The 144,179-nt window shown below is 45.3% G+C and overlaps 1 protein-coding gene across 1 annotated transcript; it reads right to left on the minus strand.

The window, feature by feature from the left end:
- Positions 1 to 38,907: 38,907 nt before the first annotated feature.
- PAMR1 (peptidase domain containing associated with muscle regeneration 1) lies at positions 38,908 to 119,143 on the minus strand. The gene is made up of 11 exons (XM_055423844.2): positions 118,907 to 119,143; positions 92,961 to 93,137; positions 86,534 to 86,662; positions 73,909 to 74,023; positions 68,997 to 69,214; positions 67,960 to 68,067; positions 48,176 to 48,388; positions 45,427 to 45,493; positions 42,917 to 43,149; positions 41,667 to 41,959; positions 38,908 to 39,971 (listed from the first exon to the last, which is right to left on the minus strand). The coding sequence occupies exons 1-11, from the start codon at positions 118,977 to 118,979 to the stop codon at positions 39,435 to 39,437; spliced, it is 2,163 nt and encodes a 720-aa protein (XP_055279819.2). The 5' UTR covers positions 118,980 to 119,143; the 3' UTR covers positions 38,908 to 39,434.
- Positions 119,144 to 144,179: the final 25,036 nt, after the last annotated feature.

The raw sequence follows: 144,179 nt of genomic DNA on the forward strand, positions 1-144,179 counted from the left end.
GAGCACTGAAGAACTGATGCTTTCAAAATGTAGTGCTGGAGAAGACTCTTGAGGATCCCTTGGACTGCAAGGAAATCAAACCAGTCAATTCTAAAGGAAATCAACTCTGAATATTCATTGGAAAGACTGATGCTAAAGCTCCATACTTTGGCAATCTGATGCAAAGAGCCAACTCATTGGAAAAGACCCTCATGATGGGAAAGATTGAAGGGAAAAGGAGAAGGGGTGGCAGAGGATGAGATGGTTTCATGGCATCACTGACTCAATGGACATGAACTTGAGCAAATTCTGGGAGACAGTGGAGGACAGGGAAGCCTGGTGTGCTGCGATCCATGGGGTCTCAAAGAGTCGGACACGATTCAGCGACTGCACGACAACAGCCTGACAGCAAGGCCTGGGCTACCATTTCTACCTTATAGGCACCTTCCCCTCCCTCAACAATGCCTTCCTAGCTAGATATAGCACTAAACTCCAACTTTGTGGCTGGAGAACTGGCCCATCGAACTGTCAACCAGTCCATAGGAAAATGGTGACAGGTTTGGGGAAGAAGGCCTTTCAGGGAATTTAAGGATTGTAACTGTTGCTTTAGTTCTAGGGAAAATGAGCAGCTTTCGGCCCACCATGCAAATAAATACTGCTCAGAGGCTGCTCTGTGAATAAACATAATGCCATCACTTTAAGCTTCTCTTCACTTCAGTTAGGGCTTTTCATTAAGGTGCCTCTTTTTTCATTTTCAACCCTAATACTTCAGGGCTTCACACCTCAGATTTGACCTCAGATAGGTAAATAAAGTCATTTTGGAAAAAAAAATAGTGTGGGAAAGACTGAAAAAGTTACTGGGGCTATTATAGAGTGAAAAAAATAAAATAGATTGCTGAGTGATATCCTATTTTGGTGAATAAATAAAAATCACTTATAAATGTCCTATTTTATGTGTGTGTCTGTGTGTTTTGAAGACTATTCTCACAAGGGGTGTGGAATATTTATTTGTTACAATGAAAACATAATTGCTGTCAAGTTTTTGACGTTTCCTAGCTAAAGAAGTCACACACATTTTCTGCGTGTGCAATTTTAGGTCGTTGCCATCCTTCCACCGATTTCCATGTAGGAAAACACAGAGAAAATGAAATCTTGTTAAGTACAAAGGACTAGGATCTTCAGGGCTCAGTCAGGAAACCCAGGGAGCGCCTCAATGTTTTTGGAGGAAAAGTGGGGCCACAGCGCCCCCCTGTGTCCAGGGAGGGGGATGTCACCAGCAGTGGGCAGAGGAAGCCTGCCTCTGCTGCTCTGGGGCAGGGGTCCTGCTGGTTATAGGCTATTGCATATAGTGGGCACAAGAAATGCCCAGGGTCAAACAATATTTATGCCTGTTGAGTGAGACAAGTGATAGAGCTCGAGCTCCAAGGCCCAGATTTTGCCCGTCAAAATAAAGGCTTCCAGGGTTTCCAGACTCTTCTCGGTGGCAGTGGGAGGGCTTGGGAAAGCCACCTGGAAGGGATGCCCTGAGTCCAGTACAGCATCCGTCCAGGCCTGGCATCTTCAGATCTCTTTTTCTGGCAGATTTTTGGCAGCGATGAGGTGCACGTGGACTGTAGCGTCCACGGGATTTTCCAGGCAAGAATACTGGAGTGGGTTGCCATTTCCTTCTCCAGGACATCTTCCTGATCCAGGGATTGAACCCGGGTCTTCTGCATTGTAGGCAGACGCTTTACCGTCTGAGCCACCGGGGGATGTGCATAAATGTAGAATTAGTACACTTTGAATAAAGGTTTTATACATTTTGAAGGCTCAGTTTCAGGTGTTCCAGAGAGATTTAAGCAGTACTGTGCTTTCCTGGGAATACGCTTTATATTTTACATTAATGTATTTATCATTTATTTTTGGCTGTGCTGGCTATTCGTTGCTATGTGAGCTTTTCCCTAGCTGCAATGAGCGGGGACTGCTCTTCGTGGTAGCGTGCAGGCTTCTCACTGCAGTGGCTTCTGTTGCAGGGCACGGGCTCTAGAGCACAGGCTCAGCAGTTGAAGCTCCCGGGCTTAGTTGCTCCGAGGCATGTGGGATATTCCCAACCCAGGGATCAAACTCATGTCTCCTGTACTGGCAGGTGGATTCTTTACCACTAGCCAGAAGGGAAGCCCTGGCAGTATGTTTTATAACAGCCACTTTTTTTCCCCCAAGCACCTACTTGTTTCAGGACCAGTCAAATGGCAGATGACTTTCATTACAGCCCTGCAAGGTAGATGCTATTATCTCTACTTTATAGTAGGGACAGAAGAGGAATCTGAAGCTCCGAGAAGCCAAGTTGCTCATCGGGAAAATAAAACACCTCTTACTCCTTCTAGGTGCCAGGAGTCCTGCATTAAGGTTCTGGCCAGACCGTGAGGACAGCAGGTAGCAGGAGACCAAAACGTATTCTCTCCAGGCACCAGGTGGCTGGGCCCCACCGGGTGGCAGTATCTGACTCACGGAAAAGTGAAGTCACTCAGTCGTGTCCACCTCTTTGCAACCCCACGGACTGTAGCCTGCCAGGCTCCTCGGTCCATGGGATTTTCCAAGTAAGATACTGAAGTGTGTTGTCATTTCCTTCTCCAGGTGATCTTCCCAGGTCTCCCACATTGCAGGCAGACTCTTTACTGTCTGAGCCACCAGGGAATCCCTACAGAGGGTCATCCTTAACACCAAAGCAGAGGGCCAGCCACTTTACAAGCATCTGTTAGATCAATGAACAGCATCTATTTTACTGCAGCTTGAGCCAGGGGCCCAGGTGATATTCAAGAAGACTCCCCTAAGTTCTAAAGCTCCCATACTGAAGACAGAGGCCAGCCTAGACCCTGATATTGCCTCCATCCTGCAGTTAACACAGGAGTCCCTTCCCTAGTCACTTTTATGCCAGATGGCTGCAGGTGACCCACAGCATCTGCATTCTTTCTTCCAATTCTTTTTGCTATCTTAACGTCCTGAGCAGAGATGGCAAAAGTAATTCCCAAACTGGTATTCACTGCTAAGCCTTTCATCAAATTAATATTTGGTCATCAGGAAGAGGCATTTAGACAAGATGCGAAGGATGTTTCACGAATTTGAACAAAGTCATCAATCACTTTTCCTCCAAGTTCTAAGCATTCTCTATAGTAATCTGTTCAGTTCAGTCACTCAGTCGTTTCTGACTCTTTGCGACCCCATGGACTCCAGCATGCCAGGCTTCCCTGTCCCTCACCAACTCCCAGAGTTTGCTCAAACTCATGTCTATCGAGTCAGTGATGCCATCCAATCATCTCATCCTCTGTCATCCCCTTCTCCTCCCGCCTTCAATCTTTCCCAGCATTAGGGTCTTTTCCAATGAGTCCATTCTTCGCATCAGTTGGCCAAAGTATTGGAGTTTCAGCTTCAGCATCAGTCCTTCCAAAGAATATTCAAGACTGATTTCTAGTAATCTGTGGCCTCCTCCGTATAAGAAATATAACCAAGTGAAAATTATTACAGGCATCACTAGAATATGCATCTTTAAACGGCGTGCGGATATTAAAAAGACATTTTAAAGGATTCTTTGCCTAAAAATGTTCAAGTTTTTAAAATATTTTCCTCTTCCATCTCTAAGGTTTTAATCTCGTGGGAACGACCAGAGGAGGTTCCAGACATTTGCGCCCCTTTAATAACCATGACCCAGCATCCACCAGTTCACGTGTGAAGGAAGAAGGCGTCTGTATTCAGTGGAGCCCTTCTGTCCTCAGCAATTTGCAAGCTTACTGCCTTTCTGTCACCAAATCCTGCCCCAGCTCCGGAACAAATCCCAACCTTAACCCCAGGAGTCTTGAAAGGTAAACTCCCCTGCCTTGTACAAGGCCCCCCAGCTGTGATCCTTTCCCCCACCTCCCTCCTGCAGGCAGTGGGGGCATCCTGCTTTGCTCATGATGTCACAGTGAAGGCTGAGATCCACACTCTGTGCCCAAACATGCCCTCAGCCAGGTGTGGAGGGGTCAGAGACACAGCTCCTGGGTCTCCAAAGCCTCGGCCCACTGCTCGGGCACCATATACCTGCCATGATGTCCTGCACCTGCCTGACTGTCCCTTGTACACTGGATGTGCAAATCTGGCCACCTGAACCTGCTGGAGTGAAAGAATGCTTTTCAACTATATAAATGTGCGAATAGCTCATTTAATTCTCCTGATTAAATATTAAAATTCCTTTAACATTAGACAAAGAAGCATGAACTTTCTGGCCTAGAAAATGACCGAGTGACTCAGCAGAAAAAGGCAGGCCAGGCCAGGCGGGCGGATCCCTTCCTTTCTACCCTGGAGCGCTCACCCCACGGCCACACCTTCAATCACCGATCACCAGCTGGAGGACCACCATCCCACCAGACAAGAATAGGATGGAATTCCAGGAAAATTCGAACCTGTAGATTCAGATCTAGTTAGTGAAAATGATCAGAGCGAAATGGCCCCAGGGTTTGGAGAGACATAGCTCTGGGTCCCATTTCTGCTGCACAGTTAAACTGCTGGTCATGACATGGCAGCTGGAGAATAATAATTTTTTTTAGATAGTATTTTTTAAAAATATTTTTAAATATTAAAAAATTGTTAAATTTTAAATAATGTTTTTTAGATATTTTTAAAATAATATTTTAAATTAAAATTTTAAATCTTTTAAAAAAATCTTTTAAAGTTTTTTTAAAAATGTTATCTTTTTAAAAATCATTAAAAGGTTATCTTTTTTAAAAAAATCATTATCCCCTCTGGATATTCTCATATCTTCAATAAAGTCTACACATCCACAACCCCCTCGTATGTGAGAGGTTCTGGGGGAATTAAAGGATGGGGGAGCTAAGGGAAGTTCAGCTTTGCCACCTCACCTTCCACCAAGACTGCAGACAGAGCAGCACCATCCAAGGAACAATAATGGTCCCAGGGACCCCAGAATAGCCAGTGAAGACCCAAGGTGAAGGGATAAACACAGGTGAAGTGAGCAACACACCTTCTAAAGCTCAGATACTAGGAGGGAAGAAGAAAAGCTTAGAAGATGCCTGAGACAGTCTTCAGCTTTCATTTCCTTCTTCCTCCCCATCTTTCACACTCATAGTCCTCAGTGTATTGTGTGGTTTAATGGACTGATTTCTGGTCCAGAAGCCAGCAGCAGAGCAAGGAATAAAACCCAGGTCTCTCTGCTCAGTTGGACTGTGGACCTCTGGCTAATGAGGGGGCTGAGTCAAATGTTCTGGAACATTCTGAGTCCATGGTGACAACAAGAACCACCTTATTATCCTTATCATGACATAGAAGCTGATTCAGCATTCCTTGCCAAGGCAATTTCACATGCCCTGACCGCTCTCTCTTTTGAAGAGGGTGGAACAAAAATAAGATCCGAGTTTGGCTAAGGAAACACAGCCCAAACTTGAAGTGCTACCCTGGGTGAGTCATCCAGAGGATATTAAGTTCACAGCAACTCTACACTGAGTTAAGTAAAGCCCACTGAAATAGATATTTGGGGTCCACTGTTTGTAGGGTAATAAAAGGCATTCCTCTTCCTCTCCCTCAGGGAGAAGATGTGAGTTACCTAATCTTAAGAGATCTAAATAAAGGCAGAGTCTTACCCTAAGCAGCAGCAGCTTAGCCTCCTACTCGGCTCCACGGGGCTGTGAATCACGTGAGATGAGAAGAGAGGCCACTCAGAGCCTTCTGGATAGGAAGGAAGGACACTGGCCCTGCGGAGCCTGCCCACGGCTGGGTCACCAGCTGAGAGACTCCATTTGTGAGTTCATTTGGATCAGCCTGTGAGTTACTCGCAAAATAGAAATTTTTAGCTGCATCTCTTCTTCCCAGCCTGGAAGGAGCAATCCCATCCACACCAACCTTGAGCATGGCCGTACTGCTCCCTGACATGCCGTCCTCCTCACAGCAGGAAATCGAGAGCTGTCCAACAGACTCAGCTCCCCACAGACATCTCCTAGGTCACATAGGAAAGGAAAGCAAGAACTCCAAATGACTTGGTCCCCACACCTTAATGTTGACCTGCCCAGATAATAAAGACAAATGGGATGATTCTCCCGGTTTGGTTGTTAGATAGATGTCACCTTCTTAGACTTGGGGCACAAAATCCAGATGACCACAGCTGGAGGCAGGGAGGTGACGCGGGTTGGGTCTCAAGACAAGAAGGTTAAGAACGGGAGAAGCAGAGCTGGCACTCAACGCCTGCATGTAGATGAGGCCTTGCAGTTGGATGCAGCTTGTTCAATCATCTATTCCTAGGCAGCTTAGAAAGGATACTCAGTTTTTTCCACCTGCAGCAAAAATACAGCTTCAAGCTGGCGGCTGTCACCAGTAAGACCAAAGCATTAGAGGGTTGAAAACTTCAGCCCCTCCTCCCACCCGGACCCTGGGGGAGGAGAAAGGAGTGGAGATTGAGTTAATAACCAATGGCCGGTGATGTCATCAATCATGCCAACACCATGAAACTCCCATAGAAATCTCTAAAGGAGGCTTCTAGGGCTTCCAGGTCGTAAACACACCAAGGTGTGCCCAGAGAGGGGACCAGACCCCCTTTTCCATACCTTGCCTATCATCTCTTCCGTTGGCTGTTCTTGAGTTGTATCCTTTATAATAAACTTGGAACTACAGGGGGCTTCCCTGGTAGCACAGTTGGTAAAGAATCCACCTGCAATGCAGGAGACCCCAGTTCGATTCCTGGGTCGGGAAGATCCCCTGGAGAAGGGAAAGGCTTCCAACTCCAGTATTCTGACCCGGAGAATTCCATGGACTGAATAGTCCATGGGGTCACAAAGAGTCGGACACAACTGAGCAACTTTCACTTTCACTTTCTGGAAACATAACTAAAGTGTTTCCCTGAGTTCTGTGGGTCATTCTAGCACATTAGCAAAGCTGATGAGGGGGTTATGGGAACCCCCTGAATGTCCAGCCTGTCAATCAAAATACAATCTGGCTTTCAACCAGCATCTGCAGTGGGGCATCCTCGTGGGACTGAGCCCTTAACTTATGGCATCTGATGCTAATTCCCAGGTAGATGGTGTAAGAACTGAATTGAATGGTAGGACACCCAGCTGGTATCGGAGAGTGTGGTAGAAAAAGCACCACGTGTTTTGAGTCAGGTGTGTTATGAGTAAAAATAGTTCAAGGGTTAAAAGCACAAAAAGAGAAAAACCTTCAAACAAACCATCACTAGTGCAAATACCACCATAAGATCAAAGAAGTCTAGGACCAGCTTTCTAATCTTATCACCTATGGCTCTCAAGAAAGAATTAGCAAACACACACCTGTGCATATGAGTATTGGCAACCTAACTTGCAAAGTAGGGAGATTGACAGATAACCCCACCTAAGTTCAGCAGGCTTAAAGCAACACAGTAAAGGCTATTCCAAGATACAGAAAAACAATCATCATTACAGGGTAGCCTCCATGTCCCAGGCTCACATTCTGCCTTAATCCTTTCCAAACCCTATCAGCTGGGCGATATTGTCCCTGATTAACAGATAAATAAACTGAGTCTCAGAGAGGCTAGTTAACTTCCCTGGAGTTTTACTGTTAGGAAGCCGTGCAACAGAAAATCCTTCCAACCCCTACATCACGGGTCCCAGAAGCTGTTGTATGCCAAGCATCTCATTATGGAACAGTCTAGGGCACTTCAAGAGCTCAGATATTCTCAAGGTTATCATCTTCTTTATGATCACTGTCACCATGAACAGCAGTATTCCATTCAGGCCTGCTTCTGCATGGCTTCCCTGTGGGACTGGCCGTGTGATTTGCAGGGCTTAGTGCAAAAATTAAAACCCCAGGACTCTGTTATTAAGAATTTCAAGAACGTGACTACAGAGCATTAAACCAAGGACAGGTCCCTTCTGAGCCCTGTGTAGCTGCCCATCCCATGTCCAGGTAGTCAGCTCTGCTTCCCTGTGTTTCTGTCTGTATAATCAATAAATTCAAATATCTAAGATTCTCTAGAAGGAGGACTCAGAAATTCTTGCAGTAAAGCTCACTCCCCAGTGATCTTTTTGACTGTATTCATGTATATATTCTGTAAATACCCTATGATTCTATGACATGAGAAACTCAAAAGTTAATTTTAAATGCCCCATTGACCAGATGCTAAACTCACAGCTGTGCAGAAGCCTGATTTTCCTGCTGCTTGAAAACTCAGGAGGGCCTCCATCTTGCTGACTGGCCTGGGCAGCTTAACTCAAAGGTGGAGAGCAACGTTCTCTTTCGACCAGCATATGGACACATGGCTAAGACCCTCCTCCTTTCTCTTTGGTCTCCTCCTAAGGGAGTGAGCCCAGCAACCAAAACACAGCGCTTTCACACCTGTTTGAATTAGATTTCCTGCTTCCAATTGGGTTGGAACACAAGCTGGATTTCTGGGGTGACTGGTTAGTCATTTGGAAGAGAGGAATATCCGCTTTCACGCTTCCACTCTCGCCATGTTTATTCTGGGGCCTTTCCAGTCCTTTCGAAACGTACTTCTCAATCCCCTCGTCTTTTTCCTCTCTCACTAAAAGCCTTCTCTTCCTCCCCACGATTGCCCCTTCACTTTTAAAAAGTCTGCCAGGAACCCAGACCAAACCAGGTTGGACCTACCCAGGCTCTGGAACCAGTAAACCTTGCTTGAAGCCCACCGGTGACTCTCAGGGAGAAGCCAGGAGGACTAGGATGACGACCCAGGACCAGGCTGTCAGCGGCGACTGCTGTCAACTTGTTCTCAACCTCAGTCCTGCTGTCCCAGGTATAGCCTTGTGCTCCAGAGCTCTGGTCCCCAGGTATTTTAACAACTCCAGGTCACTTGGAATATAAACAGTCAAAGCGGTAGGGCTTCCCTTCTCAAAAACCGTGACAACAGCTGGTGCTGGCCTGGGGAGGGAAGTATTGCCCTCTGGCTCTTGATTCAGGGCAGCAGGAAAACCACCCTTGCCCTGCAGCTGGCCTGCAGGAGGCCCCACAGCACCCCCTTCTGGGAAAACGGGTAGATTTTTCTGCGTGCTGAACCATTACTTAGACATAGGGATTGTGTGTGGAGATCTGCAGCTTACTATCCTGGAAACCCACTGAGAGTCTTCAGAGGGAGAGCGAAAGCAAAGAAAGTAAAAACATGATCCCTGGGTGCTCCAGCTAACAACGTCTTCTATGTCAGAGGAGACTAGAAAACACAGCATCTCTACTTTGATTCTACTTTCAACTCAAAAACAGCAGTCTGACTGCCCCAGCTCTGAATCGAGGAAGAATCTAGCATTCACCATTAAGGATGATGAGGGTGTGTCCAGCTGAAGAGTTTCTCATAAGGCTCTGGAAGAAGTTCCATAAACGGGCCCCTCATCCCATCACAGAATTCTCCCTGAGGATGGAGATAAAAGCATGCCGAGTGAGCAGAGTTTTTATTTTCTTATCCCACCAGGACACAAAAAACAGCCCTCAACATGTCCGTCCCAGCCCTAGAAAACTCCAGAAAAGAACTTCACTCAAGAAATATAGGAATATCGCACATTTTTCTTTACATTACTGTTAGCCGAAGCACACTGATTGAAACTGCCCACCCTGGCCAGGCACCACAGTTACCATTTGCATGAGTTGTTTTATGACAGGAGGTCCTGGTAAGGAACACAGAACTAATAAGCCCCCACCAACCGGAAGAGTTCGGGAAAGGTCAAAAGGAGACACCACATGTCTGACCACCTCCCAGAATCCTTCTCTCTGGCATCCATCTTGGCTGAACAAGTCATACACCACAAGGAAAGACCCTGAGTCAGAATGATTGGCTGAAGACAACCCGGAACCTTATTCCATCACCATAAAACTGAGACTGCGAGCCATGTGGCAGAGCTGTTTTCCTGGGCTCCCTTACCCTGCTGCGCTCCACCCGGGTGACCTTTCCCAACAAAATCTCTTGCTTTGTGAGCAGATGTGTCTCCTCGGACAATTCATTTCTGAGTGTTAGACAAGAGCCCAGTTTCAGGCCCTGGAAGGGGACACCTTCCTGCAACATTACCAGAAAACATATACCAACACAAGATGTATTTATTTTCAGACCCAGGGCTCTTTCTTTTCCAACCACAATAGGAAGTCAAAGAAGAGAATTCTATTGGGAATGATTAAATGCATTCAGAATCTCTTTAAAAGTTAAAACCCACCAATATTAACAACGAAGTTGTCAGCTACTGGGACCTTTTTCTAGACCAGCTTCACAAGGAATTGTACTGTTCAGCCCTGGATTTATTCGCTGATATAATTTACACAGCATTTTCTATTTAAATCCTTCTTTGAATATCAAATGAATGCTAACTTCTCCTTGTTTTCCTTCAGAAGGAAAGAGGAAAAGGAACAGAAAGACATCACTCAGAGAAAGCCAGAAGTCTTGGGAAAGACAAGGGGAAGTGGGGGGAATGGACTCAAAAACTCTTATCTGATTCCATTTTATTGCATTTTAAAATAACAGCAGCTACAGGAGTTTATAATCTTTCCCAGACAACAGCATGGGAACGTAATTGACTATGACAAATACATTTTTGGCTTCACAAGACGAGCTGCTCCCCAATTATTCTTGTAACCTACTTGAATCTTGTCAACCTTTGCAGTGAAAAGGCTGCTTATTGACTGCTAGGCAGAGAAGTTCAACTGATCGCCTGGACCTAAAAAGGAGGACTTGTCCTAACAAGCAAAAGAGCAGGGTTTTTTTTGTTGTTGTTCAACTTTGCACTGTTCCTCCCTCAAAACCATCCTCTCTATGCCCTTGCATGTCTCCTTCCCAAATCAGACAATTCGGTGACACCAACATGCACTGTGATCATGATAAGCTGGGACACAAAGACAAGAATGAGGCCCTCGTCCTCAGAGAGCTCTCAGGATTGTGAAGGCTCAGACAGACAGGAGAACACTTAGCATACTCTTATGACAACGAAGCGGTGTAGTAAACGTGATGGGGACAAAGGTCCTGGAAAAGGCCCAGCCCAAATGTCACCTCTCTAGAGAAGGCTTCCCTGCATCCCCAGGCTGAGGTGGGTGAGTATCCAATTCAGTTCAGTTCAGTTCAGTATTCAATTAATAAATGTGTATTGGGTGCATAGTGTTAGGATCCTGGGAGATGCCATGAAGAACCAGCCATCAGAGTGCTTACTTTCTGGTGACGGAGGTAGACAGACATAAGAAGATAAAGAAAATTGTGACTGATGCCATGAAGAAGGGAGAAAAGGAGGAACGATGTTGGACTAAGAAAGGGAGACCTATTTTCAGGGCAGGATGAGAGAAGAGCTCTCTGGGAAACACTGCTCCAGCTAAGAACTAAAGGATGTTTCCACGTAAGAGGGTGATGGCCAACTGGAGAATGGTGGTAGGTGGAGGGTAGGAAGTGGTCCAGACAAAGGGAATGGAATGGACTCTAAGGTGGGCAAGACTGGAGGGTGTTTGAGGAAATGAAAGTTAGGAGGTTGGGAAGCTTCCACTGGAGAGATGACTTGCCTGGGCTCGCGTGAAGCATGGACCATGGAGAGAGAAGGTCAGACTTGGGTACATTTTGGAGACAGAACTGAGAAAGCTTGTAGGGGGGACTGATGGAAGAGGAAAAACAGGGCCAATACTTACCTTCCTAGCTTTGACTCTCTAGAGAAACTTGGGAAGGAGTAGGGGTGAGTCTGCAGGGAAAATAACCACCAGTTCCACTGTACCGTGGTCATTTTGAGATGCCTGTGCATTGCCCAAATGGAGAAGTCCATTCGGGTGAAGGATGTAGGAAACTGGAGCTTGGAGGAAAGGTCTGGGCTAGAAACACACACTTGGGAGTTATCAGTATGCAGGTGGTATGCAAGTGCCCACGGAAGGCTCCAAAGAGAATGCGGAGCCAAGAGAATGGGGCTTGAGAATGAGCCCGAGAAGTGTTAGGAGCCACACGAGAGCACAAATGAAGGATTACGAAGAAAAATAGACGCGACCCAGCTCGGGAGACTCAGAAAGGCTATGGACAGTGAAACAAAAAAGGAAATAACCACCGCCACTAAACCCTATCCAACTGCAGCCAGCTGCCCCCTCTGGCGCTCAGAGGGTCACCGGGGTTGACTGCATGGGTCCAGTTTAGGCACATGAGCTTTTCCTCGCCCTCGGCTCTGAGCTCTCCTTCCCTGCGTAGTGGATTGACGCAGGAAGCTCTGACCAAGTACTCAGAGCGCTGCCCTGTCCTCTCCTGCAGGAACCTCCAGAGCAAGTGATGAATTACCCTCTGCTTCTACCCCTTTTCTTCATCAGCTCCTTCCACAAAGGGCGCTCAAGATCTCAGCATCGCTTAGACAACCTTTTGAGCACGCTTACCTCACGCCTATACTGAAACTAAAGCAAGTAAACCAAAACGTAACCCTGCTCTCGCAGCCTTCCCTGGATGACCACTCTTAAAAATAATCACATTCACTTTCTCTCCACCCATTCCCAACTCACAATAACATGCCAACAGCAGCCCTTATTTTGCCAACTCTAGCTCTGCTCAGCAACTGCCTTGCAAATGATCCCTTTTCAGGACTTACAGTATTTAATGTCACTGAAGCATGAAGCAGTGTCAGCCACTCCAAGACCCTTAATTCTCTCCTGATTCCCCTCCTTACTTCTCAACCTCCTTAGTACCCTGAAACACTTCTGTCCACCGAGACACATGGGAGCTCCCTAGGATTCTTCCCTCAGCCCACTACATGTGCTTGGCCACTGAGTCGTTCTAAATATCCTTGGAATCTGGTAATGCGTATGCATCTCTATAACCTAATATAGGCCAGTATTTTCCACCCAGATGTCGTCTTCCAACCAATCTCACAGGTCCGGCCTCATTCTCTCCTTCTAACTCATATTTCACTCAAAATTCTTATAATAATTATAATAACAAAGAGTTGGAGATGACCTAAATATCTATCAATCAAGGGCTGCTTAAATCAATTATTATATAACCATAGAGTAGACAGTGAGCTATTGCCAGATATATAGATTATATACAGACGATATATATATATATCACATGCATATATACTTAGAGGTATGAAGCGAAAAGCAAGATGAAGTAAGCTGGATAGGATAATGCAATTCACATATTAAGAATTGGATGTTTACACTGTCTCATGTTACATGTCTGTCTCAAAAGACCCAAAAAGTGAGGATTTTTAGAGAACAGGATTGAGCTGAGAGACAATCTTTTATTTCTTTATGCTACTCTGTAATATTAGAAGTTTGAGGGTTTTGGTTTGTGTTTTAATAAGACCACATTTTTCATTATGGAAAAAGAGCCACTGACCCAAAGGACGAAAAGTTTTTCTTTTAATTGTTTAAGATAATCTGTTTGACAGTGGATAGTAAATTCTTCATACCCGCTTTATTCAGCTGATATATTTCATGTGCCAAATGTAGTTTCTACATGCAGATTGAAAACAATCAGTGTTGCCTTACCCATTTGCTGGAAACATACACAATATCTATCTGCCATTGTAAATGTGTAAATGGTATGTACACATCTCTGTAAATAAGAGATGTGTGACTCTTAAAAAGAGGAAAGGAAGGTTTCAATGTCGGTTGCTTTACCTTCTGTTACTCTATAATTGAGCCATTTGAACTGAGTTGTCATGCTAATGAAAACACAAACACGATGATAACCAATGTCCTGGTCTCACAGCAGACCAGGTCTCACCTGCTGTGAGAAGACAAATGGAAATACCCACAGAGGTATAATTTGCAAGGCCTCGGATCCCACACAAAAGTGCTCTTTCGTCTCTGAGCACACCTGAATACTTACCAAGGGAAGAGAGCAAAGAAAAGTCAACATACAAGCTCTGTGGGCCGGAGGTTGACAGAATGCATGACTTCTTGAATCAACAGAACAAGGCAGTGGATATTCCAGAAAGGGATGACCCAGTTCACTGCCTCCCCTTTCCCAAGGTAAGGACTCCAGGAGAACAACGTGAGCAGGAGTATAGAAACAGCTGCTGTGAATGCTGGAAATACCAGTAACAGCTAGGCTCTGGTTCCTGGGATAGTTATCTGTTGATCTTTCTGGCCCCTTCCATTCACTAGAGCTGGTTTCCATTTCTTAGGCATCAATTTGAGATAAACAGCCACCTGTTGGACCAGATACCTTTGGAAGGTCTGAGCGATGAGAAGGGTCAGGTCATCTGTCTTTGGGGGCTGTATGGGTCACAGCTAGAACCGAGGCAGTGACCCTGCTAATTCTCCCCAGCCTTGCCCACCAGAATCCACCTGCCTCCCTGTCGCCCAACGGCACCCTCCTTTTAAGGTACAGTATTTTATTACAGATGACAGTTTTGTGGAGCCTGGATATTCAGATGGAAAGCAACAGAACCTCTCTCAGACATTTGAATTTGGAGCTAACAGTGGATGCTGTGGTGAGTTCCCCTGACCTCCATGCCCCCGCCTTCAGGACTGAGGCATTTATCCCCCCAGCTGCTGGGAGTGTTGATAAGTGACAACACTTACCAACTCTATTCCTGTCTAAGGCCTTGCTGTGTCTTCACCCAGGGCCAGGCCCACTACCCGAGCACAACCCAGACCAGGGGCAGGTTGATGTAGTGGCAGAGGTCTCTTTTCTATCAATTCAGGACCTTTCTGCACCAGAGATTCCTGAAGAATGGAACAGGCACTTTGTTGGACTATTTCAACTTCTCCCTCTGCTCACCCTTGCTCCCTTCTCTCTTCCACAGGGATTTATTCTGACAGGTTCCCTCAATAAATTTCCTGCACACAAGTCTCCATCCCAAAGTATCTCCCAGGAGAGAACCGCAACAGGTCCTCAACCCCAATGTATTACTGTCTTGAAAAGACTCCAAATTTGAATCTTCTCAGACTAAGAGAGAAATGCCTGCAAATGATTAGTTCTTCATTGAAATGTTAGCAATTAATCATGACGGAAAAGTCAATGATCCCTGCAGTGCTTCTGTGCTATGACGGTTTTACTAATGTCTGCTGATTGATGACTTTGAATCCCAGGAAAACACTAGAGGAACAGATTCAGTCTATAATTCCATTATACTCTATTCTCTTAGAAATTAGTCCAACATTTACTTTTGACACTTTCTCTAGACCCTATGTTTCATTTCAGTATAAAAAGTACCTGCTGAACCCATCACCCAGAAATCATCAGTCCCTTTAGCATGTCTAAGTGCTGTCGGTTGATATTCATGCATTTCACTTCTAGACATATTAAACCAATTTTGCTTTGTTCACATGGACTTTGGTCCACTTCTCTAACAAAGCTGGTTATCAGTCTTTTTACATGAAGACTGAAATGAAAAACAAGAGCTTCCCAGATGACTCAGTGATAAAGAATTCTCTGCCTGTGCAGGAGATGTGGAAGACAAGGGTTTGATCCCTGGTCGGGAAGGTCCCCTGGCGGAAGAAATGGCAATCCATTCCAGTATTTCCTTTCCTGGAAAATTCCATGAGCAGAGAAGCCAAGCGGGCTGCAATCCATAGGGTCACAAACAGTCAAACACGACTTGAGCAACTAAACACAAGAGATAAAAACAAAACTACAATTTGGTCTACAAACAAAAATGCAATTTTGCCTGATACCTACCGAGAAGAATGCTTTCCTTCTTTCATCTGTTTTCTTTTACATTATCTCCCTTCTTGCACTGCAACCGCTTCTTCTATTTGAAAATCTCTAGATTAACGTCTACAAGCTCAGGTCTAACCATCATTCTCAGCTGCCTAACCTTATTCCCACTTTGTTTCAATGGCAGTATTTTCTTTTGAATGTCACACCTCCATTCAAAGATAAGTTCACTTCTTTTTGTCACCATTGCTGTCCTTGTGCATTGCCTCTTAAATTCTTGATTATCTCTTCTTGCAAGGACACTTGGCTATCTTGCTTCCTTTGGTCAAAATGATTGGAGCAAATCCAAACAAATGAACAAAGGACCATAGCCATGTGGTCGTGCCCTGTACTGTTTCAAAGCTTGAGAAATTTTAAAGAAATGTGAAGTAACTCCAAAATGTGGATACTATGGAACACAGTAGAAGTAGATGACAAAAAAAAAAACCAAGTACCTAATTACAGTGTAAAAGCAAAATATCTGTTTCCCCATCTGGAAAATGAGCTTAAAATTTCATAAGTTTTTCAAGGACTTAATGAAATCATATATGTGTAGTCACATAGACTTGGAATTCCAAGTTCAAGCAAATGGTCCTATTTGTATTTGTTTGTGGTGACATCTGTAAACAGGGCTTCCCAAGTGGTGCTAGTGGTAAGCCAATGCAGAAGATGCAAGAGACAAGGGTTTGATCCCTGTGTTGGGAATATCCCTTGGAGGAGGAAACGGCAACCCACTCCAGTATTCTTGCCTGGAAAATTCCATGGGCAGAAGAGCCTGGAGGGCTACAGTCCAAGGGGTTGCAAAAGAGTTGGACACGACTGAGCACACACACACATATGAGAATCATCTCACAAATACCAAAAAAATATATTTGGTGGAGACATTTTTTAATCAAAAGAGAATGGGATACTGTGGGAATTGAGCTTCCCTATGAGAGTCCCTTGGACTGCAAGGAGATCCAACCAGTCCATTCTAAAGGAGATCAATCCTGGGTGTTCATTGGAAGGACTGATGCTAAAGCTGAAACTCCAATACTTTGGCCACCTCATGCGACGAGTTGACTCACTGGAAAAGACTCTGATGCTGGGAGGGATTGGGGATGGGAGGAGATGGGGACAACAGAGAATGAAATGGCTGGATGGCATCACCGACTCGATGGACATGAGTTTGAGTGAACTCTGGGAGTTGGTGATGGACAGGGAAGCCTAGCGTGCTGTGATTAATGGGGTCGCAAAGAGTCGGACACGACTGAGCGACTGAACTGAACTGAACTGAACTGATGGACCAAAGGGAGTCAAACAGCCAGTCTGGACAAAGTACTGACATTTACTGCCACCTACTGGACAATTAGCAAACTGTGCCACTCTTAAAAATGCACAGAAACACATTCTCTGAGGGTCTTCCCAGGTGCCTCAGTGGTAAAGAATCCTCCTGCCAATGCAGCGAGACACGGGTTCGATCCCTGAATCAGGAAGATCCCCTGGAGGAGGGCATGGCAACCCACTCCAGTATTTTTGCCTGGAGAATCCCATGGACAGAGGAGCACGAAAGGCTACACCCCATAGGGTCGCAAAGAGTTGGACACGACCAACTGACAGAATATACACACTCTCTGAATGATTCTTCCTCGATTTAAAAGGCATCCCCAGTCATCACCTTCTGCATATGTTGCACACACACAAAAAAGAAACAAACCAAGGACATCAGCCACACTCCTAAAGAGATAAGAAAAGTAGCTGTGTTATGGGCAAGTGAAGTCACAGCCCTAACTAGCCACGCTTGAAAATCACATAAGAAAGAATAAATTCCAGGGCCTGCTAAATGCTCCATTACATTTGCCACTAAGAAGTGTATTCTCGAGGCTCGATATTCCACAGGATTGAACCCATGTGGCCGTGCACTGGGCTGTCTCAAAGCCCCGCATCTGATAAGACAATGCTATTGGTGTCCGGACAACCTATAATTAAAAAGGAACTCTTCGTTAAGAACAAAGTTAAAGGAAATAAGAAGAGAGTGTTTTGAAGGGGTTAACAAGAAAAAGTAGCCACAACTGCTGGACAGTGGCATACCCTGAGAATAGGGAATCCAGGCTCTCTCTCTCAGTGGCTGCCTTAGAGAGGTAAGGGGTCAAGCATGTAACATGAGCAACTGGTCTCAGAAAAGACTGTGTCCAACCTGGAAAGCACATGCCCTGTCTCAGGGGATGGCCACTCTTCACCCCCAGCTGACTCCTCCCACCCTCCACCCCTGCGGGACCAAGCAGTGTAGCCTAATGGTTAGAGTCGTGGGTTCCAGAGCCAGGCTGTCCGGGTTTAAAACCTGGCTTTGCCACTCACTAGCTGTAAAACCAACAGCAAGTTGCTTAATTTTTCTATGCCTCAGTTTTCACACATGCAAAAGGGGGATAATAATAGTCCTTTTAAATCACTTTGTTGTGGGGATTAAAGCAATTAATACATGCAAAGTGCTTAAACAACTCTAGGGCTGTTAAGCATTTCAATAAATGATACCAAGACAAAAGGGCTGGTCCTTTAGTGTCAGCTTTCCCAACATTTGGGAGGAACCAGAATCAACATTTTTTTTTTTAAGGTGAAACATTGTTAAGTCTAAGCAAACTATTCAAAGGTTTTCAGAATCCTGTGTGACCCAAAATATATATCTGTGGGCCACCTACGGTCCACAGGCATCCAATACCCCTAATTCTGCTGCTGTGGGAAGAGCGGCCCTTGGGAGGCAGACAGGCCTCCACCCCACTTCCACCTTGGCCACCATCTCAGGGATCCTTCAAGCACAGCGGCTGGGAAGCTGGGGTGGCAGGGGCACGCGATGGGAAGCTCCAAGCCAGATTACAAAGACCGAGTGACAGATGGCACTCCTGACGAAATGTAACAGAAGAAAGTCCTCTTGGTTTAAATGAAGCCTCTAATATACAGGGTGTGTGAGTCGGGGGACGGGGGTTGTCCTTCTCCTTGCCCCCACGGACTTCATCCAAGGTCTTTAACACAGACCACCATCTATTCTACTGGGACCCAGACGGACAAATCCAGCCGCCAAAACAGAGTTCATTCCATTTTTAAAGGACAGTCCTTGCTCAACGAGTCCATAATCCGAAGCAGCTGCTGAGACTGCCAAGAACACCAGACGGCCGTTCAGCAGACAGCCATGAGAAATTAAATAGATCCACGAATAAAAGATAAGTAAATAAATATCAATATCATTGGAAAACATCCATTTAAATTAAAAAAAAAAAAAACACGCACTAAGAAAATGAGGTATCCTTTTCTGAAGTTTAAGGCTCTACCCCTGCCTCTATTCCCCTTTCCTTTTGTTGGCCTATTGTCTTTCCTGCTATCATCTGATGCCAGACAGACAGATTTATAACGAGATGCTGGTCCTTTTCTCTACTACTAACAACTCTGCAACCCATCTGCCTCCAATCAATGATGGAGCACGTGGAGATGGAGCAATGAGATATTTTTAAACAGTCCTTTAATTAATTCACTCCAAGGACTTGGCCGCTTGGTGCGGTGAGGGGTGAGGGGCAGACAGAGGGAAGAGAGAGCAAGCTCACGATCTGGTAAATAAAGAGATTTGCTATAATCTGGATCCTAAAACCTTTGCTATGAAACATTCTGCTGGCCCCAACAAGCTGTTAAGGGTATGGGAGAGAAGAGAGCAGGCAAGGCGATGTGTGGCATTTCTTTGCTTTTTCAAACTTCCAGGACAATTTCTGAAAATGCAAACAAAACTAAAGTTTCATCTTGAGAATGACTCTTTTGCCTACTATTACTAGATTTGAAATGACCAGTGTCTGGTTTGATTAAAACAAATTTAGCAAGTGATTGAAATGAGGAGATGTAGTTGGTTCCAAGAGGAAGCAAGTCCCAAGGGGGGAAAAATCAGCATGAAAAACAATTTAGTTTGCCTTTAAAAGAGTGAAAAACCAGACATCTGGGCATTGTGTGATACAGCCGTGGAGGAGGGTAGGGGGGCAAGATTTTCACTAAAATCAACCTTTGTTGAGCTTCAAACTGTCAGTTTTGCAATCCTGGATCTGTATGATTTATGGCACACTGACCCAGAAATCTCACACCTTGCTGTTAAATATTGCCTGTTTCTGCAGCCCAAGCACTGCCATCTCTTAAAGACTTTTCCTTATCTGACAGTTCCCTTAAATCCAAAGCCAGGGGAGACAGCCCCTAATTATGTTGCATTAGAGAAGAAAAGAAGTGGCCATTGATACTGACGGGCATAACTGTTTCTGGTTTTTAACATCTTGGCTTTTTCCATGTCACAGGCTTCATTTGGTTTTGGAAATTGTTTCATGAGAATTAAGCTTTCAATCACTCACAAGAGGCGATCTTAGTAAATGTGAAATGGCTTTCTCATTTGAGTTTCACGCATCTTTATTTCACCCAGGGAGGCTGATTTTATATTCTTGAAAATGAAAAATTAAAACTGCATGAGGCAGGCAACATGCAACCCCCTCTGGACCCTAAACCCATACCCTCCGTTCCCTTTTCAATAAGTCTATTCTGTGGGCTCTTCCTCCCGCTGACCTCAACTTCACTCCCAAGGGGAGGCGAGAGAAGGCAATTGTTAGGTTTTGCTTTTGTTTGCTTGAAATAATAAATCCAGTGGTCCCTCTTGCCGGGTTTTCTGCTGTCAGCAGCTTTCTGTTTTGCTGGCTTTCAAAGTCAAATTGAAACCCAAGCCCTTGCACTTGGCTTTTGCTCTGACCCCTTGGCTCCTGGGAGCTGATCAGAAGACAGATCGCCTTGGGTCCCTGACATACTTGGTGATCTAGCCGTCTCCCACCCCTAGAGTGTATTTCTGAAATGCCTGCCACTACGCATCTGAGTGCTCCAACATAATTCAGTCTATATTGGACACTAGCCGTTCTAATACTAATAATCTCTTTCCAATTTGGATCAGGGACCAAAACCATAATTCTTAGCCATGTCTGAGGACTCAGAAAGACAGAATCTTCTATCAAATTAGACGCTGCTTTGCAGGAAAATGCCCCTCGGGGTCTAGGAACTACCAGAGTCCACGTAGAGTCTTCTAGAAGCTGGATGCTAATAATCCCAATTCCAAACAATCAGAAACCTCACATAACCAGATCGTGTTTGAGTATGCTGTGCAAAGGCAATGATCAAGTGCACAGGCTGATAAAGAGAATATTCCAAAAGGCAATTTGCACAGTGTATGCCAAAGTTTCGAAAGAAAGCTGTGCCAGACGTGCCTAGCACACTCTTCCATGATAACTGATATTTCCAGATGGTAACTCCAAAGTTGGGTCAAGTCCTGGAATCTTCCCGGAAAGATGATGATACATTCTATATCATTTTATCCTTAAGGTTCACCCTCATTGGACCGCCTACTTCACAGTTACTGGAAGAATCAAATGTGATGATCACACAAATGAGCTTTGAAAGTGAAGTGCTAAACAAACCTAAGATGTCACTATGGCTTCTAATAATTCTTTCAAAATTGGTAATCTGCCTATGTTGTTGACTGTAACTACATCACCAAATAAATGGTGACCAGAATGGTCAGTTTGCCATACAGTTCCATTCTCCAAACATTCGGGATGAATCAAACTGAAAATACATATATCGAAAGCATAAGACTCTGTTGCTATTTTTTGTTTCCTTCTCAGCAATGTATGTTTCAAGGAAACAGCTTGACACGGGCTAACAAAGGCAACCAGTCTGCGGATTCTCCGTGAACTACCCTTTACAAGGTACATTGACTAAAGGCATCAGAAGAGGCAAGAGAATCTCACTAAACCATATGAACAGTCTACTAATCAAAGTCTTACGCCTTTGGAGCCCTCACACACCCAGAGTGCCCACCACGTGAGGTCTCCCCAACAAGTACTGAGTCAATGCACCCGGTGAAAAGATGCAAGAAAGGAAGAGAAGGGAAAAGGAAAGACCAGGGCTTCTGAGAGTGTCACCTGCTCATCAGCACTGCTCTGAAACGATAATGGGTCAGAGCTCTATTTGTTTCCCAGTCTTTCAGATTCTCTCAGCTCTTCCCTAAATACAAATGCCTTTGACCAGCCTTTTCTTGACAACGGCATGGTGCATAATACCTTACTGAGTCGGTCACGACTGAGTGACTGAACTGAACTGAATAGAATGTGAATCCCTTCAGCTCTATACTTAAACATTGAGTCAAATCATTTGGCAGCTCTCACTTAGGACAAAGGTGAGATAAACACCACTTAACTGGGGGATTCTTGTTGTCTTAACCTCTCCTTTACTACCTGGCCATCAAATAAGGATGCAGGACTTGAAACACTGCCATCATCCATCTCTTTCACAGATGTTGTCCAACCTAGCCCTTACAAGCAGGGGCAAATCTAGAAGGGACCTGAAAGCAGCCAGGAGTGCCTTTGTATCTTTTCTAATATGAATGACTAATTACACAGGCAAAAAGACACTGAGGATGAGGCATATTAATATTGAATTCTAGAGATCTGTGTTAGAACAATGTACTGCCTTCTTTGTACACAAACCTCTTTCCGGAGCATCGGTTTGGAGAAGAAACAGTCACAAAGGTCCACACAGCTGAACTGTTAGGACAAAAAGAGAGGAGAAATCTCAAGCTACCACAAGACACCAGCTGCCCCCGTCGCCCCTCTGGAAGGACTCCAGGGGCCAGAAGGACTCCAGGGCCAGAAAAAAGATGGGTTCCTTCTCCTTGACACAGAGCAGACAGTTTCAGAAATATCTGTCCTTCCTTGGAGGTTGAAGTTTAGTGATCTAACTTTGGGGCTGCTCTATATGCCTACTCAGCGATCCATTTCCCAAAACAAGCCTGCAGAGTTGGTAAAATTTGTTAGAAGCCCTGGAAAGCTCCGACACCAGGGATGCTCCACCTGTGCTCAGAGGAGCCCCTGGTACTTTCTTGCCACTTAATATGGATCCAGTGATGCCATGCAAGAGGCTAGTGCACTTTTGTGAATGAACCAAAGGGCCGAGCTCCCCAACCAGTCCTTTTATTCCTACTCAGACTCTACCAAGCCGAGAGACTTCACTGGAAAATACTGATCCAGGGACCTAGTTTTGGACCCTTCCTTGGGCTTCCCTTGTGGCTCAGCTGGTAAAGAATCCACCTGCAATATGGGAGACCTGGGTTCGATACCTGGGTTGGGAAGATCCCCTGGAGAGGGGAAAGGCTACCCACTCCAATATTCTGGCCTGGAGAATTCTATGGACTGTATAGGCCATGGGGTCGCAAAGAGTCGGATGCGACTGAGCAACTTTCACTTTCTTTGACATAGGAGTACTCAAGGGTTTCTTGCAGCTAAATCTCCTTCCTGCTAAAGACGCTGCCCTTATTATCACCGGGAGCATTCTCCATCCAACTGCTGCCTCAGGAGGCAGGAGTCAACTCCAAGACAGCGGGCAGAATCGGGGAAGTCAACGCTCCTCCCGCTGGAATTTGGGGACTCCTGTCCCTCCTGTCCTTCCTGTCCTTGCCCGAAGCCACTTATTTTCCCGCCTCTTCTCGGGAAGCCCCCAAATCTTCCACGCTTCCTTCAAACTGGCTAGGGAGATTCCATCTTCCAGGGACAAGGAGAGATCAGAGCAGGCCGGGTATCTGCTCTGCGACTCTGCAAATCTGACATTCAAGGCTGCGCGCGCTGGGCTTCGCCCCGCCCCTGCCCGGGTCCAAGTTCATTCATTCCCGGCCGGTCCCCACCTTCCAGCCGGCGCCGAGCTCCAGGCGCTGCTTCCCTCGGCAGCGTCTGCCGCTCTTACTGTGCCCAATCCCTTATTGTTTGCAAATCTCAAAAGTAACCCCAAGAGGATTCTTCGTCACTCTTTTCCACACCTCCACCGAAACCTTTTTCAATTAAAATGAAACAATCCTCTGTCTCTCGCATCTTCAAAGGGTGAAGCAGCAAGCTTCGCGAAACAAAATCAATAATATCCTCTCCACCATCCCACCCCCAGCCCAGCCATCGCTCCGTCACGGTCTCCGAGGCCCGGCACCGGCGTCGCTCTGTTCTCATCCGGGATAGGGAACCACCACTCCGTGCGCGCGCGCCCCCATCCCCTTGCCTGCGGGTAGCGAGCAAAGCCCCCCTCACCCTTCCGTGGATGCCATGTCCTGGGGTAACAACCCCTCCTCTTCGGCACAATCCGGCAGCGGCGGGCGAGGAGTGAGCGGGTGCCGGGGTGAGCCGAGCGCGGTATTTAAGCGGGGAGCCTCTCCCCGCCCTTCCACCCGCCTCCCGGGTAAGCCCTTTAGCGCCTCGACGCGCGCGGGAGGCTCCAGCCGGCTCTACGCCGCGGCCCGGCTCTCCACCGCGCGCGTCCCTCCGCCGGCCCCGGTGTCGCTCGGCTGCGTGCTCTGACTGGAGGGCGGGGGAGTGCGGGTGCTTGGCGGGTGGCTTCCCCGAGCGAGCGCCGCCCCCGGGCTGCAGGAGGGGGCGCTGGAAGGCGTGCAGCCGCCGCCACCTGTGTTTGCTGCGGGGCTCGCCGCGTGGCAGCGGAGGACGGTGGCAGGGGGGAGGGCGGCGAGTGTGTGCGGTGGGTGTGCAAGGGAGTGGGTGCGTGCGTGCGCGCCAGGGGAGGCGGTGGAGGCCCCTGCGCCCTGGCTCGGCGCCGGCCGGGGAGGGATTGCAAGGTTTAGCCCCGCCGGAGCTGGGGATTTGCAGGCGATCCCTCTCTATTTTCGTCGAGAGCTGACATCACCAGGGCCGCCGCCTCGGGAGACTCCTTTAACTGCCGCCCCCTCGCCCCCCGCCTCTAGACGCGGTCCCTCCTCTGCCATCCCTCCGCCCCCCAGCCTCTCGCCATAAATTAGCCAAATAAGAAAAGAAGCCCGGCGGGTCTCCCGGGAAAGCCCGGGCTGCCCGTGGCAGGAGCCCAGGATCTAAGGAGTCGCTATTGTTTCCCCTCAAGCCCGCGTGGCCCCGGGTCACCCCTCGCTGGGCACAGCGCAGAGACCTGGAGTGCCCCTCCGTCCTTGCCTCCCTGGAGCAGCCCCCGGCACCCCGCCTCACTCCTTGGGACACCCGCTCGGGCTCACTTCATTCCCAAGCTCATCCTCCCCGGCGGCACACCCACCCCATCCTCCCACGTCCTGGGTACCAGGCCTCGCGAAACCCAAACGGCCGAAACACAGGAGTGGCCGCGGCCGAAATACAGCCCAGCTGCGCACCCTCCCCCGCCTCGGCCCGAATAAATCTCCGGCCTTCAATTATGCATCGGGATTAATATTAATGCAGCTCCCTGGGGCGGCGAGAGGGTACGGGGGAGGCGATAGGGTGGTTTTTTGTTTTTTAAGCCAAGGGAGGTCGGCCTTGGGGGCGCTGGCGGTGAAGAAGCGGAGAGACGGTGAGGCAAGTGGCAGGGACGGGTTTCCACCCACTCCGCTCCGCTCGCGGTCGGCTTCTGTGCCCCGGGGGCGGCGCGCGGAGACAGATGGGCTCGCTCAAGGGAGGGTCCGAGCCTCCCCGCCGGCTTTGCATAATAATGGCAAAATCCGTGTAGATTTTATTATCTCTGGGACGAGGCAGACACCTACTGCTCCACCACCTGCCGACGCAGCGGCCACTGGGGAGGCCACGTCTCACTTTCCTCTTCTAAGAAATGGAGCCAAAACAACCCCCTTTGTAGGGCCGCGGTGAGAATTAAACAGGCTCTCTAGAGAGTGATTTGCAGAGTGGCAACGCGCCTGAGAGATGTCCACGGTGCAAACCTGACCCTTGGAACTTGCCAGGTTTCTCCCGGCGGGGTCCGGGACGCGGGTAGTGTCCTCGGTCGCCGTATGCCTGGCCTGATTCCCCGGGAGAGGCGCTCTCCAGCCGGGTGGTTGTACTGACACCTTTCCGAAGACAAAATGCAGCTGGCCACGTGGAAACTCGGGAGTTCCTCCCGGAGACGGTGCCAGGGGAGCTGGAGCCCCAGCAGGGCGGCTTCGTGGTTAAATGCCTGACGCTGATATCTGAGAGCTTGAGTTCTTCACCTTCCAGTGGAATAATCTGGGAGGAAATTCCTCAACTCTTCCTCATTCCTTCTGCAAAACGGGAGTACCATTCCCAACCGCACAGAGCTAAGAGATCTGAGTTAAATGTAAAAGACACGCAGTTCTTAAACTAGAGTCTGGCACCCAGTAAACTTTCAAAAAGGGTTCAGTTTAATCTAAGCGCCCTTGGAGGATAGTTTTCTGAGCACAATATCCAAGAGTGAATAGGCAGATGAGAGAAATAACAAGAAAAAGAGGAAAGAACTAAACGTTTTTTAAACGTTTCTGTTCACCTCCCTTCTCCAAATCTGAATTCGAACGTCTTCTTTCATCCAAACCTTTCCCCATCTCGTCCCTTCCCTCTCGTCACTCTCTTTCCTGTGAGCCCCCGTTAGATTAACCAGACCTATATCTTATCTATCATGGGACCCTTCATAGCACCTCTAATTTTCTTTTCTAAAAATTTGGTTGTGATTTATAATCATTTGTAGATGAAAAACTACCTTCCTGAGCCTCCGTGTGGTGTGTGGTTCTGCCTTTTGAGTCCCATCAAGAGTGGACGTGTGACTTTGTAGGTGACGTTGTCAGGTGCAGAATATGTACAGTCTCATTTTCTCTTTATAATTTAGAGATTTTACTGCCCTTTCTGCTGAGGTGGCAGCTGGAGAACAAAGCCATGGGCATCTCTCTAGATGTTCGCGATCCCAGCGGCAATACTGCACCCCCTTTACAGGGAGCACGGAGGAACTCCTCTGCCTGAATCCCTCAGTACCTGCACACAGGTGAGGAGGAGTGAGCCCACCATTCCTCAGCTCTCGCTGCCAAGGGCAATACGCCTGGTGCACAGAAACACAGAGGAAGTAAAAGGACAGAGAAAGGAGGGCGGTGTTGATTTCACGTTTTAAACCATCCAATCAAAAGCAGTCTTAATTATATTTTCAGTGTTCAGGATCAGAGAGAATTCTGTCAATCAACAAGCATGGCCAGATTCTGTGGGAGAAGCGGCTCCACTTTGCACCTTCCCTGCAAACGGCTTTGTTCGGGAACCTTCACATCTCATGCTACAATGAGAGACATTTGCATTCAGCTGCCCTTGGAGATGAGGCCTATTAAATTGTGTGGAACATGCCGCAGATAATTCTGGATAATAATCATTAGCTAGAAGGAACCGATTCTTTTTCCTCGCTCCAGAGGGCCCTGCCAACATCCCCACTAATTCTTCAATTTTTTAGCAGCAAATTGGAGCAGTGCTTTCCCATATTGGCTGCTGATTAAAATGTCCTGAAAGAGCTTTTGACAAACAATAATCCTCAGGCCACCTACCAGAGATTTGGAGCAGGGTCCTGACTCAGTTTTTGTTTTTTTTCTTTAACTTCCTCAGGGGATTTATCCTACTCCAGCCAGCATCAGGAACCACTGGATGGTTCAGCAAGATGGAAAGGGGTCCAGAAACATGGCCCTGAGCAGCACTTGAAGCGAGTTGGTGTGTTTAGTCTTTTGGGGGTGTGGGGGGAGGAAGAAAGATACCAGGCTGACTCTCTTCTCATCAAACACAAGGCATGTAAAAATCTATTCAGGCAAACACACGTGTGCTGTTGTGGACAACTAACACGAAAAGCTATCAAACATGGAGTTTAATTCTCAGTTTGCACATACATGGACACTGGAGGGTAAGCCAGGCTCTCTCTGCCTCAGTCCTGGATCTAAACTCAGAGCTAAGTGAGTATAGGCTATACTTATACACATTAAGTACAGTCTTAGACTGGGCACTTTAGGTGTTCAGCTCGCTCATCTGAAAACCAGAGAACATCATAGTTCCACCTTATAGTTGCTATGAGGTGAAACCGGATAACTAACAAGGAGGAAACTGCTTAGCTCTGAGTCTGGCACACCCTGAACAATCAGCAAAGGGTCATCTCAGACATATGGGAGCAGCAGCATGCACCCCATTTAATTTCCCACTGAGCCCACTTTAAAATCTAGCCTCCCCTAAAACCATCTAAAGTGTGACCCCATTAACTCCTTTCTGTCTTCACAGCAAACTACAAATCTCCCAGCCAACATTAAGTCGATAAAGCTCTGATGTGAGAACAGAACGAGGTCAACCCTATAAGTCAGCAGGAACACTTCCGAATTTTCTAGCATCTCTCAGTCTCCTCTAGGGATTCCATGGTTATGGCAGAAGCAGAAGGGGTGGGATGCTCTGACATTTGCGTGTAGATTCGCCTTTCTTAAGTCTCACCCACAGGTTATCAAACTTGGCGTGAATAAAAACAACTCTGCAGGACTGAATACCAGAAAACTGACTACACCATCTTGAGGGATGTTCAAGGCTAATTTGACTCTGAGGAATTTTTTTTTCTTTTTTTCTGTATTGATTGTTGACTTAAAACCTAAGTTAAGCTATGAGAAGTAACTTCAGTTCAGTTCAGTTCAGTCGCTCAGTCGTAGTTGAATTAAGGTAGTGTTCAGGTTGAGACTTCATGGTAGTTGTATTAATAGTTTTACTCAAGCATTTACTGAGTCCTTACTGTGTGTTCCAAGTATCTTTATATATCATCATTTGATTCTTAAGATATCCTTCTACAGCATATATTATTAGTATTACCTCCAATTTACAGAGGTGAAAACTGAATCCAAAAGCAGTTATAGAATTTGACCAACATTACACAGATAGTGAGTGGTTGTGTCAGTCAAGGTCTCAGCTAGAAAAGTTGGCATATTCAAATTAAGGAAGTTGTGCAAAGTTTAATAAAGAGACAACTTAGAAGGGTAAGGGAAGGATGTGGGGAAACTCTAAGGCATGAGGCAGAGCCCACAGACTGTAACGGTGGGCATCATTACCCACCCTAAACCTGAACCCAAAGGGCACACCGGTTCCACCTGACGCAGACTCAGACTTTGTTGCCATGGCAACCTGCTGGCAAGGGGTCTGGGAATAAATAACTTGACCCCCACTTCCCTCCTGTTCTCTTCGCCCCTGCGGGGACTCCCTGTTGACTATAGCTGGAAGCAGAGGGCAGGGGAGCACACTGGCATAACTCATGTGCAGTAGTTGTAGTTGAATTCTTACAGTTCGGCCTCCCCGGGGAACAGCGCAGAATGGAGACAGTCAGAGAATGAGCCTACAGGACCGATGGATGAAGTGGGGGCAAAGCTGGTTTTTGAGTACAGGCAGTCTTTCTGCAGAATCTTGCTTTCAATCTCTCTTCTATGCAACCTAGTGAACAGTTCACCCCCATGCAACACCCTCTGCATCACGGGGGATCTTCTGGCAGAGAGGACCAGTCAGGCCATTTGCTAGAAATGAGAAGGTGGTACGTTTAATGCCATGGAACAAATCACCAGATGGCCTCAAAGGTTCCAGTCCTAAATCCTATAATTCTCAGTGTTCTTCTCCAGTCCTTTTAGGAGCTTAGTTGGACCAAAGAAAGGATAAAGACTTTGCCTTCTCTTATTTGTTCTTCTAAGGAATTCATTCCCTGTCTTGGTTTTCCTTTGGATCGCCTGAGATTGGTTATTGCATCTCTGATGCTGCACAGGGTGGGAGGGGGACTCCTAATATAGAAAAGAAAGAAAAAGTCCTACACTGCATTTCCATAAAAGGCCATTAAATAAGCCCATTTCCCCATCATGATGACAACAGAGGAGGAATGTTTCAATGTCCAGAGTTTATCAGAAGAAAGTGACCCAGAGAAACAGCAGCATGTCTGGATCTGTCTTTTGAAACTTTGGTTCGATCACTTAGACTGCAAGATAGCCACCGTAAGGTTTTTAAGAAAGAAATAAAACAGAGAGGATGTTGGAGGCCCTTTCATCAAGACAATTAAAATGAGTATGCTAATTTTTCAGAACTGTGAACTATTTTTAGGATGAATGAAAACCATGAATGAAAATCCTTGTACAATGTTCTATTTTAGAAGAAAGGTGATATTTTTGCACAGCATTAGCTCCAAAGCTGAAAGCATCAAAGAGAGACATTAGAGAAGCCTGAAACTAACTTGAAAACGAAAAGGTTATAGAAAGAGAAGGGACTTTAGGGTGATAACTGTTGGGAGGAAAATCTTCACAGCAGCAGCCACAGGTCATTGTCTTAAGACAGTGACGGTGGCCTCCATAGAAGTTATAACATGGCCTTCAGCATTGGCTTCCCTGATAGCTCAGTTGGTAAAGAATCCGTCTGCAATGCAGGAGACCCTGGTTCAATTCCTGGGTTGGAAAGATCCGCTGGAGATGGGATAGGCTACCTACTCCAGTATCCTTGGGCTTCTCTTGTGGCTCAACTGGTAAAGAATCCGCCTTCAATGCGGGAGACTTGGGTTTGATCCCTGGGTTGGGAAGATCCCCTGGAGAAGGGAAAGGCTACCCACTCTAGTACTCTGGCCTGGAGAATTCCATGGACTGTATAGTCCAGGGGCTCGCAAAGAGTCAGACAGGACTGAGCAACTTTCACTTTCAGAATTACACTGACCTGGGAATCACTCATTTCAATCATGTTTGGAGTCGTGAGTTTCAAATGGAATCCATCTCTCCCCTTTCCATTTTGAACGAACATGAGTGAGTCATGTAACCTTCTGGGCATTGATGGGACTACTAATGACCCCACCCCTGTGCTTGGAGGAGAACTAAAGGAGGTGCTGTCACAGTTTCTGGCATCCAGTGATGGCTATTGTCATCTTTATTATGGCAGCCTCCTGCCTGTCATGCTGTCATCACTCTGAAGTGACAATGGTGGTAGTGCTTCGGATCCAACCACATAGTACAGCTACAGACGAGCCTGCCTATAGCTCTGTTCGTCCACTGTGGCTACTGAATAAAGAGAATTACCCCTCCCACAGGTGTTCAGAGCAGTAAGATACAAGTCAGGCTCATTCACTCTTTTCTTGTTAACACGCATTAGCAAAAGGAAGTAAGGGAGTTCTATTTTTACCTGACTCTATGCGGATGAGAAAAGAGATGTCACTATAGAGAAATCTCAGTTCAGACTGAGAACTTGGTCTAAATATAATCCATTCTTCAGGCAGAAACCACCTCATTAAGTAGAAGGCTCAGGAAGACTGAAGCATTTGTTAGCTACACTTCTTGCCTGATGAATTCTAATAGAAGGAGTGTGAATTCACTCCATTTACTCAGCACAGATGAAAGACGAAAGGACACAGTGGGACAAGATGGATCGTGAGGCCCTGGCTCATCATTCCTATGTGTCAGCATCTTCTTCTAGGAGATAACTTGAGGCAAAATGTCAGGGTTGGTGCAAATTCTTTATGTCCACCATAAAAACCACACAATTTTGAATTAGAGTAACTGTCTCTTTTTTAGTAGCTTGATTCTACTGTAAAGTAGAAACACTTCTTAAGAGTTATTGCTGGTATTTTCATTTCTATCTCCCCCCACCATTTCTTCTAATCATGGCAAAGAATGCCACTTATACATCTTTCACTTCCCTTTGTTCTGCTAGAATGGCATTCAGCAGTGACATCTTTATGATGGGCAAAATGATGGAGAGACGGTTTTTGTAACCTTCAGGAGAGGATTTTGTTGCTTGACACAGCTTACTGGGGTTAAATGCTAAATGATTTGGCTAAAGGATCAAATTAAGGACCCAAGCTAGTCTTCTGTGACCCCAGAAATCCAGTGATGTGATTCTGGTTCTATTTTCTGTATTCACTATTTTTTTTTTCTTATGAAATAACTTGGTAATTCTGAGGCAGGCTTTGTTATCAAATCCCAAAATACTTTTCTCATAAAGTTTTTTTCTTTATCAAGAGAAAGAGAGAGACAGCAACCAGGTAATTAACTTCTAAGATGAGGTTATAGATTCAGGGACATTTTTAAAATCAGAGGCTAAACTACGCCTTTAGGGAAGAACAGCAAATTAGGAGAGTCCCAGTTCACTTGGAGGTTTTATTTATTAGCACCTAGATACTGTTTTATTTGCAACATCCTGTCCCCCTTTCGAAACAAGGATTAACACCATTCTTTCTCTTTTGTTTGGAGTTATCTTTTCCTAGAAACCATAAGTTCAGAAACATAACACAGTTTTTTGTTTCCTCTGAGAATTCAATCTCTAATGTTATTTGTCACCCAAGAAAGCTATTCCCTAATTTTATCTACTGACTTTTTTTTTTTCTTTGTTGACAAAACTCTCCATCGTGCCTGGTCCACGAGCCTCTGGATAAACACTTGGTGAACTGGAATACAAACGTGAAGTGATCCCTAAAAACCTCAGCCATTGAGACAGTCTTCTTAAAATGCTGGGCCTCAACAGCACATCCGGCAGAGCCCTGCCAGGGAAAGCAGGTCCTCCTGCCAAGAAAAGCAAAAGGAGACCACAAATGGCTACCAAATCACTCCAAAATGTTCTCGTCTTTCCAACAGCCCTAAAAAGATAAACTTCCCCAAACCCTAGGGATCCAAAAAGTATTTCACTCAACATTTTCACAGGATACTAAAGAAAGAGAAAAAAATAAGGTAGGAGTGAAGCTATAAGTGTCTCACTTCTTTGCCTCTTGCATTGACTTTTGGTCTTTTTTTAACTCACCTCATCCACATTTAAGATCTTTTTTAGAACATGATGCAATTGTGTCATTGCTGGGAGATTCAAGGTCTTCATTCATAACCAGGTTAGAAGGATAACAGAAAAACACGAGGTCAAAGCCAAAGGCTATTGGTGATGATTTGATGGCCTCACTAATAGTTCCTAGCACACGTTCTCGGAGTTCATGGAATTTGACATACGGAGTGTGGTGCTTCCAGCTCCTGGGGTGGCCATACACACCGAAACTGCATTTCCAGCCTTCTGTCACACCTCTCCCTTCCTCCTGCTTTCCTCTGAAGCTTCACTGGTTCTCTGGAAGTTCTCTATACATGCCAAAAACCCTTCTCTCAACATCTCTGCACACGTTCATCTCTGCCTGGAATGTTCTTCCCCCTCCCCACCCTCCATCCAATAGTCAACTTCTTCCCAGATCAGTCATCACCTCCTCAGGGAGGCAAAGCTTTTATCCTGCCCCATCCAGGTTAAATCAGCAATCTTTGTTCTATAATTTTACAATACTCTATTTTATTCCCAGTATTCATGATGATTTCTTATTATTCATGTATTTCTGGGACTATCCGATTAAGGGCAAGCACCAAGCCTATGTTGTCCATCTTTAGTATTTCAATCCTTAACACTCAATTTTTGTGGCTAGATGAATGATAGGTAGGAAATCAGTAAACTCACAATCTCTGAATGAATTCATGATGGAAGAGATTTTATCAACTAATATTCCAATAGAGGAGGCAAATGTGGAAGCCCTATTTAGTTATGAGTAGATGATGGATCTGAAGGCATGAAAATCCCAAAGAACTATAAAGACTAATATTCAAACTCCACAGCCATAACTCCAAAGAACAAGTATTATGCTGGTGAGGACTCAGTGGGAGGGCTGCAAATTTCCTCCTTGTCCAGCTGTACCTGATCCGTTTTATTAAGTCCATCCTGTATGCCCCCGAGCTCCCACCAAACACATACACACACACACAGGCAGACAGGGAAATGTGTAAAAAGCTGGTGCAAGCTCTGACACTTTTTCTTAGAAATGTATCCAGACTACTCCCACTTACATAGTCCTATTGCTGTTTGTTTGTTTGTTTTTGACTGTTGCACACAGGATCTTTAGTTGCGGGCATATGGGATCTAGTTCCCTGACCGGGGATGAAACCTGGGCCCCCTGCACTGGGAGCGTGGAGTCTTAGATGCTAGGCCACCAGGGAAGTCTCTAGTCCCATTGCTTTTTGCTCTCAAGCCTGTTGGTTCTTTTAACCTGAAACCTCATTTATTTCTGCCCACCCTTTCCTGTTTTCAACTTCATTCCACAGATTGCCAAACTTCTTTTCACATGCTTGTACCTCGACAGCATTCTAAATCCTCTCCTCCTCTCTCCACCCCTCATAAGGTCGCTCATAACTGTTTTCTCCATTTCCAGTCTCCTCCTCTTTGAAGACAGCAATGAAACGACCACCATCATAACAGTGGCCAATATCTATAGAGTGCAGTAGGTCAGATGCGGTCTTGCCTGGAGAATCGCCATGGACAGAGGTTCCCGGCAGGCTGCAGTCCGTGGGGTCACAGTCAGACACGACTGAGAGACTACGCACAGGGCAGATGCTGTTCTACATTCTTCAGTCACAGACACAGCAACTCCCTGAATCCCCGTGTCATTTCACTCCCATTTGTGGACAGAACTACAGTAGGACAGAGATTGAATGTCACGCTCAGGGTCACAGCACGTAAGTGACAGAGCTGGGATTTGAACTCAGGCTGGGTCTTTTAACCATTGCCTCTATCTAGCACAGCCAGCCTGATGGGTCTTTCTAGAATTCCACTTCTGTCCTTTCACTCTCCTGGAGACATCAACATGGGCTTGAATGTTTGCAAAAGGGCAATAAGAAGCCAAATTCTTGATCCTGGCTTTTGAGATCTACCACCACCTGGCCTTACCTTGACTGGCGTTGGCTGGCCAACCTGGCCTGTCATTGTAATAAAGGATTCATGATAGGAAAGAATTGGCTCTTCTCAAACTTCCCTGGTGGCTCAGTGGATAAGAACCCGCCTGCCAGTGCAGGGGACACAGGTTTGATTCCTGGTCCTGGAGGATTCTACTTGCCACGGAGCAACCAAGCTCAGTGTTACAACTACTGAGCCTGCTCTCTGAGACCTACAAGCTGCAACTATAATACTGAGCCCATGCGCTGCAACTACTGAAGCACAGGTGCCTAGAGCCCATGCTCTGCAGCAAGAGAAGCCACCACAATGAGAAGCCCACGCGCCAAAATGGAGAGCAGCCCCAGCTCAGTGCAACTAGAGAAAAGCCTGTGCACAGCAACGAAGATCCAGTGTAGCCAAAAATAAATTAATTAATTTAAAAAAAGAGAATTGGCCCTTCTCTAAGCCAGCCCCGCTCCATGTTTAATCCTACGTACTTTCCAAGCATTTTCTGTACTTATAATATCCTACTTCCTTTCCACCTACACTCCAACACTCAATTTAAAGTTCTAACTACCCTGTGAATAAAAACATTGCTTATTTGGATTGCCCCTTCCTCTCAATTCCTGCTGGAGTTTAAGTAAAAGAAAGAAGTGTGAGTGACTATTCAATAATTCTTAAAAGTCCACTTTGTTAAACCTGGCCAGTCCTAGTTGAACAAGATGGATTTATTGCTGTTCGGAATGAAAGAGAATGTACATCATCAAGCGAGTATTAGAGGGAGTTCCCTGGTGGTCCAGTGGTTAAGAATCCAGTTAAGACTCCACCTCCCAATGCAGGGGACCTGGGTTCCATTCCTGGTCAGGGAACTAAGATCCCACGTGTCACATGACAACTAGAGAAAGCTCCCGAGCTGCAACGAAGACCCAGAACAACCAAAAAATTTAAAAAAAAAAAAAAAAATAGAGTTTTAGAAAGAACTTATTCTAAGATTCGGGCTTCTATTAGGTGGTTTTGAGGAAGTCCCAGGGAAGTGGGGCTTTGTTGTGGATTGGATGCTATCAGTTAAATAGAGGTAATTCTATAGTTGGTTATCGTTATAAATCTTATCTAGGAGGAAGGAAAAATAGAGGCTAACACTGTAATTGGTAAAGAAGTAAAGACAGTCACTGGTCTCATCCAGGAGGGGGGATCATTCATATTTTTTGGTTTGTATAATGACCTTGCTTTTGCCTCTTCACTGACAAGATATAAAGCAGCCTTGTGTCTGCCTTGATCCATCAGTCACAGAAGGATCTTGACTGATACCAGCATGCTGTGAAATAATTGATCTTCAGCAGGAGAACACCATAGCTTTGAAGTGAGTGCCAGACCAGCTCCTAGACACCAAGGCCTCACTGATAGAATGTCAGATGTCGGGGGTTGCATGTGTCTAAAACAAAACAAAACAAAAAACCACTACAAAAGAAATTAGAGCCAAACTAATCTGGATGAGATCAATCCTGGGTGTTCATTGGAAGGACTGATGCTAAAGCTGAAACTCCAATACTTTGGCCACCTCATGCGACGAGTTGACTCACTGGAAAAGACTCTGATGCTGGGAAAGGTTGGGGGCGGGAGGAGACGGGGACGACAGAGAATGAGATGGCTGGATGGCATCACCGACTCTGTGGACATGAGTTTGAGTGAACTCCGGGAGTTGGTGATGGACAGGGAGGCCTGGCGTGCTGTGATTCATGCGGTCGCGGAGACTCGGACACGACTGAGCGACTGAACTGAACTGAATCTGGATGAAACAGAAGCCTTCACCCAGCTCTCCACAAAGGCATCCCCAGTTGACAACCACATTAATAGTTCATGCAATGACTTGCGATGACTTTTGTTCCGTGTCGACTTAGAGGGGGGGCTACAACTACGTTTGCAGAGTCCCCTTCCCTGTATGGCTCCAGGTTAGAGTGGGCACCAGAGAAACTTAACATGAGATTTGAAAAGGAGAGTAAAGCTACAGCCGTCTCCACGCTCCGGAAGTTGCTAAGAGCATCAGGCACCTTGGCAGTTCATACACAACATCACTGATTGGCTCGTTCACCTTTCCTGGGTGGAATAGCACCCCGGCCCACAGCCCCTCCTATACCTGCTGGAAATCCTCTTCCACCTTCTCTGAGTCTCCTGGACCAGTTATGTGGGGGTGCAGGTCACTCAAATCATGGAGTTTGGGGACAGCAGAGACAGACATGACTTTTGATGTTTTGTGGGTTCCAGCTCATTCTTGCTCTTCCAGTTTCACATCAAACTTTCCTTCACAACTGCTGGCCACTTGACTTCAGGTCCAACACGGGATGCAAACGCCACAACCTCAAGGAGACTTTGTCACCAGTGCCCGTAATTGTCTGTGGTCATCGTAATCCCTTATGCTACATGGCCCTTAAAAGTTCTGAAAAATCCCTGACTGATATACACTCCAGATTTCCAGCTAAGAAGAGATCCTTCATCCTTGGCATTGTATCCCTAAGATGTAAGGACCACATGACAAAGAGAGATGAATGAGATTCCTCCAGTGCCAGGTATGGCCCAGGGACAGGCTTGTATCTGACTCCCTCGTCCTGATGAGTGTGGTTGAGTGCTCGTAGTGAGAGCAGTACTGGGGCAGGAAGATCTAGGAAGATCATGGCAAGCGGCCATGAGGATACTAAGTAGCAGCCACAGGCGGTGTCACCCAGCCTGGGGGCCAGACTCAGCTTCTAAAGGGAACAAAGTCACAGCAGAGATGATGTAACCGGAACCAAATCTGAGCAGTGAGGCAAAGATAGAAAATGACACTAAAGAATAAAGAGAGTGTCAAGAAACTAGGGAACGTGATTATGCAGGTGAGGGGTCAGACCAGCGTGAAAGAACGGAGGGTGTAAGCATGGACGCCCAGGTGAGGAAGTGGTAGGTATGAAGGCTTCATGGAGCTGTGCCCAGCTGGACAGGACTGCCCCTTCCAGGGGTTACAGGCACTGAGCTGTGTGTCAGGTATTAAGTTCACTGCTTTACACAGTAGCTCACTGAATCATCACAGCTACAAAAGACAGACTCCAGCATGCCAACCTAATAAATGATGAACTGACGCAGCTGACATTAGGTGACTTGCCCAAGATCACTCAAAAGAAGTAGAAAGACAGGAATTTAGATCTTTTAGATCTGACTACCATTACACCTCTTGAGATCCAAACTTTCTAGGCTTAAAAACATCAAGAAAAAAAGCTTTTGAGCAACCTGATAAATATTTGTCAAACCCTCCTACGTGTTGGATGGTTGTTCCTCAGAAGTTGATAACCAATATATTGCTCTCAGATTAAGCTGCGAGGATGGCGGGAGTGACTGAAAGGTGGGAGGTGGGGAGGCTGGTTTATGGAAAGCCTCAAGAAAGCCTAACCAAGAGAGAAAGTACCAGAAATTCTCTGCTGGCTCAGGGAATGATGCAAAGACACAGAGTTGGGGATGCAGGTTGGGGGACAGATGTAGCGTCCTGCCTTGGGGCTAAAGTCCTTGGGGTGGAAGTTCTCTCTGATAAGGGAGGGAAGAGTTTCTGGTCTGTAGGATGGGACTGTCCCCCAGGTGTCCTGCACCAACCTTGGGCTTTCAGGCCTCAGGAGGTACAGAAAAGACAGAGAAGTTCCACAAGACTTCAGGGAAGGGAGAGGAGGTCACTGAAAGTCCAGCCGGGGAGCCTCCCAAGAAGGCCCACTGTGGCCAGGAGGCCGAGTAACCCAAACAAACCAGTGTCAAGACGGAGTCCCCCTGGATCTCAGGAGTATCAGTGCAAGCCAGACCCAAAGAGCAGCCTAGTGAGTGGGGAGGACCGCAGAGCCCCAGGGAAGCAGAGAGAACTCCACAGAAGTTACACCTGTTACAGACCTGAGCACCCAGTGTCCCCCAAACGCCCAGGAATGAGAAAGTAATACCACACACCCCCAAGAGCCTGCAGAAACTCAGGAGTCCTCCAGTGTCCCAGTCACACCTCCATGGCACCATCTGGGACAGGAGGAAACTGGTGAAAGCTGGGGAGAAAGGATAAAAAAGTGAGTCACCCCAAAAAGAGAATGTTCCTGTAAAGACCACTTCAGGGACCGGACTGGATTCTTTTTTTTTCCCTCTGCTATGCAGTGGGAGTCAGGCGCGGGGCTTGAAAGGAAAGTTGTGTAAGTTATAGAGAAGAATGAAGTAGCAGGTTCTTGGCATATCTCAATCGAGTATGAATAAATAGGTGATTCTAATTCAGATGCTATCAAAATATGTCCTAGAGATTTCTGGAGGTTCAAAGCAGAGTTTTGTGCTTGAATGTAGAACAGAAGAACCAGAGTGGTCACTAGAAATTGTCAAGGCTCTAGTATTTTCCTCTGCTTTTGCCTTATCTAACGGTTCATTGGAGGGACTGATGCTGAAGCTGAAACTGTAATACTTTGGCCACCTCATGCGATGAGTTGACTCACTGGAAAAGACTCTGATGCTGAGAAAGGTTGGGGGCGGGAGAAGAAGGGGACGACCGAGAATGAGATGGCTGGATGGCATCACCGACTCGATGGACGTGAGTTTGAGTGAGCTCCGGGAGTTGGTGATGGACAGGGAGGCCTGGCGTGCTGTGATTCATGGGGTCGCGGAGAGTCGGACACGACTGAGCGACTGAACTGAACTGAACTGAACTGAATGGTGCCCATCCCCTCTCTCCCTTACCCTATGAACAGCAAACTGCAAGCACTGGCATTGAAAAGATGGCACTGGCTTTGCTATATGCATTATTTGGGAATGATGATCTATTAAAGGTTGCCCCCAGCCACCGGTCCCAACACATGTAGCTCAAAAAGGCTGCAGGCAGGAATCAGAGCCATAGGACCTGTGTTCCGTGGGTCAGAAGCCAACCCTGGTTTTATTAAAGTATGTACAGTTGACTGGGAAGAAAAAGGACCACTCTGTGATGTGGCCAATGCCACAGCCAGACTCGCTGTCTGGGGCTGGACTGCCGGTGGCTCTTTGGAAGTTGGTCTGGTTGGAGCTTTGGAAGACACCTGATGAATCCAGTCTCGACCTTCTCTCGACCAGAGCTGACCATGCCATCTGGTCCATCCCCAGAAGGTGGGCAGGGAAGGCCATGGGGTTGGTAGAATGGGGTGAATTTCTTTGCCACTCACATAGTCTCTTGGAAGAAACTGAGTTCTTGTAAGCAGTGTGGGAATCTTCCAGAGGACCCCAGCAGTCAGGGGGGCAGTGGCCTACCAGAAAGTAAGCTCGACTCGCCCTCCACTGGTTTTGAAATCAGAAACCTGCGACAGCCAAATTCACGGGCAGAATCCCACTTTGGGTCCATACCGCCCTCGTGACACGTACATGGAAGGCTGCACAGAAACGCTCCTCCCTGGGCCTGCAGCTCACTTCATGTTTCTCTCGATCCAGTCTTTAAAAGGCAGCACTTTGGTGAAGGCTGTGGAGAGGCTGTGGCTGCACGTCTTGTCATAGCTCCAGCTGACCAGCCCCACCAGGTGCCAGCGGGGCTCCGGGGACGCCTGGCCCGGGAAGGACACAGCCGCGATGCCCCCCGTCTCAGCTGGGCAGATGTCGGAAGGGGCCGTGGGGTCCCGGCCGGCACAGAACATGTTGTCCGTGATGCTCACCGGGATGCCCTGCTCCTCGTGCTGCTCCTCACACAGCAGCGAGTCCGCCACCCTCACCACCCCAGAGCGCAGTGTGTCGTCCTTGTAGCCGGGGCTCCTGGCATCCGCCAGGACGTTCCAGCCAGCCACGGTGATGCGGGACTCCTGGAAGGAGGTGCTGAGATCCCGAGGGGCCGCCAGGCAGATGGGCTGGACGCGGGTGCTGATGCGAGCCTTGTCCAGGAGCTTCAGGATGGCAATGTCTGTATCCAGCAGGATGGGGTCGTAGTTGGGATGGAGGATGATGGCAGAAATCTGTGAAGGTAAAGAATGGACAGCAGTGGTGAGCGGCTGACTCCACGGTGAGGGCAACAGGCAGGCCCTGGGGCTAAATTATCCGGAGAAAATGTCTGAGAGCCAGCTGCAATTATTCGGACACACTTCGCTCAATGGATCATAGAAAGCAATTGCTCTGTTTCCAGGGCTGCAAACTGAAATGCCTCCCAGGGCTGGCAGGTGGTTTTTAAATAAGTGGAGTGGACAAGTACTTTGAAGGACAGGAGTGCACACCCCAGGCAAAGAGGCACACCACTTTGCTCAGCTGACCACTGCCACACAGAGATGCTCATTTTGCCAGAGAATAGACTCCAGACGTCTGGCTGAAGCCTCCTGGTTTTTAAATGTTGGCAAATAACTGATTAAAAAATATACATTAGCACTATCAAAACACAAACCTCTACAGGCTACCAGCTGGCAACCTCTGGTCCACTGTAAACATTTCATTTACCGTCAAGCCAGAAAGACAGAGCTACACCTAGGATGGTTCACAAGACTTTTCCACCAAGCCTCCCCTGATTATCCCCATTCTTGCTCATCACCCTCTTTGATGGGGCCCCCTGGAGCTTACATCTGTGATACGCTGTAACATTTTTACAGACTTGTTCTATATCTGAGCTCATTTACCCAGGGATTCTATCTTGCTGGATTAGTCACAATATACTGGTCTGTCTCTCCCCCTAGCCTGTGGACTCTTCAGGGTAAAATCACGCCTTGTTCAGTTCTGTGTGTATTCCCAGTGAATAGTATGCTGTGGGAATTCAACAATAGATGGATGGATAGACAGGTGGATGAGCTAGATTGCATGAGAGGGTGGATGGTACAGAGGGAGGAAGGTAGGCAGGGAAAGAAAATAATATTAGAAATTTATTCGGAGTCTCTGTGTCCTTACAGTCTACCTAGCACTGTGTCCTAAACATAATAGGTGGTTGGTTACCTTTCAATGACCCCAATGATAGAAGACATTTTTTATTATCTTATTTAAAAAATGGTTTTTTTTTGGGGGGGGGGGGAATACTCCATAGTCTTTCTAGATGCCCTTTCTGCTACTGCTAAGTCACTTCAGTCGTGTCCGACTCTGTGCGACCCCATAGACAGAAGCCCACCAGGCTTCCCTGTCCCTGGGACTCTCCAGGCAAGAACACTGGAGTGGGTTGCCATTTCCTTCTCCAATGTGTGAAAGTGAAAAGTGAAAGTGAAGTCGCTCAGTCGTGTCCGACCCTTAGCGACCCCACGGACTGCAGCCCACCAGGCTGCTCCATCCATGGGATTTTCTAGGCAAGAGTACTGGAGTGGCTTGCCCTTTCTAGTATCTGCCAATAATGAAAGATTAGGCATCTAGGTGGCACAGTTGGTAAAGAATCTGCTTGCCAGTGCAGCAGATGCAAAAGACATGGGTTCAGTCTCTGGGTCAGGAAGATCCCCTGCAGGAGGGCATGGCAACCCACTCCAGTATGCTTCCCTGAAGAATTCCATGGACAGAGGTGCCTGGTGGACCACAGTCCATGGGGTCGCAAAGACTCCGACAGTACTGAGCAACTGAGCATGCATGTGCCTAACATTTCCAGGCTCTGGACTGGATGCCGAGGTAACAGACTGACAGAATAACTGCTCTCCCAGTGCTGGGAGCTGCCGAGAAAGAAACCAGACCTCCAGGCTGCAACCCTCTCTTACCCGCAAGCTCTGGATGCTCTTCTCATCCCGGCCGTCATCCCTGTAGAATTTCCCCAGGATGACTTTGAGGTCTGCCGTCTTGATCACGGTGACCCCCCCCAGGTCAGTGACGCAGTGGGCAGCCACCACCACAGTGCGCTCGTTGACCAGGGCACCGCTGCAGACCAGAAACCAGGTATCCTTGTGCAGACTGCCCCCATGCACCCCGCCGGCCCTCCTGTAGATGGCAGCCTGCCACGGCCAGCGCGTGCCCTGGGTCTTCGGAGCAGAGACGTTCTCGGTTTTCCCACAGACTACGGAGAAAGCACCAGCTCAGTGAGATAAATTCAGACCTTCTCATCCAGAGGGGAATGTGTCAGTCAACCAACAGAGCACATATCTGGAAAGGTGGGCCCTACAGGTGTCAAGACCACAAAGCAACTAACCTGTTTTGTTTTTTTTTCTCTCTCTCTCTTTAGATACTAATCAAACACCTTAACATGCTTGGCTATAAAGCTGAGTGTTATAATTGGGAGTCTAACAATCCCAGGCACTTACAGGGTAAGTTGCCTAATCTCTCAGAGCCTCAGTCTTTTGCCTGCAAAATGGATACAGTAATCACAACCGTCTCCTAGGTTCTTGCAGAGAGTGGACGAGATGATGTATATAAACAGACTCAAAATATCATGACTATGGATAAGGTGACCACGAACTAAGCCACAATCTTCTCCTCTGACAAAAAGGATGTCAGACAAAGCTTAGTATGTGCAAAAGCCCATTCCAGACATTTCCATGTATTATCTCAGTAATCATTATTATAACTTGTAAGTGACTGATACCTCGTTACTCACTAACAGTAATGTAATGAACACCACTGGGTGATGAGGATAAAAACTGGGGCTCAGGTAACCAGTATGACATAACTAGAAGTTCTCTGGCGCCTTCAACCCCTTCCCCATTTGGTGTTTAATGACTGTTCTGTCCCTTTTCTCCAAGTAAATATGATAAAATCATCCACAAGAAAGTATGCCCCTTCTTCCTCAAAAATTCATCTAAGATTTAAGCGTCTCTCCTGGGTAATAAGTTTAAGCCAAAGGAAGGGAACTCTAACTGTAGAATTTCAGACTTCACCAAGCTGGGGGAAAGTATTAGAGGACTATTCTTTTGGACAAGGACTTTTCCCCCAAAAGTCTTCAATAGGGCCAGGGGCTTTTCATAGGCAGCCATGAGAGATGCAAGCTGTTTTAGGGCAAGGACAAGCCTTGACTCACTAGGGATGCAAGATGGGGCACGCCCACTCCACTTCCCAGTCCTCAGACACGTCCTCCGGCTGCTGCCCAGGCGGCGGTAGAAGGGTGAGATGCACTCGTACTGGAGCTGGGTGTGCAGGTGTTGGTACCCAGGCGGCAGGTCTCCAAAGGGAAGGACTGGCTTCTTGGTAGGAGCGTCCTGCAGTTTCTGCTTGCTGAAGGCTGATGAGTACAGCTGGTGTAATGGCGTCTCCCTGCATCGCGGCAGAGGGGCCCGGAGAGAGAGGACAGCGGGAGACAGTCATTACAGCCCTTTCAGTATCCATGCCAACCTCCACGAAGATGTTCAGTTACGAAGGAAGAAAACAACAGCTCTCTCATCCTCTGTGTGACTTGCTCTCCCCTCCTCCCCTTACCTCTCTCTGTCTCTCTCTCACACACACACACCTCTTCCACCACTGAGCAGATTTTCTTGCACACTTCAACCTTCTATTTATTCCTCCATTTCCATTTCTGGCATGCCTCCAGCTACCCAGGGTTTTAACCAAAGAACATAATATCTGACATAATAGCTGCTATCCAAAGGAACGCTATACATGCTCACACACACACACAAATTAATTGTGAAATTAAACAAGAAAAGAAGTTAATTTCAAGGAAAGAAATCCAACTGCCTGCTCTGCTCTAACCATTATCATAATAGAGCAATATAAGGAATTGACTCCCACTAAACTGTGTTGATACAGTAGCTTGATTTAGCAATTAACGGATGTAATTAGTCCACCTCAGAGAATAGAACCTTCTCTCAGAGTGCATTGATTGGGAGAAATAAGAAGCATTGTGTGCAAATGTGAAAAGGCCTTTTAAATGAGCCCTGAAGTTGAAGCCCCAGAGGCCACTCTGGGGGTTTTGGGAGAGAGGTATGCATACTACACAGCTTATGCTGATTTTATATCAGTGCATAATGACTATTAACTGACAAGTTAGATTTCCTTTAGGAATCAATGTTTTCATCTCTGTTTAATGCATGGAGAAAGGAAGCCCAGAGAGGTAGATGGGGATGCTGAAGGGCACAGAGGAAGCTAAGACAGGACCCCAGACAGCATTGGGCAGTCACAATTCTCACCCTGGTGTCCCCACCATACCAATCTAATACCATTGTAAGAAATGTTTCATCTGTCCATAAAATGCTTTGCTCAGAGCAAATATTCCACCTACATTGATTCCATTCAACAGATTTTTAGCTCATATTTAGAACCAGGTCTGAGCTCAGGGGGCTTTTTTACTTGCAAACAAGCTCAGGTTTTGACCACTGAAGGTCTGCAATGCCTTTGGGAGTTCCTGGGTGAGCCTGTCTGCTGAAGACCATCATATCCTTGCTCCAGCAGTGAAACTTCCAGGAAGATATTTGCCTTGCATTTCACCCTTAACAATTCCTAGAGGCAAATGTTAGTGTCACTACCCTTATTTTTGAAAAGAGGAACTAAAGGCTCTACAAGTTTAGGAATTTGCCCAAGAATAGCCAGCACTAAAGAGAGACGAGAGAAAGAGCACATGGACCCGCCCATCCGATCCACTCGTTCACTCATTCATTATTTTGGGGGTTCCACTATGCGGCAGGTGCTACTCTAGGCACTAGAAGTTCAGCATGCACTAAACAGAAAATGTTCTTGCACGTGTAACTTTCACAATTTTTTGGTGGGTTGTGAGGAGACAGAAACTGAACAAATAAGCAAACAAATGTCAATAGGAGAAGATGGATGCCACGGTGAAAATTGGAGATCTCTGTAAAGGTCAGAGAATATTGGGTAAAGAAGTCAGCTCAGCAGTCAGGGTAGAGGTAAGGTTGCTATCTTTTTTAAAGGATGGTCATGGAGGGCCTCTCTGCCAGGTAAAAGCTGAGTAGGGAACTGAAGGAAACCAGGCATTAAGCAAATATTCCACCTACATTGATTCCGGTGGAAGCAACTTCCCTAGCTTGCCACCAGGGGTCCCCACCTCTATCTTTCCAGGAGAAAGACGAGGTGGGCCCCCTGCCCAACCCCCCTCCCCCCACCGAGGCTTCACATCCTTCATCAGCGGCTAGTCCTTCATCTCTGGTTCCTAGCTCCACCAGCCTGCCTTATCTGATTGATCACTACCAAGGACATCTTCCTAAGCCACAGCTGACTGTGTTTGGTAGGAATGACATCTCCCTAAAAGCTGCATGATAAATATGCAGTCATTTTAGAAGGACTCAAGTATTAAAATCCAGCTCCTCAAAGGCCATCTTAAAGTCTGGCTTCCCACCAGCCACTGACTTTCCCACGATCCAGTGAAACCTGTACATCTTCCAACAGTTGCTACCTCTTGGCTAAAGGCAGCTAGCTAATAAGCCTCCATCTAACAAGCCCTTTTCTTTCCTGGCAAGTCAACACGGAGTGTCCCTAAGAAACCTCAGACTGTCTTTGACCAAACACAAGTAGGGGAAGGGGGTGGAGAAAGCAATGTTCATTTGCCTTTAAAGCAGAGTTCAGGTGTTTCAACCTCACCTTGACTGAACCTGCACTGGAAGAACTTTCCGTCTCACCAGATCTGAGATCTTTGGTTCTCGGCAGGCTAGAAAGAAAAAGACAAAGCTGCATAATCCTTTTCCATACTAACTGTTCACACCATGAATTCAGATTCATACCTGACCACCCTGTCTGGACACCAGTGGACATTCCCCACGCTCTCAGAGGTGAGACGTGTCAGCCAAGCATGAACAGCTCGCTTAGCAACAGAGCACGCTGAGAGACTTCCCTGGTGGTCCAGTGGTTAAGGATCCACCTGCCACTGAAGGAGAGCCAGGTCCGATCCCTTGTCCAGGAAGATCCCACACGTTGCAGGGCAACGAAGCCTGTGAGCCACAAATACTGAGCCCATGCTCTAGAGTCTATACTCTAACAAGCGAAGCACCCCAATGAGAAGCCCATGAGTGCAACAAAGACCTAGCGCAGCCCAAGATAAATAAATGAATTTTTGAAAAACAGAGCATGCTGAGTTTCATTTATTAATAAAATGGCAGCCCCCTTTGAAGAACCCAAGCAGAAAAAACACCTCTGCAGAGCTGCTCCACCCAAGTGATACGAAAGCGTGAAAGAATTAGTCGCTCAGTGGTGTCCCACTCTTTGTGACCCCATAGACTGTAGCCCACCAGCCTCTTCTGCCCATGGACTTCTCCAGGCAAGGATACTGGAGTGGGTTGCCATGCCCTCCTCCACGGGATCTTCCCAACCCAGGGATCAAACTCAAGTCTCCTGCATTGCAGGGCAGATTCTTTTCTGTCTGAGCCACCAGGGAAGCCCAGTGATATGAAGCAATAGTAGTTAACAGATTAGAATTATCCGTTCATGTAAATAGTATTAGCAAACTAGATCAATATGGAGTAAAAGCCAAGGGCAAGGTTCTAAAATGTAGCCCAAGATAGGAAATCACAAGGTTCTCATTTAAACTGAACAGCAGTGTCAACCAACAATAAGTCTTGAGTAACTGATTTTTTCAAGTCCTTTCTCTGCAATTAAGGCTTCTAATGATCCTTTGAGGGCAACTCAAGGCCTGGTTTAATTTTGTTGAAGTCTCTTTCTTCACAAGTGAAAAGGAATCCTTCCCATCTCACTTTCCCAATCAAGCAGCCAACATTTGTCTAATTAGCAACCTAGGGAACTCTAGTTGTATTAATTTGTAAGAGAAGCGTTGACAAAAAATCTCCAAGGACATAGGTAACACCATTTCCATACCTAATGAAATCAAGAATCACAGTCTGCTGGTGGGGATGAAGGTCGTTCCTGGCTAAAGTCTTAAGTCTTCCTTTCAGAGACTTGTTCTTTCATTCCTTTTCCCATGATTCAGGTTGTTGACAAATACTCAGAAGGCAAAGTGAAGGGTTGAAGCAATTACCTGGATAATCTAGGCCAAGGATATGCTTCAGGAAACAACTAGATAGGGGTGTGTGTGTGTGTGTGTGATAATCTAGGCCAAGGATATGCTTCAGGAAACAACTAGATAGGTGTGTGTGTGTGTGTGTGTGTGTGTGTTACTTGCTCAGTCCTGCCACCAAAAAGAGAGCTGTTGTCGACTTGGAACAACAAGTGAGTCACCTTGATAAGAAACTATGGGGCTTCCCTGTTGGTTCCGTGGTAAGGATCCGCCTGCCAATGCAGGGACATGGGTTTGATCCCTGATCCACATACGATGGAGCAACCAAGCCTGTGTGCCGCAACTACTAATCCCGGAAACCTGTGCTCTAGAGCCTGGAAACCTCCCCTACTGAGCCGACCCACCCTAGAGCCCGTCCTCCGCAACAAGAGAAGCCACTGCAACAAACAGCAGCCTCCACTCTCCACAACTAGAGAAAAGCTCGCACAGCAACGAAGACCCAGCACAGCCAAAAATAAATAAAAAGTAGATAGACAAAATTGCATATATATATATATATCATATACACATGATATATATATAAAAGAAACTACACATGCCTACTGTCATGGAGTCAGGTCCAAACTCCCTTATGCAATGTCCCATTTGTTCTGATCTCAAATTACCTTTTAAAATTTACCTCCCAGATTCCCTGATTGACTCAGTTTTTTACTTACCATGATTCTTTCACTTCTGCCTATACCACTTTTTGTCTTCCAACTGGAATATTGTCCCAGCTCCTCTTTATCTCAGTAAATCCTTCCCTGCTTCCCAAAGGGGCTCCAGTCCTCCCTGCTACAGGAGAACTGGAGCTCATATTTCTCAGAATACACACCACTCATTTGTTCTATAACTCTCCTTTGAACGTTCAAGGGTTTATTGTCTTTTAAAGATGCTTTTAAACATTTTAACATTTCAAACCTCCTTCCACACAGGCTGGCAGGGATGATGTGTCTATTGTGTCTTTTATTTCTTGCATTGATTTAATGTTGCACAGAGAGTAGATAAACGTAGTTTAATATTAACAGTTTCAGCTCTATCCTTGGGGTTACACATAAAAAACTCAGCCATGTCATCTCTCTAAACTGCTCTGATAACTACATCACTCTTCTTGATCACATCAAGACATTGTGATGAGGATAAACTGGTCCTTTGGCAGTCCAAAAAAGAAGCACATGTTTTATGGATGGTTTTCAAAATAAGAATAATGTATGGTTTCAGTGAGAATTTAAAAAAGAAAGGCAATTTTTTTTTTCCCCAGGGCTTCAAAAACAGGTATGGGAGCTACCAAAATGTCCAGCAACTCCACTTATCTCTACAGACTTCAGAAATATTTGCAGTTACCTTTTATGCAGATTGGCTGTTTCCCTGACCACTCTCCATTCTGCTGGCAAGTTCTCATCTCATCACCACTGAGAACATAGGAGCTGTTACAAAAGAAGGTCAGGACGGTGCCGATTTTTGCATAGCGCCCATGGATAAGCCCAGGGCCTCCTGTAATTTTCTTATACCCATTGACTGGGCCCCCAGGGTCTGAGCAGTTTCTTTCTTCAAGGACTGAAAGTGAAAAAAGAAAAGAAAAGGAGAGTTATTAAGAGTCTGAAGCATTCCATTTTAGCACTGAATGTTTTCACGTCTCATTGAATTAAAAATGCAGTGATATGGAGCCTGCTAACAATGGTACGCAAAGGAATTACCAAGAGAAAATGCATAACAGAAAAATGCATGCATTAGACATATCTTGTTTTAACGATTTATTCTTAAATTGAGAGCTGTTTCATACCATATATATATATAAGTTTGACACCACATCAGGCTCTCATGTAATCACATTTATTTGCTTCCCAAATTGTGAAATCTGGACAGGCCTGGACAAAATAAACATTTTGCCTAGATTTTATGATCAGTATGCAAGGATTATTGGTTTACAGTATTGTAATATCATCTCCTTCATTCCCTAAAGCTTGGGCAATTAATCCAAACTATTCAGTTTCCTATTTGTGTTGTACCCAGAAAGTAGAATAGATTAGAAATGAGAGTACATTTATGAATTTAGATTTTCTATTTCATCTGCCAGAACACTGGGTGTGTTAAAAGTTGTAATTAAAAAATACTAGAGGCAATATAAATTCAGAGATACAACAAATTCCCTTAATCTCCAAATAGAACTTTTCATCTAAACATTTAACAATACTCATTATGAAAGCGAAGTCGCTCAGTCGTGTCCGACTCTTAGCGACCCCATGGACTGCAGCCTACCAGGCTCCTCTCTCCATGGGATTTTCCAGGCAAGAGTACTGGAGTGGGGTGCCATTAGGAGATCTCTATTCTCTCATTCATGCTGCACAGCTACTTAGAGTAAAATTGGCATCAACAAAACTATCCTGAGCACCGAACAGGATATTAGATATATCCTGGAAATATTCGATCAGCTAGACAATATATTTTTCTCAAATGGATTGTGGTACAATACTGAAAATTACTTGCCTAAGGATACAGAGTAAGTCCCCTTAGAATTCAACCTTTAATTACTGAGTTTAGATACCAATCACTCTGTCAGGCTCCCTAGTCTCTTTTTAATCATTTTTCTAAGATATGGGTTCATCCCTATAAAACAGGGGCTTCCCAGGTGGCTCAGCGGTAAAGAATCCGCCTGCCAATACAGGAGACACAGGTTTGCTCTCTCATCCAGGAAGATCCCCTGGAGCAGGAAATGGCCACCCACTCCAGCATTCTTGCCTGAAAAATCCCACAGACAGAGGTGCCCTGCGAGGTAGCAAAGAGTCAGACACGACTGAGCACACTATAAAAGTCTCCACACAACACAGTTATGCATTGGACATTCTCTTCTTCCCTTAAGTGTCCCAGGTAACTTTCAAACAACTTGCTTGCTTGCCTCCAGGCAAGAAATGAATATCCATTCATATAACACTTCTACAATATTTCAGAACTAAAAATTAATAAATTGTTCCTATGTGCAATTTGGCATAGTTGCTAAAACTGGTCAAGCTCCTGGTTTGTCTACTCTAAGACTGCTCATAGCTCACATGACTGATGATCTCAATGACACTGCATGCTTTGGACTAATGCACTCTGAGCAGTCTCCCTGGTGGTTGATGCCAAAGCCCCACTTTCAATGTCAAAAAGGGATCTCACTGAGTGAGTTGTTTAAAAATACCAAAATGGCATAGAGAAGGCACTGTACTTTTTGAAGCTTCAAGTGGACTCAAAAATCCCAGTGCTTATACTTCCAGGAATCCCTGGATGATGTGGAACGAAGAGGCAGAAAGAGCCTTCCATATTGCTTTATTGACGGGGCCGCCTTCTTATAGTACAAACTCATTCAATGCAGAATATGTAGCCCAGAAACAACCGGAGGAGCCCACAGACTTCAATCATCTCAAAAGCATATGTCATACCTGCAAGTTTTAGAGAATGGAACTCACCGTCAACATAAAAATCAGACAATGTCACATAAAAATCAGACAATGTCTCATAAAAACCTGTGTTACTGGTTTCTGACAAAATTTAGCTCTGGAAACCTTGGGTCTCTATTCTCACACGGCAAGAATCAGCTGGTGCAGGGAGGAGATCTCTGCTTAGACAGGATCACATTCTTGCCTTGGTCACAGTCGCCACCCACCAACTGTCTGGTGCTGGCAGAGACTTCAATCTGTGACCAGTTAGACTATCAAAGGGCTATGATTTATGCAATTCAAGTTCCTCATTCGTTTTGAACTTTGCTTGCTAAAGATCACAGCCAAGAAAGACTGAGTGATACTTAAGACCTGCCCTGGAATACGGAAAGAAAATGAACTAGCCTCTAACCTTGTCAGCCTCAGTTAGAATACAAGAAATCACTTTTACCGTAAGCCTAATCATTGGATTTTTCTCCTCTTAGAAGTAAGTACCTTCACGGTCCATTAGCCTTCCACTTCATGATCTCCTACGTGTGAGATGGGTCCTATTTCTATTACATTTCATGTGGGTTTAACTGGCAGGAACCTTGGAGAGTTCTCAAGCCCTTCCAGGTAATAAAGCCTCATGACAATCCAGGTTCTTCATGTCATTGAAAAGGGTTTAAAGGAAGATTTAAAGGGCAACAGACTCAGGATATCTAAACATGTCTGCCCAAGGTGGAGGAATTCTGCCACATTTCTATAATTCTTAAATGCATATTCCTTGATAACATGACATGTCTGAAATCAAGACACATGCCTACTTTTCTTGTAGGTCTACTTCTCTTTCATTTGGTTTTAAGTTATGCTCATGAAATATGACCAGGGTTGAGCAGGATGATGCTTCTAAGGGAAGGTTCAATGGAAGGTGAGACCATGTGGCTGAAATTCAAGAGAAATGTAGACGTTAGAAATAGATTCATAAAGGATTCAGATAATGGAGTTGTCTGACACAACTTAAAAATAGACTGAAAATATTCAAGGAAATAAAATATAAAATTGAGGACTTTGGAAGAAAACTTTCACCTTAAAAAGTAACCCAAGGAGAAATCTAGAACACAAAAGTTATAGTGACATAAAGTAAAAAATTCAGTGGATGAGTTTAATAGCAAATCAGATACAACTGAAGGGTACCAACAAACTGAAAGGTAACTTCAAAGAAAAGATTCAAATGAAGCCTAAGAAACAAAAAGATGTAAAATGTACATAAAAATGTAAGAATATGGTGAGAAGGTTAATAAATACATGTAACTGGTATCCCAGAAGGAAAGAGAGAGAATGGAGCAAAACCAATATGTAAAGAGATAACAACTGAAATTTTTCTGATGAAAGACACTGACCTACAGATTTACAAGGTCCCAAGCCAGACAAGTATGAAGAAAATCACACAAAGACATAGCATATAAAGCTGTTCATAATCAAAACCAAAGAAAGAAAATTTAAGTAGGCAAAGGGGGAAAACGGGCTGGAAAAGCATACTTTAAAATAATTACAGTCATTATCTCTGGTTGGTAACGTTGAGAATACTTCTTGCTTCTTTCTACTATTTTTTTTCAAGTTTTATAATCAGAAAATGTAGCCATAAGATTTTGTTTTTAATAATTTTGCTGTTGTCTTATTGCTATTTTTTTTAAGTGTCAGGGAAATGGTTTGGGTGTCCCCTGCTAAGCCCATAAATCTCACATTAAATCTTCACGACTTTTGTGTGTGTGCTCCCAGACCCTCTCTGTGCCCTGCAAATCTCCTTACCATCCTGCATAACCACAGTGTAATCCAACATTCCATGAACTCAGATTTAAATGTTTTGTCACTAGACTCTGGTGGAAAAATAGTGGCCTCCAGAATCAGATAGCTATAGGCTCAAATATATAGGTATTCAACAAATGTCTGTGGGTAGAAAGAATAAAGGCTAAAATGTACTCATTCTTCCACTTAATAAACTAGGGCCTGGGAAAAGTAATCTTATCAGGTCTTGTCTTCCTCGTCAAGCAAGATAATAACACTTCTCTGGCTGCTCTGGTTTTGAGGAGCAATTTAAACTACACATAGTCTCTACTTCCCTTGTTTGCCTTTAAAAATCAGTTCCCCAAATGCAAACACCCTAAAGAAAAATCCATTCAGGAATCTAATTATTGGACCTTTTCAAGTACAAAGCAATAGTTTTTGGTCTCTTGGTAATGCAATGGGTTTCCAGATCTGGGTCCAGTGTGTTGACTCAGACTTCCGGGTACCAAGCATGGTCTCTGTACATTCATCTATTTTAATCCTGTGTAATGAAGCCTTAAAATTATATTCTTACATCAAACATCTACTGGGCATTATTCTCTCTTCCCTCATTTATTTCCTGTACTTTTCAAAGCTATACCTTCTCCTCTGATGCTTTTGAAGAGAATTCTAACACTTCCTCACCCACCCTTTTCTCTCCCGGGTTAGACCTCTACCTGTCGGGTTCATAGACCATCTGCATCTCATCAGAGCATCTCCCTAGGGTTAGATTTCAAAGCTATCTCTCTTTTCTCCCTGTGGGTTCTCTGTTTAGAAACCTCTGTATCTCCCCACTGACCAGACTCATGATTCTTTCCTATTTGATATTTCAAGAGCTTTTGATTTCATTTCTCCTCAGTGGGATGGATGTTTTCACACAAAGCCAAATGAGAATTTAAAACATCTGCATCACTGGTGTGAAGGGGCATCAAACTCCTGCTTTGCTAAGTAAAAGATTCCATAATTAGTCATAAACAGAACACTGTCCTATTACTTTGGGGACTCAGCCTAGGGATATAAACACATTCAGTTTAACATGCCTTTACATGTTACCTTGTAAACAAAGGCAGTCCTCAGGATGCACTTCTCTGAGACACTGTTTCAGATAAGCATTTTAAAAAAGACCTTCTCTCCCTTCTCTTCTTTTGTCCTTCAGTTCAGTTCAGTTCAGTTCAGTCGCTCAGTCGTGTCCGCCTCTCCGCGACCCCATGAATCACAGCACGCCAGGCCTCCCTGTCCATCACCAACTCCCGGAGTTCACTCAAACTCATGTCCATCGAGTCGGTGATGCCATCCAGCCATCTCATTCTCTGTCGTCCCCGTCTCCTCCCACCCCCAATCCTTCCCAGCATCAGAATCTTTTCCAGTGAGTCAAGTCGTCGCATGAGGTGGCCAAAGTATTGGAGTTTCAGCTTTGTTCTTCAGGACAGCAGTATTATACCACTTTACAGAGGAGATGCGATAGCTTTGCACGGCTCTTGTAGCAATCACTGTTGGTGTTCCATTGAGGTCTCCTCTTATCCTTTTCCAAGCTCTGCTTCTATACGTGTGCTTTGCTGCTGAGAGCTGGCACCTGCCACCTTCACAGACTGCCCTTGGGCATGGGTACCATCTTGCCCATATGAAGAACTAAAAAATGCCTAGATTTTCGGCCCCTTCATGCTCACCCCAGGGTTGCCTATAGCCAGTGACTGATGGGCGTGGAAGTACAAAGGCCCCACTACTATTCTTCAAGGTGTGACTTATACTTCCCAGCACCTTATAGGATGGGGCTGAGTCTGGGAGTTCAGTTAAAATCACTCACGCTTGGTTTCTTCCTCTTTCCCATTTTCCTTCTGCAACTTCCTTAGTGGTTGATCCTGAGAGTATTCCCTTTAATAAAACAAGCAGACCCAAATGTGGCTCAGGACCTGGTTTGGGGAGTTCTGCTGTTTTCTTAGCCCTGGGCATCAGAACCCTTCATGCACTCCTGGGAGTGACGAGAAGCCCGAGAGGTGGTTACCTCAGCCCCTGGCATGGGGCTTGTTTGACTTTCCACACTCCTAGCAGATCTTGGGGAGGACGACTGGCAGGGCAGCTAGAAAGGCCAAATCTCATCAGAGGGTCTCCAGCGTCCACAGATATTCTCAGGCTCAGCATCCCACCCTCCAAGCTCCATCAGCACGGCTGTTTTGACCTGAAGGGAACAGGAGCTTTAAGACATGGATTTCCCCAAGCTGAACAGTGTGGACCCAGAATACACCATCCAAGGATTCTCCCTACTGATTTGCTGCTGTCTGTGTAAAGCCAGGGACCTTTCGCAACCCTGGGGTACAGAGATGGCCCCAGCAATGACTTCCCATGGGCCTGAACTGTGGGTCTTAGAGTTGGACTTAAGTTGATTTAAAGCAAATAGTTATATCCTTTCCTCCTCTGATTGGTCCACTAAGATTCATAGTCAGTATAAGGTATAATAGCTAAGATGACCAGATCCAGAAGGTTTTTTGGACCATGACCATAAAAAATGGACATGATGATAGAGACATCAAAAAGTATATCTGGATACTGTAGAGACATTATAAGGAGAAGTAGCTTTTTGACACACACAAATAAAACCACCTTCTTTGTGCCCTCTGGTCAGATCAACTACACTGACTATAACAAAAGGAAGTTCACACTCTTCATTCCTAATTCAGGGAGAGGGTCCATTTCCCATCACCTTCATGATCACAAAACTCAGAGGGCAGATCCACCTGTGGCAAGAAAGCAGACCACTTGTTCCGTTATATCACTCTCCACAAGTATATCCTTGCTCACAAAATACCTTTTTACAAATGAATCTAGAATTTCAATATGATACACCAGATTCACGAGTATTTGTCTTTTCCTTTCTTCTCAAAGCTGTAAGTTCAAATTTGGAGACAATACATAGAAAAAAGCCCCTCAGAACCAAAGAATTCAACCACCACTTTTCTTTCTGGAAGCCCAGTATGTCTTTCTGTAAAGGCTTGGGAAGTGCTGTTGGCTGTTGGTATCACTGATGAGTTTTCTCGCATCCTCTATTTAACAAGTGCCTCCTCTATGCCCAGCAGAATCAGGTATTGGCAGATGTGCTTCTGTAAGTTTAACATAGAAATTTTTCATTTAAACCCAGACAACCCAAGGCCCTCCCCTGCCATATTAAAATAAGTGCTGTGTAAGCACTTATTAAAAAAATGGTTTGAGGCCTTCCAAAGACTTAACCCCCAAGTCTTCAGGGGAATGGAGATACACATATATAATTTTTTTCATTTAGCACCATTTCATCCTAAATGACTAGTGTCTAACTTTGCTTATAAAATTACATCACAACATAGGAACATCTAGCCAAAGAATAAAGTAAAGGTAATCATTGGGGCCTTAAATAATTTAAAGAGGGGTGTGTGGGGGGGGTCTCAGAAAATATTAGCCAACCACAGCAACTGACGATAGTCTGGGTTGCACCAAAGATTCCATCAGGTACGATTAACTGGGTTGATACAACTCAGCCTTTGAGTTGCCTGAAAGATAACCTCTTAATCTCAGGCAGAAAGCTGGGTGAAACGGAACCAGGTTCTATTTTAGAAGCTCATGCTAAGAATAACCATTTGGGATTTGTTAGAATCTATTTTATCACACGTGTGTTTTTGTGATACTAGACAGATGTGTTGACACAGAGATTACCATTTAACCAGGGCACGTGTTACAGTTACTGCAGTGAGACCAGTTGATCAAGGGCACAATTAGGAAAGAGGACACAATTAGCACAGGCCCAGTGATGCTTCCTTACGATGGGAGCAGCCACTTTCTAACACGTGTCTGAAAAATGGCAGATGGCAGAGGATGAACAGATCCTTCAGATTTTAAGTCCTTTGGGAGACATTATAGGCTCTCTCTAGAAACAGTACTGGCGTCTCCACTCACTTGTACTATCCCATCTCACAAAGGACTGGGCTGGATCTTTCACACCGAGAGCTGTGTGTGTGAGAGCAAAGGAGAAAAAAGAGAGAGATCGATTCCTGGATCTAACAGCGAATCTCTTTAAACCAATAATACAATCATGCTTTGAGCATCCTTTAGACAATGCAATCCTGAAATATATGTTACTGAGCATTGATCAAAGTCTTACCCAATATTTTAAAGAAACAACCAAATGGTGATCTAGCTGACTTGAGCTCTATAACACTATTAAGTTAGCTCCTCAGAGAAATATCTTCACCAAGTATTTTAGGTTGGGTTCTTCTAGAAGTAGGCTGGGAGAGACAGATTTGAGTGTAAGCAGCTTATGTAGGTGGTGATCCCAAGAAGGGCCAAAAGTAGTGTGGGGGAAGTAAGACACAGAAGTTTGCATTGTTAAGAAAGTTACTACTGGGGGCAATGGAATTTCAATGCCATTGGGAAACTCTGGGAGACAGTGTAGACTATGCCTCAGAGTCATACTACCCAAAGAGCAATGGATATGAGTTATTACCTACAGACCACCATCAACCATTTGTTGAAGGATGATGAGATGAATTAATTCCTCAGCACATCAGTCTTGGCTCATATATGAGTCAGTGGACTCTGAGAGCCAGAGAAAGCCCTTAGGCAGAGCTGCAGGAGCCTGGGGCTGGAGGTCAGTGGGTCAACAGTAATGGTGTTAGCATAATAAAGTCTAGCTACCTTTTTTTTTCTCCAGGAAGGTGGAAGAATCCAGTTTTAATACATGGTTGGTATAAAAAAGGTTAAATTTCTGTTATTTACAAAGTCAAGTGAAAAACCATTTCTCCAACACCCACCTTTAAATAAGGAGAGGGAAGAACCGATAATTAAAATAACACAAACAGTATTTGCATCTGCAGATGAACTTGTATTTGCTTTCCGTAAATACACAATAAGAGCCATGCCAGCGAAGGCCTTTCTCTTTTTTGCCTTTCAGTTCAGTTCAGTTCAGTCGCTCAGTCGTGTCCGACTCTTTGCGACCCCATGAATCACAGCACGCCAGGCCTCCCTGTCCATCACCAACTCCCAGAGTTCACACAAACTCATCTCCATCAAGTTGGTCATGCCATCCAGCCATCTCATTCTCTGTCGTCCCCGTCTCCTCCTACCCCCAATCCCTCCCAGCATCAGACTCTTTTCCAGTGAGTCAATAGTCGCATGAGGTGGCCAAAGTATTGGAGTTTCAGCTTTAGCATAAGTCCTTCCAATGAACACCCAGGATTGATCTCCTTTAGAATGGACTGGTTGGATCTCCTTGCAGTCCAAGGGACTCTCAAGAGTCTTCTCCAGCACCACAGTTCAAAAGCATCAATTCTTCGGCGATCAGCTTTCTTCACAGTCCAACTCTCACATCCATACATGACCACGGGAAAAACCATAGCCTTGACTAGATGGACCTTGGTTGGCAAAGTAATGTCTCTGCTTTTTAATATACTATCAAGGTTGGTCATAACTTTCCTTCCAAGGAGTAAGCGTCTTTTAATTTCCTGGCTGCAATCAGCATCTGCAGTGATTTTGGAGCCCCCAAAAATAAAGTCTGATACTGTCTCCACTGTTTTGCCTTTGCTTCCAGGAAACTCAGGCTCGGAGACTTTCTGAGGCTGATCATTTCATCTGAAGCAAACGCTGAACTTACTCTCTCATCCCAAATAGTGTCCTCCTCTGCTTGTTCTTGTCCCACTTCTAAACTCTCCTACTTTAATTCTTATTTATACCCTGTGTGTGTGTGCTCAGTCGCTCAGTTGTGTCTGACACTTCACAGCTCCATGGACTACAGCCCTTCAGGCTCCTCTGGCCATGGGATTCTCCAGGCAAGAATACTCGAGTGGTTTGCCATTTTCCTCTTCCAGGAGATCTTCCCAACCCAGTGACAGAACCCGCGTCTCTTCCATCTCCTGCATTGGCAAGCGGATTCTTTACCACTAGCGTCACCTGGGAATTGCTTTCAAAATTGGTTTGATACGATTTACAAAACTGAACCGAAAAAATCATACATTTCTTTTCTCAAATTTTATGTTAATGATACATTTAGGGTAATGAGAGAGCCACCTGAGCAAAACACTAAGGGAACCACTCTGTCTCTTTAACAGGAACTATTAGAGCTATCAGAGTATCTTGAGAGTTCCAGCAAGGGACACAGATCCAAAGTCAACAACATTCAGGATGCCATTATCTATCTGGCAGTGTGAGCTGGGGTGTTAGCCTCAACACTTCAAATACTCTGCTATCCACCCGTTCTCACTTGTCACCAAATTCAAAGGAACAATTTGTGACAATTTCAGTTCTGTTTGAAAAAGGCATTAACTTTCTTTTTTTTTTTTCTTCAAATATATATTTTATTGAAGGATGGTTGACTTATAATATTTCAGGTGCACAGCAAGGTAATTCAGTTATACATATGCAATATATTATCTTTAAATTTTTTCCATTAGAGATTATTATAAGATGTTGCTATAGTTCCCTGTGCTATACAGTAAACCTTCATTGCTTATTGCATATCTGTTTTTTTTATTAGAAATCTAGCATTCTATTAAGTTAGGTTTCCAGGATGAATGAAGTCCCAGTAAGAAAGTTAATGCTTTATATATAAATAATATATATATTTTAGAAAACTTCTCCTTCTCCAGGAGATCTTCCCAACCCAGGGATTGAACCTGGATGTCCCACATTGTAGGCAGACGCTTTACCGTCTGAGCCACCAGGGAAGTCTGGTAGCATTCTATTCATACTAAGTCAAACAAGTGGAATCAAAATGTCACACATTTTTTAGTTGGGCAAAAATTCATACGTTTTCTAAAATATATATATTATTTATATATAAAGCATTAACTTTCTTACTGGGACTTCGTTCATCCTGGAAACCTAACTCAATATGAGACCAACACTCAGAGACAGCCTTCGGACGGCCTTGAATCCCTTTCTCGCTTCTTCCTGCTCAGTTTGTGTCTGAGTCTGGTGCCTCTGGACCCAACATCTTTTGCCTCCAAAATGTCTTCCCCAACCAGGAACAATGACACCAACTGGTGATATAACCCCTCCGCTGAAAACCCTTTTCATCCCTGTCCAGCTGATGGAACTCTGCCCCCCTGGTGTTTTCCAGCCTTCCGAGGTTGTGAATGAGACAGTATCCACGTGAAATTATACTTGGACTGCACACACTGCTATTTGTTCATCTGGCAGCAATTTGAGGCTGAGGCTTACAATTAGCTACTTGATCTTAATCAGTATTGTCCTTGGCTCCTGGTACACTGTGTCTTTCGGATCCCACTTTTCTGGTGTTTAGATGGCCTATTTCATTAGACAGCTGAAACTCCCTGTGCCTAAGAGACGGGCCCGCTTCAAAAAATCCTCAGAAAGTCCTGGTTACTTTGCTTTTGTTCAAAACCAACATCCTCATTTGGTGGAGTTGATGGATAACTTATGCAACTCTAGAGACTTAGTCATCTTCTACCTCGTGGATGTGTTCAGTAAGCCTTCTTAGGGCTCCCACAAATCTCAGAATGTTTCTGAGTCAGCTCCAGGGGATGGGGCTGGATGGGTAGGTAATAACACTAAACTACCCCAGCGGCATTCATCATCAACTTTTCAAATGTAAAGTATGCTCACAGTGAAAATAGCCCAAACAAGGAAATTCTGTTTAGCCTTGGGGATGAAGAGAATAACCTTGCAGAGGATCCTGAGCTTTAGAGGACATTTGAGTCCTGAGATCCTGCCCACCTAGTAACTCTCATCATCACCATCACCATTATTACCAAACACCTTTCTAGAAGAAGTAGTATCCGGGAAATGCATGGCATGACCACTCTCCTGTGTGCCAGAAAAAGGCTAAAATTGGAACTGTTGTATGTACAGTTCTGCCAAATGAAGCAGGAAAATATACCAAAGAGCCCTGCCTTATCTTACCAGTGCCTGGTGCCTAACAGACACTCAAAAATGTCTGGCTGGATGAATCTGCAAAGTGGGGAGGATCATAGTACTGATCCCAGGGGGATGTTGTGACAATTAAATGAGACAGTGTCACACAGAGCAGAGTTGGGTCTATATTGAGAATGCAGAGAATAACCACCATTGTAGTTTTTAATACTTGGATATCAATAAACGTGCCTTGTGTTTTGCAGAAACACATCTTCTGAAGCAGGGTAAGGGACAGGTGGTGGATGCCTCACAAGGCAGGAGTTTTTAAGGAAAATGAAAAACACTGTAGCCTTTGTCAAGTAGCTGGAGTCGGTCTCGGGGTCTGCAATAGCAGGTAAGTTTGCTTCCATCAGAAGGTAATTCGGCTTTGCCCTCAAGTTCGTCTACTCTTATCTTCCCACCACTTCCCTCCATGGGGAAATAGTCCCTCCAGCTCTGATGAGTTACTTCTTAACCCCAAACCAAAATAAATCCTACCCCTGCATGAAGTCCTGCCTCAGGGACCTTGTCTGCTAAAGCAAAAGCCAAGAGGGTCCCCACAAGGAGCAGGCAAGTGGAAGCAAAGTCTTAGTAAAACAGTGGTGGACCTGGCCCACCCCACACTGATGAGTACTCCATCCCAAGCTCTTGGAGTCAGTCAGGCTGAAGAGATGTTTATGAGGCTTGATCTGTCCTCTTACTATTTGGCTAGAATGCCATCCATCACTAAAACAATTGCTGACCAGCAAAATGCACCCCATATATATCAATCCTAATCATCTTACTCTGAATGAGAAGAGGCAATGCCTTGATTAAAAGGCCACAGATTCAAGGAGCCTAGCAGAGTTAAGGCTTACATGACATTTGGTCTATGTAGACTCAGATTTGCCCAACAAAAAATGACTCAAATGATAAGGAAATTTTCCCCCTGAATTGTAAAAACAAGCAAATATTAGATAGTTATGAAAGGGCAGCTTCTACTGTGCTCAGTGACCACTTTGGCTTTCCAGATCTAAATCCAAATGAGACAGCATCCCTCCAAACACGCTAAGAAGGGTGGCAAGATTCATCTCCATGTTATGGAGAGACAGCAGATGGGAGGCTCCAGTACAGGAAGTGTAAGAAGGCAGCAGACTACTAGCTAAGTATCCTCCCAGGGCTCCTTCCATCTCTGAAGGCTCTGGGTTACTGAGTGCTGGTGGGTAATTACAGTGGATCCCCAGGAACTGTTTTTTTATGAAGTTATCCTTATATCCCTCATGTCCTCTCCAGCCAGACCATGAATTCTCTTTTCTGCCCTGTTGCTCTAATTTAATATGCAAGGGATGCTCTGGAGACTTGGTCTCCTGTCCAACCACAGGGGATGACATAGAGTCCATTTCAGGTTAATGAGTGACCATTAAAAAGAACCATGAGAAATAAGGAGGCTGACTCAGTAACATGATGCTTGGGGCAACCTGCCCCGGAGTTTCCCAATCCAGTCCCCCCTGCTATTACTCCACATATCATCTCCAACAGCCCCCTATTCTGGCTGTTCTGGCTACAGAGATTCCCCATCCATCATGCCACTGCGCATGTCTACTCCTGGGGTCCAGGGTTTCTTTATGACAATGGTATTGGCAGTATCTACCTGTCCTTTAAAACCCAGTCGTTCCTGCCTGGATGCTGGTGTGATGGGAGCAGTCCTTACCATCTGGCAATGATTCAGGAGGAACAGTTCACAGAGAAAACTCAGAAACTCTTGGGAGAATTTTCTTAAACCTTGAGAGTCTGAGAAAGGTTTGTCACGATCATCTAGTTTGTAGAAACGAGTGCTGATGCCCCAACCCCTTAGCTAGAACATCCCTGCTTTCTGCCAAACTTTTAAATGGCTACATGGGCCCAGAAGTAGTAATAAGAATAACTGCTTCTATTAAATTCAGGATAATTCTATCACTATCTGTATCAAAACACAAGTATCTTAAATGGATCTTCTCAGTTCCTCCCTGCCATCACCCTTAAAGAAGAACTTGACAAGATTTTCCTGGAATTTATAAGTGGGAAGACTGAGAGTCCTAGGAGGTAAATTACTTGCTCAAGATTTACCAGGCTGGTAAATTGCAGATTTAGAACCAAACCAAAGTCTTTCTGCCCAGAGTCCAAGCTCTCCACCCCAGGTTGTGTCATCTCAGTGTGGACAAAGGTATTCTTACCCATCTTCAACATGTTAAGGTTGAAACAGACCTTTAGAACTCTAAAGAAGCCAGTACAAAATTCCATTATTACAATGCCTCCCCTAAGAGATCTTAGAACAATATGCATTAATTCCAGCAGGTCTGCAGCACATTATTTACCTGTGATGGGAGAGGTGACTGTGACCCACAAGGAGTCTCAGCACATTCATCACTATTAAGGTCTCCTGGAAAACCCCAAAGTTCCCAGTTACTTATTTTGATGAGAAACACGGGTTGGCCCTTTGAAGCTGAAGTATAAAGTGTGCCTCTTATCCTAGGCTCTTTTCTTCCCAGTCCTTGGGACAGGCTAGTGGGAAACCTTCTGATGCCCCAGAACCCCAATGAATCCAGAGACACCATTTGTCTTTAATTGGTGGAAGCCGAGTTGTGCTGTTCAAAGGCGCGTCTGAGCCCGCGGGGTGAGCATTGTGCCCCAAGATTTAGCCCGTTTCATCGCCCTTCATTAGGATGCAGGCAGGAGACCTCGGCACCGTCAACTGGGCCAGAGGAACAAAGGCAACATGGAAACTGGAGCAGGCAGTGAACCCCTCGCTCTCCACATTTTCAAAGCAAGATTCCGACCATTTACTCGAGAACTTACTTTGTCCTTCTGTTCCACACACAAAAAAAACAGGAAACTTCAGAGGGAAAATAAAGGGGCCCCAGTTTCTTACATGGTGGCCCAGGGAGGTTGGGGTTGCAGAGGGTGCTGGCAGGACGTTAGCTTGGCCCCAACGCTAAGGAGGGGCCACTCCCCTGTTTTTGTTCTCAGAGGAGGTCATCTGGGAGCAGGAGAAGGTGGTCCTTCCTTGGAAAACAACTTGAGGAGAAGGCGGGGTCTCAGTCAGTAAAGACTACCCTCAGGGCTCTTGCATACTCTCACTAACAACAGGAAAACCTGTGTTGATTGTATCTTCTTGTTCATCTTGTTTGCTTGTTTAGTCATTAAATTGTGTCCAAGCCTTTTGTGACCCCATGGACTGTATCCACCAGGCTACTCTGTCCATGGGATTTCCCATGCAAGAATCAGGTTGCTTATCTACTACCCCACAAAATCTGAACAAAACATCTCCCCTCAGACTCAAAGAATTCCTTTGAAAATAAATCCATTTCCAACTTGACAAGGATAGACCGAGCTGCTGACATGCATGTCCTAATTCTTATTTTGAGGACTGGTGTTTATAATGGCTTGTCTTGTAAGCTGGTAAAGTGACTTTTTTGGTGACCACTTTGGCAACAGCTCTCCAAAGTTTAAATACGGGTAACCTTTGGACTAACAGTTCAACATCTAGGAATTTATTTTACAAAATACCTTTGCATGTGAACAAAGAAACATGTGAGGCTATTCATCTCAGCCTTTTTCATAATAGTAAGAATATTAAAAATGACATTAAGTCCATCTTAAGCGATGGGATGATTATACGATTGGATAGACATTCATACAATGGAGTCCTCCAGCAATCATTTTTTTTCTCCCAAGAGGGAGACCAACATGGATTGACCTGGGAAAATGTCTGTGATATGAACACTGAAGGCAAAAAGTTGAAAAATTGTAGGTATGCTTTAAATTCACTTTTGCTTAAAACCAGGTTTCTCAGTCTTGGCACAACTGACCTGTGGGCCAGACAGCTCTTTGTTGTGGGGCTGTCCTGTGTATCTTAGGATGTTTTGCAGCATCCCTGGCCTCTACCCACCAAATGCCAGTGGCACCCTCCCCTCCTGATGTTACAACAACCAAAAAAGTTTCCAGTTGCCAAAAGTCCCCTGGTGTGGGAGCAGGAGACAAAATCACACCCAGATGAGAACCACTGGTTTAAAGTAATGACCTATAGACAACCTAGGTTTGCATGCCTTAGAAAAAAGTTTAGAAGGATCCTTATCAAGTTGCTAACCCAGGGAACCAGGATTGGTCAGGGAAAATAATGTTCTTTTTATTTTATACACCTCTGTACTGTTTGATTATTTTTACAAGTCTGTATTTCTTCTGTAAGTAGAAAATCTATTTCATTTCTATTCCCACTCACAGACATAGACACACACAAGGAAAATAAAGAGAATAATTCATATCAAGAGACAGTTAATCGGGACTTTCTAGAGGAGAGAGACAGGTGGGTCTTACCTGGGAAGGGAAGTCCTCTGAGAGGACTTGACAATGAGACAGGATGCTAACCAGAGCTCATCAATCCATCATCTGAAGTCTCACCAAGCCAGGTGGTGAGAATGGTGTCTGAGTGATTATAAACAAGGTGAGAAGTGTGGAATTCTGGCCTCTGGTCTTGAATTTGACCAGTTTAGTGTCTTGAGCCCTGTACTTCAAAACCTTCATTTGCTTAAGGGATCATCCACCTTCCCACAAAACCTTTAGGAGAGCAGCACATTAAAGCATCGTCCATGAATGATTTCCCCTTGTCAGATTTGGTGCTACATAAACAAAAGCTGGAATTCTCATTAATATTTGTTTTGCTGCTTTAAAAGTCATTTTTAAAAAACATATGCCTAGTCCAGTTTGGGCATTTTAGAATTTAGAGTATACTAGAATGCTTCAGTTACTTATTAATTTTGAAAGAATTTCCTCCAGGGAAGTATTTTCAGTTTCTTGATATACCTATGATAAGGTTGTTTTGTTTTTTTTTTTCTTTCTGGTTTTTCTGGAAAAATGGTTAAAGTTTGTTCAGAAATTACAAGGTAAACTGTTATAGACAATTGTAATGATTCCCTTATTGAGTTAGTTGGAATTCATGGTGAATATCCTAAGACAGAAAAACAGACCTAAATCTTATGGAAAATAATCAAACATTTGGTCCCCCAAGGCTTTCATGGTGGCTCAGTGGTAAAGAAAAAAAAAAAAAAAAATCAGTGCACTGCAGGAGACATGGGTTTGATCCCTAGGTCAGGAAGATCCCCTGGAGAAGGAAATGGCTACCCACTCCAGTTAGTTTGTCAAGAATTTAGGGCTTCCTTTTTTTTGTACCCCTCTGCATCTAAAGGGTAGCGCTCATGATCTGTCATTATCAAGACTCCAGAATCACTCTGTCTACAAATTCCTGAAGCAAACAGAAAGCAACACTTCTTTTCTATGTCTTGTACGCCTCACAGAGAACTTGAACGAGACAAGTTCTCTTCCACAAGTTCTCTGCTTCCACAAAGCAGAACATAATTTTCTAAGAATTCGGCATAAAACTTAGGTCAACTGAGACACCCAAAGCCACGGGTGTTTTAAGCAGAGTGAAATGTACACTCAAGGACACACTACGGACACTGGTTTCAGTCTGCGTTGTTTGCAAGGAAAATTCATGAAATTAATGGAAAGCTGTCAAACCAGGTCTCTTATATATAGGATGACCCCAAAGTAACCTGAGCATGCCAGTTAGAAGTGACCATAGCAGAGGCTGCTGGGGCTCTGTCCTTGGATGCCCCTTACCTCCCCTCCCCAACCCAATCTACTCTGCTTTACTTCCAGTGGCCTGTACCAACCAACTCCTCCACTGCTCGAGCGTTATTGGAACCACCCTGGCACACGCACAGAAAGTTACGCATGTCCTACTTGCCCAAGGCAGTCCTTAGCCAATCACAATCGCACTTGGGATATGAAAGCCCAGCTGCCTTGCGTTAAAGCCAGGACACACTGTGAGATGTACTTTCCATTCCAGATTCCACTGCCTGTTAACACTCAGGCTGGGATTCTGCCCGAAATCACGCCTTCGTTTGGCTTCCTTCCCTTCCAGTCCAGCCTCCCCACTCCCTTACCAGCTTCTCCTGGGGGACGTGTCCTTAACGCGTCATCTGTACACACATTCCCATGTCAGGATCTGCTTTGGGGGAACCCTCCCTAGGTTATAAGCTGCCCTCCTTTGCTTTTCCCCAAATGTTGACTCCTCCTGTTCTGCTCATTTCATCCATGTGACAGCTGCAGCGTGGGACACCAGATTTAGGTCTCAAACTTCCGTTAGGACCACTTGTCATACATAGACAGGCTCTTGATTACCAAAGACTCTAGATAGTTGATTTCTGGTCATAGTATTTAAGTTCCTCTCTGCCAATGGCACAGTCCTAGGCACCGCACCCCTGGACTGGGTGCTGCCCGATGCTGCCATATGCACAGGCCTGTGTGTGCCCTTCCCAAAGGCAAGTATCTGATATGCCATTATCAGATGCCATTATAAGATAAGGATTTGCCACATCAGAGACATGTTCTAGTTTCTCTCCTCTGGCAAAAGTTTGAGTCTAATAGCACAGAAGAGTCATGTTCTGCCTTTCAAAAACATGAGTGAGAAACTCCTACCTGCTTTGGAGTAAGTCATTTGAGTTTGTTTCCTCTTATTTCTGCTGTTTGATTGACCCCAGGTTACTGAGGATGACTGTAACCGAGCAGGACCCTTTGGGTTCTTGCCGGGACAGACTCCTCTCCCACATCCTCTGCTGGAGCTTCTCTCTGAAGTATCTAGATAATAGCATCTGATGCACATTTCCTGAGTTGTTTTACAGATGCTAAAATCACCACCAAATGGACGAAACTTGATGATCATGGGCATGTGTCCCCAGAGCTACTGGCACCTAAGGATTGATAATGTTAACCCCTCTGTTACCACACCATCAACCAATCAGAGAATTACGCGCAAGCTAATTTCATACCCTGCAACCTCCCTCCTTCACCTGGCCTTTGAAAATGCTTTGCTGAAACCCTTCAGGGAGCTGGAGCTTTTTTCAGCACTAGCTGTCCTGGACTCCCTGTCTGGTGCTTATAATAAACTTTACACTTCCTTCACCACAACCCAGTGTCAGCAGACTGCCTATACCATGCGCTAGGCGAGTGGACCCAAGTTTGGTCTCGTAACACTACTATGGTTCTGCTTTTGACTCCTGTCTGCAAGAACTGGAGCGTGTGGGTGGCCCAATGGGACAGCCAGGATATGGATCAGGCAGGAGGTGGTGGGGACTTGAGTGGCAAGGGCAGAAAGGGAACCATCCTAGAGAATGATATGTGGACTGCCATGGCTGGCGGACTTCTTTCCTCTATGACTCCTCTGGGCTATACCACCCCCGCAGCCCCATCGCCTCTCAGACCTGCTCAAGAATTACTAGAGAATCACAGAGCTGAGCTCACAAGTCAGCATAAGGTCCTTCAGAGAACAGCAAGACATGCTTTCTTCTGCATTCCCATAGACCTCAGTGCATAGTAGCCCCTCAATAAAATGTTGCTTTGTCTGTGACTCGTGTAACCTGGTCAGATCATCATAAGACGATGATTGTACTTTGTCATCCACTCAGGACACTCGAGTATGAAAGAGTATGCTATTAATAACTAGACATGGACAAAATGCATAAAGTAGGACTGTCCCTGGGAATCTGGGGCTCATTGTTTTCCTACATCTTTACCATCTTCAATGCAGGGCTTCAGACTGCAGAGAAACACAGTGAATGGTGCCCTGGAGCATGACTCCAAAATTCAGACCATGGGACGGAGAGGGAGTTCAGACTCTGGGCCTCAGGAGCGTGTATGATGGTAGCTTTCTACTGTTGACCCTTTCTCAGTGTGTTTCAGCTTGGGATACTATTTGAGGCCACTGAAGGCATATCTTTCTAAGATAAGATCTTTCTAAGCAGTATTTGCAGCAGGCGAGGGCAAACTGCGGGGGTTCCAGACATTCTGACTCAGAGGCAGCCCAGCCCTCTTGAGATCCACTCAATGGGAGAGTCCATGTTACCCGTCATCTTGGACAGACCATGTAGACACCAGGGAACAACCCCCAGCAAGCTCCCCAGACCCTCTCCATGCCAGCCCCGCGTGACACCTTCACTCCCACTCTGCAGGCAAACTCACGATTTTCACAGTGCTTCCCGGTGTAGCCCGCCAGGCAGGCACACTTGTAAGATCCGGTGCTGTCAAGGAGGCAAGTGCCGTCGTGGAAGCAAGGGGACGAGGAACACGCTGCAAGAGAGAAGGCGATTTCCTTCAGTGCCTCTGTGCGGTGAGCCCCTTCATTCACGCCTGGAGTCCTGACCACAGCCTCTCACTTGTCTTTTAAAGTCTCCCTGCCATTTTTAAACTCCTTTTATTGGAATCATGTTACCACTGTTTCAAGACTGCCTAAAACAGCTACTCACTAATCAAATGTTGCTGATGTTATTTGATGTTTTCCAAGGCCCAGGAAGTCTGCTCCAGACACCTCTAGTCTAGGACAACACACACAAGTGCACCACATAATTAAAGCAGAAGCAAACTTCACCCCTCCCATAGGGGCTCCTATGGGGAGAGAGCAGCCTTGGGTAACACATCATCCTTTTTTCAAGGAAGCTCAGCATCCGGGGTACTGGGAGAAAGGAACCGGAAGACGACTTCATGACACTGGTGAAAGGGTATTCAAGAATTTCCAAACATGCATTCTGTAAACAGTAGTCCCTTGAGATGTTGAGAGTTCATGGTCTCGGATAAGGTGGGGAAATGCTGCTGGCGTTAAACGAAAATTCACCAGGTTTCCCCACTGCAGAACTTCTCAGCACATTCCACGTTCTAATGTGCATTGTGAATTTCTAAGAATGCACATAACATTCTACCTTTCACAGGCTTATTTGATCTAAGAGACTGCATTTCACAGAATGTCCTGGGGACCATTTTTCTACAGAGAACACTTTGGGAAACACTAGTCTGCTTGTTACCCACTAACCCCACCTTCATTTACATTGGTGTAGAAATACATGGCTGGGCCAAATGCAGCAAGCCTGAATCTGTGCTTTCACTGCAGGGGGCATGGATTCAGTCCCTAGTTGGGGAACCAAGATCCCACACGCCACGGGGCATGGCCAAAAAATAAACTTTAAAATAAAATAAAATTCGACCTTTCTCTCTCTGGCCTTTACCTGTGATCTCCTCAAAGATGGCATGGAAGCCGTCGAAGTTCTTGGAGCCATCTGAGTGGAAGAGGATGTGGAGTGAGGAGCCCGTGCTTCGGATGGGAGCCGGCCGCTCGTTGCCACAGAAACGCTTGATGATCTGGCTGTCGCTGCTGTCCCCGTCGCGGACCTCAACATAGTCATACTGGCACATGTAATCAAACTCCAGGCTCAACATGACAATCCTGAAGGACAGGGTGATAGCAGGAAACACGTGAGGCCCTGAAGAATCCTTCCAACCGCCTGGGCATGGTCATGTCCAGATGATAAGCAGGCCTCCAGAAGAGAGGAGCTATTGCCCTGATCTGAGAGGACCGTGGTCCTGGAGGACTCGAGAGCAGGTGCATTTCTTTCCATGTGTGTGGACAGATATACTGTGTGCAGGCGTGTGGACGCACTTGCCAGGCGCAGGGGGCGCCACAGTCCATTCCGAGAACCTCTGCACACACAGCCTCCTTGTTCAGGGGCACTTCTCCTCCCAGGCTGCACGGCTCGGCTGGTTCCTTCTTAAACTCAGAGCTCAGCTAAAGTATTCTCTCCTTAAAGAGGCTTTCCCAACAACTCTTTCTAAAGCGGAGCCCTTGTTTTCGTCATCATGTGTATAGACATTTTACTTTCTCATATTTATCTCCTTGATTTCATGAGTGTGTGTGTGTACACAAGCATGCCTATCTGCTCCCTAGACTGCAAATTCCTGAAGGGCAGGGTGTGGCATCTGTCTTATTCCATCACTGTTTGCTTAGTGCCTAATGCAGCGCCTGGCACATAGAGACAATAAACAAATGTTGTTGAGTAGGTGACAGAATGGATACTTCAATTTTACAATTGGAGAGTGATAGAGTATATGTTATCTTAAAGACCAAGTAAAGGAAAAAACTCTGCATACTCTTCTATCTGATGGAAGGATCAGAAGATAATTATCCTCTTGGTAACAATAACTCTTGCCCCAAAGAGTAGAAAAAGTAGCATCATATCAAAATTTCAGAATTGAAAGAGACAAATCTTTGATTACCTCAAAGGGATCTTGGGTTTGGAAATACTGGGGTGCAGTGGATCAAAAAAGCAGAAGATAAAACCCTAAGCTCCCATTTCCAAGAGGTAAGAAAAGAGGCAGACACACACCAAGGCAAGAGAGGAAAAGATAACTTTCAGAAGATTCCCAAGGGAATGCCTGAGACTCAAGTTCACAAAATGCATGTCTGTATCTTCTTCCTTACGTTCTGGAGAAGTGGGAATAGACAGAAGAACTCAGAGCTGCCACCTGAAAAGTTCGGACTAGTGCCACTTCTATCACCTTGGGCAAAAACTTCAAGTGCCAGAATTAGAGAACAATCAGGATATTGTAAATGCTCTTAAAGATCTTATCTTAAAAAAGAAATGATCACTGAGTATGACTAGTGTTTATTTTTCAGAAATTTTTATCACAAAACCTTTTGTAAGGGAGGGTAAGTCCTACTCATCATAATGTGTGCAACATGCTGTAGTAGTAAGGATCTGGCCACCACCAACTCACTGCTGGCCTTGAGCAACCACTTGCTTCTCTGGGCTTTGGCATCTTAATCTGAAAAGGGGGAGAATGTGGGTGGGGGGCAAGGCCACCACCAAACTGAGATCACAGTTTTTTCTGAAACTGAAACACGAGACACTGCAACCTGCATTTACATTCACTCACGTGTTCATTTATTTAGCACATCTATGGGCAGGTCTGCGTTGTGACAGACGCTGTTCCAGGTGCTGAAAGTACAGCAACTCCCCTACTAGACACAATGCCTGCCCTCATGAGTTCTGATTTGAGGACAGACAATAAGCAAGGAAACCAGAAAACAAGGGAATTCCAGAGAGCGTTAAGTCCTAAGAAAAATAGAGTAGGTAAGAACACTGAGAGTGACTGGGAGGGTAAGCTTTCTACGTACAAGGTCAAGGACATATCTGGGTAGACACTTAACTGATGAAATGGAGCCAGCCATGTGCAGGTCATGGGGAAGAGTGGTCCAGGCAGGAGAATCTGTAAGTACAAAGGCCCTGAGGCAGTCATGAGCATATCTGAGGAAATGAGAGGAGGCAGGGATGCTACGCTGCAAGGTGGTCTGTACCTGGGAGAATGGTACGAACGAAGGTCAGAGAGAAGAGCAGGAGACATTTTGTATGGTGAGGAGGCTGGATTTTATTCCAAGCTTGAGAGAAACACTGGAAGGTTTCACCAACAGAATGATAATTTGATAGAGGATTTTAAAGGATCACTCCAGTCACTCTGAAGAGAGGAGATGGCAGAGCCAGCAAGAGTGGAGGCAGGGAAGCCAATTAGGCCACAAGAGAATCCAGGTAAGAGACGGTGGAAGTTCATAGCAGAATTTTGGCAGTAGAGACAGTAGATAGATTTGAGATTATTTTACAGCTGAGTAAATAGATTCTTTGGTGACCTGGCTGTGGTAGGTGATGGGAAAGGGAACACCAGGGATGACAACCAGCTTTGGGGCTGAACACTAGGCTGCAGAGTATTTTTATCCTTATAATTATCCCTGGCCAGCAGGTCCAGGTTTGCAGGGAAGAAACCTATATATTTCTGGGCCTTCCTAGGACCCTTTCCTGGCAGATGATGTGCTTCTCAACCCCTCCAACATTTTGGATTTTTGGTGTGCAGAGTTGGGGAGGGGGAGCTGATTTCTTTGCATTCTGGGTCATGGAGAAGCTCTTCAGAGGCCTCTGAGGGACCATTTGTCCTGGTCACTGAGTTGCTGAAAAATTAGCCTGTGGCATCCAACACTGTCCTTATCACTCTGGAAGATCCAGCCTGGAGCCCATTCAGCAGAATGGTGTAGCCACTCACTTGCTCCTTGAACTTCCTCTAGGAAAGTTCATTTCAGTTCAGTTCAGTTCAGTTCAGTCGCTCAGTCGTGTCCGACTCTCCGCGACCCCATGAATCACAGCACGCCAGGCCTCCCTGTCCATCACCAACTCCCGAAGTACACTCAAACTCATGTCCACAGAGTCGGTGATGCCATCCAGCCATCTCATTCTCCGTCGTCCCCTTCTCCTCCCGCCCCCAACCCTTCCCAGCATCAGAGTCTTTTCCAGTGAGTCAACTCATCGCATGAGGTGGCCAAAGTATTGCAGTTTCAGCTTTAGCATCAGTCCCTCCAATGAACACCCAGGATTGATCTCCTTTAGAATGGACTGGTTGGATCTCCTTGCAGTATAAGGGACTCTTAAGAGTCTTCTCCAACACCACAGTTCAAAAGCATCGATTCTTCGGCGATCAGCCTTCTTCACAGTCCAACTCTCACATCCATACATGACCACAGGAAAAACCATTGCCTTGACTAGACGGACCTTGGTTGGCAAAGTAATGTCTCTGCTTTTTAATATACTATCAAGGTTGGTCATAACTTTCCTTCCAAGGAGCAAGCGTCTTTTAATTTCATGGCTACAATCAGCATCTGCAGTGATTTTGGAGCCCAAAAAAATAAAGTCTGACACTGTTTCCACTGTTTTTCCATCTATTTCCCGTGAAGTGATGGGACCAGATGCCATGATCTTTGTTTTCTGAGTGTTGAGCTTCAAGCCAACCTTTTCACTCTCCTCTTTCACTTTCATCAAGAGGCTTTTGAGTTCCTCTTCACTTTCTGCCATAAGTGGTCGACATTCTAGGAAAGTTCATTTACTGAACCTTAATCCTAACCCCAGGACCTCAGGGAACAAGAAGACCAGCAACTAAAGGGTGGCTTTGATGAGGAGTGTTGGGAAAGGGACCTGAGTTCTGGATCCTCTCAGTGTGGGGATCGAGGAGTGCCATCGAGGAGCCAGCTGACAGATGGCAACCACTGGGTGCATCAATCCACCCAGAAAACACCGACTGGAAGCCTGTGCTTTAGAAGATTAGAGATTTCTATCACCACCACCATCTCCATGAGTTAGAAAAGGGAAGAGCTAGCTGGACAATGTCCCTAAAAGTCCCGGGCTGAGCGGGCCACTCTGCTGTCCTAAAGAGGAAGAGTAGAGGCGTCTCTGCCAGGAGAGAGGAGAAACACTGGAGGCAGGGAGCAGATCTTTCAACTTTTTTTATGCAAGAAGGGTCTATCGAACACCTGTCGTGTGTACCATGTCCTGCTCCAGGCTCCCGGATGCAGCAGCGAACAGTTCTCACAAAACAGGACGCACTTGTGTTATTTATCTCTAGTTACAATAGAACTGGGCCCATGGCATAAATTATACACTTATGTGAACTCCAAAGCTCCATAAGATGAATGGCTTATCTTCCACATAAATGAAAGAATCAGTTTATTGGTTGTGGAGGTGGCGGTTGGTTTCTGAGAACAGCAATGAAAGAAGCTGTGACAAGCATACACCCCAAAGTAGAGTACAAAGTCCTTGAAGGTTGGACCTGGCCTTAAGTTCCTCCCCTTCCATGGAACCCAGCCAGTACTAAGTGAGCAGGTGACCTGGTCAGGGTTATGGGTGGGCAGATTGCTCTCAGTGCCGTGTTCTGTCATACTGGTGTCCTCCTTGGGTCATCGTCACCTGAGCCCCACTGTCTGCAGTCAATGAGTGACAAGCATTTAATTGGTGGTAGTCTTACCCGGGCCTTATCCCCCAAAACCACTAAGAGGTAAAGGGAAAGGCTCTAATATACATTTTCTGATTTTAAGAATAATATGTAAATGGCTAGCTATTATTCCTAGGATGCAGGACCTTTGGTTTTGTTACTGCACTTCCTTAAACCTCAGGTTCCATAATTCTGACCCCAGCCCCTTACCTTCAGTTCAGTTCAGTTCAGTCGCTCAGTTGTGTCCGACTTTCCGCGACCCCATGAATCACAGCACGCCAGGCCTCCCTGTCCATCACCAACTCCCGGAGTTCACTCAAACTCATGTCCCCTTACCTTAGTTGGATGATAAATCCAGGTTTGGCGTGAATGGTCCACTCACAGTGAGCATTCAGGGGGTAGCTCTCCAACAAAATCTGACCCTTTGGAACACGTAGAACCTGGCCACATCCTGAGAAGAGAAGATTGAGGCATGGAAATTGGAGTCAACAGGAAAGAGATGGTAAAAGGTCTCGAAGCCTCTGAGCTCACCCCACACCCCTGGAAACAGAATGCAGAGGGATACTTCTATTTCTCAAGCCCCTGGCGATATGCTCGGCAACTGGCAATGAATTATTAATTCATTTAACCTAACAGCTTGAGAAGGGAAATAGCATCATTCCAGTTTTCCAGACAGAAAAACGAATAACCAGAGATTACATAATTTGTCTAGCTATTAAGTGACAGAGTGGAGATTTAAAACCTAGCTGTGTCTGAATGTGAAGTCCAAGCCACTCTCATCCTGCCTCTCCAAGACTGCCACGCGCCAGCCTGCTGCCGCCACCTTACAAGGCTCAGAAAGCATGCCCTCCCAGCAGCTCTACCTGGGACATTGTGGCCTTTGTTCAGCATCTAAACTTACATAAGCCCCTTTGCTGTGTGTCCCCTGCACACTCTCTACTCCACACATATAATCCAAAAGCAACTCCTTCTTATATGTCTTATATGCCTCCATCCAACGAGAAAATCTATGTATTAATTTGTTCTATGAGCAATTATGTAACAGCGAAAGCATTAGTTGCTCAGTTGTATCTGACTCTCTGTGACTCTATAGACTGTAGCCCACCAGGCTCCTCTGTCCATGAATTCTCCAGGCCAGAATATTGGAGAGAGTAGCCATTCCATTCTCCAGGGGATCTTTCCAACCCAGGGATGGAATCTGGGTCTTCCGCATTGCAGGCAGATTCTTTCCCATCTGAGCCACCAGGGACTTTCCATTCCGTCGCTCAGTCGTGTCCGACTCTTTGCGACCCCGTGGACTGTAGCCTATCAGGCTTCTCCGTCCATGGGATTCTCCAGGCGAGAATACTGGAGTGGGTTACCGTTTCTTTCTCCAGGGGATCTTCCCGACCCAGGGATCGAACCCGGGTCTCCCGCATTGGAGGCAGACGCTTTAACCTCTGAGCCACCAGGGAAGCCCCTCTCTAATGCAAATACCACAAGTGGGACATGAACTCCAACCAGTCCAACTGGATTAGTGATTTCTGATTTTTTTCTAGCTCCCAAGACCTTTTTTTACCCTAAACAAACCAATTTAATTAAAAAAAATGAATCCAAGAGAGGGTCCTGGTTGAAGTAGAAGCTGGGACCCCAAGCCCTCCATCCTCACTATCACCTTGGTCCCCTGAGTTAGTTCCCAGGAATCCCCAAGAGTTGAAAACTACTGAACAGAGTCTTCATTCAATTCTATCACACCTTCTAGTGCTAAGATAAGCAGAGGTCTGTACCCTAGTTTTACAAGAGTTTGGGGAAAATGTCTTGAATTTGTGTTGTAGGGAAAAAAATTATCTTGGCCATGTAAATAAACTATATTTTCTGCCAGAGTTGGCAAACTATGATCCATGGGCCAAATCCAGCTCACTGTCCATATTTTAAATGAAGTTTTATTGGAACAGAGCCACATACATTTTTTAATGCATTGTTTAAGGTTGGTTTCCAGCCACAGTGACAGACTTGAGTAGCTTCAAAACAAGACAGTAGAATCCACAAAAATGTAACAATTTACTACCTGCCCCTTTATAGGAAAAGCTTATTTAACCCTATCAACACAGAACTCAGTCTGACATCATAAACTCCAGACCTTCAGTTATCTTTAATAACCTCCCCAAATAAATTCCCATGCTCAAAAGAAAAACATGAACATCAGTGGATGGTCCCTCATGGCAAGATGATTGTGGTAATATTTCTACAGAGGTAGGAATACAGCCCAAACTCTGTTTTCAATAAGCTGTGAGGTCTGAGGCATGTGATTTCCGCAAAACTGACTGCTAGGTTGCCCAAGTCATCTCATCATTAGGATGTTAATTGCTTCTATTTCCGCGTGGGAAGCATCCCTCGCCCCTTTCCATGTGAGTCTCTTGATTTGGCCAAGCCTCCATCATCTCTCTGTGATCCCAGTCTCCTTGCATCCATCCTTTTCTCCCAACTTTCCATTCCCCACAGAGCTGCCAAAGCTACCGTTCAAATACATGACTTATATCCCATTACTCCCTCAATTGGAGCCTCCAAAGACAGTGTCCTGTACCTCCCCTCCCCACAGCATCCACGGCCCTGTGCTCTGCTCCGTCTCCACCAGCACTCACCCAATCCTCACTCTGAGCCAGCCACATGGTCCCCTTCCTGCCCCAACTCCAGGCCTCGCACCCACTGCTCCCTTAACCTAGAAGGTTCATCCTCTCCCACATCTCCTTCCTTTGGGAATTAAGCTCAACTGCTACTTCTTCAAAGAGGCCTTCCTGGACCACCCAGCTAAAACAGACCTTCATATTTCTACGGTGACTGCCAGTACTTGATTTTGTTTTCTTTGTAATGGATATCACTGCTGGAAACTTTCTAACTTATTTGCTTACTCCCTTTGCTAGAGCTAGCACCCCTCTAGTTTGTACACCTAGAATGGAAACTGGCACAGAACATGTGCTCAATAAAGAGTTGTTGAATGAATGAACGATGGTATTGTGACAGGCCAGGGACGGGTTAAAAGGCTTACACACATTCTCTGGTTTAATTCTCACAAGAAAGCTTGGAGATAGCCGAGGCAGATGGAGAGATGGGTTTAGTTCACTCTTGGGGAGGGGGTGGATAGGAGAGAAAGGAGTGAGGAGAAAATAGGCCTGGTCCAGGAGGGACAGCCAGGGTCCTGGTGGAATATTTACTAATCACTCATGGACAGAGGAGCCTGGCAGGCCATGGTCCATAGGGTCGCAGAGAGTCGGACACAACTGAAACGACTAAGCATGCAGCACACATGCCTTAATTTTACATTTTGCACGTTTATAGATAGTTCCTAAGGGAATACACTACACACTGCTATATTTAAAATGGATAACAACAAGGTCCTGCAGTATACACAGGAAATTCTGCTCAAATAAAACCGGCATCTACCCCATTCGTTTTGTGAGATGTGAATCAGATTATGCACACAGAAAGCCCTTAGCAGAAAAACCAGCTAATGTTAGCTGTTGGTAGTTGGTGGCAGATCAGGGACTTGAACTTGAATCTGTCTAGTACCAGCGCTGGATCTCTGCTAGTACATTAGCCTCTCTTAGGGTTTCCTGACCCAGCCTTCTCCCACACCATTTTGAAGCAGCAGGATTTCCCACCCCCATTCCCAAATACACTGAATCTTTACCCGTCCCCCTCCCCCTCCAACTATTGGAAACGCACACGCCTTCTTCCTGCACACCTCACACTCCTCATCGCCCCCATCCGCCCATCTGCTGCCCGGCTACGGAAGTGATACATTGGGTGTGAGAGACAAAAAAAGAAACCTTCCTGCACAGCCTCCGCCCGCACCCCCGCACCCCCCACCCCCCGGGGACTGGCAGCTTCCCCGCCACAAGGTGTTAAGTCCCAGCTCCGCAGCAAACCTCCCGCAGGGACCCCAAGTTAGAACCGGCAGCAGATGCTGCCAGCCAGCTTCTGGTTTCCTCCCTGGAATCAGACAGCAGTGGCACTCTCAGATCATCTCTCTCCCTCTCAGATCCGAGGAACCGGGCAGGCTTTGGCCAGCCTGAGGGTCTCATGATGCCTGGGGAGTACTCGGGGTCCCACCCCCAACCCGGGTGCTGGCCCCTGGCCACGTGAGATGCGAGATCACTGGTTCCTAGAGACCAGGGGCTGTCCTTCAGAAATAGCCAGGATTCCCAACCACACACGACAGCCGTGTCCTTCATGATGTTTCCCTTCTCACTCTGCAGGGGAGGGCAGAGTCGGCCTCAAGATGGGGTGCAAGTTCCAAGCAGCCAGAGACACAGAGGCCACTTCTCAGAAATGTGCTTTATGGGGGAACGCAGTTAGTGGGCACCGGGAAAAGGAAAAGGCACCCCATGCCCTCCTCACACCAAGGGGCTCCTGTTCAGCTCCCGTCTCACTCCCACTCCCATGGGGAGTCCGAGGAGTCGGGTGCAGGGCAGACTCACTGCACCCTCTGTCTACGGCAGAACACTGAACACAGACAAGTGTCCCACCCCCGCCAAGGAAGTGTGGCTGGCCAACCAAGCAGGTGGTCCTGGGTCTGAAAGACGGGAGTGGCAAGGGCCCCGGACGACATGCTCGGATTCCCTGACCACGTCTGGCTGCAGGGGAAGAGGTGTGCATGTGTGTGCATGTGTGTGTGCGTGCGTGTATGTAGGGAATTTTGCCAGCCATGCCAGACTGGCCCCTGGGATCTCAAATCCTGGACTCATCTCCAACCCTGCCTCCTCCCCATCCTTGCTACAAACCAAACAGGAGAGAGAGCTGGATAGACTCTGCTTCAACAGAGCTGAAAGGAAATCTTCATGAATCTCCAAACTAGAATGAGAGCTAGAAGCTTCCCAACAGCAGTGAACACCCTCAGCATTCTGACAAGTGTCCTTATCTCCAGCTGGGGGAGAAAGAAGGGAGGAGCGCTTCTGAGAAGCAGTGGATCTTTTTTTTTTAAAATCTTTCCTCTTGGCTGGGGTCAGGGAGGACTAAAGAAAGAATTCTGATAGCTTCTTTTTTTTTTTGGCCATGCTCCACAACTTATAGGATCTTAGCTGCTTGACCAGAGATTGACCCACACCCTCAGCAGTGAAAGCTTGGAGTCCTAACCACTGATGCATGCATGTGTGGGCATGCTAAGTCACTTCAGCCATGTCTGACTCTGCGTGACAGTGTGGACTGTAATCCCCGGCTCCTCTGTCCAGGCGATTCTCCAGGCAAGAATACTGGAGTGGGTTGCCATGGTTTCCTTCAGGGGATCATCCCAACCCAGGGATCGAACCCATGTCTCTTATGTCTCCTGCATTGTCAAGCGGGCTCTTTAACCATTAGCGCCACCTGGGAAGCCCCTAGAAGCCAGACCAGGTCCTAATCTCAGTTCAGATTTTTCCTAGCTGTATGACCCCAGACAAGTTCTTCAGATTTTCCAAGCTGAGCGTCCCTCATTTGGAAATAACAGGAATACCTACAACCATGTTGTTGTTGCTGATTTATGATTTAAGGATTAAATGAGATAGTTACTGTATGTGAAGCATTTAGCAAGGTGCCTGGCACACATAAACAATAAATGGCAACTAACACTGTCATTTCTCAAGTCTTGTCTGAATCTGAGACACAAATTTGGCAAAAGAATCACAGGTGACAGCCCAGGTTCTGATCCACTGCTCCAGGTCTCCTAAGAGCCTCTCTACATCATTGACTAAAGCTCTAAAGCCTTTAGGCCCAGGAGCCTAGACAGGGATGGCAGAACAAAAGCCTGGATGATGACATGGGAATGACCCACACGCCAGACCGAGAGCAAGAAAGAAGCTGATACCGTCTGCGTGGTTTGGTTCATCCTACCCTGGCCTGCTCAGCCCTCACACAGGCACTTGGAGTGAGGACCTCAAGGGCCTCTCACTTCAAGAAGCGGCTTAGTACAGAGGGAGAGGGACTGGCCTCTGGGGCTCAGCTCCTAAATTGGCCTCTTGGCTCTGCCACTTCACAGCTGCAGGACAGCAAGCGGTAAAGTGACTCAGCCTCTCTGTGGCTTGACGCCCTCACCTGTCAAAGGCTGTATGAGGATGAACGGTTCGTACATGAAGGTACTTAGAGCAATGTCTGGTTCACAATAAATGATAGCTTTTACCAGGGCCTCACATCTTCATTAGGTCTCTAGAAATGACTTCATGGCTCACCCTGTGATCTGGCCTATAATTCCAATCAATCTAATAGTTTGCAATGGTTGCTTAAGTGTGTCTCCTCCATGACACAGTTCCGTGAAAGCAGGGATCTTTGTCTGTCTCACTCACCTTTATATGCATGAAATATGTGCTTAATTAATTATTAACTGAATGAGTGACTCTGCCAAATTAAATCAAGCCTCTTCCTGCCCAATCGAACCATTTTTGAATCCTCTTCCCAATCCCGTACCAAATGGTCTATCCGTTCAGTTGAAACAGTTGTCCAGAAAAAATACCATCTACCACTTTGTTGCAAAAAGGTTTTTCTCCCCCAGATTCATCACAATCTTCACAAAAAAAGCATACACTGAGCTAACCCTGACGATCCAATTCAAAAGTCGAGGACGGGGCTAGAGCAGCATAAAAAATTAGACAACTAAATATTTTCTTTCTTCTCTGTGCTTCAGTTTGGTTGATTTCTACCAACCTGTATTTAAATTCCCTGATCCTGTCTTCCATCGTGATCAATCAGCTGTTAATCCCCTCTGATGATTTTTTAATTTCAAATATTACAATGTGTTTAGTTCTGGGATTTCCTTTTGGTTCTTATTAATGCTTTATAAATCTATTCTCAATTTTCTCATCTCTTCATCCATTATAATTACCTTTTCCTGCAGATCCTTTAATATATTCATTTTAAAATTATTTAAAACTCCTTATCTGAAAATTCTAATATTTGATCCCATGTGGTATGTTTCTCTTGACTATTGGTCCTATTCTCTTCTTGCTTATTCACAACAGAAAAGAAATTTTCTTTTGATTGGTAATATCTTTTCCTGTTATTCAGTTCAGTTCAGTTCAGTCTCTCAGTCGTATCCGACTCTTTGCGACCCCATGAATCACAGCACGCCAGGCCTCCCTGTCCATCACCAACTCCCGGAGTTCACTCAAACTCACGTCCATCAAGTCAGTGATGCAGGTAGAATGAGGTACCGATCGATTTGATCAAATCAGGAAGCAAGCTAGTTTGGGGCAGGACTGAGGCTATAATTCCTCTAGAAGCATCTTGAAAGTCAAGCAGTGGGAACCTTAGAAAACTTATTTTTTTATTTTCAACACTCCCCCTGCCCAACTTCCTGCACTTCCATGACTGTAAGGTCAGGAATCTTTGAGCCTGTGAGACCATGAGACTCTGAGATGACAAATTTTTGAAACTGGAAAATGACAACAATATTCCAAGATCTTCTGCTTTCTAGCCTCACCCCAGCCTCTGCTTGCTCAGCAAAATTTCACTAACAAGAATTCTCAGTGGACAGGGTAATCTTTGTTTGGGGGTCTTTTTTAGATGTAAGTTCAATAGGCCAGCCCACAGGCTCATCCCAAGTCTGGCTGGCTCCTCCTCCTTCTCAGGCAGGCCTTCACCTGCCCTGCCCTGATCTCAGTAGCTAGCCTCAGGTAAGAGGTATCCTGGATCACTTGCTCTCCTAGGAAGAGCTCTTTCCTATGGAGTTTAGATTCTTTTCGATTCTGTGTTCACAGATACATGATGGCTTTAAAGTAAATTCTGAATTTTCTTTGATTTACGGAGTGATTTCTTGCTGTTTGAACAAGGAAGGAAGGCCTTTTTCATGTCCCTCTCCACCCAAACCAGAAGGTGAGCAATAATTGATGAGTTCTTTAATAACATAAAATCTTCTGCAAAAGTTCAAACGTTAATTCTCTAGAATCAAGAACCTCAGCACATAAAGTATGAAAAGTTATTCACCACACGTACAATACTTGTCCTGGAAAGTAGCCTCCTCATGTGGCCATGTTCAGTCATGTCCGACTCTTTCCGAACCATGGACTGTAGCCAGCCAGGCTCCTCTGTCCATGGAATCCTCCGGGCAAGAATACTGGGGTGGGTTGCCATTTCCTACTCCAGGGGACCTTCCCGACCCAGGGATCAAACCCACGTCTCCTGCATCCCCTGCATTGGCAGATGGATTCTTTACCACTGGGGCCACCTGGGAAGCCCTAGTTTCCTCATGGCCAGCGTACATTCTCTTGTTTCTTAGGGAGTTCTGTTTTATTATTTTTCCTCTGTGGCCCCACACTCATTTCCTTCCCAACAAAGAAAGGAGAAAGAGTGCCCTTCAAGGCTCTGATTCAGTAATAATACGAATAGCAGCTACCATTTATCAAGCACTTACTATGTACCAGACTCCCTATTAAGGAATTTCATAGATAGCACTTCATTTAACACTCACATTAATCCTTCATTAAATCCTCTGATGGGACACTGTTATTTCCCCCATTTTGTAAATGAGGGAGCTGAGATTCACAAAGATTGGGTAACATTGCCAAAGTCACAGAAGGAGTCATGAAACGGATTAAAATCCAGCTCCTACCGATGAAAAGCCTGGTTTCAAGCCCAGCTATTAACCACCACATAATGCCATCCTCGATTTGTACCCAGCTGAGCACTGTTCCTTTCCTGGGCGTGTCAGGACACAAAAGCCCAGACTTCCATGAGCCAGTTTTCGGTAACTCCACCCGGGCGACTCTATTCTTCCCCAGCAGTACAGCTCCAGAGATTAGTAAATCGGCGACACACAGCTCTGTGGGCCCTTCTCTTCCCCCTCCCCCCTTCCACTCTCTCTTTTCCTCCCTCCTTTCTCCCTCTCTCTCCTTCTCATTGACTCTCAATCACTCCTGCTTGTGACTCAAGGACCAGCCAGCACAAATCATGCTCCTTTCTGATATTCCAACCCCACAGTTTTGGTCACCACTGATGGCCCGTTCCTCTGCTCCTCTGTGTCTATCTACAATATGACTAAGGAAATAAAAAGTATTACGGGCCTATTAAACTCTCCCCATAAACCCTCATTCATCTAGGTTGCTCTCCTAACCTTCCTACCTCCCCAAGACCCTTCGGGGCCTGAAGCGTTGGCACCACTTCAGTGCTACCTAGAAGCGTGACATCCGGGAGGCTCTCGGGCCCTCTCCTGCTCATCTCATTTACTGGCTTAGGAACTTGGTCTGAAGGCCAAGTTAAATAAACTTCACTCTGGAAGTCTGCAGAGTGGTTCCACTTAAGAACTCAACTTTCCAGTTTAAGAAGCTTTGAAAGGACGCTTTGATTTTAACTTTAGAGATCAGTGCCTCTCATTGCCAGCGCCAGATCACAGTTCCTAAATATCATTCCCCACAAAAGGAACCAGGATTGGAGAAAATGGCTGGTTTCAGGACTTGTACACAAACAATCAAGGTGAACTTGAAACACTGAGCAGGTGGGGGCAGTGCCAAGAAGCAAGGAAGTGCTCACAGAATGATGCAGTGAACTCATCTTAAAGGAACTTTGGCGGCCAATTCTGGGACAATTTAAGCATCAAAAAGAGGACGACAGGATTAAGGGGGGAAAAAATGAAAATTCATGAGCTCACAGTACAGAAGAAGAGAGAGGAGACAAATGTGGGAGAATTACAATAACTGGTGAATCCAGGTAAAGAATGAATGTAGTATTCTTTGAACTCCGTGTATTTAAAACTTTTCAAAATAAAAAGTTGAAGAAAAAAGGAATCACTCCTCTGAATATTCTGTGATTACTAAAGCAACCTTTCCTGGCCAGGAAAATGTAAAGAAAGTTTTCCCCCGGGCTCAGTGACCTCCAGTCCTTCTCCAGTTCTCTTGCTTAATGTAACTTGTCAATGGTTATGAATGAATCGATCACATAACGGATGTTAAGACCGTAAAGAGTTGGGTTAAAACCATCTGTGACGAGCATTGTCAAGGACAGTGAGCAAATAAAGGTGCTACCACGTCTGCTCAGTACTGAAAGGTCTATACTTAAAATATAAACAAGTGTGATCCTTTCTGGCATTTGCCTGGCACTCCTCCTTTCTTCTGAGGTTCTATATGGCACTCAGGGAAAAGTGCCAGGGTTCTACAATGGTGTTCAGCAAGAAGCCCTCCTCCTCCAGAATTAAATGATCTGAAAGGATCACTTGGGCGCCATCTACTGGGCAAATGCTTGCACTGCCACATGGCTCCAGCACCGTGCCCCAGCCATGCACAGACCACCCAAGTGTTCAGCTGCCCCTTAACAGAGGCAGGATGTCAGCAGGGCAGACAGTCAACAAATACTGAAATGAATTACTTCTGCCTGTGAACTCCCCTTACATTTATGTAGTATGAGCTGTAGGTGATGAGAACCTAATAACATCATATTGATGTCTTCTTATGGTCAAGTCCTGTTTCCACGAATGCATTGTAAACTCACGGAGGGTTCCCTGTTTCCCCTGGTGACCTGCCTAGTGATCCACAAGAAATGCTCTCTCTGTGTATGTGGCTGTGATCAGGTAAATATACACTGTATGTGATGAGGCTTTCACCGTGGAATTGAACAAGCATAACTGAACCAACACAGAGTGGAATAGGAGTATGCTCATTGCTTTGTTTGTTTGATAGCACTGACCATATTCCTTTTGTCTCTCTCTCCTCTAAATTTCAGGTTCTAAAATGGCAGTGACTGCATCTGTCTTGCTCATCATTGCACGTAGAAGCATTCTTTCAAGAAACGTTTTTTGAATGGATTGTTGCTTGTTGTTCAGTTGCTAAGTTGTGTCCAACTCTTAGCAGCCCCGTGAGCTGCAGCACGCCAGGTTTCTCTGTCCTTCAATATTTTTGAATGGATGGGTAGATTTATTTACTACTTCTTTTTAATGAATGGGGTCATGCGTGCTCCACTTTGCCTGCCTAGTGGGGGTGACCCATTGCCCTGAGCCAATTCTGCTGTCATTGAGAAAGTTTGATCGTATACATGGAAACCATCACCAATCCAGACCAAAGAGACCACACCATCGGCTGTTAAACTGAGGCTAAACGCGAGACTCAACCAACAGGCCCTATTTGGAAAGATACATCTACAGGATTTCTTTGGGAAAATGCAGGCCTCTGCCTTTGACTTCCCGCATGCAAATATCCTTCCCCTTCTCTGCCCTGTCCTCTAAACAAACTGACTCACAGTGTTTAGAGTATTGTTCAGGAAATATTTCTATCCTTTCCTTTGAGATGGAATATACTCTCTTACTTGACTGATTTGTGGCTCAGCCACGTGGCTTCCTTAGAATATGAGTGAATGTGAAGAGAGCAGAGGCCATGAATGTGGCCGTGTGTTTGGCTTGACTGCTTGTGCTTCTGTGACATACTCGAAGCAGATCTTACCCCAAACTGCTGCTGTGGTCTGGGCTCCGAACTCTAGAGTTCAACCCAGGCCAACCCAGCTGACACCAGTTAAACCCCAGCCAACTCACAGACTCATAATAGAGAAAAATACACCTCTATCCTTTCGAGGTTGACTCGTAAGCAGCAAAAACTGACTGATGCATATGAACACACTATCACCACCACCCGTGAAAACTTCAACTTAGAAATTCTGCTCTCTGACCACAATACCTCTTTCATCTACATGGTCCGTTGCTTTATTACCACTAGGCCTGCTTTTCCATCTCATCGACACCTCCAGTCTCTACTTTCTTTACCAGGTTCATTTTGGTTTTGTGTCCTGCCCACGCTGGACCCCTGGATAGTCATGTCTCTGCCAACTCTTAGGTCAGCCACATGACTGCTTTTATTCACCTCTGCTACCGAGCTGCTGGTGAGCATCACCCACCTGTCCAGGCTGCATCCCCTACACATTAGTTCCAGCTTCCCCGGGTCCTCAGCCAAGCTTGGGCATGCTTTAACTTTTTGGTAGCTGGCACATTTCCTCATTCATCAGGTGGCTCTCCGCAAATTTTGGTACTCTCAAGCCTCAGCTTCCTTTCTACTCTGCTATCATTAGAGACTTCATATGCTGCTTTGCAGAAAAAACAGAGCTATAGGAGGAGTTCACCAGTAGGAGGTAGGTGAGAACAAGGGGTCTAAAATCACACAGCCCCCTGAATCACACAGATTTAGGCGTCTTAGGTATTTTCCTTACCCATTGCCCTAGACTCTTGCATTTTTGCTACATGTTTGATCAGGCAAGAAATACCAATAACACTCCATCCTCTATTTCTGAGGACTGGAAATATCGTTCATAAGAGTAAAATTAATGAGACTCTAAAACCATCCTGATTGCTTCTAATTTAAATGGGGAACATGTAAAATAGGCTTAACAAAATAATAGCAGTTTATACATTGCTCCAGATCCTGCCTCTCAGAGTGATATTCACCACTGGGTTGCTGCATGCGGGAATCTTAAACTGAGAGACAGTTTAGATCTCCACTCTATTTTCAAAGGATTATTGACACACAGGCGAGCACTAATAAAGATTAAGCAATTCTTGGAGATCAAGCAGAACCCAGAAAGAATCCCTTTCCTGGGACAAGTGGTATGCTGACAATTTGATGTGGGTTCCAAGAGTTGAACTCAGGATTCAAGAAGTTTTCCAATAGGAATTCATATTTAAAATGTACTACAGACAACATTTTTGAAGCCTTATTCACTGCCTGCTGACCAATGACAGCACATAGTTGCTTCTGGAATAGACGCGAGGCATGCTTGTGTGCAGGATGCCTTGGCTTCATTCAAGAGAGAGGGGAATATTTAAGAGGAGACAGAAACCTCCCATGGCCAATTCCAAACAGATGGCCACAATCCACGCCCAGCAGAAGGAAACACATCTTTGTTTCTTATAGTCTTACCTAGAAAGCCTGCTGGCCACAAGCTTTCCAGAACTCAAAGAGTCCAACAAGATAAACCTTAGTCCATGGCAAGGCGAAGCTTTAAAGGAGCCTGCACTGGAGATGGAGCTAGGTCAGGGACTACTCACGCATGCAGTCTCCTCCATACCAGCCCGCGCGGCACTCTGCACAGTAGATGCCTTTCACGTAGAAGTCGTCCAGGGTACCCCCCCAGGAGCCATTTCGGCATGTCTTGCAGTTTTCGAAGATGGTGCAACCTGAAACATTTCCAAGCAGAAGGGTGTTCGATGAAGCACATGGAGGTTCTGATGGGCTGTACGAGAAACTGTGGACCTTCCCAGGATCTTGTCTCACCTACGAGCATCTGGACTCAGAAAGGTGCCCTTCGGAAAAAATGTTCATCCCTAGGAAGATGCTAGAGTCACCAGCATTCAGACTGAGGAGTTTAGGAGTTAGGTCTGAACCATCTTCCAGGTTAGCGGCTGATGGCTTGCTTTAAAATAATTTAGCTTCTGGTCATAATTATGAACTTCAATTTTCAATAAAATACAATGCTTCTTAAACTTATCTTTAGTCATTATGCTTTACAAAGCAAATTATATTGATGAAAATACCTCCAAATCTAAGACTGACAGCAAATGCTTATTATTACATTAAAACCGAATCTAAATTACATTATTGTTTGTGTGAAGGAAAAACTTCTTGCTGGTTGTAAATTTTTCACATTTTTTACCAGGATGTCCTATCTCATGTATCATCAGTAACCTGAAACGTATTATGAGATATTGAAAATATTTAATAATAACCTTCCAGATTGATTTCACATTTTGGTTCTAATTCATAATTTTTTAAAAAGTCAACATTGAGATAATTCAGATGCCATAAAATTTACTCTTTTAAAGTGTACAATTCAGTGGGTTTTAGTATATTCACAGAGTTGGGTAACCATCACCACTATCTAAGTTTAGGATATTTTATCACCTCCCCCCACAAAGGACCCCATACTTATTAGCAGTCACTCCCTTACCCTGTCCCTGATCCCTGCAACCAGTAATCTACCAGTCATTTCACATAAATGGAAACATGCAACACATGGCCTTTCTTGTCTGGCTTTTTTCATTTGTGGCTGATGCTTTAATGCAAAATGAAACAACCTGTAGTAAAAGGCAGAATACGTCAATATAGGGTATTTTTTTCTCTTTATAGAAGTATCACATATTGACTGTGGAATATTAAAAAGATTCAAACAAGCAAAAAGAATTCAATTGAAAACACCTAAAATTCCATCACCCAGAGAAAATCATCTGTAATACTCTCCCTCTGTATATACACAAACATTTTTTAAAAGTTAGGCTTATATTATACATTGCACATTCTGTTTTACTTTTGGATTTAATAAAGATAGTAAACATCTTCCCATTCCATTAAATATCTTTCTATGTCATATACTCCTATAGCCAGAGTGTGCTGTTGGAAACAACCTTAGTGCCTATTAATGGGCTCACCTTGGAAGGTGTCAGGCTCCCCCCTCCCCCACCCCCACCCCCCCCCCCCGATCAGAAGACCACATTGGAATGGACTGAGCAGACCTCAGTCAAGGGTTATTTTTAAAACATGGCCTCCTGGGGGATACTGAGGAAAGGTAGAGATAATCCAACCCCGCTTATTAAAACAGAGCACTAACTTCCGGCTCCCCTATTCATTGTCCAGCTGCATGTCCTTGAGCAAACTGCCGAAGTTCTCTGTGCCTCAATGTTCTCATCTGTAAACCTGGGGTTAAAAATATACTTACCTCAAAAAGTTGATTTAAAAATTAATCTCATACCCATAAAGGGCCTGGCACATAGCAAGTACCCCCCAATATGAACTCTTATTACTATTCTGCATTCCCATACTTCCACTTACTTGGCTTATCCCCACCATAGCATTTGGCATGCTCAATTTTAACTGCCTGTTATCTGCTCCCCTTGAAGTCAGGGACCGCATCTTATTCAACATTATATCCCCCCACACTTAATATAGTCTCTGGCATGTAGTCAGTGTTCCAGAAATATTATATGAGATTTGAGTGAGTGAATAAGTGGATAGGTGGACAGTTGGAGAGATGAATGAACTGCTAATCCAGGCTTCTGAACTGTCTGAGATAACCAGCATTTCCTTGAGCTGATAGCATACTTTGTTCTTTGGCTAAAATTAGGTTTGCCTTGGCCCGCAGTGCATATATGCAGTGTGTACATGTGTGACGTCTGTGAGAGAGCGACTTGTAGCTCTCTCTGCACATCATTCTGACTTTGCTCCCTTTTTCCAGTGCTTGCATCTTCCAACCAGAAAAGAACTGCTAATACGACTCATCAGAGTTCATATGGCCCACAACTGGGGCCCAGGGGGGACCTCTGTGTCCTTTAAAGGCCATCTTCACCTATGTGTCACATTCCCATCTGATTCTCTCCCTGCTGTGCCACCGAGGGGGTCAATGGACTCCATCCGCCTTCAATGACCCTGCCAACTCTCTCTCTCTCTCCAGGCCATTAGGGGCAAGCCATTAAAAACCATGGTGATTAAGATGAACAAGGCCATGTTTAAAAGACACTAAGCAGCTCACAGAATTACCCGAATGGTAAGAGAACCAAGGTCAGAGCTAACAGCCTAGAAATGCACTAAAAGACAAGCCGACTTGCTCCAGTGAGGGCCCCAGTGCTGCTGGACGTCAGCACTACCCTCCCCACCACCGGGCCTCCCAGGTGGCACAGTGGTAAAGAATCCACCTGCCAATGCAGGAGATACCAGAGACGCGGGTTCGATCCCTGGGTCAGGAAGATCCCTTGGAAGAGTGAATGACAACCCACTGCAGTATCCTTGCCCGGAAAATCCCCAAGGACAGAGGAACCTGGCAGGCTACAGTCCATGGGGTTGTAAAAGTTGGACATGACTGAGCACACACACCCACACGCCACCACCAGGCCCCTGGACATTGATCCTCGTGCAATTACTGCCATCACAGGAGAAAGAATGGTTGTCCATCATGATGACAGAAGTGATAGAAATTCTAAAACCAGGCAGAGATCCTGTTTCTCACCTTTGAGACTGACAAAATTCCAAAACGACACATTCTGTTGCAAGACTTCGGGAAAAGAATACTCTCATGGATGGCTGCTGTGAACGCCAAATGCATGGAGGAGAATTTGGCAAAGGCTGGCAAAATGACATATGCACCTCCCTTTGACTCAGCAATCCTTCTTCCAGGAATCTATCCCAGAGATATGCTGCAAAAATACTAGCAGATATATGCCAGAGGCTATTCACTACAGTAGTATTTATAACAGCAAAAAGCTAGAAACAATCCAAATACTCATAAACTATGGTAATCCACAGTTTATGATGCACAATGCAGTTTCGTGCAACTGTAAAAAGAAGTGGAAAAAAATGGCTTTAAACTGTCAGTGAGCAACCTCCAGCACATATTGTTAAGAGAGGAAAAAACAAGGCAGTCAGCAGTGTTTATGGCACTCTGTCCTTTGTGCAAAAAGGGAAAAGACACATAAATGCATACACAGATTTGCTTCTATTGTCAAATATAAACCTACCTACATATCAAGCAAGTAGGTTTCAAGTAAGTGGTATAACACCATAGATAAAAGAACTACAATTGACTTTAAAACATAGTATTTTAACTGCATAACCTAATGAGATATATTCTAAGGTGAATAAAAACCATAAGCATCAGTGCTCTTATTACTAACACCCATAATGCTCTAGTGTGACTTCGTACAAATTTAAGATAATGCAAGTAAGTGATTGGTTTAATAGTATTAGGACACAAGATTTCCACCATGAAAAAAAAAAAGACATACAAATACAAAATCCAAGAAGTTAATTAACAACCTTGGAATGTTACATTTGAACTTCAGTAGCAGTGAAAAATTTTAAAAATGCATGTTTCCCAGTTCTAGACACTTAAGAAAACAAACAAACAAAACCCTGTAGCAATGACGGTCCAACAACAAGGAACACCTCTGGTGACCAGATCATGGTCTCAGACCAGAGTTCCTTGGAGAAATGGCTGATTCCAGATCTGGGGCAAAAAACAGAGAAGAAGAAATCAAGAAGTCTTCAAAAGCAGTGTGGTCATGCCAGAAGAACACAGACAGACACAAAGGAGAAGCCATTATTATAAGATGTGATGTGTGCATTAAAATAAATAATGACTGACATGGATTAAACCACATAAATAAATAAAAATGCCTGAGTTCATAATGACACTCACAAACACACAGAGAAACCTCTTTGATCACCGATAGGGACTGCTGGAACATCAATTTACTATTTTTGAAAATAAAAATTTTTAAGAAGTCTTTCTCTATCTCTTCTTTTCAGGGCACCCATACTGTTAATGTGGAACAACTCTTCACTACTCAGTTGGAAAGATCCTTCCTAGCATCAGTCAAGGTGGGTGCCTCCTGTACTGATGTAATAAGCTGTTGGGTGCAGGTGTGGCAGATGTTGATGGCCTTCTATAAGATGCGATATGAAGCACACAACACTGCATACGAAGTTCCCTTACCCCATGACCTCATGCCATCTCATAAAGCCAAAGCCACCCCCCGCCCCTGCTGCCACAACAACTGTAATTGTTAGCCTTTTGAAAATACTGAAAGTTGTTCAGACTTGTGGAACTCTGCCAAGGACCCCTAGTCAGGAAACCCTGACTTAGCTCTCAGATTTTCCTTAGAAAATCTAGAGGCACTGCTCAACTATTTCCCTACAAACCCTACTCACCATCAGGGAATTAGAACAGTGGGTTTCTTTTCTGGATCAAATGTGCAAGGGTCACGCTGAGGTCACTTCTATTTTAAAGCTCAGCATTACTCTCTTCCAAGAAGGAAAATGGTTCAGACGTAACACCTGTATACTTGAGCCTTGTTTTCTCTCCTCTTCTATAACTTTCCTCGAAAGAAAGTTCCTGGTAGTAATAAGCATCATTCTCTGTGTTTGCAAAAGGAGAGGCAGAAATGACAGAAGTTCCCAAAGCCTATTTTTGACATCCTTTTAGTCTTCAGTGTAAGGAAAGTGTATTTGAAATTCTCTACATCCTCTGCTTGATCAGGCCTAAAAGGGACTCACAAGGCAGCAGACATGAAAGCACCAAGAAACCATTCGGTGAGCTGCTAATCACACTAGAAACACGTTACGAGTGAAACTCGGTGTCCATACTGCTCTTGGCGGACAGGCACTTCAGCGAAGGAAAATCACTGTCTCCTCTATGGTGGGGCCAGCGAAGCGGGGGTTTGGGGGAAGGCAAGTCCAGCTTGATGTAAAGGCAAAGGAATGGGCACCGTGACCTGGGAAGGCCGCATCTCATCCCAGGATGCTCTCACATCACTGGGTAGTGCGGTGGTGCCTGCATGCTCAGTCGTGTCCGATTCTTTGGGACCCCATGAACTGTAGCCCACCGAGCTCCTCTGTCCATGGGATTTTCCTGGCAAGAATACATATTCCTGGGACCAGTTCCCAAATATCTATCTCCCAAATGCCCAAGCATCACCTTTGACTTCCGCTCTTCCCTTCCCTTCCAACCCACTCCAAACTGTCATCAACTGCCCTCTCTAATCACTCTCAGATCCCTCCACCTCTCCCCATCCACAGGGTTTCTCTTCATCAAGGAGAAGAGAAAGGTTTCTCCATTATTCTTCCCCTACCTCTAATCGTTCCCTTCCTCCAATCCTTTCTCCATATTGTGGCTGAAAAGAAAATCGGCTTTCACCTCTTTACAAAAAGATCTCCAAGTGTTACATAAAATATCTTCAGGATATAGCTTAAACATCGTAGTACAGGCTGCAGAGCCCTTCAGCATCTCACGCCTGTCTCTCCTTGATCTTCTATCTCTTTCCAGGTTTCTCACCCCCCCCCCCCCACACACACACACATACATACACTCACGCGCACACACCCCTCCAGCCAGACTAAGCCATTTGCAGTTCCCCAAACTCCATGCTTTCTCTTGCCACGGAGCCTTAGCACATGCTATTCTCCATGGCCTGACCTCTCTACTAGATTCCCTTCACGCTCTTCAGTTTGCTGATTCCATCTTCAGCACGCATATCACCTCCTCTAATAAGTCACCCACCCCCATCCCCACCCAGGCTCCCATGGCACCCATGTTCTCTATCACAGCACCTCCCATGATACATTACAGCTACCTATTTACTCTTCCATCTCCCCCACCAGGCTGCAAGTTCTAGAAATGACAGGAAAGTCTCTTTTTCTAAAGCACTGTGTTGCCAGTACTTGCCACAGTATACAGGGGCTGCGCAGGCTGTTTGTTCAGTGAATGAATAAGTAGATGGATCCACAGCTTTGTCAGTTTGGCACTGAAAAGGGCACTAATTCCTCCAATTCCTCTGCCTGTATGTAGAGTGGGTGGAGTTATGTCACTTTTAATCATCATGGCATCACAACCCCTGATGTCTACCTATCAGAATTCAAGGGTTCTGCCTGCTTCCATCAGTTACCTCAGAAAACATGGAGGCGACCCGAGGTCTCCCAGCACACACTCACCTGGATGAATCAGGCAGGAGTCACATTCATTCTCCTCGTTCCTGCAGCACGGGATGGTATAACCCACCACTTCCTTCTTTCCAGGGCACTCACATTTAATCTGATCGTATTCACAGCACTCCCGACACATGATATTCCACTCAGCTCCAGGGCAGGCTTCATTAATGACTGTGTACTCTGAAACAGAAAGCAGTAAGTGAGGACGGAAGGCCTGGCAGGAATAAGAAAGACCCAGAAGTACTCTACTGCCAAGAAGCACTGTGCCCTAGAACCTGCCTGAAGGATGTTCAAAACCATCCAGGAGGGCACAGGTGAAATTTGTTATTTCAAATTTCAAAGGTGCTATTCATTTTTATCTTTAATAAAAAAGAAATCATGTTTTATCAATATAGAATCTAAGTGGGTTAACACACATACATATAAATAACAAAAAGCATACATTTCCTGAGTGTCTATGTTTATTTCTATTTTTGCTAGAGTATATCAGACCACTGCTTACAGCTACATAGGTCATGCACTGGACAATTCCAAAAGGAACCATCCAACTGAACAACTGGACAGCACAGTCCAGACATTTGGGCCATCAGAAAAGTCTGGTGACCACTCTCTAGGCTAGTTCTATCAAGTGCAAGGCTGAATGCCCAGTAGAGACCATGTCATTTCCTCCAAACTTGGCTCCTGGATTTTGCAGCAAGCCATTTTTATGGTATCTTCAAAGCTAAAACCAGCAGAAAAGACAAAAAGTATCTTAATTAGTATGTTTGGGAGAATTTCAATGTTTTACAAGAGTGAACTCATTGGCAGAACTTCATTCAATCCCCCAATACAACTGAGTGTTCTTTCCCATGAGAAAACAGTACTCCTTTCTGGATAGAATTTCTCTATTTTTTCCTAAAATATATCTTAGGTAAATGAAAAAGAAAAACCATCTGGCAAAAACTATAAGAGTAATCAGTTGGAGGTTGCCCAGAGGAATCCAGGGTAAGAAACAGACCTCACTTTGATTTCCTCTTCCTCCTGCCCCAACTCTCTAGTCCTAAAAATTTTGCACTAAGATGACTGAAGCAGAAATAGGTCAGATATTTGAGGAAGAAAGCGAATCTGGCTTCCCTGTGAAGACTTCCCTGAAGACCCCAGGCCAGGATCCTCATCAAACTTTGTAGACCCACAAAAACCAACTCTAAAATCTATGGTGGCTTCTAACCTCTTAAATTTCATAGCTTAGTTTTCTGTTTTCCTTCCCTAATTTGGAATTCTGACAAAGAGTAGATCATTCTTAATTTGCCAAGATGAGTCATATAGAAAAACTCTCACCATCTTCTCTCGGCCTCCGGTCATAAGAACATTCTAGCATCATAGAAAGGAACCACTTGCATGATAAGGGACAGTTTCTTAGAATGCATACATGTAGTTTTATGAAAAAAATCCCTCATTTCTTTTCCACAGTCACTGGTAGGGCAGAAAAGATCCTCATACTGGTATTTGGGGACAACTGGCATAGATCACTATGATATTGTCACCGCTGGAATTGTTTCCTGAACTATACTGTGAGCTCCTCTAAGACAGACATTAAAACTTACTTAGCTGAGCTTCTCATGTTTCTGATTTTGGTGGGATGAAATGAATACTTTTTAAAATCTAGAAGAGAATTTAATGGTTAAAAGTGAAGGAAAGTAAAAGAAAACATAGGAGTCAGTCTCCATGATCCTTGACTTGGTATGATCTTGGATTCTTAGGCATGACACAAAAACCAACAAAAGATAAACAGATAAACCGGATTCATTGAAACTAAAAACTTTTGCACAACAAAGTGCATTCTTAAGAAAGTGAAAGGACAACTTAAAAATGGGGGGAAATTTTGCAAATCATATATCTGATAAGGATTTAATATCCAGAATATATAAAAGACCCCTTCAACTCAACCACAAAAAACCAAACAACCCAATTTTAAAATGGGCAAATGACATGAATACACATTTCTCCAAAGAAAATATACAAATGGCCAATAAACACAGAAAAGTTGCTCAACACCACAAGTCATTAGGGAACTGAAAATCAAAGGCACAACAAGATAACACCTTACACATTCTAGGATGGCTATAATTCAAAAAAAGAAAAGGAAAATAACAAGGGTTGACAAAGATGTAGAGAAACTGGAACCCTCGAATATTGCTAATGGAATTGGAAAATGGTGCAGCTTCTGTGGAAAACAATTTGACAGTTCCTTCAAAAGCTAAACATTGAATTAACGTGCAGCTCAGTAATTCTACTCCTAGGTATACACCCCCCAAATGAAAATTAGAAACGGATACTTGCAGCATTATTCACAAAGGATAGAAACAACCCAAGTGTCCACCAAGAGATGAGTGAATAAGCAAGAAGTGGTATCAGTTCAGTTCAGTCGCTCAGTCGTGTCCAACTCTCCACGACCACATGCACACCAGGCCTCCCTGTCCATCACCAACTCCCGGAGTTAACCCAAACTCATGTCCACAGAGTCGGTGATGCCATCCATCCATCTCATTCTCTGCCGTCCCCTTCTCCTCCCGCCCCCAACCTTTCCCAGCATCAGAGTCTTTTCCAGTGAGTCAACTCATCGCATGAGGTGGCCAAAGTATTGCAGTTTCAGCTTCAGCATCAGTCCTTCCAATGAACACCCAGGATTGATCTCCTTTAGAATGGACTGGTTGGATCTCCTTGCAGTACAAGGGACTCTCAAGAGTCTTCTCCAACACCACAGTTCAAAAGCATCAATTCTTCGGCGATCAGCCTTCTTCACAGTCCAACTCTCACATCCATACATGACCACGGGAAAAACCATAGCCTTGATCAGACGGACCTTTGTTGGCAAAGTAATGTCTCTGCTTTTTAATATGCTATCTAGGTTGGTCATAACTTTCCTTCCAAGGAGTAAGCGTCTTTTAATTTCATGGCTGCAATCAGCATCTGCAGTAATTTTGGAGCCCAAAAAAATAAAGTCTGACACTGTTTCCACTGTTTCCCCATCTATTTCCCATGAAGTGATGGGACCAGATGCCATGATCTTCGTTTTCTGAATGTTGAGCTTCAAGCCAACCTTTTCACTCTCCTCTTTCACTTTCATCAAGAGGCTTTTGAGTTCCTCTTCTGCCATAAGGGTGGTGTCATCTGCATATCTGAGGTTATTGATATTTCTCCCGGCAATCTTGATTCCAGCTGGTGCTTCTTCCAGCCCAGCGTTCCTCATTATGTACTCTGCATATAAGTTAAATAAGCAGGGTGACAATATACAGCCTTGACATATTACTTTTCCTATTTGGAACCAGTCTGTTGTTCCATGTTCAGTTCTAACTGTTGCTTCCTGACCTGCATACAGGTTTCTCAAGAGGCAGGTCGGGTGGTCTGGAATTCCCATCTCTTTCAGAATGTTCCACAGTTTATTGTGATCCACACAGTCAAAGGCTTTGGCATAATCAGTGAAGCAGAAATAGATGTTTTTCTGGAACTCTCTTGCTTTCTCCATGAACCAGCGGATGTTGGCTATTTGATCTCTGGTGCCTCTGCCTTTTCTAAAACCTGCTTGAACATCTGGAAGTTCACGGTTCACATATTGCTGAAGCCTGGCTTGGAGAATTTTGAGCATGACTTTACTAGTGTGTGAGATGAGTGCAATTGTGCGGTAGTTTGAGCATTCCTTGGCATTGCCTTTCTTTGGGATTGGAATGAAGACTGACCTTTTCCAGTCCTGTGGCCACTGCTGAGTTTTCCAAATTTGCTGGCATATTGAGTACAGCACTTTCACAGCATCATCTTTCAGGATTTGAAATAGCTCAATTGGAATTCTATCACTTACACTAGCTTTGTTCATAGATGCTAAGGCCCACTTGACTTCACATTCCAAGATGTCTGGCTCCAAGTGAGTGATCACGCCATCGTGATTATCTTCATTGTGAAGATCTTTTTTACAGTACTTCTGTGTATTTTTGCCACCTCTTCTTAATATCTTCTGCTTCTGTTAGGTTCATACCATTTCTGTCCTTTATCAAGCTCATCTTTGCATGAAATGTTCCCTTGATATCTTTAATTTTCCTGAAAAGATATCTTGTTTTTCCTATTCTGTTGTTTTCCTCTAGTTCTTTGCATTGATCGCTGAGGAAGGCTTTCTTATCTCTCCTTGCTATTCTTTGGAACTCTGCATTCAGATGCTTATATTTTTCCTTTTCTCCTTTGCTTTTCGCGTCTCTTCTTTTCACAGCTATTTGTAAGGCCTCCTCAGACAGCCATTTTGCTTGTTTGCATTTCTTTTCTATGGGGATGGTCTTGGTCCCTGTCTCCTGTACAATGTCACGAACCTCTGTCCAGAGTTCATCAGGCACTCTATCTATCAGATCTAGCCCCTTAAATCTATTTCTCACTTCCACTGTATAATCATAAGGGATTTGATTTAGGTCATATCTGAATGGTCTAGTGGTTTTCCCTACTTTCTTCAATTTAAGTCTGAATTTGGCAATAAGGAGTTCATGATCTGAGCCACAGTCAGCTACTGGTCTTGTTTTTGCTAACTGTATACAGCTTCTCCATCTTTGGCTGCAAAGAATATAATCAATCTGATTTCGGTGTTGACCATCTGGTGATGTCCATGTGTAGAGTCTTCTCTTGTGTTGTTGGAAGAGGGTGTTTGCTATGACCAGTGCGTTCTCTTGGCAAAACTCTATTCTGAATGTGGAATATTGTTCAGCCATGAAAAGGAACAAGATGCTGATACAAATTACGATATGGACAAACCTTGCAAACACACTAAGAGGCCAGACAAAAAAGGGCAAATATTGTGCCTCCAAACTGTATGCTTAAAATGGCTAATGTAGCAAATTTTGCGTTATTTTTATTATTCTTTTAATGTTAAAAAATAGTGAGAGAAATCAAAATGTTTAAAGGCTTAAGCATCAGAGTCAGACAGATCTGGGTTTGGAATCCCACCTTTGCTACTCACAGGGTGTATGATATTGGCTGTTAGTTTACTGACTCAGTCTCAGTTTATCATCCAATGAAATGAATTCATTATATAAAACTCAGGAGCTAGCTGAAGGGACTAGATAAGACAATGTATATCAAGAATTTAACATAGTGCTTAGTATATAATGAACATTCAATAGCTATCAGCTTAAGCAGAAAGATACTATAACTCCATATTTCTCAAGGATCTCATTTTTTGAATATACCACATATCAACTCCTTACATAAAATGTTTCTGTTGTTTCCAACTGCATTTGGAGCAAACCTTAAATGCTCTGGTATGGTTTCCAAGGCTTTTGAGAGCTGCTCTCTCCTGAGTCCTATAGCCTTTCCTTGGTGATTATTTTCTACCTTCTATTTCTCAAAGCCACAAAGGTCTTGCTCATCCCAGGGCCTTCACACTTGCTTTCCCCACTGCCTCTATCAAAGCACTGGGCTTTGGTGGAAATGACCCCTGTTGAGGACGGCCCTCACTGACTCTCTCATCTGAAGTCTGTGCCTCTGCTCATCCTTCCATAGTATTCTCTATCAGAGCACCCCAGTGGCTTGCTTTCGCAGCCTTTACTACAATGTATAACCCCTTTCTGTGTTTCCCTGACTGGTATGTCATCTGTCTCCCTCACTTGACCATAAGCTGGCAGGAACCTCACCTGATTTGTCCACCATAGATAGGGATGGGCCTGGCATGCAAGAGACACTGGATAAATCCCTGTTGAATGAATCAGCCTCCACTCTAGAGCCTCAACAGTCAAGAATTTTCATCCAGTGGGTCGGAGCAATGAGCCAGGAGAGCTTGTTCTGCTCAATAATTTGCTAATATCAAACAGGAGCCGTTTCCCTCCTATGATGAAGGGTGTAGAACAACTGGCCCAGGTTATTATCTAACTTGGGTCCCAATCCCTTGGCGCCAGCCCCTGCCTTTCCAGCCATATGATTTCTCAACTCTCTGAACATCTGACATGCCTGTGGGGTGTGGCTCATTTCTTACCCCTCCCTTTGCTCATCTGAGGGCAAGGACTCCAACTTTCCAGGTTTTCTAAGAATTTACAAATGTTGATGACTCCTGGGGGACACTGACAGAATAAAAACTACTTGCAACTTTTATAAGTCTTGTACTTTTATAAATGTGAAAAGCCAAGCAAGGTTTGCTCCACTGCAGTAGAGGGTGGAGCCTGTTTTTCCTAAAGGAGCAAGCTAGTCCAGCCATGGAATACTGCGGGCCTCCCTTTACCCAAGAAATTAATTCCCTAAAATGCCTTCACTGGCATTTCTCCTTATTTCAATGAACAAGTCCAACTCTGCCATCCCTAGCACATACATTAATTTTATAGGTACGGTCCAGAATATTGTATCATCTTAGCCAAAGGGAATGACCCCAGGGAAGTCCATTTCTATACTGTCTGCCAAGTTAGCCAGCTGGCTTCTTCCCAAGCAGTCTGTCTGGAAGACAGAAAAACAGCCCCAAAGATGTCCATATCTTAACCTCCGATGAAAATGTGACCTCACATGACAAAAGGAATTTTGCCAATGTGACTAATTTAAGGATCCTGAAATGGGGAGAGAAAGGGGGTTTGTCCAGGTAGGGCAAATGTAATCTCAAGGATCTTTATAAATGGGAGGCAGGAGGGTCAGAGTCAGAATAGAGGTGTGACAACAGCAGCGCTAGACAGATCAGAGTGCTGTGCTTTCAAGATGGAAGAAGGGACCACAACTGAAAGAACACAGGCAGCCTGCAGAAGCTGGACGAGGAAAGGACACACCTTCTCCCCTAACATCCAAAGAACACAGGCCTTCCATCAGCCTGATTTTGGCCTTCTAAGGCTCACTGCAGACAACTGAGCTCCAGAACTGTACAGAAATACAACTGCACTGTTTTAAGTCACTAAGTTTGTGGTAATGTTACATCATCCAGAGGGAACTTAACACACTGTGTCTTCTCAAAAGAAAGGCTAACCCGTGGCCAGTCATTTAAGCACTCTGGTCCTCAGTGATCCCACTGAGCACAGTGCCAAGACTGTGGGTGAACTGATTCATTCTTTCATCCCACAAGTGTTTACCGAGCGTCTGCCACGTCCCAGGTAGGAGGCTGAGTGCTGGGATACAATGGAGAGAAGAACAAACACCATTCCCATGGAGTTTCATAGGGAGCAGCCATTGGATGAACTCACAGCTTCATAGAGGAGTAGACATTGGATAAAGGACCTCACAAACACAGAATCACTCACCGTGACGAGGAAAGTTACAACACGAAGAGAACAAATGGATGGTCATGGAGGGATACGAGCACCACATCTATAGGACCACAGGGTTCAGTTCAGTTCAGTTCAGTCGCTCAGTCATGTCCGACTCTTTGCGACCCCATGAACCGCAGCATGCCAGGCCTCCCTGTCCATCACCAAATCCCGCAGCCCACCCAAACCCATGTCCATCGAGTAGGTGATGCCATCCAAACATCTCATCCTCTGTCGTCCCCTTCTCCTCCTGCCCTCAGTCTTTCCCAGCATCAGGGTCTTTTCAAATGAGTCAGTTCTTCACATCAGGTGGTCAAAGTATTGGAGTTTCAGCTTCAGCATCAGCCCTTCCAATGAATATTCAGGACTGATTTCCTTTAGGATGGGCTGGTTGGATTTCCTTGCAGTCCAAGGGACTCTCAAGAGTCTTCTCCAACACCACAGTTCAAAAAGCATCAATTCTTCGGTGCTCAGTTTTCTTTATAGCCCAACTCTCACATCCATACATAACCACTGGAAAAACCATAGCCTTGATGAGATGGACCTTTGTTGGCAAAGTAATGTCTCTGCTTTTCAATATGCTGTCTAGGTTGGTCATAACTTTCCTTCCTAGGAGTAAGCGTCTTTTAATTTCATGGCTGCAATCACCATCTGCAGTGATTTTGGAGCCCAGAAAAATAAAGTCACCCACTGTTTCCACTGTTTCCCCATCTATCTCCCATGAAGTGATGGGACCAAATGCCATGATCTTTGTTTTCTGAATGTTGAGCTTTAAGCCAACTTTTTCACTCTCCTCTTTCACTTTCATCAAGAGGCTCTTCAGTTCTTCGCTTTCTGCCATAAGGCGGGGTGTCATCTGCATATCTGAGGTTATTGATATTTCTCCCGGCAATCTTGATTCCAGCTTGTGCTTCTTCCAGCCCAACATTTTGCGTGATGTACTCTGCATAGAAGTTAAATAAGCAGGGTGACAATATACAGCTTTGACATACTCCTTTTCCTATTTGGAATCAGTCTGTTGCTCCATGTCCAGTTCTAACTGTTGCTTCCTGACCTGCATACAGGTTTCTCAAGAGGCAGGTCAGGTGGTCTGGTATTCCCATCTCTTTCAGAATTTTCCACAGTTTATTGTGATCCACACAGTCAAAGGCTTTGGCATAGTCAATAAAGCAGAAATAGATGTTTTCCTGGAACTCTCTTGCTTGTTAAGAGGGGTTAAATAAAATAAATAAAAATCTATCATTTGTCAAGATCACTTCCCAGGAATATAGAAGTGAGGGAGGAGGAGACAGGGTTAATGGTGTTATTGACTCAGCCCCTCTGGTCTGGTAAGTCCATCACCCTTACTTCTCACCTGGCTGGAAAAGGGACAGGAAAGTGTCCCAAAACATATATGTAAGAAATAAACAGGTAAGTTTATTAAGAAATATTCTATGAGAAATATTTAAAGTTGATCAGCTGAAGAGATCTGAAAATACAATAAGCAGACAAAAACAATCTGCTGGACTTTTCCTCCTCCATCTGTGACAAAGGGCACACTGGTCATTTGGCTTCAGATCTCTTGGAGGAGGAAATGGTAACCTACTGCAGTATTCCTGCCTTGAAAATTTCATGGACAGAGGATTCTGGTGGGCTACAGTCCACGGGATCACAAAGAGCAACTGAGCACGCATGCGCGCACGTACAAATTTCAGGGAATTTCAATACGATGCTAAAAACCAGTTACAGAAACTAGGATTTAAAGAAACATCAACAGCGGAAAAGCAACTGAAGGTTTTCCTGCATGTAGGCTAAAACATTTTAATATTTGTTTGGCTAAAGTGCTTTTATATTGTTCATTCAATTTAATTTTAAAAATGATGCAGCAAAATGGGTAATATTTTCTTGTAAGTTAAAATTAGTTACTCTGACCTCTTCACTTTATCAGTGAGGAAAAGAGCTAAGTAGGAAATAAGCAAAGAGAAAATCCAATGACATTTTTCTGGGAATTCTGAGAAGAAAGGGAGGCCTGTAGAATTTCAGGTTTAGGGAAGACATCAGCAAGCCTGCTGCTGAAGGCAAAATAGGCCAGGACAACCTCCAGTTTTTTGGGCTGCTGTAGGTGAACAAAGGTTACTTTGCTATCCACATTTAAGAACAAAGCCTTACTTGTCTAAACTAAGGATTGGTAAATGGTTTTTGTAAAGAGGTAGATACATTTTTCTTGGCATTTTAACTTTATCTTTTTAATTTTTTATTAATTTTTGTTGGAGTATAGTTGCTTTCCAATGCTGTCTTAGTTTGTGGGTCATGTGGTCTCTGTGGCAACTGCTCAATAGAAAATAGCCACAGGTAATATATAAACAGATGTTCATGACAGTGTTTCAATAAAACTTTATTTACAAAAAAAAGAAAAGAACAGTCTTATTAAACCGCAAATGAGTTTTATCCTGCCAGTGCTTCCTAGGAGATAAGTACAAATTAAGCATCAAGAACTCACAGAGCACCACCCTGGAATCAACCAACGCACCAAACAGTCAAGCACGTACCCATAATCACACAGCAAAATTGAACTCACAAAGTTCCAGGCACATTATACATTGATTCATTTATCTCAACTCTTCCATCAGATAAAGTATTTTTTTTTTAATAAAACATTCTATGAAAAGTGAAAGTGTTATTTGCTCAGTCACGTCAGACTCTTTGTGACATCAGAGACTATAGTCCACTAGGCTCGTCTCTCCATGGAATTCTATAGGCAAGAATACTGGAGTGGTTTGCCATTCCCTTCTCCAAGAGGGTGTTCCTGACCCAGGGATCAAAACTGGGTCTCCTGCATTGCAGGCAGATTCTTTACCATCTGAGCCACCAGAGAAACCCACAAAAGACCCTATACTTCAATAGAGAAGATTTCTTGTGAAAGCATCAAAAAATAAAATTATACATAAAGAAAAAGTATTCAGAAATAACTTACCTTTCAACTGTCATCTTTTAATTAACATATATATTCACACATAGAAGCTAAAAGATGTGTACACAGTCTTCTTAACCTCTCAAATCTGGTAACCTATTATATTTTTTGTTTTCTTTAGAAACTGCTTTATTTCTTTACTTCAGTCATGAACATCTTCTCTTGACCTTGAGTAGTCCTGAGAAGTGGTTTTAAATTGCTGCATCATTATTTTGTGTGGACAAGTGCTTCTCTTTCCTCTTTTTTTTTTTTTTTTTGTAAATCAGGGTAAACAAATATCATGAGAATTGCAGAGTATTGGGTTGGCCAAAAGTTCATAAAATCTTATGGGAAAGCGTGAACAAATTTTTTGGCCGACCCAATACTTTGGTATCATAAGCTTTGCCCAAGCCCTTCCTCAGCTCCCATGCTTGGGGCAGCCCCCGAGTGGAGATTTCAGTTATAATGGTCCAGCTCTGCTTTCTCTTGAATTCACGTTGGAAAACATAAGACACTTACCCTCTCAGTTCTGTTTTATTCATGCAAACACCAAGGCAATGAGAACATTGCCAATTGACTGGCACAGGTTGGGCTTTTGCTTATTTTTAAATTGTATTTATTTATTCATTTTTGGTTGTGCTGGGTCTTCGTTGCTGCTCAGGCTTTTCTTCCTTGCGGTGAGCAGGGCCCACTCCCCAGTTGCCGTGCCTGGTCTTCTCATTGCGGCACGGGCTCTGGGGCATGAGGGCTTCAGTAGTCGCGGCCCCCGGGCTCTAGGGAATAGGTTCAGTAGTTGTAAAGCACGGGCTTAGTTGCTCCACAGCGTGTGGGATCTTCCCAGATTAGGGATTGAACCCATGTCTCCAGCATTGCCAGGCGGATTCTTTACCACTGAGCCACCAGGGAAGCCCAGGCTGAGTTTTTATAGACGTGGTGGAAAAAATGAAGAAATGAATGAGAGAAAGTTGGCTGTCTTCATGGCCTTCAGCATTGTTTTCACAGCCTGGCAGCTAGCGCTAAGGCTCTCCAACACTGATATATTTCTCCCACTGACAAGACGGAGAACACTTAATCCCGCAAACAACCAGGGCTTAACTCCACAGAAGGGCAGAAGGGGCAACGGAGTCCCCACAGCATCACCTCTGAGTAGCACGCTTTCAACACCAGGTTTCAAGGGAATAAGCTGACACGATAACTGTTATGTTAAAGCAAATCTGAAAAAAGTCAGAGACTTCTTGATGAAAACGTAAGTCGGCCTGTTCCATATATGATGTCAGTTGTCAGACCAAAGGCCCAGGCTGAGGCCACCCCAGAAAGTGGCAAAGAAAGGGGCTTTCATCAAGGGCTCGCTCCTCTTTGATGGTAGAATACGACTTTGTCTCCACTCAAAAACCCCACAGCCCTCCCCTCTAACCACATTTAATGAAAATCTCTACTGAGTGTTTTGCTGTCCTTCACGTTATAAACCTAAGACCAGAGCGGGGGAAAAAGATGTAGGAATCAGAGTCCTACACTTAGGCAGCTTGGGCTGCCTTCTGAACTCCCCATATTGATTTCTAACACAGCATATTCCTAACCACCTGAAGGTCTGACTGCCCACTCCATGGGGCTGATGACAGATGCCAGGCAAATCCCAGATGGAAATGCTGTGAGTCAGGGGCGATGGAATGATGACTAGGGCTCTTGATGACTCAGTATCTCCTCCTGTGACTTTGAAAACCATCCCACCACCAATTGACTCTCAGTCCCAGCCTGACTGGATTCCCACCCTCAGTTGACCTTAGTCTTCCCCTTCTCATAGCTCCTCTTGGTAATCAGATAATGATAGCTGGAAAGTCAACACATTCATCACCCACTTTGGGTATCAGGAGTGATAAGTCTTTTAATAGACTCCCTAGAAATCTAGTTTGCAGGCATTAGTACACTGGGGAGGAAAGGGAAGCAAAAATCAATTTGTCACTTTCTTCCCCTCTTCATTCTTTATTAAGCACACTGCTCCACTCTGTCACGTCTCATTCACTGTCCCCTCTCCCTGGGTCCCAGCCCCCACAAGAACGTATCCAAGCCTTTGAAACAAACCAGTTCACTGAATCCTCAGAGCCACCCTTCAAAGTAAGTATCATACAGGAACAGAAAGGTAAATAAACTGTCCTAGGTAGCACAGCTTTCAGGTGAAAAGGCCAGCTCTTTCTAGGGCCAAAGTCTTATTCTTTCAACACAATACTTTGATTCTAGAGAGTTCACAGCTTTAACTTTACAGATCAAGAATGCATCACTGGTGAAGTGAACACACTTGGCAATCAGATTACTCAAATTTTAATACTGAATCTGCCTCTCATTTATGCTGCTGGACAATCACAAACAAGACATCTTGCTGTGGCATTTTCCCCAAATCTCAAGAGAATGGATGTAGATTGATGGGGTTGTTAATGTCACTGCAGTTAAAGTAGCAATGAACATAAAGTGCTTTGGAAGAAAAACTGCGTGTTTGTTGAGACATTACCATTATTCTCTGTAGAATTAAAACACATCAACAGATAAAGAAGATACGGTGCATATATATGTTGGAATATTCAGTTCAGTTCAGGTCAGTCGTTTAGTCATGTCCGACTCTTTGCGACCCCATGAACCACAGCACGCCAGGCCTCCCTGTCCATCACCAACTCCCGGAGTTCACTCAAACTCATGTCCATCGATTCGGTGATGCCATCCAGCCATCTCATTCTCTGTCATCCCCATCTCCTCCTACCCCCAATCCCTCCTATTACTCAGCCATAAAAAAGAATGAAATAATGCCATTTGCAGCAACATGGATGGACCAAGAGATTTTTATACTAAGTGAAGTAAGTCAGACAGAGAAAGAAAAAAATATATATCACTTATATGTTGAATCTAATAAAAAATGATACAAAAAAACAAACAAACAAAAAATGATACAAATGAAGTTTTCTTACAGAACAGAAAGAGACTCCCAGACCTGGAAATCAAATCTGTGGTTACCAAAGGAGAAACATAGGGGGCAGTGATCAACTAGGAGACTGGCATTAATGTACACACACTACTATATACAAAACAGATAATTAACAAGGACTTACTGTACAGCACAAGGAACTCTAGTCAGTATTCTGTAACAACCTATACGGGAAAAGGATCTGAAAAAGAATGTGTGTATATATATATATACACATATATATATATATCTCTGACTCACTTTGCTGTACATTCTAATATACTCTAATGAAGTATAGTTGATTTACAATATTGTGTTAGTTTCAGGTTGTAAATCAACTATATTCCAAAAAAAATTTTTTTTAAAGCCATCACATGTGTGGCTAAGATACAGATGGCTAAGGGAACAGAAGGGGTGAGTAACTGTCTCCCCCAGAGGCCCACACATACATGGCATTTTCAAGCAGTTTCTATCGTGGCATTCTGAGTTCCTCCCCCTTGCTTTTAGATTTCCTAATCTCTTCTCTCTAATACCTCCTCTTCAGACACCTATTTAAATAGGACATACCTCACCTCCTGCTGCTTCTCTTCTAGGAATAGAAATTCTACATCCGTAGCCAGAGGGAATAAAACCCAAACTCGAGCATCTTGGAAGGGTCCCAAGTTGCCATTATCCTCAACAACTGTGCTAGAAATCCCTAGCACAGAAAGACAGCTGCTTCTGGGTTATTTCCAACACTGGAATATGAGCTGGATAGATCTTATTTTTTTATTTAGCATTGGCTACTAAAAATTTTTTAATAACACACTTAAAAGTTCCTGGCAATAGAACTCAGCAAATATTATTCAAGCAAAGCATTAGAATGTATAAATTAAGAAACAATAAAACTTGGGAATTCCCTGACCGTCCAGTGGTTAGGACTCTGAGCATTCACTGCAGAAGGAGAAGGTTCAATTCCTGGTCAGGTAACTAAGATCCCTCAGGCTGCGTGACACAGATAAAAATATATAAATGTTTTTTAAAAGTAATACAAGAAAAAATATTTCCTTAAGAAAATAAAACTTATGCTTACCCTAAAAATCTAATCTGGATTTCCTCAGACATAAGACTTCTACAAACAATCCCACCTGTTCCCCAATCCTCCACATGTTTAAAACCTACTTTCTGAGCCAGAGTCTGCCAGGGCTCTATGCGGGCCTTGGTCAACCACATCTATCCCTTTGCCCAGAGCCTCCAGAGTCACTGTTACTGTCTTCACGTTCAGGTTCACTGATGCCAAGCAGAAGCCAGATTTTCCTTCTACCAAAGGCAGATGGCCAAGAGCAGATGTCAGGCTGAACGAGGGTGATGCATTTATAATGGTATGTCCTATGGTTCACTAAGCCTTAAGCTGGCAGCGGCTTCATGCAGACTAGTCCTCATTATAGCTGCCTCCCCCAGCTCTACAAGCTTGAACAAGATGAAGGGGAACGTCTTTCGGCCTGAGGATTCCTGGCTGGCTCTACCCTTGAATCACAACAGGTGGCCATGGGCACCATCTCATGTTTGGGAGACAACATCACTGACCCAGAATCACCCACTCTGCAAGACACCAGCCCCTCAAACCCCTGCAAGAATCCAGCACATGGACAAACTTAGGCATGTGGAAGGAATTTCACCCGAAGGTTGGAAGGCAGATGCATGATAAAAGCAAGGGGAGAAAGCAAGTCTCAGAGAAATAAACATACCGTGAATCTTCAGGAATTTTTATTTTTCTGACACAGAGTCACAGATGACTAGAATAGGACTATGCACCAAGATGAAGTGAGCCTGAAAAGGACCATGTGAATTCCAGCCTACTAAAGACAGAATACCCGATGCTTCTCCTTAATTCCTTCTGTGCTAGTGGGAAAAATACTAGGAAAGCGAGGAGCAGAAGATGACCGTAACTCCCTGAGTGCTCCTGTTTGCAAAGCAGCATACTGAATAGGCTCTCTCTCTCTCTCTTTGATTTTTGGCCGTGCCATGTGGCGTGCAGGATCTTAATTCCCCAGTCAGGGATCGAGCCCTCACCCCCTGCGGTGGAAGCTCAGTCTCAACCACTGGACCACCTGGAGGTCGTCACACTGAGCGCAGTAAGCCAGACAGAGGAGGACAGATGTCATATGACAGCACCGTATGTAGACTCTAAACACAGCGTTACAAACGAATTCATGCACAAAATCGAGTTACACGCGTAGAAAACGAAGGGTAAGTAGGAGGGAGGGTAAACGGGAAGGGAGGGAGAAATCAAAGACTGGGAATGACACAGAGACGCTGCTATACATAAAATAGATAAGTAAAAAGGACCTACTCTATATCACAGGGAACTCTAGTCAATACTCTGTAATGGCTTATATGGGAAAAGAATCCAAAAAAGAGTGGATATGTGCATATGTATAGCAGATTCATTTTGCTGTCCAACTGAAGCTGACACATTATAAATCAACTACACTTGGTTTCCTCTTTCTAACTTAACTTCACTCTGTATGACGGACTCTAAGTTCATCTACATCATTACAAATGACTCAATTTTATTCCTTTTTATGGCTCAGTACTATTCCAGAACCTGCTATATAGCACAGGGAGCTCAGCTCAGTGCTCTGTGATGACCTAGAGGGATGGAATGGGGAAGGTGAAGGGAGGCTCAGGAGGGACGGGACATAAGTATACATATTATGATTCATGCTGTTATACAGAAGGAACTAGCACAACATTGTAAAGCAATTATATTCCAAGTGAAAATTAAAAAAAAAAAAAAAACAACAATAATAAATCAACTATATCCCAGGCTTCCCTGGTGGCTCAGAGGTTAAAGTGTCTGCCTCCAATGCGGGAGACCCGGGTTCGATCCCTGGGTCGGGAAGATGCCCTGGAGAAGGAAATGGTAACCCACTCCAGTATTATTGCCTGGAGAATCCCATGGATGGAGAAGCCTGGTAGGCTACCGTCCACGGGGTTGCAAAGAATCAGACACAACTAAGCGACTTTACTACTACTACTGCTGCTCCTGCTGCTGCTGCATCACTTCAGTCGTGTCCGACTCTGTGTGACCCCATAGACGGAAGCCCACTAGGCTCCCCCATCCCTGGGATTCTCCAGGCAAGAACACTGGAGTGGGTTGCCATTTCCTTCTCCAATGTGTGAAAGTGAAGTCGCTCAGTCGTGTCTGACCCTTAGCGACCCCACGGACTGCAGCCTACCAGGCTCCTCCATCCATGGGATTATCTAGGCAATAGTACTGGAGTGGCTTGCCATTGCCTTCTCTGTACTACTACTACTACTATATCCCAATGATAATTTAAAAGTAAATAGGTTATCCCATTTGTGTGTGTTAGTCGCTCAGTCATGTCCAACTCTTTGCAATGCCATGGACTGCAGCCCTCTAGGTTCCTCTGTCCATGGAATTCTCCAGGCAGGAACACTGGAGTGGGTCGCCATTCCCTTCTCAAACTCAAATAAAGACACTATTATTCTCAGTGTACAGGTTGGAAGGTGGTAAGGCCACATGAAAGAGGTTAAGTAATTTTCCAAGAAAAGAGCCATAAATGATGGAGGCAGGATTCAAACTCTGGCCCATGTTTTAAACCCTAATACTCTACACCTCATGTTTATACATAGCCATCCATATACACACATAAGTGTATACACAACCATATCTATTTCCTAAAGGAGATCAGTCCCGAATATTTATCGGAAGGACTGACGCTGAAGCTGAAGCTCCAATACTTTGGCCACCTGATGCTCAGAGCTGACACACTGGAAAAGATCCTGAAGCTGGGGAAGATTGAAGGCAGAAGGAGAAGGGGACGACAGATGATAAGATGGTTGGATGGCATCACTGACTCAATGGACATGAGTTTGAGCAAACTCCAGGAGACAGTGAAGGACAGGGAAGCCTGGTGTGCTGCAGTCCATGGGGTCACAAAGAGTCAGACATGACTGAGCAACTGAACCACAACAACCATGTCTATACTTTTATTTTTCTGTGTGCGTGTATATTCAAACTTGAACACATCCATACTAAGATGTCAGCATCAAAAACGAAATACATAAAATGGCCAGGAAGAGCTCAATCTTTGCTGAGAAGGTTATGGGTTGGGCAGAAAACCCTCAAAAGGAATAGCTGCTTCATTCCTTATCCATTGCTACTATAGTCATCCAATCTGAAACAAGTCTGGGCAGAGACAGGAGGCAGGCAATGAGGGCTAAGGGAGAAACCGTGTTGCATGACAACAAGAACAATATTTAGGAAAGGGAGGAATAAAGCTGTTCCCAGAAACAGCAAACAAGGGGTTGATGAACAGCTCAAACTCACGTGCTGTCTCTATGGGACACAGCACCAGTGTAAACAGCCCAGACCGCTTCCGGGTTGTACAAATCAGGATCATGGTGCCTGAGCTATACCCAAACTAGCAGACAGGAGTATAAATAAGAAAAGACTGGAGAGAAACCAATATGTGTGTTGAGGTGGGGGGAGGTTAACTGGTAATGAATGGACTTGGATCTTGAACTCAATGTTCCCAGGAGCTAGAAGGATGCTCAAATATTCACCTCAGTTTTGAATGGGGACAGTGTAACTGTCACCAAGGTTACAACCTAAGTGGGGAAGTCAAGTCACAGCTCTTACTGCTCCCTGGGACTGTCACATCACCACGTGCACCTTAATCAGAGTCACACGTCATTCCGCCCAATGATCCCAGGGCAATCACATTACTTTGAGCACCTTGTAGACCAGGAATAAGCTTTCTTGGTGAACTACGCAGGTCAATGCTGGTGAGGACTTTTATCATAACAGGGCCAGATCACCTCGACAGTTCTTTCAACGTCTCAGCAGGTGTGAAGTGAGCAGGATGACAGACTTCCTGTCTGTCTCTCAGCAGAAGTCCGAAGAGATGCTCCAATTTTCTAGATTTTCAGATTCCCTTCTTACCTTGTCCTCCATCATGGTGAGAGAGATATTCTTCAATGTTTTATTCATTATGGACAAGAGACCTGAGTTCTCCAAACTGTACTCCATGGAGTGCTAAATCCACTGATGGTGTAAGGTATGACATGAAAAGAGGTCTGCAGCTGAACAACTTTTTAAATGCTAGTAACAGCTTGCTTTATTGTAGGGCTTTGCCAAGTCTATAATATTCTTTGTACCAAGTTAATTCCCACATTCCCCAAATCTATTTCACCATGACATCCTAGGTTTTATTATTTCTGCTGAATATCCTTTAATATTAGTATCTCATGAAACCTACTTTGGAAAACACCAGGCTAGACCATGAGCTCTCTCAACAGATTACAAGTGTCTTTAGGAAAAGGACTGCTCTCATTCATTCTGCTCTCTCCAGATAGTTTGTTGAATAAATATATGAATGCAGACATATCAGACATATGTGATTTCCAGGGTCAGGTTATTTGTGACCAAGACTGCTGTTAGAGATGACTCCTGACCTTTTGGAGTCTATTTCACAGGGAATCCATTGGGTCCACTTCTGCTGTTGTTTAGTCACTCAATTGTGTCTGACTCTTTGCGACCCCAAGACCTGTAGCCCGCCATGCTCCTCTGTCCATGGGATTTCCCAGGCAAGAATACTGAAGTGGGTTGCCATTTCCTCCTCCAGGAGATCTTCCTGACCCAGGGATCAAACTTGAGTCTCCTGCATTGGCAGGTGGATTCTATACCACTGAGCCACAAGGGAAGCCCCAATTGGGTCCATTACTGCTAAATATATTTTGCTTTTTTGTATATTACAGTTTGTATCTCATTTCCATGAAGACTTGAATATTCACTTGTTCTGTTCTACCAGTGAATTGGCCAGGGGAGCTAGGTTTGCACAGAAAGGAGGCTGAACATCATTTAGAAGCAGGCAGTCAACCACCCAGTGGGAGGCAGAAAGCCAAACAAGAAGTAAGGCAATAAAGATCCTTTATACCAGCCAAGCCCTCCCTTCTGCTTGCATCCCAGGTGAGTGAAGTGGTATATTAGAAAATATGGGAGTAGATGCTACCAGCTAGAAGCTAAGAACATCCTGGGTGTTCTCCAACATCACTACTGACTTCCAAAGTGGGGTTGCACGATATAGGGGATTAACTGATCATCTTCAAAGGAATCCTATGAAGTAAATGGGTATAGAACTGGGTTTGAAAAACTGACACTTCAGTTCCCCAGAGTCCTCAAATGATTGATTTGAAGCAAACCAGGCCACCATGGCTCCTCCACCCAGTGATTTTCCATTGAACTAGCTGGAAATTTATTTTACCCAATCATAAATTCAGCTTATGAGGACAATTGCTGCACCTCCCCATGAGCTAAAGTTGCCTGAATGTGTTCCTCACTCTGTTCTGGCAGCAGCAGCTCTGGTTTTCCAATCACCAAACCAACTGACCAGACTTCTACTTACCGACACTCGCTGCCAAACCACTAACTCAGCCCTCTGAGACAGCCAGAGTCTCGGAGAGGGCAGTGATAAAGATGCCTACACTGCAGGAATAAAGGCAGGTCCCCAACTCCAGAGGCAGAAAGGTGACAGAAACATGTGTCTTCATTTGGGCTCTCTTAACCACTCAACAAAAGACAGCAGATCCTCATTCAAGGTTGACATGAACTGGTTAAAATCCATCTCAGTATTAATGGAGGGGGGCTGCATCTCCATCCCCTGCAATATCCATCAGCTGTGTTATGCCAAAAAAAGAAGAAAGAAAAATGCCTCCCCTTATTCATGCCAGGCCTGCTACTTCTATTCCATCACCTAAGAATTTACACATTGACGATCTTGACAGAATAAATCCATAAAAGATTAGTGCTCCACAGTCTCAGGGCCAGGCATGCAGTATGTCTCATCCTTAACTCTGTCGCTCCACAAACAGAAACGTGATTTTGATTATAAAATTTGACCATGAGACAAAGAAATTCTCACTTCCCATGTCTAATCATAATGAGATGCATGTGCCTGCGGACAGTTACCCAGAAATGAGTGGGATTTGCGATCTGCTTAACATTCCTGTTTCCTCTAGAAAATGGTTCCTCTTGGGTTCCACGTGGTCCCACAGGGGCTGGTGAGGTCTCTCCTTCATCACTTACATCCATTCGGCCTCCACAGGGTGAGCATGTGACCTTGCTGACTCAGGGGCTGGGGAATATCAGCTCTTGGAATATCCACGGGATAACCAGAACTCTTTGCTAACACTGTGATCCTGATGATTTGGCCAAAATACAGACAGAAGATCTACCATAGTTGGACCCACTACTGACTATAGCAGTGTTACAGCTTTGGTGCATGCATTACGGGGTCAGACTGGGTTCAAAACACTGACGTCCAGCTCTGCGACCTGGGCAAGTACTGTACCTCTCTCTCAGTATGTAAACCAGGGACAAGAACTACTTACCTTCTAGGTATGTTGTGAGGATTAAATGAATACATGTAAAACATATAGGAGAATGCCTGGTATTTACCACAAATACCAGTAGATTATCTGGGATCTGGTCCCTTAGGCAGGAGGCTTCCACCACTGGTGTTTCCACCATTACAGGTGAACTATCTGATGTGCAGCCCCACTTACTCCACTCCCAACCCACACTGGCTCTGGGTCTGTATCACAAATAACAAACGAGAACAATGAAAGGAACAGCATTGGGCGCTGAGAGGTAGAAAGTCCCATTGGTTAAGAGAAATGTCTCCAGCCAACTCTAATTCTCTACCTTCCCTGAGTGGTTTTGTTCATAGATATGAAGTTTCGCTTTTCCTGCATTTTACTTCTTTCTCTCCATTATAAACCTAATGCTTTGGCCCAGATCTTGGGATGACTGACAAACAGAACTCCTTAAACACAGACCAGTCTTGAAATCTGATAACTTTCTGCCACTGATCTGGTAGCTTTCAAAGCTCCAACTGGCTTCGGGGTCCTCTGCCCTGGAATTCAGGAATTAGAAAATGTAAACACTGGTTTTCCCTCCCCTTTAAAATAAAATGAGAGGGATCTGGGCTCTTGTGACTTTCAAATATCAACAAAGTGGGGGTGACAGGTCCTTCCACGTGAGGGGAGGAGCAGGGTATCACTTTCCCTCATTTATTACTGAAATGTGGACCCTTCCCCCCAAATCAATTGCAGCTTCTAGAACTAGGCTCAGAAAAGGCAGGTAGAGAGGTTTTCTCTTGCATCAGGATCGGCCACCCCTAGGAGGGCAGATGGAAATAATTTTCTGACTTAAGGCCAATCATTAGGCCCTCCAGACACCAGGAGACGCCATAATCTCAGCCATTGCTGTCTAGCCAGGGTAACCCAGATGCAGATAAATTTAAGTCAAACCCACAGTCCCTGCCAGTAGCATTCCAAAGCCCTCCCTAAGTCTTCTGGATATTTCTAAGGGACTTACATGCTCCAGGTCATCTCTGCCTCTGGGTCCAAAGGTGCTTTGTCCCCAGCTTACTGACCCAGATATAACACCCACCCTCACCCTCAACTTCAACCAACAGCTCACCCTCAGGGGCATTCATAAAACATTTTACCGGTGGTCATGGAGGTGAGACTGTGTCCCACGACACACACAAGAGAAAATGCATTTATATTCCTGTCCGCTACAGAACGCTCACTTGTACTTCTCCCCATTCAGCACCCAGCTTTCCACTTTCTCTCTTTCACATCCCATTTCTCCCCCACCCCTCCCAGGAACAGAGGTCAACAAGGCAGAGATAAGCAGGGACTAGCAGGGAAGACACCTGTGAACTGAGAAGTGGGGTGTCAGACCAGACAGAGGGCCCCACCCACCTCAAAGCAACAGGTTCAAGCCTTTCAAGCGCTGCTGCTGCTGCTGCTGCTGCTAAGTCGCTTCAGTCGTGTCCGACTCTGTGCGACCCCATAGACGGCCCTACTGAGTACTTCTGCAGACCTCTGACCCGAAGGCTGCCAGTCCTTTCACGCTACAGTCTCCCTTTATGCCAGAGTCACCCCACAACACAACAGCAGCACCAGCCACATGGGAGAGAGCAAGGACCCTCTCCTGCCACGTGTGTCCTGAAACCGTGTCACGATTACATGCACATCAGTGTAGGAGGCTGTTAGCTATGTGAGTCTGTCAGCCAGGTTCCAGGTGAGCTTGAGCTCAGGAATCTGATGGTCTGGGCTCACCCCAGGCTCCACTAATCTTCTTGTGTTTTCTTTTTATCATCATTGCTGTACTGTGCTAAGTCACTTCAGTCGTGTTCAACTTTTTGCGACCGCATGGACTGTAGCCTGCCAGGCTCCTCTGTCCATGGGATTCACCAGGCAAGAATACTGGAGTGGATTGCCATTTCTTTCTCCAGGGGATCTTCCAGGCCCAGGGACTGAACTTGCGTCTCTTTATATCTCCTGCATTGGCAGGCGGGTTCTTTACCACTAGAGCCACCTGGGAATCATTTCTGCAGCAAAATGTAAATAACATAGATTTACCATTTTAATCGCCTTTCAGTGTACAGTCCAATGGCCTGTGTAACCGTCACTGCTATGCATCTCCAGAATGTTATCATCAGTACTCACTGACACTCTACGCCCATTAAACACCAACTCTCCAATCCCTCCTCCTCCAGCCCCAGCCTCCAGCCTCTGCCTTTATGAATTTGACTCCTCTAGGCACCTCACATGAATGGAATCATACAGTATTTATCTTTTTGTGTTTGACTTCTTTCACTGAAGCATCATGTTTTCAAGGCTCATCCACATTGTCATTTGAATCAGAACGTCACTCCTTTTAAGGCTGAATAGTATTCCATTGTATGTATAGACCCACATTCTGTTTAATCACACGTGGGTTGTTTCTCCCGGCTGGCAATAGTGCTGCAGTGGACATGGCTGTATGAATATTTGCTGGAGTTTCTGCTTTCATTTATTTTGTGTCTATTCCCAGAGGTGGAAGTGCTATGTCAAATGTTTCACTTTTCCAGAAACTGTGCCTGTGTATCTTTGAACAGGTCACAGACCCCCTCTAAACCCCATCTGGGGAATAACAGCACCTACCCTGCTTTGGTTTAAACACTGAGCCCACTATAAATGCTCAGATGTTTACTATCCTCGTCCTCTGCCTTTGAAGTACTCTGACTAATTGATCTCTCCAGTCACTCCTAGCTCCTGAAACCCATGATCCCACCATCAAATTATTTCCCTGTTGGAAAAGCTAGGAGTTCTCAGAGTATATATCAAGGGAACACCCTCTTCATAGTTCCCACAAAAATCTAGCCCTGCCAAGAAGGCCCAATTTTCATAGCTCTGTCCTTGGAATTTGCTAACACATCCCATTATAAACCAACATCTAATTTTTCTTGCCACTCCTTCCCCCTTGTTTTCTTTCCACATTCCCTTTCTCCACTGGTTGCTCCTGCCCACTGCATATCTGGGCTTCAAATTATCCTCCCTGGTTGCCTGGATGCTCGCTCCCCACCAGCTAATGTCTGTTGGAAGCAACACTTGTGAAGTTATTCATGTGAAGGCTTCATTCCCCAGAGTCACATCCTTTCAATGAGTTGTTCCTTTTAGGCTGGATCCTGCTGGCAGAGCTACTGCTATTTGGTGAAGTCAGTGGAATTGGGTTTCTCCCCTCACATGCTGTTTGTGTTGGGTTATCACTTGGCCTGATGTTTGGATTCTCATCCTCAGACACGTGTCCCAAGTCGATGAGCAATAACCGTCTGCCGTGCCATCCCAGTGGATGTTTACATTTCATCAAATGCTCTTTTTAGAAAAGTAATTAGAGGAAACATGCTGCTCAGCTTTCCTTGACGGGGGCCAGATTCAGAGTTCCAGCAGGGAGTGGACTCCCTCACTCAACTCGAAATAGTTTCCTTCTCCCTGCCATCACTCCGTGCTCCCTTTAAACGTGAACGTTTGACAGACAATGAAACAGCCTTGCTCCCCGGCTCACTCAGCAGCTTGGCTGCCCAGACACCAATCACCCTCCCTGAAGCTCTTCTTTTCTGTTTGGCTTTTTTGTTGGTGGTGGTTTTGTTTTAGTCTCTAAGCTGAGTCCGATTCTTTGTGACCCCATGGACTGTAGCCCGCCAGGTTCCTCTGTCCATGGAATTCACCAGGCAAGAATACTGGACTGGGTTGCCATTTCCTTCTCCAGAGGATCTCCCCCACCCAAGGACTGAACCCCTGTCTCCTGCATTGGCAGGAGATTCTTTACCAGAGTCAGCTTTCTTTCCTGAGTAAAAGGTACAAGAGAGTCTCAGGTCAGGGATAAACGGGTCTTTCAGATCCTGGGCAAGGAAAAAGGGGCAGCTGAGCTTTAGTTTTCAGCTTTTATGGGTTTCAGCCATCTCACCTGCCACATTAGAAAAGGAGATGCAGGGACAAGAAAACTAAAGCTGGGAGGCCTGGCACTGCAGAAGGAAGCAGGCTCCTCTGGAGTTGGGCTTGGGCCACCGTGCCCTGGAAGGTTGGCTCCAAAAGGCAGAGGTGGAACAGGGACAAGTCTTGAGGAAAAGTCACCAAATAAACCCCAGGCAAGTGGCTGGGTTAAAGGATAATCAGACTCCACCCTCCCGGGCTCCTTCTCCCTACATTATTGGGCTGTTCCAGACACCAATAAGGCAAAATTCAAATAAAACACTCTTCAGCTTGAGAGTAAATCACCAAGGAAGATTTCACCTGGGGCTGGCAGGCTACAGGTAGATGGAAAGTATTGACTAAAATGGAGGAGGGGGGGTGTGCTTTTCATGTATCTCGGTTTTTGTTCATTCACCATGAAGGGATGTGCTCTGAGGTCTAGCTTTCCTTCTACAGTAGCTGATGGCTTTCTACACCCTCACCACCCAACTTACTCTGTTTCATTATTGGGCGCTTGCCAGTTACATGCAGCAACGAAGCACCCACTGCTTAAACAGGTCACTAGCACAGGTGGCAGGGAACCCCCACAGAGGGGAGTAGCAAAGGCTCATACACTCCCTGTTCCTCCTGCAAAGCTGCCCTATTTTATCATCTGTGCCTTTTACCTCCTGAAGTCTCACCTTGCCTCCTGACACCTAGCCTCTCTAGCCATAGAGGGACAGATGCTCCTAAGAAGTCCTCCTTCCCTGCTTGCCCAGCAGCAGTCACAGGACAAGCCTGCGCTCCCCTTGCTTCTGCTGGGTCAAGAGGCTCCCAAGAGCTCTGTCTGGGTCTTGTTTCAACCTCACTTGCCCCAGGAGCCCATCTGACGTGGGGTTTGTGGCTCAGAAAATGACATGTGAAAAACACAGAAGCCACAGCTCTTTCTAAGTAAACTCTGTGCATCCCCCAAATCAACTTGCACTCTTCACCCCAGCTTTTTCTTCTTCTTTCTCATCCTTATCGGAAAGGAAGTGTATACATGCTGAGTGGCACCTCTGCCTTGCTGGGAATCTGTTCTGAACGGTTGTAGTGTGAGATCTCCTCAACGAGATGCTTCAGGACAAACACCCTCCCTGCAAGCACTGCTCTTATTCACCTCTTTCCTCCCAGCTCACCTGGGAGGGGGCTTTTTCCAGGTTGAGATTTGGCTTTTGCATGTCAGAGGGGGCACCTGAGCCTGGGTAGAACCCCAGGGATAATTTTGCTTTAAAAACCTTAAAAAAAAAAGGCACATAAAACTGAAGCTGGTACGTTTCCTGAGGCAGTTCAGTCCCACAAGTTGGGATGGCAGAAAACGGTGTCATGTTCTTAGGAAGAAAGAGGGACACTTCAGCACCACCAGCCAAGTCCCCAAGATTCCCACTAGAAGAAAGCTCACCACCACCACAAACACACACACAAGCACCCTCTCTCGGGACACCCCTCCTGCCCCCTAACTCCGGGAGACAAAAGTCCCCTCCTGGGGGGTCCTGAATGCGACTCACAGTACCTCTTGGCAGGGACGAGATGAGAAGGAGCTGCAGGAAAGTCAGCCCCAGCTGCGGCCACCAGCCCAGCTCCATCGTCCCGCGGCGGCGCCGGGAGTGACTGCTGGGGAGGGACCGAGGGAGCCCGGCGGGCAGGCGGCTCCTACGCGGCCCTCCGCAAGCCCCAGCTGAGCGAGAGCTCGGGTTTCAGCTCGCCAGGCTCTCGCATCCTCATCCGAGGGGAACCACCTTCAGCCGGCGCGACGTCAGCCCAAACCTCTCCTCTCCGCGGCCGCCTTAACCCTTGCGGAGCCCGGGGAGGTGTGGCCACGCGGGGAGGCCCCGGGCCGTGGCTGGAGGGAAGCTGCGGGGCCCGGAGGCCCGCCCAAGTCCGGCTGGGCTCCCCCGGGTGGTGAGGGCAGGGGAGAAGCCAGTAGGACCCTGAATGGGGGGCGCAGGTAGCCGGGGCTGCGCCCCCAACCCCCACGCCAGGTGAGGTCTGAAGCCCCACCCTCACCCCCACCTCCAGCCCCGACGCCTTGACTGCACACACTGAGTCCGCCAGATGAAACGCCTGGCCTTGAGGGAGGGGATGAGCTGGAGATGGGGGAGAAAAGCAGCTAACCTGCCTCCCCCTCCACCTGTATCCCCAGGCTCCTTCCTGCCCAGCGTTTGCTCCCGGCGCTCACAGTCTGGAAACCTTATCCTTTGCCTCTATAGGCTGCTGGGGGTATTCTGCATGGTCCCACAATGCCCATTATGGTGAGTTCAGCAGCTTAAAGAGCTCCTGCCCACATGGCAGGCAGGGTGCTGGGCTCAGGGATAAAAGAACACCCAGGCAATGTCCCCGTAGTGAGGGCGTTCAGTCTAGGTATGGAGATAGCAAACGAGATGTTGAAGTGAGGGGGAAGGATGTGTTACAAGATAACAGCTGACATTCTTGATCGATTTCTCTGTGCCAGCCATCCGAGTACCTTATATGTATCAACTCATTTATTCCTCATAATACACCTGTCATCTCATTCTTACGAAGAGGGATACTGGGGCATGAGAATTCAATAGCTCATCCAAGTAAATGGCAGAGCCAGGGTTTGAACCCAAGCAGCTTGGGTCCAGAAGCTACAATCCCAGCCAGCACGCACACTGCATCTTAAAATTCTGTGTATGTAGTGTTTTATTTAGCCATTATAGTCACCGTGTACAGTAGATGGCACTGTCCCCGTAGTATGGATGTCGAAACCAAGACTCAGAGATTAAATGACTTGTTCAAGGTCACTTGGCTGGAACTGGCAGAGCAGGACTGACACCCAGGTCTAACTCAGGGAAGCACGGGGATTTCGGGACGTGCTTGATCCCAGTTTGCGAGGTCAGATGAAGAACCAAGGTTGAAAGAAGTGATCATTTGGGCCTAGAGCACTGGGAGAAGAACTGGGGAACAGAACTGGGGAAGCTTGAGCTGGGACCTGAGAGAGGCAGGGTCTCAATCTATGGAGGGAGTGGGGAGGTCTTTCTAAGAAAAAGGGCTGAGTTCATCTAGTGCCACTGGGAAATAAATGAGTATTTACATGTTTAATTAAAGGATACCTTTATCCTTTAATTATCCTTTCTTCAAAGGACCCATGGCAATGTAAACCATTAAAATGAATTTCAGACACACACACATATATGGAATCTAGAAAGATGGTACTGATGAACCTACTTGCAGGGCAGCAATGGACACATAAAAAACAGACTTATGGACACAGTGAAGGAGAGGGTGGGTCAAATAGAGAGAGGAGCTTTGAAACCGGAGAAGGCAATGGCAAGCCACTGCAGTCCTCTTGCCTGGAGAATCCCATGGGTGGAGGAGCCTGGTAGGCTGCAGTCCGTGGTGTTGCTAAGGGTCAGACATGACTGAGTGACTTCACTTTCACTTTTCACTTTCACACATTGGAGAAGGAAATGGCAACCCACTCCAGTGTTCTTGCCTGGAGAATCCCAGGGACGGGGGAGCCTGGTGGGCTTCCATCTATGGGGCCACACAGAGTTGGACACGACTGAAGCGACTTAGCAGCAGCAGCAGCTTTGAAACATATACAACTCCATATGTAAAATAGATAGCTGGTGGGAATTTGCTGTATGACGCAGTGAGCTCAAACCCAATGCCCTGTGACAACCTAGAGGGTTGGGACCGGGTGGGAGGTAGGAGAGCCATTCAGGAGGGAGGGGACATATGTATACCTATGGCTGATTCAGGCTGATGTATGGCAGAAACCAATGCAATATTGTAAAGAGATTATCTTCCAGTTAAAAATAAATAAATTTTAAAAAAATGAATTTTAGGGAATTCCCTGGTGGTCCAGTGGCTAAGACTCCAAGCTCTCAAAGCAGGGGGCCTGGGCTTGAACCCTGGTCAGGGAACTAGCTTCAACTAAGAGTTCAAATGCCCATAACTAGGGATCCCGCAGGCCACAACTAAGACCCGGTGCAGCCAAATAAATACAATATTATAATGAATGTTAAACAGCTTTGAGATTACACACACACACACACATCTCAGAATGAAAGCCAACTCAAGAGGATAAACACTCTGCACAGTTTGGAGAGAGAAGTTAAAGAGAAAGCATGCAGTCGTGGTGCCTGGATTTTAATCCATAGTTAATGGAAGACTCTGGCTGTTTAGGAGCAGAAGGTATGGGGCCCAAAGCAAAGTCCGAGAAGAAAAACCTTCCTGGTGTCCAGAATGGGGGATGGAGGAGGCCAAGGCCTGCCTAGAGAGAACAGCTGGGCTACTGAACAAGGCCTGGAGCGAGGAGCAAGCAGTGGAAGTTGAAGGGAAAAGAATGGGAGGCACTTGGGGAAGGTAGAGCCCTGGGACTCAGCACAGACTGGGAGTGCAGGAGTGCTGACACAGGGCCTCCACTGGGGGAATCCCTAAAACCCAGCGCTGCTTCTGGGACCAACCGCAGCCAAAAGACTGGGAGCAAGAACCTAGTGGTCAAATCCTCCATTCACCACCAACTCCTGAATCTCCACTGTCTCATCTGTAAAATGAAAACAATAACCAAAGCGACTTTGTGGGCTATTTGGAGAATTTAATGAGATCATGTACATAAGACCCTTAGCACAGGGTCGAGCTCATTCTAAATGCTCAATAAATATAAATCATTGTCTGTATTATCTGAGACTGACCCCACGGAAATCCCATGGTATGGGCCTTCTTCCTCACCCTCAGTTTCTTTATTAAAGTGAAATTTGTTAAAACAGGCACCACAAATAACCTTAAAGGGGAGGGTGGGGGAAGTGCCAAAGGGCAGCTGGGTTGGAGGTTAGAAGAGGAGAGGTTTACTTTCTTGCTGGTCAACCAGCCCTAGTCCTTTGGTTATGGGAGTATGGAGGAGTTGACATGGTTTCCAAGTAACCATAGGATATGGTCTCGGGTGGCCTCAGCCTGCAATGGTTTGGAGCAGGGCTTGGGTTCCCAGTCAGAGATTGAGACCAGGGTGTGGCGGTGAAAGTACCAGATCCTTGCTCCTAGATCAGTGGTCAGTGACAAGGGCCCTTGCCCTTTGGCTTTGCAGAAAATCATTTCCACAAAGATAGAAAGTGGTGAGATAAGTAAAGTGTTTATTAAGAGGGAAGAAGAGTACAGCAGGTGTGGATAGACACACGAGGGGACTCCAAGAGAGAGTTACTGAGTCGTGCCCTTGTGGCAGTTTGAATGACTTTTAGGGGGTATTTCTTCCAGGGTTTTCTTTAGCCAATCATTTTGATTTGCCTGGTTCACTGTCCATATTTGGTATACCTCAGGATCCTCCCATGTGTGTTCATGCATGCATCTCTTAGCCTATATGAATTTTACCGAAAAGGCATATGGGTAGCTTGGCATTAGTTAGCATCACTCCCCTCTGACCTCCAAGGAGCTTTCCTGCACACGTGTGATCAGGGAGGTCTTCGGACTTTGAGAACAAGAAATACGTGGACTGGGCAGGGCCCAGCCTCCTCCCTTATTTGTTCTGCTTGTCTCTTCTTGGAGTTTCAGTGCTTCGGGATGAATCTCCAATGACATTACCCTAGGAGGGTGGGGGGTGGCAGGGAGGCTTCTACCTCCTGCCTCAGTATTACAGCGTCTTAGGAATCTGTTTCTCCCATTAGCTGACAATGCCACTTCCTTCTTCCCCTGTCTCCCCTCACCTACACACACACACACACACATAAACCCAGACATCCGTCTACTCAGCAGCTTCATCCCTACTGCAATTTAGCCACAAGGGCTGGGCCCCAGGTGATGCATGTGACTCCCTAAAGAAGTCTCTACTGAAAGGTCTTTGCTGCTCCAGGCTTAGGGGACAGGAAACAGGCCTTCACATCTATTTTTGGAATGCGCACAGGAATAATGTCACTAATTTAGCTTTACAAATTTCCTAGGACTAGGGAACCTGGAAAGGAATTCTCAAAAAGGAGTGGGGCATGTTCCTCTGGGGAACTGAAAGCAGCGGTCAGCTATTACCCTGTTGAACTTGACAATAAACTTGGACTGGGAGAGAAGAGGGAAGCGATAACTATGATACAAAAAAGGTGGGTAATTTGTCTGAGGTCGTACAACCCTACATAAATTTCAGTTTTCCGACGCAAGTTTAGCTTCCTCTCTTTCCATTAACTCAGTTTTTCATATTGATAGAGTTTAGTGTTGTTCTAAATCAGGATTCTTGACCCAGGTTCCATGGGGTCTACCGGGAGGACTTTTCACAGAGCCTTTAAACCTCTGGAAATGATATGCAAATTTTTCATGCAGTTTTTGGAGCAAGAGGAAGTCATAGCCTTCTTCAAAATCTCATTCAGTTCAGTTCAGTTCAGTCGCTCAGTCGTGTCCGACTCTCCGCAACCCCATGAATCACAGCACGCCAGGCCTCCCTGTCCATCACCAACTCCCGGAGTTCACTCAAACTCATGTCCACAGAGTCGGTGATGCCATCCAGCCATCTCATTCTCGGTTGTCCCCTTCTCCTCCCGCCCCCAACCTTTCCCAGCATCAAAGTCTTTTCCAGTGAGTCAACACGTCGCATGAGGTGGCCAAAGTATTGCAGTTTCAGCTTTAGCATCAGTCCCTCCACCCAGGTTTTTTAGAATCACTGATCTTCACAAGTTAACATCGAAAAATTCACCAAATATTTGTTGGGTTTGGGGAAAGTGGTTTGGCACATACAGTGATCGTGTCTAAGCTATAAACTGCACAATAGATATTTTTAGGAACCTCCCTCTCCCCCCTACCTTTTTTTTTTCTATTTTTATCTTAAGAGCACTTGCCCTGGCTCACACTGCCTAGTGCTGAATCCAGGTGGACCACTAGCTACTTGTGTATATAACTTGTGTAAATAACCTGGGTAAGTTATTTCACCTATGATGCTGTAGTTTTCTCATCTGTTAAGTGAGGAGAATAATGGTACCTGCCCCCATGGGGTTGGAGTAAAGAGCTCAGAACAGTGTCTAATATACACTAAGTACTCAGGAAACACTATTTTTATTATGGTTCACTCCCCCTCCTGCCCTCACTTTCTGCACCCACTTCTGGGAGGAATAAATCACTAGAAAGGCTGGATGAAAAAGAGGCAAAGTGCCATGCTGGGGAACAGGGAACGATACCTGGAATTAAAAATTATCTTCTTACAATGAGCACTCAGAAATCAACAATTGGCTGTAGTAGATGGAGTCGGGCCACCCATTTAATTACAAGTCACAATCCCCACTAATTTTCACATGAAAGGATGAGGCAGTGTAAAAAACCTGGACCTTTTTCACTGCCATGGGAGGCTGATTGCGTGTGAATACACGGAAAGAAACCGCAGTGGAGGCTGTCTTATGAATGACAACAGCTCCCCAGTCTCCAAGCTGCAACTTTTTCAGATTAGCAGCTTGAGCAGAGACCATCGAGGGCAAGCCAGAGGGAATAGCTAGGGTGAAACCGTCTGTAAGCCTACGAGAGGCATCCCAGACTGCTTGCTGGTCATTATGTTTGGTTTTCATCAGCTGTACGAAACACAAAGTTCAAGTCACCCAGGGCCAGAGATCGGAGAAGGGTAGGTCTGGGGGAAAGACAAAGGGCCCTTCCACCAGAGCCTGCTCTAACTGGCCCGGCCACGGAAGTCTCCAGCCCTAATGAATCCCGGCTGTTCAGCTACGCAACAAGCCTCCAGGGCTGGCTCAGCTCCATTCCCTTTCCACCGGGGGCTGGGCAAGCGGGTAGGTGAGTCCGTGGTTCTTTCTTTGGCCACAGTCTTCTTGCTCTATGTCATTCTTCATGGAACTTGCTGAAAGAGGGTGCGCTTCCTTCCTTCATGGGCATTGCACTCCTGAATCTCTTGGGGAAACCAGTTCTTAATTTTCACATGTGTATTTATCAACTTCAATTTAAATCAAAATTTCTGCTATGACACGATCTGCAAAGCTTTATAAAGAACTCTGGCAAAAACTGGGACCCCAGTCCAAATGACTAACTCAAGAGTTACATGTAGTTGTGCCGTTTTGACATATAGTTGAGTCATTTTGGGTGGGGAAAGGACCAAAACATAGGAAAATTCCGAGGGAAGTCAGCAGGGTATGATGGCAAGAAAAAGGCACCAGGTCCCAGGGTGAACCTACCAGACTCTACTACCTACCAGCTGGGTGAACTTGGACAAGTCCATTGGCTCCTCTGAGTCTCACTTTGAAAGAAAGTGAAAAGTGTCAGTCACTCAGTCGTGTCTGACTCTTTGCAACCCCATGAACTGTAGCCCACTAGATTCCTCTGTCTATGGGATTCTCCAATCAAGAATACTGGAGTGGGTTGCCATTTCCTCCTCCAGGGGATCTTCCTGACCCAGGGATTGAAACTGCATCTCCTGTGGCTCCTGCACTGCAGGCAGATTCTTTATCATATGAGCCACCAGGAAAGCAGCAGTCTCACTTTCCTCATCAGTAAACGGGAGGTGAGAGCTGCCTTATCATTCTGGTGAGATTAAAATGAGGCCGGCCTGCATAATGGTAGTTCAATCAAGGTTGACTGTTATGAACATCTAATCTTAGAGTTTCATTTAGAAACAGGTACCATTTTCCACAGCTCTGGTGATGGAAGTTAGGTTATGTTCCTGTACTGATTTGAAGCCAATGTGTGTATCTGAAAAATATATTGCCTTGAACAGTTATGCTTCCAATTGGAGGTCTCAGGGCAGAGTGTGCATTTGTTCAAAGACAAATTGAGAGGTCTGACCTGAGTGGACCCAAATCAGGTGCTAAAGAAATAAGTATTCTGACATTTGTTAAAGACTGCAGGGAAGGGGACTTCCTTGGTACTCCAGTGGTTAAGAATCCACCGTGCAATGCAGGGGACATGGATTCAATCCCTGGTCAGGGGAACTAAGATCCCACATTCCGCAAAGCAACAAAGTCCACACTGCAACTACTGAGCCCACGTGACACAGCTAGAGAGTCTGTGCGCCACAGCAAAAGATCCCGCCAAGGACGGAACATCCCGGAGGCATGTGACCAGGGGATCCAATCCGGTCTGAAGGTCAGAAAAGTTAACCTGAGAAGGCGACACTGAACTTCAGAGCCGAAGAAACACAGAGGGAAGGGAGAGTCGAGGCCAAGAGATGAGAAAGACCATGTACTTGGAGGCTGCAGGTGCAGGCAGGCCTTGAGAACCATGAACTTGATTCTGCGGGGGTCATGGGAAACAACCTGAGGGTCAGTGACTGGATGACTGAGGCCCCAGGTTCACCTCTCTGCAACAATATCCAGTATGCAACGGGACGGAGAGAAGTGGCTTGAGAGGCACCGAGGAGGTAAAAAGGACGGGACCAGTGATCATGGTATAGATTGAGGAGAAAAATAAGGGAGCAAGGTGAGGGCTATCCCTGTCGCTAACCGCATAGGAGTGGACAGATGCGTGGTGGTGAGCTGTGCAGGACTGCTCTCCTCTCTCTCAGCCTCTCTCTCTGACTCTCTCTGTCAGATCACTCACTCTGGGAGAAGTCAACTATGCAAAGCTCACGTGGAAAGGAACCAAATCTTCCTGACAACAGTCCCCAAAGGAGCTTGGGAGCACATCCTCCCTTCTGGGGCCCTTCTGGTGGCTGCAGCCCTCAGCAGCAACTTGCCTGCAACCTAGCAAGAGTCCCCTTAGCCAGAACCACCCAGATAAGCTGCTCCCAGATCCCTGACCTTCAGAAACTAGGCAAGATAAAAAATCATGTTGCTTGGCACTGCTAAATTTGTTCCACAGCAAGAAATGACTAATACAAAAGATCTCTGAATTGGATGATCTTTAGAAGAAACTAAAAGTGTCTATACAGGTGGTAAATCTGCAGCCAAATGAAAACGGCTAGAGTTTAAGGACCCACCGGTGAGAAATTTAATAGAGTGAGACGACCACAGGAAAGAGGCTTTCAGCAGTGCATAAGAGCAAACCCAACTTACCTGGCTTAAACAATAAGGAATTGTATTGTCCAGTATAGCAATAAGTCCACAGTTAGGATGACTCCAGAGCTCAGTCCGTGCCCCAACAATACTGTTTAATATTTAAATAGCTCTAAATAACCAGCAGATATGTAAGGTATGCACATATTTATATAGAATCTTAGGACATATAAATATAGCATATGTTGTATGGATATGTGCTAACAGGCACATGAAAAGTGCTCATCATCATTAATTATTAGAGAAATGCAAATCAAAACTATAGTAATGTATCACCTCACACCTGTCAGAATGGCCATCATCAAAAAGTCTACAAATAATAAATGCCGGAGAGGGTGTGGAGAAAAGAGAAACTTCCTACACTGCTGGTGGGAATGTAAATCGGTATAGTCACTGTGGGAAACAGCATGGAGTTTCCTCAGAAACCTAAAAATAGAGGTGCCGTATGACCCAAATGAACAGAGGAGTCTGGTGAGCTACAGTAACCATGGGGTCACGAAGACTTGGACACGACTGAGCGACCAGCACACACAGTCGCTTCAGTCATGTTCAACTCTTTGCAATTCCATGGACTGTAGCAGGCCAGGCTTCTCTGTCCATGGGGTTCTCCAGGCAAGAATACTGGAGTGGGTTGCAATTTCTTCCTCCAGGGATCTTCCCAACCCAGAGACTGAACCAGCATCTCTTAATGTCTCCTGCACTGGCAGCAGCCACCTGTATGGTGGTGCTATATATAGCATCATATATATATGATGGAATATTCAGTTCAGTTCAGTTCAGTCGCTCAGTCGTGTCTGACTCTCCGCGACCCCATGAATCACAGCACGCCAGGCCTCCCTGTCCATCACCAACTCCCGGAGTTCACTCAAACTCATGTCCATCGAGTCGGTGATGCCATCCAGCCATCTCACTCTCTGTTGTCCCCATCTCCTCCCACCCCCAACCTTTCCCAGCATCAGAGTCTTTTCCAGTGAGTCAACTTGTTGCATGAGGTGGCCAAAGTATTGCAGTTTCAGCTTTAGCATCAGTCCTTCCAATGAACACCCAGGATTGATCTCCTTTAGAATGGACTGGTTGGATCTCCTTGCAGTCCAAGGGACTCTCAAGAGTTCTCCAGCACCACAGTTCAAAAGCATCAATTCTTTGGCGATCAGCCTTCTTCACAGTCCAACTCTCACATCCATACATGACCACAGGAAAAACCATAGCCTTAAGGAACCAAAGCCACTTGCAGCAACATGGATGGACCTAGAGGTGATCAGACTAAGTGAAGTAAGTCAGATAGAAAAAGACAAACATTTTATCACTTGTATGTGGAATCTAAAAAATGGTACAAATGAACTTATTTACAGAACAGAAACAGACTCATGGACATAGAAAACAAACTTATAGTCACCAAAGGGGAAGGTAGGGAGGGATAAACTAGGGGTATGGAATTAACAGATACATACTACTATATGTAAAATAGATAATAAAGATTTACTGTATAACAGGGAACTATATTCACTATTTTTGTAATAACCTATAATGGAAAATAATTTTTAAAAAGGATATATATACACACATATATGCAAATCACATTGCTGTACCTGAAACTAACACAGTTTTATAAATCAACTACACTTCAGTTAAAAACAGCATATGTTACTTGTGAAAACAAACTTACCGTTAAACTATTAAAAATAGGTAGAAAGGGCACTGTTGGTGGTTTAGTTGCTAAGTCGTGTCCGACTCTTGCGGCCCCATGGAAATGACATAGGGCACCTTAAAGGCAGTAGTTACCATTGAAAAGAAGGGATATCAGGATTCCCTAGTGGTCCAGTGGTTAAGAATCCACCTTACAGTGCAGGATACAATGGTTCCATCCCAGGTCCGGGATCCCACATGCCGTGGAGCAACTAGGGCCATGCGCCGCAACTACTGAGCCCACGCTCTAGAGCCCATGGCTCGCAAGATGCAACTACTGAAGCCTGCGAACTCTAGAGCCTGTGCTCTCTAACGGGAGAGGCTACCGCGGTGAGAAGCTACATACTGCAGCCGGAGAGCGGCCCCCACCCACTGCAGCTAGAGGAAGTTCACACACAGCAATGAAGAGCCCAAAGACCCAGCACAGCCAAAAACAAAGAGAAAAAATGAAGGGTGTCGCAAAATGTGATATACGAAAGTTTAGCTTCAATATTAAACAAGTGAAAGAGAAACTGAAGCAATTGAAGCCAAATGTTAACATCTGTCTCTTTTTGAGGCTAGTACATAGGGTTCTGTTATAGTCTGGAATTTTTTTGGATGTCTGGATTATTAATAATTTTATCTATAGTTTATAAAGTAGCTACAAAAATGTAAGAAAAGGACGCATGGGAAAATATTTTAATGGATAGAGAAGACAAGCATTTATTCTTTAAGAGAACATTTTGAAAGAATAAAATAATGCTATTTGCAGCAACATGGATGGACCTACAGATTATCATAAAAGTGAAAGAAACAGAAGGACAAATGCCATATGATATCACTTATATGTAGAATCTAAAATATGACACAAAAGAACTTATCTACGAAACAGAAACAGACTCACAGATACAGAGAACAGATTTATGATTGCCAAGGGACTGGGGGGTAGGGGAGGGATGGACTGAGCTGGGGATTGGCAGATGCAAACTGGTACATACAGAATGAATCAACAACAAAGTTCTACTGCATAGCACAGGGAACTATATTCAATATCCTGTGAAAAAGCATAATGGAAAAGAATATGAAAAAAAAGTATGTATACGTATAACTGAATTACTTTGCTAGGCAGCAGACATTCACACAACATTATAGATCAAGTATACTTCAATTTTAAAAAAAGAAAACATTTTGAGTGTCTCCTATGTGTCAGCCACATTCTAGGCTATGGGGACAGCGTGGTGAACAAGACAGAATGATTCCTGTTTTCATGGAGGTTATATCCTACTGGGCAAAGATACAAACAAAGAAGAGCAGATCAGATGGGAGAGCTGCTGCTAAGTCACTTCAGTCGTGTCCGACTCTGTGCGACCCCACAGACGGCAGCTGACCAGGTTCTGCCGTCCCTGGGATTCTCCAGGCAAGAACACTGGAGTGGGTTGCCATTTCCTTCTCCAAGATGGAAGAGCACTATGCTACAAATAAAGCAGAGAAATATTCTAGGAGTGAAGGAGGAAGGTACTTTAGTTTGTGGAATCAGAGCAGGCCTCTCTGAGAAGAGAGAAGGTGACACTGAAGTTGAAACCCAGAGTAAAACATCATGGGAGCCTCCGAGAAAAGGGCATCCCTGGCACAGGGAACAGCTAATGTAAACGCTGTGAGCTAGGAATGAGCTTAGAGCGCACAAGGAGTGCGGAGAAGTCTGGTGTGGCCAGCACACAAGTACATAACCCACTCTCTAGTAAAGAGGGCGTATGGCGGGGCCAGGAGAACGTGCTCGGATGATCAAGTGAATTCACACCAATGTCGCATGACCTTTGGGGCACTGGGGAATTCTTTGAAAATTTAGTGGAAAACTATGGATCCTAGAAAAATACACACATACTGATTTTTGCTTATAATCTCAGAATATGCATGGACCCTCTGAAGCCCACCCAGAAATGATCTAATTGCAGCATTTCAAACTCAAGCCACATTATTCCCAGTTGGTGAGGTGTGGGGGCCTGACCATTTTTACTCAAATGCAGGCCATTTCTACTCCAGAGTTCCCTACCACGCCAACCGATGCTGTACCAGCCTGAAGGTCTCCTACCCCATCCTCCTGTGTTTACCCGTGCTTTTCACCAGGTCAGACCTACATAGCAGTCTGAAGGCTCTCCCTGCCTAATCCTGCTTCTCTCCCTTTTATGTTTCATAGGCTTTACCACCAAGAATTCTTTTTCGTTTTCAACATACTTATTTTCGGTTGTGCTGGGTCTTCACTGCTGTACATGGGCTTTGTCTAGTTGCGGTAAGCAGACACTACTCTCCAGTCGCTGGTGCAGGCTTATCATTGCGGTGGCTTCTCTTATCGAGGTGAGGACTCTATAGCAGGGGTTTAGTGGTTGTGGCACATGGGCCCAGCTGCCCCAGGGCCTGTGGAATCCTCCTGGACCAGGAATTGAACCTGGGCCCCCTACACTGGCAGGCAGAGTCCCAACCACTGGACCACAAGGGAGGTGCTACTACCAAGAATTCTATCTGGCACTTCCAACTTTGCTTGGTGTCTATACACCAACACAACCAACATGTACTGGGACCAACCAATACAATCAGTACCAGGAATAATAAAAAACAAGAGGTGGTAAGAGGGGGCTGTGGTTCTAGATCACACAGCTGGCAAGGAAAGCCCCATTCCCCAATGGTATTTGAGGTATAGATAACCCTGGCACAAGGTGGCAACCCAACTGCTAAAGATTTCTCAGATGGCTACTTAGAAGTACTTCCTAGTGGAGGAGAATGCCTGGGCTGGGATGAAGATTCCGGCTTTTATTCATTATGGAGGAACAGAACATTTAAGGACAATGGAATGGTTACTAAGTTGATCTGATGCGCTGCAGAAGGATAATGGGAAACTAAGTATAATTAACAAATTTAAACACGAGGTGTGAAAGCCAGTGGTCCTCTTTGGTAGTTCCTGCAGTAGGAGAGTGGATTAAACTGAGAAACAAACTCTGATATTTGTAGGGTTCAAAGAGAGTGGAATGCTTAGTCATGGCTGGCCTACTATGTTATGATATCAGCGTCCTGCCTGGAAAAACTTGAACTCTTGAACCTGAGATTGACTCATCGGTATGGATACTCCCGAAGTATGTGGTTCCACTGAATTCCCTGAGTCCCCTGAGCCTTCAGAGATGGCTCATCTGTTCCTGTTAAGAACCAGAGCTTCGTCTATGGGAAGAAATAGTATGGGTGTTTTCCCACTGCAAGAAGACAAGGGTCCTCCTCAGGACTTTCGCTCAGGCCTGTCCTGGTTACCAGGCCAGAAAACAGGGTTAAGTTCCATCCTAATCCCAGTTTAGAACATGATGAAGAAAGAAAGAGACAAATGCCAATGGAGCTGCAAGAATTAAGTAGCATGTACCAGCAGGAGCCAGGGGAGTACCCATGGGATTGGATTTTGAGGGTGCTTGATCAAGGAGTAGGGCTTCCCTAGTAGCTCGGATGGTAAGGCATCTGCCTGCAATGCAGGAGACCTGGGTTCAATCCCTGGGTCGGGAAGATCCCCTGGAGAAGGAAATGCAACCCACTCCAGTACTCTTGCCTGGAAAATTCTATGGATGTAGGAGGCTGGTAGGCTACAGTCCCTGGAATCACAAAGAGTCGGACACAACTGAACAACTTCACTGGCACTGCTGGATCAAGGAGTACAGAACAGAAGAATAGATAAGCAAAAGTTCATTTAATTGGGAGTACTCTTTAGGAACATGGATTTAATGCCTTGGCAACAACCCTAGCGTATGGGCAAATTTGCTAGTAGGTAACTCTAAAAAGGGCTTTCCAGGTGGCTCAGTGGTAAAGAATTCCCCTGCCAATGCAGCCAATACGGGTTTGATCCCAGGGTTAGGGAGATCCCCTGGAGAAGGAAGTGGCAACCCACTCCAGTATTCTTGCCTGGGAAACCTCATGGACAGAGCAGCCTGGAGGGCTACAGTCCATGGGGTGGCAGAGCCAGACATAACTTAGTGACTGGAGACAAAAACAAAAGAAAACTCTTAAGAACATGGAGAAAACACCAGCCCATGCTGACCAAGTAGTGATGCCTGAGGTACTATGGAAACCAGTGGGATTAAACAGCTCAGGGAAATAGGCATTTCGAATTGGATATATTACATGAGGACAGAAGATGCATCAGAAATTTATTTTCATGGAAGGACCTAGAGCAGGCGCTATTCACAATGGCCATCAACAACATGCTGATGGGATAAAAATTAGCATCACTAAGACATTCAGTGGTGAGTTTCTTCTATAGGCTAAGGTTGATTATTAGAAATATGTCACAAAACTTGGCTTACTAATAGCAGTGGGAATGATAAGGCCTCAAAGCAATAAAGTCCAGATGATAGCTATTAATCACCAGAAGCGAGGGGACCCCACAATTACCACCGCAATCAATAAGACTGGAGGGGCAATGGAAGGGGCTTGACCCTCAAGGAGTTGTGGATATAGTTAATAGAACATGGTGTTCCTTAGAGTCAAAAGAACAGGCAGAAATGGAGGGTGCTGCTTAATACATACAATCAAAAGAGGCAAGAATAGATGAGCAAGAGGCTGAGGGTGATTACCTCAAAAGGAGTTGTGAATATAACTCAATTCTTGAACATGAGCCAGTTTTCATACCCAAAACCTGTTGGCTACAGAGGTGGATGGGTCCCCAAAAGGAAATAAAGAGCAACTCTATGGCAAGCATATGTTATAATGATTCCTTTAATACTTTCCTAAAAATACCCTTTACCTCTTACTCAGATGACTGTGGACTGGGGAAAGAAAAATATTCATACATTTTGAGGATTACTGGACACAAAGTCTAAGATCTGGAGACCTGAAATAACATCAGAGTCATCTGTTTGAGGTATATGTCAGCAGGTTAATAAGCTGACTCTTGGCCAAATGCCAGCTTACAGTGGGTCTATGGATCACCCATCCAGTGATCATTTTTCTGGGCTCCAAATATTTGATTGGGATTGACATACTCAGCTGTTGAATTCTTACATGAAATCCTTGTTTTATCATAATATTGATAATCATGATAATAGAAAGACTGAGTAAAAGCCCCTAAAATTGTTCTCCCTCTGAAACTTCAGTTCCCCAAGATAATGAATCAAAAACAAGATGACATTCTTGGAGAATGGTGATGTTTAGTACCACCTCTAAGGATCTTAATGATGCAGTCATGGTGGTCTGTCTCAATTTAATTCACCAGTCAGGTCCCTGAAGAAGCCAGACGGATACTCCAGCATGACTGTCATCTAACACATACTCAAACGAGTAGTTTCAATAATGGTTGTCTTGGTACTTTTGCTACAGCAGATTAACATGGACTTGGGTAAATGGTATGCAGCCAATGAGTTCTTTCCTATCCCAATCAGAGAAGAGAATGAGAAACAATTTATATTCACATGGAATGGTCAATAATATACTTTTACAGTATTGTCCTAGGACTATGTTAATTTTCATGTTGTCATGATATAGTCAAAAGAAATCTGGACCATCTAGACATTCTGCAGAATATCACATTGATCCATTCCATCAATGACAGAGCAAGGATTATAAAAGCTGGTTAGCACAGTTGAGGCATTGGTGAAACAACTCACTGCAAATGATGAGGGATAAACCCTAGGAAGGTGCAGGGGTATGGCACATTGGTAAAGTTTTCTGGGTCCAAAGATCAGGGAAAGGCTGAGAAATACTGTCCAAGGTAAAAGACAAATTGCTGCATTCTTCATCCCTTAGAATGAAGAAGTATAATGTCTCTATATAATGGGTTCTGGAGGCAGCACACTCCACATCTAGCAATACTACTCCAGCCTGTATCCCAGGAAATCTGCAAGATAGCCTGCTTTGTGTGGGGCCTGGAGCAAGAAAGGAATCTATAGTCCATCTAGGCTCTGGACTCAGAACCCAAGTAGCTCTGCCACGTGGAGGATATGATCTGGGAGACTATCTGGTGTCGGAAGTGTCAGTGGTGGGAAAAGATGCAGTAAGGGTTTTATAGCAAACTCCAGTGGGAGAATGACAACATAAGCTTCTGGGGTCTGGACCAAGGCCATGTCAGTTGCAGCATTTGCTTTCTGAGGAACATATAGATTATTACTGGGCCCTGGTGAACAGGGACATTTGACGCTGGAATAACAAGTAATCTTGAGCTGAGTTCTATCACCAAGGGCTTCTCTGGTGGCTCAGATGGTAAAGAATCTGCCTGTAATGCAGGAGATCCAGTTTCGATCCCTGGGTTGGGAAGATCCCCTGGAGAAGAAAATGGCAACCCACTCCAATATTCTAGCCTGGGAAATCCCATGGACAGAGGAGCCTGGTGGGCTATAGTCTGTGGGGTCGCAAAGAATCAGACACAACTGAGCGACTAACACTTTCACTTCACTTTTTTCTCCAAGTCATAAAATTACACAGGACCATAACAAGTCATTCTAAGATGGAAATGGCACATCCCAAATGGATCCCAAGCAGGCCCAGGGGGCACAATGAAGCTTCATGGACATAAACCCCAGACTCCCATCCCGTCCTCCATGACTGCTCAGTACCCCTCTCTCAGCATGCACCAATGACAGACATTCAGGGGGAATTCCCCATACAACTACCTGAAGGAGAAAAATCCCATGCTTGGGTTACAAATTGGACGTTTAGGAATATGCGTTCGAGCTGAAAAATGGATGGCGGGCATCTTGTAGGCATCATGGAATGAACCTGAATGACAGAGCTGAGGGAAAATGTTTGCAATGGGTGGAGCTTTGGGTGGTGCTCCTAATCCTCTGCTCTGTGAGGAAGAAGTGACCTGGGGTGAGAATATATCAAGATTATGGACCGTGGCAAGTGACCTCGCTGGCTGATCAGGAGCCTGAAATGAAAAGGACGGAATGATTGGAGGCCTGTGGATGGGCATATAGGAGTGGGCACCAAGGATTACTAGAAAAGGTGATCATGCTGGATAAGAAAGCATCTCCCATTGAATAGGCATCAAACATCCAAGAAGACAGAAATGACTCAGCCAGTTTACATTAGCTGGTATTTGTTTGATGGGCACATGAACAGAATGGTCAAAGTAGTAAAGACAAAAGTTAGAAGTTACACACTACAACAGCCTGGACTGCTGCATACCAAAGCTGGCCTAACTACTGCCAGCTCTGCATATCCAACCTGCAGGCAACCAGACCCAGTGCCGAGCCCCAGCATGCTCTATTTTGATCCAGAAGGACTAGCTCAGGGACCTAAGATTTAGCATTTCCAATAAGGACCCAAATGATGCCACTTATCCCAGTGATGACAGTGGTGCTGGTCTATGTACAACAAATTAGAGGAGTAAGAGCAGAAGTTACTTCCTCTAAGATCATAGGCGACACCACTGATAGGGGAAAAGTTCTCCCAAGAGGCTCTAACAGATTCATGAAGGGTAACCTCAGATATGCAGATGACACCACCACTATGGGAGAAAGGGAAGAGGAACTAAAGAGCCTCTTGATGAAAGTGAAAGAGGAGAGTGAAAAAGCTGGTTTAAAACTCAATATTCAAAAAACTAAGATCATGGCATCTGGTCCCATCACTTCGTGGCAAATAGATGGGGAAACAATGGAAACAATGACAGACTTTCTTTTCTTGGGCTCCAAAATTATTGCAAATGGTGACTGCAGCTATGAAATTAAAAGACGCTTGCTCCTTGGAAGAAAAGCTATGACTAACCTAGACAGCATATTAAAAAGCAGAGACATTACTTTGCCGACACAGGTCCGTCTAGTCAAAGCTATGGTTTTTCCAGTAGTCATGTATGGATGTGAGAGTTGGACCATAAAGAAAGCTAAGTGCTAAAGAATTGATGCTTTTGAATTGTGGTGTTGGAGAAGACTGTTAAAAGTCCCTTGGACTGCAAGAAGATCAAACCAGTCAATCCTAAAGGAAATCAATTCTAAATATTCATTGGAAGGACTGATGCTGAAGTTTTAATACTTTGGCCACCTGATGCAAAGAACTGACTCATTGGAAAAGACCCTGATGCTGGGAAAGATTGAAGGCAGGAGGAGAAGGGGACAACAGAGAATCAGATGGTTGGATGGCATCACCAACTCAATGGACATGAGTTTGAGCAAGCTCCAGGAGTTGGTATGGACAGGGAAGCCTGGCTTGCTGCAGTCTATGGGGTCGCAATGAGTCGGATACAACTGAGCAACTGACCTGGACTTCCACTAAAGCAGCAAAAACACTGGGGAGCTGCTGACCCATGAAAACTGGCACCAAGGACTTAGCCTGACTTGACTGAGAGCATTTTCAAACCCAGCTTCCTAGGAATGAAGGGGTTACTCTCTGCTAAGCAGCTTGGCGATGAGCAGCATGAATTGTGGTGCATTTGCAGGAGTTTGGGCCTTGTAACAAAGTCTTCTGTTCCTTCTGCACTGCTAACTTGACCATGGGCCTTTAACTTTCAGTCTTAAGTTTCTGTGAGCTGCAACAGAACTGTCATCAGGGAAAGTATGCTACTCTGCAAAGGACTTAGAGGTTGGGAGGGATCTCCCCCCCACCCATAAATCCAAGTCTGTGCATGCCTCTCTTAGGCTCTGCAAACCCACTTTACCCCATCTCCTTCACAGCGGGGCTCCCAGAGCCTCAGGACAGCCATAAGTCAGGCTGGACCAGAGTTGCACTGACACCAGGAACCTCCTGAATATCCCTCTGGTGGACTGGGCCCACTTACCTGTGATTTCGCTCTGGACCCTTTTCTTCTTATCACATTTCACTGGAAAATCTGATCTTATTTAAGGTTTGTGTTTCCAATAGTGTTTCTGGGCAGGTGACCAGCGGAATGCAGCCAGGGAAATGTAAACAGTTAATGAAACCTAACAAGGTGCGCACTTTCAGTTCCATTTCATGCCTCCAACAACTCTGTGTCTCATATTTCCTGGGCTGTGTTCTTCCTCCTGGGTACAGTCTGGGTCTGTTCTCCATCACCACGGCAAAAGCCTCGGGGAAACGCAGGTGTCTGCAGTCATTAGAAATTCAAATCCACCTGCTGGACCACGCGCAAGAAGAAGGGCAACTCGCGGTCAGCAGAGATGAGATGGGTGAGGGGTGGCTGTCTGGCCACGAGCCCAGAGGGGCCCATGAATCATGCCGGTTTCCAGAGGCAAGGAGCTCTAATGGGAGTCAGGTGAGAGGCCCTCCTGTGGCCAGACAGCTGGATGCTATTAAACAGTGGCCCCAGAAGGTCTTGAAAGTGGGTGTCTGTGGTTCCTTACTCCCTGGAAGCAATTTTTGGCCCATGCCCGCTCTTTCTCTGGGTCTCAGGACATCTCCCCGCCTCTGCTCGCCTCCTCTGTTCCCTCTTTTTTTTCATGTTGTTTTCCTCTCTCCTCTTCTCCTCCCTGTCTCTCTTTACAGCGAAGCAAGGCTAAAGAGTCTAAGCATGAGGTCAGACTAGGACACCACTTAACTAGGGCAAGGGGATTTTCTAGCACATGGCTGATGCTCAGTGGGCCACTTGAAACCCTCCTGGAGGGAGCCTGGGAAATGGGCTTGGGGCCCGGTGAAAATGGGAAGTGATCCATTTTGTCATTGTCCTTCGTTTCCACCCCTTCCCCGTTTTAGCATCCCTTGCCTCTCTATGGACGTCCCCTCCCAGACCCCACCCAGGCCTGCCATCTCTGCTAATCCCTTCTTCAACCCCTCCCATGCTTACTCATGGGGTCTAACTCTTCCAATAAAGCATCTTGGCTAAACACAAGCTTACAAGCCAAAGGAATGACCTTGAAGGGGGGCATCCGTGAATTCAGGGTGTGCCACCAGGGGAGACATTTCAGGCATGCTGGCTTTCTTCTGTCCCTCCAGCCACATGACGCGGAGCCACCCCACCCAGAGACCTGCTTGTCTCTTAGCATCAGCGCATCCTCCCCCCGAGTCTCAGGGAAATATCAGTGATCTACCTAAGTACTCCAAACTCCTTTAGGTCCAGGAGACAGCAAGGCCAGAACTCAGATCTCTATCTCAGCTGTCTGCCCTTGGAAAACTTGCCTATCTCTCTGGGCTCTTCTTCCTCCTCAGTGTAGTGAAGGGTTGATCTATACAACCTAAGGTGTCTCTTAGCCTCTAGCTTTAGTGGATTATTCCATACAAATCAGAGATTCTCAGCCTCTTTGTTGTGTAACTAGATGAAGCTCACTGTTCTTGCCATTCCCACACATCCCTGGCTCTTTCTTCCGTCGGATCTTCGCCCCCATGAGATCTCAGCCTCTTGTCCCAGTGACCCCTGGGGATGTCTCCCAGGTGATCATAAATCAATCATCTACCACAGATACAACGCATCCAGTTGCAGCCGCTGGGTTTTTCTCTTCCCCACCCACACACACACCTGCGCCATCCGCGTCTAGAGCTCCCTTAGAACTTAGCACGTGGCCTCCGAGCGGCTGCTGACACCAGTTCAGTGTCCACACAAGTGTGCTACCTGCAGCTGCTCCCAAGCTGCTGGGCTTCCAAGTTTAGTCCACTCGGAAGTGAGATGATGGCCTCCCTCCCCCATTCAGAGTAACACAGAGTCGCTCTGACCTCCAGAAGGACTTGCTTGTGCCCTCAAGGGTCATGGAGTCTGTTTACAAACATTCCTCATTCTTCCCCTTGGGAGCCTCCTTTCCACAGAACTAAGGCACAGCCTGTGTCTGACTTCATGGGGTCCTCCCATCCCCCCTTCCCTCCCAGTGAGGGGTGAGAGAGCCTTCTACAGACATGTTTAAATTCCATTTTAGGCTCAACTCAGACATCCCTACTGGCCTCACGCATACACATGCACACACACAGACACGCACACGTGCTCATATGATTCTGTAATTTCCATTTACATCATCCTAGCAAATAAATCAAAGGAGTGTGTGTGTGTGTGTGTGTGTGTGTGTGTGCACGCATGTGTGTGAGTGCAAAAAAGAGCAGGGGACTGAGTTCTGCTCCAAGTAGCCCATCCAGTATGCCAAACCTCAATGCCCGGGAAAAGTAGACAGTTCTCTTTTCTAACTCTTCCCCTCAATGGACTCCAGCAGCAGGGCTTGGTCTCCGGAGAAAACGTGTGACAAACAGTGTTGCTGGTAACTTTTAAAACTCTGTACTTGCTGGCAAATAAGAATCAAATGGGTAAGGGAAGAAAATAACAAACTCTAATGAAAGTGCTTTCTTGTGGTTAATGCAGGGGGCCTGGAAGCAAAAATATAGGCTAGATGCTCAGTCTGGAAAATCAGCATGATTCTATTTTTAACTAATAAAAAGAGCCTTGTATAAGGACAAGGTACAATAACAGCCATTTTCTCCCCCTAGGAATAGGGATTAAAAAGCAGTTATGAAGAGTATGAACCCAGAATTCTGAGTGAAGCAACCTGGAATCTGGGTCTGACTTTATGAAATGAGCTCCCCCGCTGGTGACCCAGAGAGCACAAGTCAGACCATAAACTCCTGTAAGTTATTAATGAATGATGGATTAATTAATTGACAGCTCAATTATTACCAACAAGTACATGGAACCAGACCAGACCTTGTCTAAGGGATTTGGGAAGCCTTCCTGGGGGAGGTGTTGTTGGAGCTGAACTGAAAAGGATGAAAAGGAAGTGATGAAGCAAAGGGACACATTGGCGTTCTGGGGGGGTGTTGGGGAGCAACAAAGTGAGAAGGTACACTGGGACAGAAGGCAGAGGAGGCACATGCGAGCAACTAAAAATAGACCAGTGCAAAAAGGAGCCCAGAGAGCAGAAAGCGGTGGAAGTTGGTGAAGCAAGCTGGTTCCTCTGGCCCGTGTTAAGGACTTTTGTCCTTAAGGCTTACGTCGCAGCCAGTCTTAAGTGGTATCCAGTTTCCAAGACGGTGTTCAATGACCCACATCTGCTGGCAGGGGCTCCTTTGTGTAATCCAATGACAATACAATATTATCCTTCCATTCTTCTGAACATTATGAAAAATGTTTTAGAAATAACTGCTACAAAAGAAAAGGTGTTCTTCTGTCACCACCTTGATTAGATTTCTATACCACCCCCATCAGCATCCTCTAGAAAGTCATCCTATACAGATCCTGCTCTCAAAAGATCCTGTCTACCTCCTGGGCACAGGCTTCCCAGGTGGCGCTAGTGGTAAAGAACCTGCCTCCCAATACAGGAGACGTAAGAGACATGCGTTCAGTCCCTGGGTCGGGAAGACCCCCTGGAGGAGGGCATGGCAACCTACTCCAGTATTCTTGCTGGAGGATCTCATGTACAGAAGAGCCTGGTAGGCTACAGGCCATAGGATCACAGAGTCGGACACGATTGGAGCAAGTTAGCACGCATGCACCTTCTGGGCACAGATTTTAAATTTGTAACCCATAGACCTAGAAGTTTGGGGGTGACAGCCATAAATGCTGGTGGGATTTTGGGATTTGGTGGTGGTGGTGGAGGCTAAACGGCAGCCACAGGAGTGCCTTCTACATCATTCATTTTCTGACACAGCCCTGAAAATACAGCCACTCAAGTTTCTCCAGGCTCAGTGGAATTTGGTGGCCTTTGTTCCTATGTGTGGAAACACATCAACCTGCTGTTTCTGTAATAGGGTCCATGATGATGTTCTTGGCTTTCACCATTGGTTTTGGCACAAGCACCACTGAGGGCTTCTTTATTTTTTTAGTTTTTAAATATCATTTTTCAGAAAAGATAAATCAACTGTAAAAGTATGTTATGAAAACCAACTTGGCAAGCAAGGTCTCCTGGAGAGGGCAGGAATTGCTTTATTTTCCATTATCTCAGTAAAATAAATAGATTTATCCTTTTAAGATGTTCATGTAGGGTCATCAGGATCATAGTGATTTAAACCATGGCCCTTGGCCGACTCAAGTCCAGAGCATGACCTAATCAGGCCTGGAATTTCAAAAAAGAAAAAAAAAAAAAAAACTGGTCTAGAAATGAGAATTTCAAAGTTATCTAAGTACAAGGAAGTTTTCCCTTTTTGCTGAAGCCTCCTGGGAATCCTCCAAATGCAGCCTTGTTCTCGACATCTTTTAAAGGTTCTTTTGTTCTGTTAACAGTGAGTGAGGTTAAGTCTGGACAGACCTTCTGCTTTCTTTTCCTCATCCCTCTGCCAACAGGCTCGGACCTTCCTTGCTGGATGGTTTTGCCCTGGAATATGAGCAGCTGCGTGACCTTGAACAAAGCATTGAGCTCATCTGAGCCTCTGTTTCTTCATCTGTACAACTGCAAGCAGAACCCATACTGAGACAGGATTGTGAAAACTAAGAGTTAATTGATACAAAGTGATTAGCACATTGCCAGACACATCCCATCTGAGACATGTAATAGAAAAGGAGTATAGTGATTGAGGTTGTCAGTGCCATGGTTAAAGATGCTGCATTGGCTATAGGCTTGCTGGTTAAGGGCAAATTACTTGATCTTTCTGGCCTATAGTTTTCTCATCTGCAAGTGGGGATGAGAGCAGTGTATATTCACTCCCTCACAGAATTGATGAGGGTGCAGTAAGATAATGCTTTAAATTGTGCCCAGAACATAATGCATAGCAGGTAAACAGTAGCTATTACTGCTATGACTTTGAAAAAATAATAATGACAATCAGAACTTCTACAACAGACTGGTTCCAAATAGGAAAAGGAGTGAGTCAAGGATGTATATTGTCACCTTGCTTATTTAACTTATATGCAGAGTACATCCTGAGGAACGCTGGGCTGGAAGAAGCACAAGCTGGAATCAAGATTGCTGGGAGAAATATCAATCACCTCAGATATGCAGATGACACCACCCTTATGGCAGAAGGTGAAGAGGAACTCAAAAGCCTCTTGATGAAAGTGAAAGAGGAGAGTGAAAAGGTTGGCTTGAAGCTCAACATTCAGAAAACAAAGATCATGGCATCTGGTCCTATCACTTCATGGGAAATAGATGGAAAAACAGTGGAAACAGTGTCAGACTTTATTTTTTTGGGCTCCAAAATCACTGCAGATGCTGATTGCAGCCATGAAATTAAAAGATGCTTACTCCTTGGAAGGAAAGTTATGACCAACCTTGATAATATATTAAAAAGCAGAGACATTACTTTGCCAACAAAGGTCCGTCTAGTCAAGGCTATGGTTTTTCCCGTGATCATGTATGGATGTGAGAGTTGGACTGTGAAGAAGGCTGATTGCCGAAGAATAGATGCTTTTGAACTGTGGTGCTGGAGAAGACTCTTGAGAGTCCCTTGTACTGTAAGGAGGTTCAACCAGTCCATTCTAAAGGAGATCAATCCTGGGTGTTCATTGGAAGGACTGATGCTAAACCTGAAACTGCAATACTTTGGCCACCTCATGCGACGAGTTGACTCACTGGAAAAGACTCTGATGCTGGGAAAGGTTGGGGGAGGGAGGAGAAGGGGACGACCAAGAATGAGATGGCTGGATGGCATCACCGATTCTGTGGACATGAGTTTGAGTGAACTCTGGGAGTTGGTGATGGACAGGGAGGCCTGGCGTGCTGTGAGTCATGGGGTCGCGGAGAGGCGGACACGACTGAGCGACTGAACTGAACTGATTACTAGTATTATCTTGTTATCAGGGTTTCCCTGGTGGCTCAGAGGGTAAAGCGTCTGCCTGCAACATGGGAGACCTGGGTTCGATCCCCGGGTTGGGAAGGTCCCCTGGAGAAGGAAATGACAACCCACTTGTGGCAATCCACAAGTACTCTTGCCCAGAAAATTCTTATTATTTAGGGATTTTCAATTACCAAGCAAAGCAAATCACTTTGCTAACTTATGAAAAAAGAAAATATATTGAGTAGCTCTGAGATAGACAGTTGACAAAAATCAAAGGATAAGGCTGAATGGCCAAGCTTTAGAAGGAAGCTGGAGATAGGAGAGTCCCCAGTTAAGCCACAGGTATCACTGCATGGTATCTTCAAGGTGTTGCTATAAGGATGAATCAGTCCCACCGTCTTTGGGTCACCTTCCAAAAAAGGGCGTACAATTTGACATCTGAACCAAGACCAAAGCCAGTTGGGAGGGATATTTATCCAAAGGATAATCTAGATATTTCTAATATCGGGGGCTAGCACATGGAGGAAGCAGAAATAAATGATGTCAGCGACAATTATGACCACCGTCGCTACTTGGAGTGTCAGTCTATTATTTGGAATAACAATAGTTGCCGTTGTTGATGAGCTCAGTCACGCAGTCGTGTCT

This window comes from Moschus berezovskii, chromosome 14 (genome assembly GCF_049115385.1).
Source record: "Moschus berezovskii isolate FMDL1 chromosome 14, NW_MosBer_1.0, whole genome shotgun sequence".
Classification (NCBI taxonomy): Eukaryota; Metazoa; Chordata; class Mammalia; order Artiodactyla; family Moschidae; genus Moschus; species Moschus berezovskii.

Bases quoted from the DNA above. Each gene is read 5' to 3' on its own strand.
- PAMR1 (XM_055423844.2), bottom strand. From the start codon at position 118,979: ATGGAGCTGGGCTGGTGGCCGCAGCTGGGGCTGACTTTCCTGCAGCTC. The intron at 93,138-118,906 runs GTACTGTGAGTC...TTTCTGTTTCAG, and splicing joins CATCTCGTCCCTGCCAAGAG to AGTACACAGTCATTAATGAA. The intron at 41,960-42,916 runs GTGAGTCAAGGC...CTTTCTCCGTAG, and splicing joins TGCCCCATCTTGCATCCCTA to TCTGTGGGAAAACCGAGAAC.